Here is a 144,179-nt window from a genome sequence, read left to right on the forward strand (position 1 = left end):
TCACGGCGGATATTCACACATACCTGCAACATAGATACATTTGTGAAAGCTGTTATGGTTCATACACTTGTACACCAAAAATGCAATAAAAAATACTGTATTTCAATAAATAACTTCAGTTCAATTATCCACTTTTCACTTTTTTACCGGAATCGCATGGACGAACACGATCCGAGAGATCGACTGAACCACACCACGTTACGATGCAAGTTTCTTCCCGGCCCAGTGACTTACTCCACTGGGCACTTATTGTCACTACAGAATACCTTCGTACTTCTTCACTGAAGGCTTTCATTGCAATCACAAGCCGTAAAACTTCTATAATTTTCAAAATTTTATAAAATTTAATCAATGACTGCGTATATTTAAGAATGTAAACAACGATCAATCCGTCGTACTGAGAAAAAAGCTTGTGTGCAACAATGTGTGTCGCGATGTTCGGCGTAGAAAACGGTTCCTTTGATTGTGTTGTTTTTGCTGCAGCAGCTGTCATTTTTATTCAGACAAAAGGAATTGTGTTTATATGTTTGGGTTGAATTTTGATGGTGAACAATTAATTTTAAAGGAAATTAATATATTTCATCATGCTGAAGCAATGGAGGGAGATGCCCGTAGATCAATTTATTCTAGTAAAACATTTTATCATAGCGTTAATATGTTGTATTTTTACCACTCACTATATCACGATGAGTTAGTTGTGAGACGAATCTGAAAACTGATTGCAACCGATTCGAAACTGGGTACGACGAATAGAGACAACGGCAAGTGATAATTTCATTTCATTACATTAAATAAATGATCAAGATTTATCAGAATTTTATTGCACAATGTGAAACCCGTTTTGGGAAAGAATTGTTTGGCATCGGTTTGTATCAGTATCATTCACTGCAATGCTGGTGTCACTGATCCAAGCTTAATACGATGGATATTAGCACATCACGCGACCCGAGGAGGAAAGAATAACTCGGAATAATTTATGGGGATTTTTTTTTTATTATCGGACGATTTGGGCCGGAGGTTCTCCGATTTGGATGAAATTTTCACCAGAGGTAAAGCTCGTGGATACATGACCAAAAGTGAAATTCAAAAAAATTATAGTGGCCTATTTTCCCGGAAAACTCTAGATGAATTTTCACGATTTCCTTATATACCTCCAACTTTAAAAACTCATAACTCCTAAACTATGCATTGTAGAACAAAAGTCTTTTAGTGAAATCGAAAGGAAATTTCCTCAGCAATCTATTGAAAATATAAAAAGAAAAACATTTCCCAGAAAATTTTTCACCATGGAGAAAATTTTCAGAAAAATAGCGGAAAAACTATCGTCTGTATCATAAAAAAATTTCAAAAAAATATTTTTTGTTTCATCAATCCATGCTCTAACTTTCGTTCATAGACGCCAAAGTGGTATCTTTTACCGTTTAGGCAACAGAACTGAAAAACTAATGACCACCCGCACGCTTCCCATAGGAAAATGTGTTCTATTGTGGGCCTCATAATCGTGCGCTAACGGCGGCAGTAATTTACAGGCATTGTAAGTGTAACGCAGTAAACCATCCTTCCCTTTCTAGTCAGAAGAAGCTTTTTGTCAATCGGAGCACTCTCCATTGGTCTGTTGGGTGTTTTGTGTGCCCTTCATCAGCAACGTTATTTAGTATTAAAGCTAACAGCCTCTATGGGAGCCGCACGGGAAGTTCTTGTTACAATCAACCGTTATGCTAACGTTTGAAGGATCAAATCTCAAGATCCACTCTCTTTGAAAACTTATCAATATATTGTATATATATTGTATATTGTATAATATATTGTAAATATATTGTTTCGGCCAGGACGTCTTTCCTACATTGTGTCTTTTACGATACAACGGACGACTTTCACTTTAATAGATTTATTGCCACTGAGAGGTAGCATGCCTACTCCGTGGGAAAACGAGAGAAAATACATTCTTACAAGTTAATTGGCTCACAATGCGGACTGACAAAACATACAATAATTATTCATTACGCGCGTTCGCTTCTCAATACAGTTAGGCGCACTGTTGGGTTGGCGCCAACTGTAGAGGCTGCACGCTGACTGGCAGTGGAATATTCCACAACAGTCATCAATGGAACAATAGATGGCGTCCCTGATAACGTTTGATTGATATTATATACATGCACATATATTCTTCCAAGCAACAATCAGAATTTATATCAAACATATCATTTTGTATAGAAAACAAAACTGAAAATTTATTCGCGCGCTTTTAGTTCATTATCTAATTATTCGATAAATTGTACCAAATTTAAAAAAACAAGTAAATTACACATAGCACTTTATGTTTGCATAATTATCCCTTTTTCTTGGCAACTATATGATACTGAGGGTCAGTACCTATTACCTATATCATTACCAATATTATTAAATGTTTGGATTGTTTTCAATTAAAGACTGTTAGTATCAATAGTAAAGGTTACATATAAAGGACATACAAAACACCAAACAGACCAATGGAGAGTGCTCCGATTGAAGAAAAGCTTCTTCTGACTGGAAAGGGAAGGATAGTTTACTGCGTTACACTTACAATGCGTGTAAATTACTGCCGCCGTTAGCGCACGATTATGAGGCCCACAATAGAACACATTTTCCTATGGGAAGCGTGCGGGTGGTCATTAGTTTTTCAGTTCTGTTGCCTAAACGGTAAAAGATACCACTTTGGCGTCTATGGACGAAAGTTAGAGTATGGATTGATGAAACAAAAAATATTTTTTTGAAATTTTTTTATGATACAGACAATAGTTTTTCCGCTATTTTTCTGACAATTTTCTCCATGGTGAAAAATTTTCTGGGAAATGTTTTTCTTTTTATATTTTTAATAGATTGCTGAGGAAATTTCCTTTCGATTTCACTAAAAGATTTTTGTTCTACGATGCATAGTTCAGGAGATATGAATTTTTAAAGTTTATGGTATATATGGAAATCGTGAAAATTCATCTAGAGTTTTCCGGGAAAATAGGCCACTATAATTTTTTTGAATTTCACTTTTGGTCATGTATCCACGAGCTTTACCTCTGGTGAAAATTTCATGCAAATCGGAGAACCTCCGGCCCAAACCTGTCCGATAATTTAAAAAAATGCCCTTATGCATACCATATTTTGGTATCATACCATAATTAGGTATTGTTCAGTTGTCAATACCTCATTTTGGTATTATAATGGTATTAAAAAAACATGTTTAAAGCATTCTAAAATACATCATGTTAGTGTTCGATAACTATTGAGGTCTGCTGGAGGTTGAACTATTGAACTATTATATGAAAATCCATTAAGTATTATTTAGGTATTACAATACCTGATCTAGTTATCAGTTTGGTATTCGTAGAATATGCTTGAGATATTATTTGAGGTATTTTACCTCTTTCGCAGGGCTCATTCATACATCATTCAGGTTGTAAGTATTGGAAATTATCTGGTATGGAATATTTCAATTTGGTATCCATTAGTTAGTTTCTTCTTCTCGGGTACTACTACAACCTCACAGCCTGTGTTTTGATGTTTCAACTTTTCCGTCCGCAGTGAGCTTCCTATATAAGTCCTCAGTAGCCTAGATACCATTTCTTTTTTCGAATATAAACCGGCAGGTGGAATACCATTAATCGCAAAGGAGTGGTTGCAACGAGAAAAAATGGTGGTCGTTTGAATATTTTTTGAGAAATTGATCAGAAGCTTTCAAGTAGGGAATTTTGAATTTAATACTGTAATTCAGAATCCAAGTTTTAGCATAGCATAGCATAGCATAGACTGACTGTACATGTCAATGGTTGCTACTCCTTGATTGATCCGAACCGCTAAGAATTGCACTTCGATCCAAATGAATAAGGGATGGGATTTTCGCATATTCTCGAAGTGCAATTTTAGCAGCTCTCATATTATTGATCAATAACGGCGCCGGCCAAGCCCTTACAGTCAGTTAGGAAGGTGAAGTAACGTTATTATGTAATGATCGTTGCTTCTAAAGACCGAGAATACCTCTGCATCTCCACAATCATCACGGGACAGGTGTGGTTAGTGAGGGAGGAGAAAGATCTGATAGTCACCTTTGGCCGGTGATGCGATCCATGGATTAGGAGGGAAAATACAACCTTCACTTAAAACTAGTGTAGCATTTTTGTATCGCAGTAAAAATATATTGAATGAAATTATAAAAAAGTCGACATTTACACTGATAGGCAAAATAAAGTGCCCACCTTACCAGTTTTCGAATTTCTCTCATTGATTTGGTTCAAATTAAAGTTAACACACTTAAACCTTTTTTGATATTCTTTTATTGTTGCACTTACGAAAATTTGATAAAGAAAGAGTTTTACTCAAAGAAAAAGAAAATAAATTTGTATTGAAAAAAAAATAGTGACAAAAAAAAGTGTGATGGTCTGGGGGTGTTTTTCATGGAGTGGAGTAGGAAGCCTAATGAAAATCGACGGAATAATGACGGCAGATTCCTACATTAACATCTTGCGGGAAAATCTGAAGGTTTAGCTGATCCCGACGGGCCTTGAAGATAGATTCATATTTCTCTAGAACAACGACCCGAAGCATACTGCCAAGAAGACCAAGTCTTTCTTCCGGTCTTGTCGGATTAAACCACTGGAATGGCCTCCACAATTCTCGATGCCAGGGTTAACAAAACTTGTGTTACCAACAAAAATAATTATTTTGAAGCCTTGGAGCGCGCCTGGGAAGAACTAGATCTACAACACCTACAAAACCTGGTGAAAAGCATGCCGAAGCGCCCCCAGCAAGTCTTTAAGGTCAAAGGAGGAGGATTCCATTAACTATTAAATTGCTTTTTATTTTTCTTAAATCATCATTTCTGGGGCCAAGAAGGAAGTGGGCACTTTTTTGTCACTATTTTTTTTTTTCAATACAAATTGACTTTCTTTTTCTTTGAGTAAAACTCTTTTTTATCAAATTTTCGTAAGTGCAACTTTGAAAGAATATCACAAATAAAATATCAAAAAAGGTTTAAGTGTGTTAACTTTACTTAATTTGAACCAAATCAATGAGAGAAATTCGAAAACTGGTAAGGTTGGCACTTTATTTTGCCTATCAGTGTATAATATCGAACTATTTAAAGTTATTATATTATATTTCAATCGTTATTTTTAGTAATGACGAAGACAGAAAGGTTTGTGTATTTTGAAAGTGTGTGTGTAACAGAAATACGGGTATTGTCGACCATTCAGAGTATGTTTAAAAACTAAAAAAAAGTTACGTTGCAACAAAAAATGTCTTACGTCGACATTCATTATGTCGAACTATTCAAAGGTTATTTTGACCAATGACGAAAACATAATGGTATATTAAGTTTAAATGAAACACGAAAAAGTCGACACTTGTAGTGACGAACCATTCATAGCTTGTTTGAAAATATAATAAAAGTAGCTTTTCAACGATAAAAATGAATTATCATAAGCATGAAACGATCTCACCAGTACTTCATCCTCGGCTGAACACGAAGCTTTTTGCACTTGATCAACACAAACCGAATACGATTGGTCTTGATTCCGTACCTCGTCCCTCCGGCAGAGATGTGTTTTGAACGCTCTTGAGCTGAGAGCGTTCGCCAATGTTCATTTTATTGCTCTCGTGTTCATGTTCAGCTTTTTGAACACACACACGGTACCTAGATTGATCACGAAGTAGGGTAAGTGTTCCCTTAGTTGTGGGTGTTCCTATAGTTGCGGTAGTGCCGTTTTCACTGATTTTATCACATTAACCACAGAACCGACACTGCCAATCGACGTATTGGCTTGTTGATACACGGAATAGTTGAAAAGAGCGTCCAAATTGCTTTAAAACTGATGAAATATCACTAAAATTGCTAAAACGTTTCTTAGTTGTACCAATAGTTGCGGTAAAATGTTCCTATAGTGGAGGGTCCCATAAGAAAACAACGGATGCAGCAACTATAGGAACGCATATTCAAAATATACCGCAACTAAAGGAACAGTGTACCAATAGTGGAGGTATTATTTTTCACTGACATGCCGTGGATTACTGCGTTGAAATCATTTTTCTCATTAAGACAATCCCAGGTAACAATTTAAAGCTGTTCAAACGCTTTTATAACTAATTCAATTCAGCCTTTGTTTGAACAAAAGCTGTTCATAGCCTGCATACACCGTTGTTCAGCTGTTAAACATCTGATTCTGGCGATTTTATTCAGCCTTAAGCTTAATTGAAGCTTTATGGAAGGCTGAATAAAGGTCTATCATACGCTTATTCAACCCCATTTCAATAACGATGATTCTATTTTTAGAACAGATGGCAGCCTTTGGAAGCTTAACAATCGCTAATTCATCCATTATTCAACAGTAAACCAAAAAATATTAAAATATTTACAGGTTCATAGTTTTGTATTTTATCAACGCAACTTACAATTTCAAACATATAGGGGAAATGTGTGCTGGGTTTTAAAAATGAAGATAAGTAAACATTAACAATTGAGAATTGAACTGAGATCCACTGATATATAACCACCTACCTTGACATCTGCTTCATATGAGACTGTGTGAGCATTATCAAAAGCAAGGTAATTTCTTATTCACTGTCTGAATAAGGACTATGTTCAAGGTTGCATTGAGGCTGGAGAAGGGATATCAGTGCTGTGCAAAAACACAAGTTAGTGTTTTGTGTGTTGTGATTTTTGTTTCAAAATTGAATTCTCGATTATTTTCAATTACTGCTGTTTAATTGTTGTCAATGAAAGTTGGTACAATCAAATGAAAATGTGAAGAAGAAATCTTTGTTTTATCTTGTTGTCACTGTAGATCATGGATGCCGAATTCAGGTGTTTTTCTTTTTCGACACACGCTAGGCCTGGGTGTGTGTTTAGGGCATGTCCGCTTCGGGATGTGAATATTTGTTGTTCGGTGAGTTCGATGAAACTGTTTTTTAATAATCAATTTAGTGTTTTACCTAAACGTTGGTGTGTATACTTTTAACAACCTACAGCTGGACAATTTTTCGACAATGGCTGTTGATTTGATTAAAGCTTTAAATAACCTTTAATCAATATCGTTCAGCATGGCTGAACAAAAGTTAAAATTGTAGATGGAAAATAGCTTGTTCAACTTGATATTCAGCTTTGAGTATACTGCTGAATAAGAGTGTTTAATAAGCTTTGCTTCAAATTATTGTTCAGCTGTCACGGTGTTCAGCCTTGTACACCATTAATCAGCCATTGTTCAGCAAATACTCTTGCTGTTCAGCTTTCATTGTTACTTGGGATGGTCGTTACTTCCCGTCACAACATTAACATGTACAATAATTGCGCTTCTTGAATTTAGGCGGTTAAATGAGGTTCAGTCGTGCTTAGTACCTCCACTATTGGTACATCTACCCTAGTGATCTCCAATGTCAGAATTTACGAACTTCATTTACGAACAATTACTAACTTCAACCTTAGCGTTCCAAACCACCAAAATTTAAATGTAACGCGAATTTGCTTAGAAAAGCCAAACGCCAAACCAATTTTTGATTATGTTTTTTTTTTGGCCAAAGACCACGAGGTTGGAGGGTTTTGGGCAGTCCCTTATTGGTTCACTTTTGTACCCCAACAAGCACTAGTTGGACAAAATTACAGCTGGAAAAACCATCAATATATACTACCGTTATACGCATAATTGTCCCATGTTACTTTTTGTGCATTTTGACTTTTTGTCATCAAACAGTTTATTTTTACGTATAGTTTTAGAAAACACCCACCAAAAATTAACTTTGTTCGGAAACTCAATGAAAAGCAAGCCAAGTCATTTTGTCCCATTGTTGAATTTCCACGCATAACTGTCCCACTACTGTATTCCTACGCATAACTGTCACACTATACTATTCGCTGCGTTGAACTCGAGCAAAATATTCAGTAGGCAGTTTAGAATTAGCTGGTGTTTTGGATAATCGTTTTGAACATCTTTTTATGTTGGCTTTACATCCCATGTGGAACACAACCCGTTTTATGTGTTTGAATTATCGGGATGCATTCATCATTCATGCGAGCCTGACGTCAAATTTGATTGAAATTTTCAATATCAAAATACTATTTCCCATCCGTTTTTCAATGAATTTCAGTTGAATTTTCAGGGTCAATCACAAAATTCTTCTAGTTTTTGGAACCGCGGTCATCGATTAGACATTTATTGTTGTTTTGGACTCATCACGGGAAGTACTGAAATAATCCCACTTGAAGAATCAGTAACCACTTTAATTTCGAGTGGCTGGCTTGCGACAAACCAACTTCATGATTTAGCAAACGAAGTCTAAATAAAAATAGTTTGACCGACATTGCACGACTTGGTCACATGCTGGGTTGTTCCGAATACCGGTTCACTGGTGGAAGTGGCCATTATATTGGCGAATCTGAAACCTGGCTTGCGACATATCAATGTCAAAGGTGGATCAAATCAAGTCTTAAGGTGGTTCAAATGTATTTGAATGACTTGACCACATGTCGGATTGTTCCGAATTCCCGGTTCCCTGGGGGAAATGGCCACTAAACTGTTGGTTCTGAAACCTAACATTAAACTTCATAAATTCCCAAATCAAGGCTAAAGAAGTGTAGCTCAAAGGTTCTTAGATGACTTGATAACATGCCAGGTTGTTTTGGATACCCTGTTCCCCAGGGAAATTGGCTATTATATTGGCGGTTCTGAGACTTGCGACATATGAAACATGATGCAAATCAAGTCAAAAGAAGAATAGTTCAAGAGGTTTTAGATGACCTGACCACATACTGGGTTATTACGGATAACTGGTTCTTCGGTGCAAGTGGCGAATATGTTGGCGGTTCTTAAACTTAATTTGCGATGTATCAAATATCATGATATTGCAAACCAAGTCCAAAGAAATGTCAAATCGTGTGATGATTTGTATCGTGAATTTTGAGTTAAATATTAATTCCGCAGAATAACCTTGAATTCGCAGATGAGTTTCTGTCAAGCCTGTAGCTGGAAGAGTCGATATAGGAATTTATTACATCTTATGAACTCTCTAACTTAAGGGGCCCACATAGCCGTAGCGGTAAACGCGCAGCTATTCAGTAAGACCAAGCTGAGGGTCGTGGGTTCGAATCCCACCGGTCGAGGATCTTTTCGGGTTGGACATTTTCTCGACTTCCCAGGGCATAGAGTATCTTCGTACCTGCCACAGCCACACGATATACACATGCAAAAATGGTCATTGGCATAGTAAGCTCTCAGTTAACCTTTACGTTACCGGCCTCCGACAAGACATTTTCAAATGGCTGCCATTTCGTCAATTCCCATTCGATTTTTTTGAAACCACCGTCAGTTTACTTTAAAAAGGTGTCAGTTATTTGTCATAAATGGAGAATGCTGAATTCGGAACCATGCCGGAGATATTCCGGATTGTACTGGGGTCACGAGGGTGCCAAATTCGGGAAATGTGATTATTTTTTTATTTATTTCAGCTACAACACTAAAGTTTTTATGTGAAACGTGAGATAACGGTAGATTGTCATCATTTCAACATAATTTGAATAAGTGGACCGTTCCGGAACATCGTAGCCGGTTCCGCTAGGGCCAGTTTGGGGACATTTCCGTTTTATGTCCAAAACATACCGTGCGACGTCTCAATCTTCATGAATTCGGGAGAACATGTCAATAGAGGAAGAATAAACTAAATTTCAATAGATTTGGCCACTCCAGAGCACCTGACACAGGTTCCGCCAGGGCCTCTTTGAGGACATTTCCGTTTTTTGTCGGAAACATACCGTGCGACGTATCAATCTTCGTGAATTCGAGAGAACATGTCAATAAAAGAAGAAAAACTCCGGAAAATACAAATGTGGCCACTCCAGATCCTGGCACAGGTTCCACGAGGGCCTCTTTGGGGGCATTTCCGTTTTATGTCCAAAACATACCGTGCGACGTCTCAATCTTCATGAATTCGGGAGAACATGTCAATAAAGGAAGAATAAACTAAATTTCAATAGATTTGGCCACTCCAGAGCACCTGACACAGGTTCCGCCAGGGCCTCTTTGAGGACATTTCCGTTTTTTGTCGGAAACATACCGTGCGACGTATCAATCTTCGTGAATTCGAGAGAACATGTCAATGAAAGAAGAAAAAACCCGGTAAAAACAGATGTGGCCACTCCAGATCTCTTGGCACAGGTTCCACGAGGGCCTCTTTGGGGACATTTCCGTTTTATGTCCAAAGCATACTGTGCGACGTCTCAATCTTCTTGAATTTGGGAGAACAAGTCAATAAAGGAAGAATAAACTAAATTTCAATAGATGTGGCCACTCCACAGCACCTGACACAGGATCCGCCAGGGCCTCTTTGAGAACATTTCCGTTTTTTGTCGGAAACATACCGTGCGACGTATCAATCTTCGTGGATTCGAGAGAACATGTCATTAAAAGAAGATTTGTCCACTCCAGAGCAATACCTACAATTTGAATTTGGGCGAATAAACTGGCTTATTGAGTTTCAAGCATCAAAAATTGAAAAAAGAAAAATGCATGAAGAATTTATAAGTAAAACCTTTGCGGTTAATGAGCATGAGCTCAAGCATAGATGACAGCTTCATAGATGCACTCCGTGATTGACCAGAGCAGTCGAAGATGCACAGAGATTTTATGAATGGGGCTTGGGATAAGCGAACCATTCTCAAAGAGCACGAATCGAGAGTTCAAAGACTGAATATACCTCTGCATTGTCCACAATTGTCTTGAAAAGTACATTGGGTTAGTGGGTGTTGCTGGTCCCATCGCTCGCTCCAGCGGATGCAAGCAATACAATCGATGCACCAAACATTTATGACTGGATTACACCAGTTTTCTTCGCACTGCGCGAACCGGACACGTCTGATTTCCATTGCATCGCTCTCCCCCGTAGGGGCAAGCGACACAATCGATGGACCGAACACTAATCTGTAGGAAAACCCTTTGCGAGTAATAGATGAAATCTCGAAAGGGTTCCAAATTAGATAATTGCTGGCTAGATTATTGTTTAATTTCTGATGAAATCCTTAACATATTCTAAGCAAAATTTTTATTCTGTTGCAAGTGGAATTCCTCCATTCATTAGTAAGCAGTACGATTGACGGAACCGACGTTCGGTCGAATTTACACTTCTTTAAACGGGCAATGGGTTGTTCTTTTTTTATATCGTCAAAACAATTATTGGCAGTAAATATGCCAAAGGTCAGTAAGCCAAAGGGATTTCATAAATCATAAGAATGTTTTTATAGTGTATTCGTGAGGAGTTTCAAAGCGAATTCCTTTTAAGTTTTTATCAACAAATTTATTAAGTAATAAATAGAAAATTTTCTTCGAAGTTTACAATAGATTCTTGGTAACATTCTAGCCAAACCCCTTTTAGGATTCTTGTTGGATTTCTGATGATATTCGAAACAACCTTGTTAGTTTTCTTCTCAGCTTCCTGCTGAGTTTTAACTAGTTGCACAGTGCATTCCTGCCATGGCGTATTCATGAAGATCTGCATAACAGGTTTTCCAAAAATTGTGGAAAACATCTGTTCAGAAAGATCCTGATAAAGACTGACAGAGAAGCCACATCAGTTTGTATATATTTTATCCTAGATTTATTTGAATATTTTTCAAAATTTTCATAATGCTTTACCCGTGGCACATCATGTTTTGTTCAACTAACGGAAAATTTTCAAAAAATGTTTTCGGCGAAACCTATTTCTTGTGCTCTGGAGTAGCCAGATCTGTTGGCAGCGAGGTCATCCTTCATTTATTGACATATTCAAATATCGGTAATGTCATAAAATAGGCCTTTCTGGAATCTGTACGTGATGCTCAGGAGTGGAAACACAGGGTCTATTCCTCATTAATTGACATGTTCTGTCGAATTCATGAAGATTGAAACGTTGCACAATAGGTTTTTGACATGAAACTGAAATGTCCCCTAAGAAGCCTTGGCGGAACCAGTACCAGATGCTTAGGAGTAATCTTACTAGTTGATACCGAGTTCATACTTCATTAATTGACATGTTCTTTCGAATTCACGAAGATTGGCACGTCACACGGTTTGTTATGGATATAAAACAGAAATTTTATTTTGTTTTATGGCTATAGCGGTCATGCGACTCAAAGCTAAAAGGAGTCTATAGAAGCAAATGATGGAAACGAATAGGTGCATAGGCGTCGCAAGGGAGCGACAAGATTGAAATTTTTTAATTAGGTGGTGGAAATTGAGCAAGCCATTTTAAAGTCAGTAAGCTTCGAAGGGTCCTGTATTTTGCCTAGCTTCTCTACTGGAAAAGGGTTGGCTCAAAGCTTTGAGCTTTGATACCAACACAGGCAAAATACAGGAGGCTTCAATGTGCTCATATACTGACGGCAATCAACCGAACGGTTCTATCGATCGATGACTGATATTGGGAATTAACACTCAGTCAGAGATGGTTTGTCTCTATCATGTGTGCTCTTCCCGCCAGTCACCACATGATCCTGTTAGAACCAGTTCTATAGCCATAAAACAAAAGCTATGGAGTGGCCACATCACATGATAATGAGTTGATTCTTCCTTTAATGACATGTTTTTTTTACAATTCACAAATATTGAGACAAAAGTAGAAATATCCCCTAAGAAGACCTTATGGAACATGTGCCAGAAGCTCTGGAGTGGCCAAATCTTTTATTACCGTGTTATTTTTAATTTAGATTGAGCTATAGCACGGTATGTTTTTGGATATAAAATGGAAATGTTCCCCAAGAAACCATTGTGGAACCTGTGCCTGGAGGTCTGGAGTGGCCACATCTGTTCGTACCTAGCTTTTTCTTCTTTTATTGACAAGTTCTCTCGAATTTACGAAGATTGATACGTCGCACGGTATGTTTCCGACAAAAAACGGAAATGTGCTCAAAGAGGCCCTGGCGGAACCTGTGTCAGGTGCTGTGAAGTGGCCACATCTATGGATATTTAGTTTATTCTTCCTTTATTGACATGTTCTCCCAGATTCAAGAAGATTGAGACGTCGCACGGTATTTTTTGGACATAAAACGGAAATGTCCCCAAAGAGGCCTTCGTGGAACCTGTGCCAGGAGATCTGGAGTGGCCACATTTGTTTTTTCCGGAGTTTTTCTTCTTTCATTGACATGTTCTCTTGAATTCACGAAGATTGATACGTCGCACGGTATGTTTCCGACAAAAAATGGAAATGTCCTCAAAGAGGCCCTGGCGGAACCTGTGTCAGGTGCTCAGGAGTGGCCACATCTATTGAAATTTAGTTTATTCTTCCTTTATTGACATGATCTCCCGAATTCATGAAGATTGAGACGTCGCACGGTATGTTTTGGACATGAAACGGAAATGTCCCCAAACTGGCCCTGGCGGAACCGGCTACGATGTTCCGGAACGGTCCACTTATTCGAGTTATGTTGAAATGATGACAATCGACCATTATTTCACGTTTTACATAAAAACTTTAGTGTTGAAGCTGAAATGAATAGAAAAATAATCACATTTCCCGAATTTGGCACCCTCGTGACCCCAGTACAATCCGGAATATCTCCGGCATGGTTCCGAATTCAGCATTCTCCATTTATGACAAATAATTGACACCTTTTTAAAGTAAACTGACAGTGGTTTCAAAAAAATTGAATGGGAATTGACGAAATGGCAGCCATTTGAAAATGCCTTGTCGGAGGCCGGTAACGTAAAGGTTAATAACTGTGGAAGTGCTTATAGAACACTAGGCTGAGAAGCAGGCTCTGTCCTAGTGGGGACGTAATGCCAGAAAGAAAAAGAAGAAACTCTCTAACCTACACATCCACTCTTTCTATCACTTACTCATACATTTTCTCATTATCACACATACAGAAAACTTTGCTTTCCATCCCATACTATAAAATCGTATTTCTTCACTACCCCACACGTGGCTCCGTTCGGCACATGTCACTTGAGCCTTCATTAGATGCCTTAACATAGTCCTGAGGTTATACGTCCTCTACATTCGGTACAATATATACGTAAGAACGGTCATCTACAGCAGTATGCTTAGCACATAATTGGTCACTACTTTCAGTGGGACTGTTATGCGTAGAAATTGACCAAAAACCTCGTATTTCTAGGCATAACAGTCCCACTTTGAATTTCGTAGCTAAATTTACTTTATTCCCATAATCCAAACTCTTGACTCTAATGAACACACTATTCTTTATACTATTGTAATGATTTTAATTTAATTTACCACACACCTGGTCAAAACGAGGCCTAAATGTGTTAAAATCTTTAAACGCGTTTTTCTCGATTGCATATTTTGGAACATGGGACAGTTATGCGTATAACGGCAGTATACACAGAACTTACTCTCTTTGGCGAAACGCTATCGCAAATTGGAAGGCAATTATGCGATCAGATTTGCAGTGAATGTATCCCACCTTATGAACTTCTTTCAAAAGCGACATGAAATTCAATCGATAACTGGGTAGCGGTTTTATTTTTCTATAACGCCTCGAATGTTTAGAAAATGTCTTCAGATCGACAAATGATTTATAGGAATGTTTCAGGAATATTCAAGTAATGGAAAAAGTATATTCATTTTGTTTCGCGCCTTGATAGAATACTGTATCAGCAGCCAAGTCTATCAAGGCAACTCCTAAATATGACTGTGGGATCAATGTGCTCTAAGGCATATAATTTTGAATCCCCTCCATTTTTGGGCAATCTCACATGCTCGATTTTCGGGAGATTTCATTATCCTGAAACGAAAACGATACTTGAAAATAGCAATTGGTTTATTAGGTAGAAAACTTGTTTACTCATCAGGAATCAATGATTTTTCTCTGTCTTTCCAACATACACCGAGAAAAACAAATGACATCGAAAATGGTTGCCATGAGAAGAACAGCGCGCTGTGATCAAACAATGTAGATTGTTTGAACTTGAACACGGCTCTCGTGAGCACAAGCTTTGAACAGAACATGAACAGAACACATTCAAGTGCATCTCTGCCCTCCGGAACATACAATCGAATCAAAAGACCACGCACTATTGTCGATTTTTTTTTCCGCACTCGAATGACGCGAACCGAACACGATTTGTCTTGATTCCGTCTTGCGTGTTATCGGAACTTGCAACAGAATCAAAAGACCTTCCACTCCGTAAGGATAATTTGTTATTAGTGAAAACAAAGTCTAAATCATGCTGAGATGATCATTCAATTACTATCAAAGCAACACTCTGTAATTCAGAATCCAAGTTTTAATATAGTAAGTCAAAGTGCCTGAAGAACAAACCAATAGTTGTTGCATGAAGATTATGGAGGTAGTAAGTGAACTTAGCCTGTGCGTGACATAATTGATCAAAGGACTACAAAATGGCACTTTGGCAAAGAAAGCTCCCAGTTAATAAGTGTAGAAGTGCTCATAAGAACCTTAAGCTGAGAACCAGACTCTGTCCCAATAAGGACGTAATGCCAAGATGAAGAAGTCTACGGATGTGACAAGTAATCAATTCAGTTGGAAACCCCTCGTTTCAGCTTAGTGGTATATGAGCAGCTTCATCGTTTTCTTCGGCAATGATCCCATTTTTGCAGAAACGATTAAACTTCATCCTACTTGAGGAGATCCAGAATCATACCGGGAATCAAATTCAGATACCTGTAGGCGAATTCCGGCGCGTATTTTCTTCGAAGAAGAGAAATTTTTTTTTTTTGGTGAGTAATGGATGAAAGTTTCTTCTCTTCGAAGAAATTGTTCGCTGGAATTCACTTACTGGAAGCCTTAATCCTGTTTTTAGTTATTAGATGACTAGTCAGTATTAGTTCTGAAATAACTCTTGACATCTACTTCTTCTGCTACATAGCATGTCCTTGCAAGTTTATTAAAGGTCTCAATGAATACCTATCAGTGTAAGTTGCCATTCGCAAATAACTAATTTTAGTCTACAATTAATACATTGAAGCAGTATGTATTCTCGCCTATCATGCTTCTACCCAGAATTCTCAATAATATATGCCCAAGAACGGACCTACTGCCGTCTCCAAAAGGTTAATGATATCGAGTTAATGTATCCGACCATCGCCGTTCCGAACATCTCCGATGGACCGGTAGTGAAGTTCATAAAGTGGGTAGCACCTACTGGCTGCAATAAATGCTAATTTTTTTTTTTTTTTTTTTTTTTTTTTTTTTTTTTTTTTTTTTTTTTTTTTTTTTTAATTTCTTTATTAGTATCATTCCAAACATTACATTCATTATTTCTTATATCTAGGTGTTCTGTGTTATTAGACAACACTATCATCCTAATTTGGTAAAACAAATCTAAGATTTTATTAACATTTTGTTAACAACATATTACATTTCATTTGCCGTAGCAGTTCAGATTTTTTACAGGTGAGTTGATTTCACCTGCTTATAAGAGAAAAAAAAAAGTTTTTAATATACTTAACCTAACTTAACCTAAACATATAACGCATTAATCGTGGCAATAGAAGATTGTAACGATTTTTGCCTGAAATTATTGATTATTTTATTTGACATTTGTTCCAATGTTTCAACATTGGATATCCTATGTAACTCATTGGTACTATACCAGGGAGGAAGCCTCAGAATCATTTTCAAAATTTTATTTTGAATTCTCTGCAGAGCTTTCTTCCTGGTATTACAACAGCTAGTCCATATTGGTACAGCATACAACATGGCTGGCCTGAAAATTTGTTTGAATATCAAAAGCTTGTTCTTAAGACAAAGTTTTGATTTTCTATTAATAAGGGGATAGAGACATTTTACATATTTGTTACATTTGGCTTGAATGCCCTCAATGTGATTTTTGAAAGTTAAATTCTTATCTAGCATGAGTCCTAGATACTTAACTTCATCTGACCAATTTATTGGAATCCCTCTCATCGTGACAACATGTCTACTTGAAGGTTTCAAATAAAGAGCTTTTGGTTTATGTGGGAATATTATTAGTTGAGTTTTGGAAGCATTAGGAGAAATCTTCCATTTTTGCAAGTATGAAGAAAAAATATCCAAACTTTTTTGCAATCGACTACAGATGACACGCAGGCTTCGTCCTTTGGCGGAGAGGCCTGTGTCATCCGCAAACAAAGATTTTTGACATCCCTGAGGTAACTCAGGTAAGTCAGATGTGAAAATATTGTATAATATTGGTCCCAAAATGCTGCCTTGGGGAACACCAGCTCTTACAGGAAGTCTTTCAGATCTGGAGTTCTGATAATTAACCTGAAGTGTACGATTTGACAGATAACTTTGAATTATTCTAACAATGTATGTTGGAAAATTAAAATTTTTCAATTTTACAATCAAACCTTCATGCCAAACACTGTCGAATGCTTTTTCTATGTCTAGAAGAGCAAGACCAGTAGAGTAGCCTTCAGATTTGTTGGAACGGATCAAATTTGTTACACGTAAAAGTTGATGAGTGGTCGAATGTCCATGGCGGAATCCGAACTGTTCATTGGCAAAAATGGAATTCTCGTTGATGTGGGCCATCATTCTGTTCAAAATAACCTTTTCAAAAAGTTTACTTATGGAGGAAAGCAAACTGATTGGACGATAGCTAGAAGCTTCTGCAGGATTTTTGTCTGGTTTTAAAAATGGAACAACCTTAGCATTTTTCCATTTGTCAGGAAAATATGCTAATTGAAAACATTTGTTAAATATATCAACTAAAAATGATAAGCTACTTTCTGGAAGTTTCTTGATGAGGATGTAGAAAATTCCATCATCGCCAGGAGCTTTCATATTTTTGAATTTTCTAATAATAGTTCTCACTTCTTCCAAATCAGTCTCCCAGGCATTTTCGAAAACGTTCTCTTGATTGAGAATATTTTCGAACTCCTGAGTAACTTCATTTTCAATTGGACTAGTAAGTCCTAAATTAAAATTGTGCGCACTTTCAAACTGCATAGCAAGTTTTTGAGCTTTTTCGCAATTAGTTAGTAATAATTTGTTTTATAAATGCTAATTGATATGACAGCAGACATTACGGGAATTAGCATAGAAGTCTTCCAACCACAACCGCTCCGGTCGTGAATTGTTCTTTCGTAAATGTTGCGACAACGGTAGAACAAATTGATTAATGTCGATCGGGGGAAGTGCTTTATGGTCTTCGATGTTTTGCGTTGCAGACTTGCTGGAAAGAGTCTGGGATGGAAAGGCAAGATACGGGAGCTTTTTGCATAATTTGTACAAACTGATCGTTTCATGTATTCTGTTTGACTGAATTCGTGCATTTTGTGGTTGTAGATCATGATTTGCTTACACGATTAGTTTTGTATTCATAATAGATACATCTTAACTAGCATGAGAAAATCTTTATAAAGATCTTCTTCCACGCGGTTCTTACCCTTTTATTAGTATCAATGATTATCAATAAAAGTGGGAATCATTGCATAACACCTTTTTGTATAAAACTCCTTATTTTCCACTTTTATATCCTCGGTGCTGTCCAAAGATCGTCAAATTAGTCAAGTACACACTAATTTGACGAGCTTAACCCACCAATTAAGCATGTAACTATTTTAGAACCGGGCAAAAATCCTGCAGAAGCTTCAAGCTATCGTCTAATCAGCTTGCTTTCCTCCGTTAGTAAAGTTTTTGAAAATGTCATTTTGAACTTGATGGTCCACATCAATGAAAATTCAATTTTAGCCAATGAACAGTTCGGATTCCGCATTGGCATCCGTTCACTCATCAACATTTATGTGTAACAAATTTGATCCATTCCTACATATTTGAAGTCTATTCTACTGGTCCTGCTCTTCTAGACATAGAAAAAGCATTCGACAGTGTTTGGTAGGGTGCCAATAGTGCCAATGGTTGTAATGTACCAGTAGATTGGACTACGGAACAAAACGTACATTTTTCGATAAAAACGACATGTGCTAGTTTTGGTGGATAGATCGCCTCTAGTTTAGTCGATTTGCCAAATTTCAGCTTTTTATTTCATCAAAAAGTCATATAAATAATTAAGTTTATGCAAAGAATTTGCTCCCTTATACCAATAGTTGCCGTCGTGTTCCAGTAGTGGATCAATGGATGGAAGCAGTTTTTAAAAGTGATGTATAAAAATGGAGAAAAGTCCCAGAGTTGATCTTTATGCTTCATTCGAATGATATTAATTGCTGTTCCGAGGGAAAAATGTTAAACCTTTGTAAAAATTTGCCATTTTGTTTAAAATTCCTTGTATAATTCCCGAACGTCTTCTACTGGAGCACTAGCGCTACTAGTGGAACATGTGTACCAATAGTGGCTCAAGCGATTTTATGTTAAAAATTTAGTTTCATCACTCTTTTTATATTTTTCCCATATAGTAGAGGTTAAAATCTTTTTGTTGACGCCAAAAGATCTCTGCTAAGGCTTTTCATTATTTTGTTATGATTGTTTATAGCTTAGGTAGTCCACTAATGGCACCGGCACCCTATGAAGGGTTGATCGTAAAATTAAAAAAACTTTTTTTTTTCCAACATACATTGTTAGAATAATCCTTCCTCAAGGCAACATTTTGGGATCAATATCAAACAACATTATCACATCTGACTTGGTTGGCTCTTCTAGAAAATTAGCTTGGTTTTTGCTCCCATACAATTCGTATGAAGTGCAAAATTACTGAAACACTTCAAAGGTTTTGCTCAAAACTAGTTTTTTGTCCCTTACACCCGTTTGCTTCTTCTTCTTCTTCTTCTTTCTGGCGTTACGTCCCTACTGGGACAGAGCCTGCTTCTCAGCTTAGTGTTCTTATGAGCACTTCCACAGTTATTAACTGAGAGCTTACCATGCCAATGACCATTTTTGCATGCGTAATATCGTGTGGCAGGTACGATGATACTCTATGCCCTGGGAAGTCGAGAAAATTTCCAACCCGAAAAGATCCTCGACCGGTGGGATTCGAACCCACGACCCTCAGCTTGGTCTTGCTGAATAGCTGCGCGTTTACCGCTACGGCTATCTGGGCCCCGTTTGCTTCTAACCCCTTTAAATATTGTCATGATTATGAATACGTTTGTTTCCTTTATTTTTATAGTAATTAAGTCCCGCTACTAAAACTTCAGAACATTGTACATAGCGTTAAGTTTACAGGACAACTTGTGAAGGTAAAGGCAATTATAAATGAACACAGGCTATAACAGTGGTTTCCAATCTTTCCCATACCCTGCACTATTTTTAAATCTTTAAATAACTATCATTCCATTGCCAAAAACACAGTGAAACTACAAAAGATCTTGCTCCGATACTTTAGAAATATCCTTATAGAAGTGTTTACTATGAAATGATGTACCGTAAAACTGGGTAACTTTGATAGTTTTTTCGAAGAAAACTTGAATATTTATGCATGCTGTTTCAAAGAATTCTAATTTATATTTTTAAAACAAGCACTGGTATCCTAACTATCGATTGCATTTGATAGATTGCCAAAAGATTTACTCTGAATGGATATATAATTTTTTCTATATTATCGAAATACGGTTTTCTGTTTTGGGGTAACTTTGATAGTATCAATAAATCATCAATCAAATCATCATCAATCAAATCAATCAAACGAAATTGAAAGAATTACGGAACATTTATAGGGCGTTGCATAACTCTAGGCGTTTAACGCTATATGGAAATTTCTGACTTAGATTATAAAAATGTTCCCAATTTGTACGAATGTTTTTCGCTAAGAGATTTGAGACCGAATTCATGTCTACTATAACTAGGCTGTTAAGGATAAGTGACGAACTTATTATTGCTTTATCAAATAGTGATCGTAGAACAGATAGTTTGTGGGCGTTTCAAAAATGCTAAAATCTTATAAACTTTTAATATTTGCATATAAATTTTCAAATGTACTTGATTTCAACGAAAATAGCTTTGACATGAAGTGCCATACTAAGACTCTTTATTTCTGCATTCGTTTTTCTTAACTGATTAACAGAAACTTTTTTATTTCATTTAGTATGTTGTGGGTCTCGCACTATCAAAGTTATCCGCATTAACAAAGTTACTCCGTTTTACGGTACAAGAAAAACTTATCAGCAAAAGGCCTTTTTTCTATTATTGACCACCTAATCGCAAATAGTGTATATGTAACATTGCATACAAAGTCATAATGATAAGTATATATAAATTATAAGAAAGTGAACTGCACTGTCGTATGATTTTGTACTTCAATGGGTTCATTTCGAAATTTATAATTTACTACACATTCATCACATCGAAAACACAGAACTGTTGGAAGAAATAAAATTTGAATCATAGACAACAGAACAAAATTCTCGTTAACTTCTCAGACAACCATTCCTCCATGGTTGACAATCACTGGGCCATAAACTCGATGTTTGTGAATGAATCCGTTCCGATACGGCCAAGGAGGTCTTCTGCTTGATTCTCACTTTGGTGCCGGGTGGTTCGGTCTCTCCTATTATTACCTACTGGAGCGCGACACAAACGTAAGAAAGTTCAAGTGGCTAACGTGATGATGATGATGAAGACGATGAGCCTGCAATGCAATGTAGCTAGGTTCGGCCGAAGTGCCATCCATGGATCCAAGGGTGGGGTGGACAATTGATGATACTCACTCTCGGCGCGCAAAGGAAGCCCACAACAGTGTTGATTTCGGTTGCGCACCGACGACATCGAGGATTTGCATATAAATATCCACATACACGTAATGGCACTTCCAGTAGGAGAATAGTTTTTAAGGGTGGATCACTTCCACTTAATCAAAGGGACTCTTCAAGCTCTAAAGTGATAATTGATCGGTTGTTATTGTTAAGAAAAATATTAAGTGTAAGAATAAAATGAAATCCATTGTAAGTGTGTGTGGAAGATACGGACTGCGAATTCATTGATAGTGGAAATTGATGTGTGTCATTTATCTGCAGATTGTAATAAGTGCATTGGTGTTGGTATGTGCCTACGGAGCTCCTCAAGGACCAGATGTGGAGCCAATTCCCATTATACGACAGGAGCAAGAGGTGAATCCGGATGGCTCATATCGGTGGAGCTATGAGACCGGCAATGGCATTACTGCAGAAGAGCAAGGTTTTCTAAAAAATGCCGGCTCCGAACAAGAAGCACAGGTTGGAATTGTCTGAAAACTACACGTGATCATAATCATAAATCTATATTTTTTTAATGATGTATTAACATGTGGTTTTCAATTGTTTGAAAATGATTATTATTCAATGCGCTTCGATATTAACCTTTCTCGTGCATTGAGGTCATTTTTGGTCAATTGGCATTCTAAAGGAGCTGTAACTATGTAGAAATAAGAGAAAAAATATGAAATTTTGTGAATTTTCATAATTTTTGAAAACGAAAATTTTCATGCTAAAAGAAGCTTTCTGCGAACTCTAGGAACGGTGCTACAAAAAAGGAACTCATTATGCATTAAGGGTCATAAGTAACCCATGAATTTGAAACACTCTCAAAAATACACCAGGTCCGTCCCCCGTTTTTTTTTTTTTTTTTTTTTTTTTTTTTTTTTTTTTTTTTTTTTTTTTTTTTTTTTTTTTTTTTTTTTTTTTTTAAAACGGGGGACGGACCTGGTGTAGGGGTTAGAACACACGCCTCTCACGCCGAGGACCTGGGATCGAATCCCATCCCCTAGATAGTCACTAAAAATTTCAGTAGTGACGACTTCCTTCGGAAGGGAAGTAAAGCCGCTGGTCCCGAGATGAACTAGCCCAGGGCTAAAAATCTCGTTAATAAAGATAAAAAAAAAAAAAACTCTCAAAAATCCATATTTGAACCGATTTAGCATGGCCACTCTGGACACAAGGGCACAAGGGTATCTGAAACCAATTTCAGAAGGAACTATCATATCCAGAAGTTCAAATGTCTGTGTGGTACGACGGTTCAAATTTCATGATTTTTCATTCAGATTTACAAGAGCATCAAGGGTACCAACAATTAGATTTGGCCGGATTCGTTTAGATCATGCGATTTTTCATCCAGATCTAAATAGACACTATGCCAAATACCAAACATGAGATTATTTTTCTTGTTTCTGGCGTTATTTCCCAACCGGGACAGAGCCTGCTTCTCAGCTAAGTGTTCCTAGGAGAACTTTTACAGTTATCTACAAAGAGCTATCTTTGCCGATTGAACATGTTTGCATGTGTATATCGCGTGGCAGGTACGAAGTTACTTTATGCTCTGGGAAGTCGAGTAAATTTTCAATTCGAAAAGATCCTCGGCCTCAGCGTGGTCTTGCTGAAAAGCTGCGTGTTTTCCGCTCCGGTTATATTGTCCTCACAAACATAGCATTATTCGACAAATTTTTTTTTTGGATGGATCAGGGACGCGTTTATATGGGTCTTGAAGTGCAAGAAAAGTATAGAAAGAGGCCGTTTTCAAATGATTTGCAGCACCCCTGGATTATTTTTTGATAAAGCTTGAAAATTTGGCATTTTTAATCACAAAAGTGTAAAAAGCAAAATATCAATATCTTTTAAAATTCAATTATACAACCATTGAATTTGTCAAATCAATATTTTTAGCACTGGATGACTTCAGGGAAACGTGCACCATTTCAGAAGAATATTGGCATGTATTTTGTATATGAATTTGGAATGTTAACGATCATTAAGCAAATACGTGAGGATGTGCACCATATATATATACTACTTTTTTTTTTTCTATTTCACACATCTGGTTCATTATATAATAATTATTATAGGTTCAAGAAGAATCTTGATTAGGATTTTATTCTTTGCTCCATTAGATAAAGCAATGAGCAATGCAATCCAGTAACATTTGATTTCAACAAGGATACGACGACTATGGAAAATTTATGTGTCTGTTATATTTATATGGGCTGGTTGGTCTAATAAAACGTTGACTGAGAATTGCTATTTCATGTGTTTTTGATGACAGGCGGCAAGAAATATCGAACAATTGAGATTAAAATTGCTGTTGCAAGTTACCCCACAAGGGTAGTCAAAAACGTTTTTGAATTTTTATAGTGTTTAAGCATCAAATTATCAAAACTTTTATATTGTCAATTTGTACACTACTAAGTACTGTAACTGATAGCAAATGCCTCGAATTACATATTTCTACCGTTTGTGTGACACGAGGAACGATTTTCAGCATTATTTTCATACAATCCAACGTGTAATATGATTTTCACCTCCAGCAAACCAACCATAAAAGAAACAATACCCAAACACTCGCCAAAATCTTCTGTTTTATACCTAAGGTCAATAAACGGCGAAATAAATTACAATAATTTGACTTAATGCTAAACCAAACGTTAATTTGGTTACATGTCGAAGTGTTTCAAGTTTCACCCCTGTTGCAAGTTACCCCGTTTGACGGTACAATAATCCCAATATCCACATCTTCCAATATCCACATCTCTCATGATCACAAAACAGATCAGTGGGTGTTAATGGATTAAGTACTAGATACTGCTTCTTCTTATCCTTGGAATTATGTCCTCCCCGAGAAAAAGCCTGCATCTTAGCTTAGTGTTAAATGAACACTTTCACTGTTATTAACTTCTAAAAATGTTTGATTTGTGAAAAAGGGTAAATTGGAGGGTAAATGCTTTCTGGATCTTTGCCATCATATCGATGCCATTCTTGGCGGCATTTCCGAGAGCTTCCACATTGTTTCACGATGTGCTTGCAAGCTTCCACCTTGACTATGCAGTTCCGGACAATCCCAAGTAGCCTTTAGCACGCTAATTCGCCATTTTAACCTTATAAAGCTTTTGAACTGCCAATATAGCGCATGTCAGCCGGCACTATATTGGCACGCAGGGCGAATTAGAGTGCTATTTGGTTATTTGGGTTGATTAACGTTAACCCAAGATATTACTTGATAAGTTCGTCGGCGATTTTAACTGTTCTTATGCGATGTATTCTCCACGTCTTACATCCACCTAGGACAGGACGTGACAGTTAAACTTAGAGTACCCCATTGTTTTTCCGTCGATAACCTTTACGATACAAACGCTTGTGAACAGGTTCAAATATCAAGACTCATAATTTGGTTGCCACTTGCACGCTTCATTAATTCACTACAATAAACGATGCTGACTTTTTTTTATCAGGTTAATACTCGAAACCGGCAGTATTTTTAGAGAAAATTGACACGATTTTCATTATATTGACCTCAACAAGGTATTTTTAATTCATTTGAGCATTATAGAAACAAATGCGGTAAACTTTACATCGAATATAAATAGATTTGAAACAAAAAACTTCATGAAATGATTCCTACCTTTGGATGAAAACTCTTACTTTAGGTTGACGTTTTTTAAACGTTTTCACGGTGAAACTACCGGCACAAAATCCGGAGCGATTGCTATCTTCTTGTTATTTGTTTACGTATGACAAATATTAGTTGGCTTACGTCAATTAAGACGTAAAATGTTTATTTTCATGTAATGATTTATTGATTCTAGATTCTACTTCATGATTTAATGACTCTGCTTGCCACTTTTTATCACAAAAACGGAGTCATAAATGACATGTATCATAATTTATGATAAAAGTTTTTGTTTTCATAAACTGTATTCATAACTCCTGATCCTGCTTTATGATTTAATGATCAAAATTGCCACTTTTCTTATCAAAAATTTCAATCATATATGACAAATTATTAAATCCATAAATATTGTTAATGTTATTCTTCGCTATAAACTGGAAACGTGACGTACACCTGGTGTTATGATAAAATGATTCATGATTTTGTGACTTTAGGTCATGGTGTATTTCCAGGGCATAAAAATGCCTTCCTCTCGAAATCATATTCTCCTTGTTCATTATGTCCCATTTTTTTTTCGTGTGAGGCAGGCCACAAAGACTGTTACCGGTAAAAAGGACCAGATACTGCAAAATCCTGAATCACCAGAATATAACCTAAGGATGAAAATGACTAACGCTAGGGTTCGGGCTTTTAACGCATCATGTAAAGGCCACAAATCTTGTGTCGGAACCATCAATACACGATCCTAGAAGGAAATTTAGAATCAAAATAATCAATTTCGTCAATTCACTATTTCTCACCTTTTTCAAAGTCATACATTTGAAAACTCGCGTACACGGGCACAAAATGGTCATTGCAACGGCTATTTTTCGATTCCGATAAGTATGTCTTTAAATAGCTATAAAATTCAAACTTAAAAATTGAATATAAAAAGGAAAACAAACTAATATTACCACCAAAAACCATATTCATGAGCATGTCACTCCCCGGCGCTGCCAATCCATCATCGTGCACCGCGCAAACAGATGACAATCTTGACCTTTCTCGAAAGAACTCCATCTCAACGAAATGGTCCTGCTCGGATACACGTCATACTGGATAGTCCACCAGAAAACGAAACTTGTTTCTCATCATCTTGGGCGCTCCGCAGCAATGGGAGTTCATGGGTCAGCACAGCTATTTACGCATAAAATCTTCCTCACCGTCAATCCGACCCACGATTAATTATACCCCGCAATGCAGTCACATTGGACTCGCATCGTCCGACGACGCACTTTAGCCTAGAATCGATGATCAACCATAACGAACAACGGACACTTGCGGCTGATGGGACCAGTTCCACGCTAGTTGGTAAGAGTGTGCGATATGTAAATTTTATACGGCGATACGAAACAGAACTTAAACATATATAAAGAAATTCAATACCAATTCCTGTTTTGTACGGAATTTTTCGAAGCGGAATGATTTTTTTGATATTGTTTGTTTCGATATTTTTATCTTTAGGATAAAAAGGTATAATATGCCCTTCCTTGAAAGTTGAGTCTTGAATTGAGGTCAGAGAAAAATCGATGAGTCAGACGTCTATCGATAAGCATTAATGTTTGATTAGGTAATTTTTAAAATTGTATTATTTAAATTTGAATAACATGAAAATACTCAGAGAGCAAACAAAATGTTTTTGAATTTATTTCTTAAGCACAGAATGTATTGAATTTTACGCATACCCTTACAATTTTGCGCCGACAAAACCGTCAGAGGCTAAAGAGCAAATAAACATTTCTTTTGCAATCGATCCGGTCGGCGTCGGCACCAATGGCGGTACCTTCTGTATGAAGCGAAGATGCACCACCTTCACCACACCGGTTGGCCTTTTCGGACCCATATCACCCCAATTGGTTAAGGTACCCAGGCCGAGTTTGCGATCAAACTACGCCGAGCTCCAACCAGCTCCCCTGTGAATAATTTATCTTTGCTGCCAGGCAGATCTGCAGTGCCGAAGACACATGCCGTACGAAACCTTAACCCTCCACAATGTATTAACTGTTGGTATAGACGAATATGGAGTTCACGTGATTACGAAATTTCTTCAGTCGAGTACATGTTGATTTCGTTTCCATAGTTCAAAAATGCTAGCTGTCAAGGTGATTAGCAGGATACGGTTTAGGAGTGTGAATAGTAGTTATAAGAAGCATTCGATTTGAACAGATTAAACTCATATTTGAAGTCCGCTGTCATAACGTCAGGAGTATATAATTTAGGGATAATCGTGGGTATAGAAGATTTCAACGATTTTTGTCTAAAATATTTAAAACAATTTCGGCATTTGTTCCATTGTTTCAATATTGGATATTCTATGCAACTCATTAGTACCGCACCAGGGAAGAAGCTTCAGAATCAATTTCAAAGTTTCATTTTGAATTCTTTACAGAGCTTTCTTTCTCGAGCCCATATTGGTACAGCATACAACATGGCTGACCTGAAAATTTGTTTGAATATCAAAAGCATGACATTCTTAAGACAATATTTTGATTTTCTGTCAATAAGTGGATAAAGACTATTTATATATTTGTTACAATTGACTTGAATGCCCTCAATATAATTCTTGAAAGTTATTTTTTTTTATCTAGCATGAGTCCTAGATACTTAACATCATATGACCAATTGATTGGAACCCCTCTCTTCGTAACAATATGTCTACTTAAAGGTTTAAAATAAAGTGCGTTTGGTGAGAATATTATTAGTTGAGTTTTGGAAGCATTAGGAGGAATCTTCCATTTTTGCAAGTATGAAGAAAATATATCCAAACTGTTTTGCAATCGACTACAGATGACACGCAGGCTCCGTCCTTTGGCAGAGAGGTCTTTGTCATCCGCAAACAAAGATGTTTGACATCCCTGAGGTAACTCAAGTAAGTCAGATGTGAAAATATTGTATAATATTGGCTCTTAAATGCTGCCTTGAGGAACACCAGCTCTTACAGGAAGTTTTTCATACTTCGAGTTCTGGTAATAAACCTGAAGTGTACGATTTGATAGATAACTTTGGATTATTCTAACAATGTATGTATGTTGGAAAATTAAAGTTTCCTTATTTTACCATTAAACCTTCATGCAAAACACTGTCGAATGCTTTTTCTATGTCTAGAAGAGCAAGACCAGTGGAATAGCCTATAGATTGCTTGGAACGAATCAAATTTGTTACACGTAAAAGTTGATGAGTGGTCGAATGTCCATGGCGGAATCCGAACTGTTCATTGACAAAAATTGAATTTTCGTTGATGTGGGCCATCATTCTGTTCAAAATGACCTTTTCAAAAAGTATACTGATGGAGGAAAGCAAACTGACTGGACGATAGCTAGAAGCTTCTGCAGGATTTTTGTCTGATTCCAAAATTGGTACAACCTTAGAATTTTCCCAATTGGCAGGATAATTTGCCAACTGAAAACATTTGTTAAATATATCAATTAAGAATAGCAAGCTACTTTCTGGATGTTTCTTATCGAGAATGTAAAAAAATTCCATCATCGCCAGGAGCTATCATATTTTTGAATTTTTTAATAATAGTTCTCACTTCTTCCAAATCAGTCTCCCAGGAATTTTCGAAAACGTTCTCTTGATTGAGAATGTTTCGAAGTCCGGAGTAACTTTATTTTTTGTTGGACGAGTAAGTCTTAAATTGAAATTGTGCGCGCTTTCAAACTCCATAGCAAGTTTTTGAGTTTTTCCGCAATTAGTTAGTAATAATTTGTTTTCATCTTGCAATGCCAGAATTAACTTCTTAAGTTTTTTTTTTAATTTTCGATAATTTCCAAAAGGGCTTAGAGCAAGCGTCCAATTGAGAAATTTTATGTTCAAAATTTTTGTTTCCTAATTGTGAAAATCGTTTTTTTTTCTGCAGATCCTGCCAAATAATTTTCATGACTGGATCACGAGTGCGTTGAAATTGCCATCATCGTCAATAATCACGGATTCAAATTTTACTTCACATTTGGGTATTGCAATGCCTCTGGCTGCAATAATGAATTTGTTAGAGTTTCAGAGCATTGTCAATATCATGTTTTGTTTGTAGAGATATGTTATCATCAAGATAAGAGTCAATATACGTCTCATATATATTCCAGTCGGCTCAAAAATAATTGAAAGTAGAACTTATAGGATTGAGAATCGCTTCATGGGATATTTGAAATGTAACAGGGACATGATCAGAATCAAAATCAGCATGAGTAACTAATTGGCTACAAAGATGGCTAGAGTCGGTTAAGACCAAGTCAATCGTAGATGGATTTCTAGAAGAGGAAAAACATGTACGGCTATCAGGGTATTGAATTAAGAAATATCCTGTAGAGCACTCATCAAATAAAATTCTGCTGTTGGAATTACTTTGAGAATTATTCCATGACCGATGTTTGGCATTAAAGTCAACAATGACAAAAAAAATGACTTATTGCGAGTCAATTTTCGCAAGTCAGTTTGGAGCAAATTAACTTGCTGTCCAGAGCATTGAAAAGGCAAATAGGCAGCTTCTTCTTCTTTCTGGCATTACGTCCCCACTGGGACAGAGCCTGCTTCTCAGCTTAGTGTTCTTATGAGCACCTCCACAGTTATTAACTGACAGCTTACTGTGCCAATGACCATTTTTGCATGTGTATATCGTGTGGCAGGTACGAAGATACTCTATGCCCAGGGAAATCGAGAAAATTTCCAACCCGAAAAGATCCTCGACTAGTGGGATTCGAACCCACGACCCTCAGCTTGGTCTTGCTTAATAGCTGCGCGTTTACCGCTACGGCTATCTGGGCCCCAAATAGGCAGCTATGAAAGTATATATACCAGACTGTGTTTCAACAGAAGCACCTGAAGTTTCAAAAACTTTAGTTTCAAATGACGAAAACAGTTGATGTTTTATTCGCCTATGAATGATGATTGCAACTCCCCCACATGCCCCATCAAGTCGATCATTACGATGCACAAAAAAGTTAGAATCTCTTTTGATTTTCGATCCAGGTTTTAAATACGTTTCGGTAATAACTGCTATATGCACGTTATTAACTGTAAGAAAATTAAACAGCTCGTCCTCTTTACCATTCAGAGAACGAGCATTCCAATTTAAAATACTTAAATTGTTATTTGGATCCATTAGAAAAACGTAATCCAATAACTATTTGATTTGTAAATTTTACACCAACTTGGACTGCTTCAGTCATAGTGGTGGCTTTGAACATTGCATCAATCATTAGATTCAATTGTTAAACTTATCGGTATCTTCCTTCACTGGACAGGCGTCCTTGGCGTGAGAACCTCCGCAAATTATGCATTTAGCATCCATGCGGCAATTTTTTGTACCATGATCCCACTTTTGGCACCGACGGCACTGAGTGGGGTTCTGGTAATTTCCTCCAGGTTTCTGGAAATGTTCCCATGTCACACGGACATCGAACATAAGTTTGGCTTTTTCTAAAGCTTTAATATTATTTAGTTCTTTTTTGTTAAAGTGAACTAAATAATATTCTTGAGAAAGCCCTTTCCGAACAATGCAAGATTGGGTACTCTTTTTCATAATGATTACTTGGACTGGGGAAAATCCAAGTAAATCAATTATTTTATTTTTGATCTCTTCAGGTGACTAATGTTCACTTGAGAACCTTTCAAGACGACTTTGAACAAACGTTCAGTTTTGTCGTCATGAGTAAAAAAATGTGCTTTTTTTCTTCAAGATGTTTGAGAAGAAGTTCGCGATCTTTAAGAGTTTCCGGCAAAACGCGACAGTCTCCTTTCTTTGCGATTTGGAAGGAAACCTTGACTCCCCTAATGGAGTTCAAGATCTCCTGCCTAAATCCCCCAAATTCGGAACAACTGAATACGATAGGCAGCACTCTTTGCTTCCTCACTTGAATCAAAGAGCCTGGGCTAGAGGCTGCTTCGATTTGGTGTTCGGAAAATTTGTCTAGAGCATCAAACTGATTGCTCATTACGATACAATTATTCATTTCACCCTTGGAAGAAAGATCGCATTCCGGAGAAACGTCCTTTCTTCCATTCTTGTCACGTTTAGTGACAGTTTTAAATCCCACTTTTTTGGAAGAAAGTTGTGAATTCAGAGACTCACCCTTCCTTTTGTTAGTTGTTGATACCATGTTTAGTTAATGAACGAAAGAAGACGTGACCTTCGAGAGATTTTTTCCCAAGACGGTGTCCAAGAAGGATTACCACCGCTAGCTTTCGCCAACGGGTCCAACGAAAAATCTAAGGCACGGGTTCAAACAAGGATCGTAAAGGGATCAAGAGTAGAAAGAATAGTACTGAAAAATACTGTTTAAGTAGCACTGAAAAGTACCGTAATTAATTTTAGCACTGAAAAGCACTGTTTTTGTAGCACTGAAAAGTACTGTTTTTAAGAAAACTTCCAAGAGCAGAGAGAATTCGTGTACGCACAGCTCGAAGGTACGATGCGCACTGAAGCAGACTATTGCTTCCAACCAACGTTCCGCAAGTGATGAAAACGTTTCGCACGCTTTTCGCTCGTCCCGAGCTTCTTATTCGGTCATTACATGCAAAGATTCAGCGGACTCCAGGACCTAGGCATGACCGCCTGGAATCCATTGTGGAATTTGGATTGGCGGTGTAAAATTTCGTCGACCATCTTCAGGTGGCGGAACAAGAAGAGCATCTGGCCAACCCGATGGTCATGCAGGAGCTGGTCGAGAAGGCTCCATCCACATAGGGGGCTACCGTCTTAACGTTCGGCGAATTCATGGGCAAGCTGGTCAGCGAGGCCAGTGAAGTGAGTTTCGAACTTCCAGGGTTTCAGAAAGCGACGAGAGACAACGTCCTCGTGAGAAAGCTAGAGTTCAAGCTCATTCAAATGAAGATATTCCGGCTCCAAAACCAGCGGCGGAAAACACTCGCAAATCACCAAAATCGTGTCGAATATGTGATCGTGAAGGCCACCGAGTTGCTGAAGGCTACAAGTTCAAAAAGCTAAACCTGGAGGAACGATGGAAGGAGGTACAGGAGAAAGGTCTTTGCCGAATGTGCCTGAACAATCACGGCAAATGGCCGTGTAGGTCTTGGCAGGGGTGCGGAGTCTCGGGATGCCGACTCAAACATCACACGCTTTTGCATTCGTCGTCTTCCTCTGCGCCATCAACCCACATCGTGAATGTTTCGTCGAGGAAATTTCCCATAGACGACGATCAAACGCTGTTCAGAGTACTGCCTGTAGTATTGTACGGAAACGGCAAGAGTGTAACGGTATTCGCTTTTATTGACAAGAGTTCGCAGATTACAATGCTCGAGGAAAAAGTGGCAAACGAACAGGCCTCTCCGGGCCTAGGAAACCATTGACTCTTCAATGGACTGGGAACATGGAGCGCAATGAACTGCGATCGGAGGAGGTGAGCCTGGAAATATCTGGTAAACGAAACGACAAACGTTATGACCTTCACCAAGCACGCACCGTGAGTTGTCTCCTTCTTCCAGCGCAGCGTTTCAACTATAGAGAAATGACCACACGTTTCCCACATCTCAAGGGGCTTCCGATAGAAGACTACGATCTAGCACAACCCAAATTATTGATCGGGCTAAAAAATCTTCGCCTCGGCGTTCCTTTGAGGGTACGAGAGGGAGGACCATTTGACCTTATTGCCGCCAAATGTCGACTAGGTTGGGGAGTCTATGGCCGCACATCTGCGAAACCCATTCCTTGGGCAATTGTGAACTTCCACACAGCGGCCGCGGCGAGTTCAGACGCTCTGCTAAATGAACAGCTACGGGATTTCACGTGGGACAATATGAATCGGACGAGGACAAGAGAGCGAGAAAATTGTAGGAAGATACCACAAGGCGAACAGCAACCGGATTCGAAACAGGACTCCTCTGGAAGTTCGATGATCCGGAATTACTAGAAATCTTTCCGATGGCCATTCGACGGATGAAGGCTCTCGAGAAGAAGTTAGGTGGTAACTCAAAAATGATGCAGCGAGTTGGTGAGCAAATCAGCGACTATGAGCGAAAGGGTTATATTCACAATATCAGCGAATCAGAGGTGACAGCTATCGATCCACAGAAAACTTGGTTTCTGCCACTTGGAGTTGTCGTCAACCCCAAGAAACCGGGTAAAATTCGGCTGATCTGGGATGCCACAGCTAAAGTCGCTGGGGTATCGTTCAATTCGTACCTGTTGAAAGGTCCCGACCTCCTTACTCCTCTCCCGAGAGTATTAAGTGGCTTCCGTCTATTTCCGGTGGCCGTTTCTGGAGACATTAGGGAAACCCAAGTAACCATAAGCACTAATAATAAGCCCTTAATCAGCATCATAGATGCTTACATGCATTATAATAGCACCACAAATGCTTACACACCTTATAACAGCACTTCCGCTGCATAGAAACCCTATTACAGCATCATTAATGCTTCTAAGCCTGATGCATACTGGCATTAAATAAGCACTATATTGGCTTTATATTCGATTACAGGGCATGTTTAAATGCCATCCAGTGTTTTGACAGATATACCACGTGCTTTGTGTTTGCATATAGTGGTAAGAGGGAGTCAAACATAAATCTTCTCACTACTACAATTGCAGGTTTTATGACGGGGAAAAGTGATGGTTTAAATTGGTCACTTTTCTTTCCATTACTATTCATTTTATGTGGCCGTAGGAGCAAAGGAGCAGGACAACAACTCAACAATACGGGTGTCGCAGGTTCGAGACGCAAAATGAGGAATTTCATCATCTTAAAACGAGGATCAAAATGTGGCAATTGCAAGTCCTCAAAAGGATGAAACTACCAAAATGAATATGTCTGATACGGAGAAGTACTATCTGTATCATTTTATTACATTTTTTGCATACTATTCGAGGTTACCGTTTTCATTCATTCATTTATTTACCTCGTGTACCAGTTGCTTGGCGGCATACATGAAAGCTCTCTGGCTGCGTACGCGAAAGCACAAAATATTCGCCCTAAAAACCTGGCGAAAACAACTGACGTTTCTCACGTGGTCTTATATCAGCATTAGTGGTGCAGAGAAGCACGGTTATATCTTGGCACTATAATGGCACGCTGTTTCGCCTTTTCTGGCATTATAATAGCATTATATGCGTAGAGTAAGGTGGGGCAAAAGTTCGACCTTAGTGGTATAATCAAAGTTTCCAGGAAAATAATAGCAGTTAAAACAAAACAAATACCATACAGTGAACCTTCAACATATTGGCTATAATTTTGCTGAACAAACTTGTGTCAAAATATTTACCCATTTTTAGTTATAACAGTTTTAAAATTGATTGTCTTATTCGAACTTTTGCCCCACCGGTGGGGCAAGAGTTCGAATCTAGTGTGGGGCAAAAGTTCGCTGGCTAAAACCCAAAATATCGATCCTTTTATGACAGGCATACCTTACACCAGCCGTAAACTTTAGTTTGCCGAAAAATACACACTAAATTTTCATCAAAAAGTTGCCCAAAACCGGGTTAATTGTAATATACCCAAAAATAGCAGTTTTTCGCAAAACTAAGCGGAAATGTAAAATTTTGGTGACAGTTTTGGCACGATCAGACAAATATAACTAAATTTGAAGATTATATGTGGATTTTAGGCAATTTGCAAATTTTTCCGTGATTTTATACATGGGTCGAACTTTTGCCCCGTTGATTCGAACTTTTGCCCCACTATGGGCCAAAAATTGTTTTCAAGCATTTATGCAAAATCTAATACACTTCAAAACAACCTTATGATAGGCCTAGAAACGCCCTTACATAAAATATTGAAAAAGATTTTATCTTCAATTGGTTCCATGCAACGAAAGTTTGACCAAAAATTACAATATTCACGTCGAAAAACAACAAATAGCCATAACTTTTCCAAATCTCAATCGATTTTTATGATATTTGGAGTAAAAGTCTCTTACTTGAATAGCATTCGAACCACAATGACATTTATTAGATTTGTTTTGAATTAAGCTAGAAATCTTAAAAAGAAACTCTTACCCCACTCGAACTTTTGCCCCACTTTACTCTATATAAAACTGACATGCATCAAATGATTACCCTATATGCGCATATAATGCTGTTACCGTGCCGCATTATCGTGCTTACTGATTAGTTGGGATTGTTTCTCCAAATTGAGCTACGAACAAGCAACAGGAACTCATAGATGTTTGTGCTTCGTCGCACTCCAGGGTTTCAGAAAGCGACGAGCAGCGAAAAATTACAACGTCCTCGTGAGAAAGCTAGGTTTCAGTTATTACAGATGTATATACGAATATGCAATTCAATCAATTCAAGACACATATGCAATACTTTTCCCTCATTCCATATACGAAAGCAAATCAAAACAATTTGTAATTGTTGAGATTAATGTATGATAACTAGATTCATCGTTACGAATATGAATTCAATACACTATTTTTTGCTTTAAACATTCCTTATACAGGTCAGACTCGATTATCCGGAGTATCGATTTTTTTTTTTCATTCCGGATAATCGAATCCTCCGGATAATCGAATCACTAAGGAAAAAATGAAATTTTCGATAATAGAACTTAAATATTATCTCTTTCCGTTGTTTTATTTATATGATACGGTGGCGTAGCCAGAAATTATTTCTAGGAACAGTAGGGGTCTTTACAAGAAAAAAAAAAAGGTTTTTTGATCAGCATACACAAAAAAAAAAAATTTCAAACCCCTCTTTTAATACCCTCTAAATACGTTCAAAAGTGCAAAACCATTCATATTGTATATTGTAATACCAAATTATCTCAGATTTAAAAATTTTTTGAAAATTGAAAAACAAGAACATCAAAAAACAAATTCCGGATATTCGAGTCTAAAATTCCGGATAATCGAATCCCGGATAATCGAGTCCGACCTGGATTGGAAATGCTGAATTATGATTTATTGTTGAGGGTTTTGGGAAACGGGCTCTTTCGGAGATATGACGTAATTGGAGGAAAAGCAATCGAAAGCTGACACTCAGAGAAATGTAGCATAACCAGTTACCTTAATTTAATAGCATTTTACTCTTTTCTCTAGGTTGCGCAAGGTGAATACTCGTACACGGCACCGGACGGCCAGCTGATCAGGGTGCAGTACATAGCCGATGAGAACGGATTCCAGCCAATCGGTGATCACCTGCCGACTCCACCTCCCATCCCACCGGCAATCCAAAGGGCACTGGAATACCTGGCCAGTCAGCCACCCAGTGATTCTCGAAGGTTCTAGACTCTAAAAAACAGTCATGCCATTTCTATTTCTATTTTCTCGAAAACTATTTTAAAACTTTATAATGAAATGTTACATAAATTCTTTTGTTTGTGAATAAAGTGTAAAGAAATTTTAATTCTCTATTTGTGCTCACTCTTCAATTGATATCATGACCTTTCGTTCAAATGTTAAATTCATGATGCATGTGTTCTTTGGCATGCAAGAAATACTGTCGCAAAAGCAATAACCAAGTGCTGTTTGTGACTAACTGAAACAAGCATCCAATAACCCACCCATTATTCAGGTATTTTCTGCAGCAGTTGAACAAAATTGTCAAACCACAAAACGGTTTCAGCTTGCATCGTCACGCGCTGCCACCATTTCCAACGTCCACCTTCCGCGAAAAGATCAGACATGTGGCTTATCATTTTAGGATCTTCTCGTAAACCTAGCAAAAGTCTCACACGAATTATTGCGCAGTGATTTTCGTACAAAGTTGCAACTGATGCGATATTTAATTACATTACTTCTGATTCAACGATTGCTTGAAAGTGAAACATTGTTTTAGTTGTTAACTGTATTCGAGAGGGCGAGATAGAACAAAATGTTAGATTCCAATGAATACAAGCCCAATATCTAAAATTCCGAGAAATCCATATTCACAGTACGTCCTTGGTAACGAAGGCGTCGAACTGTGCGCTAAGTATCAAAAAATTACAATATTGACCAGTGAGGTCAGTCTTCACAAGTTATGAATCATAACTTGTAGTCTAAACTTGACCCATGCGATAGAACATTACCGCCATCCGTGGAACAGCATGAAAGAAAATATTTTCAGCTTCCTACCTCAAGAGGAAGATACCTGATTGATTCCGTCAATAAAAGCATCACCATAAATCTGAGGCCAATAAAAACGTCAATATCAAGGTAAGTGACTCCATCAAAATCATGAGGCCCATCAGTTGGAGATTTCGGATCTTTTTGTTGGTCGGCCCATGTTGTTGTACGTGGTTGTCTAGAAATGTGTGGGAGCGCACTCAGAAATAATGCGGTTTTTGCTCTTTGATTTTCTTAAGTGAGAGTCTCCTGATGAAATTTTTGTAAATGTGGACATATACGCGAGAATTTGCAAATTTGTCACAGTAACGGAAAGTTGAAAAAAATGAATGATCATCATATCTCCATATGCCTTCATATCTCCATATGAATGAAGACAGAAATAGATAATGAAGAGACGCGTCGCTTCAAATATTCGTTGATAATGTTTGGGTCGCATGGCATAGCATAGAGTTTGAGTTGGAGGAAGATAACTACGGCATGTTGTGGTTGGTTCTGGTAGACCGTCAGTTTGTTGATCGAAGAGACGTATATTCTAAAATGTGAAATTTATGCAAAGCATATCTACCGCCAAACTGGCGGATGTGATAGCATACCTTCTTGTCTAGGCTGGCGTTGAGCATGAACTTTTGTAGAATTGGGCGGCCAGCTATGCGTTTCACTCTCGATCACCGGAAGGATTGGAGTTGACTGTTGGATGATTGAGTACAGGAAAATGTTGTTTTCACACATTTTTGCATTGAAGTTAAACATCAAACTTTTTAAATAATAGATTGATGTCCTTACATGAATATTTTCTAACAGCAATTAAATAAAAGAGATGAAACATCTTTCAGAATTTTGTTTAAGTTTGACTTTCATGGTACAAGACAAGTGATGCCAATACAATGCCAGCAATTCATTAAAAAACTGAGGTAACCTGCTTTCATTTGTCCTTGTATCAACATAATAAAACAATCAATATAAGAATTATTTCCGGAATCCTTCCAAGTGTTGCTTTTGGAATTAACTATTGTTGCTCAGGACTACGGGTTGTTTCAGATCTACACCAACAATTCTAGCGATGGTATACTACGTTTCATACTGATTTCTAAACAGAAATGTTAGAATGCACCAATAATTTATTAAGAATGTGTTTTGAAATCTCTTCTTAGATTCTTTTTGACTCTATCCAGTGATTCTTCCAAGATTTGTTTCATGGATTCCTTTAGAAACTAACGTCGTTGGGGGTGAGAATGGGATGTGGATGTGTACGAATTATTTATTGAATAACTATCGCAACCTTACTTCGAAAATCTTCAAAATTGGTGTGTATGGTCACCGATGGTACATTAACGACTGTCTAAAAAAATAATGAAAAATATTTATTCACCACGGCACTACAAGTGAATTAAAAATGACCCCATAGCAGGGGTGACATAAGGTCATTGAGCGATTCTCGCTGAAATGAGGCCGCCATCGCACAGTGCATCGAATGTATAGGACCTTGGGACAAAAATCATACCTTCCGTTATAGGCGTTTCAGCCCAATGATGTTTATAGGAATGTTGTCAGGAATCATTAGGGCTATAATTGACATAAATGACCTATGTGATAAACGTAACCGCATAAGTGATATAAGCGCCAAACTTCTATATTTGGTTTCATATAGATGTGATCTCTTCTAGAAATTGTTGGAGATGGCTAAATTTTATATTAGCAAAAATTACTCGCAATTAATTGATCCCATGAGTGACGTAAACGCCAAACGATCATAATGTTTTTACCAAACTATCACAGATAAAATAAAAATACAAAATCAAATTTGTAAATCTTTTATATCAAGTTTGTTAAGAGGTATTCTTTAGCGAATAGACCAAAGACATAATCTTGACATTGCATTTGATGGTATTTCGTCATTTCTTTTGGTTTTCCAGAAATCATAGTGTTGGGGAACTAGTAAAACGCCGCTGATTCTTTGTAGCGTAGGCTTTAAGCTAAAATAGTTTATTTCAAGAGAATTAGTGCATGGATAATTGAACAGTAAATTGACTTACAATTTCAGTGCGGGAATAGTACCAATCAAATGTCCCCAAACAATACGATTCTTTAACGGTAATTGTGAGGTCAAACTGTCGAGGAATGAGATGGTTTAGTTATTTTATATGGTTGGAAGTCCTAAGGGCTTACTCTTGTGAGAATGACAAGCTGTTTTAACCTGAACATAGGTTAGATATCCGTATCTAATCCTCAACTATGACTACGACCTGGAATTTAAGAACAAGTGTCACATAATCTTCATAGATAACTCATCGGCATCTGTGTACTTAATATCCGTAACGAATTCAATGTTTGTAATTCCTATCTGGCATAGAATAATTGTAAATTTGCACTAAACGATGCGCCACATCACCATTCGAGAACTATTGTTTTACTCCTTTTGATCGTACCGAAGCAGCAGTTCGTCATCACTTCGCTCGGGTGTCGAATTTCGCCCTGGCGGGGTTGCCAGTTTCGCAACACATAGAATAAAAGTGTGTAGCATATTTTTCATCGAATATTTGTGACTGTTGAAACCAAATAGTATTGTCTATATCAAACAAAATGTAAACTCTTTCTAACGTGTGAGATGTTAATCAAACAATAAAAGCAGTCGATCTCGCAATGAAGTACGTGGGTTGCCATTTTCAGCGTTATTAAATATGTGAATGAACCCAAATTACAAGAAAGTAAATTTTCACCGCAATTTAGTGTGTCCCAGAAAGTATGGACAGGACTTTTATAAGAGAATCACAATACTTTTTCAAACAACCAAATATTTTTATATTTTTGTATTTTTCCATGGGGAATATTAAATGCTGCCTGTGAAAATTTTGTTCGATAAAATAAAACTTTTTACTTTGAATTTTTTTATTTTAGGAAATCAATTCTTATCTAGCCAGCACAGCCCCTAGTTTTGTGTTTTGTTAGAACCTAACTAGTAATGAATGTTTTATTTATTACAGTGGAAATGGTTATTAAAACACTAAGGTGAAAAAAGGCTCTGTTCCAATTTGAACGTAACGCCAAAAAAAAAAAACTAGTGCAGAAGTATTTGTAATGAAAAGTGCAGTAATGATCAATTGGCACAAAAACTATCAATTAATAACAGTGAAAATGCTTATAAGAGCAAAGTTGAAAACAGGCTCTGTACCAGTTGGGACGTTACGCCAACAAGAAGACGTTCACTGCATCTATAATAAAATCTGCTTCTTCCGCCATTGTTCAAACTACATAGGAAGCTAAGCAGGTGATTATTGTGTTTCAATAGATCAGTATTGCACATGTGCTCAAAAATCCTAGTTATTTATCGCAAGACCATCATCCACAAAATCGAAGATAGCAATCGAAAGAGCAGACGGGAGCAGCTGGAATCATTTTCAGTGTTTAAATGGCATCCTAAAAAAGAACTAATGTAAAAATCGGAGAGGTGTTTTGAGGTGATTTTTTGTTTTAGCTGTTTAAAGTTTTTCTAGTTATTTTGTTCTATGTGAAAAAGAAATTATATGGGAGCTTTAGATGTCACAAAATTCCTGTATGAAAAAAATCGCAGTTATTTACAGTTTTATGTATAGAACTAATATACTGTATATTGAGTTTGATGCATACCATTTCAATTATCACTTAAGAAAATATCATAGAACAACATAAATCGCTACAAAACATAAATTGTAATTCGCACAAATTTAAAGAATCCACTCCATTCAATCAAACTGTTCAACAACTTAGGTTGGCCTGGTCTAATAAATAATTGAGTTCAAGATGTTTTGCTAATATATGTTAACAAAGTGGCATACTTGGTTTGGTGAAATAAAATAGTTGATTTTTTCACTTTTGTCGAAGGGACGCAGCACTGTGCATCGGCACCCATCATTAGAATTCTAATTTTATGTCACTGATCGCTAGTATAGGGGAAGATCTCCCAGTACCGGACACTTAAGCCACTAAATTCATAATTCGAAAAATATTGATTTTATGGGCTCGTGTTACCCATTTATGATAAATATTATCATTTTTATAGTGTACAAAAATAAATTTGAAAATATAGATATGAATTTTGACATTGAGTTTTGATGATGTATTTTAGTACCAAATTGATCGATCTTGAAAGGTGGCACCCAATACCGGACACGATCTGGAAATGCCTCGAATTCTGTAAATTTGAACATCATTGAATGTGTGCACTATAGAAATAGTTTATAATTATCAATTCAATGCAATTGCAACAAAAATAATTTGAGTTTTTCTTAGTTTGCAAGATGCCTATCAAAAACCTCTTTCATATATGATGAAAAATAGCACATTTTACGATGTTGTTATGAATGTTCATTCTTCTTAATTTTATTGCATGTTTGATACCATGGTCGACGGAACCCATGAATAATGAAAGTATTTTGAGACACTGATGCAATAATTACAAAGATATTATATAACAAATCAAGCTGTCCGAAACTGAGGGACAGGAAGTGCTTAACCAAAATTGTAATTTGTCCATATTTACTTCAATTATGAAACAAAACACATTCATACTATCAAATTAGGATTATGTTCGATCATGCTTGCGGGATTCAAAGTATTTTTTCATATTCAAAATAATTACTAAATAGGCTCAAAATTAAGAAAATACGTCAATTTTTTAAAGATTTTCAAACTTTTCTACTTTTTTAAAAGGGATGCATATTTCAAAGATGTGTTATTCTACGCAAACATTAGTCTACATAATAGCTTTCTTTTCTACTAATACACCATCTTGATTGGACCATGATTTCTCAATGTTTCGACTTTGTCCGGTATTGGGTGCTGTCCGGCACTGGGGGATCTCCCCCTATGCTAAAACTTAAGGGTGCTCCTTTCGGTTTTCTCAAATTGGTGGACCCCTCGAACGCCAAACTTAACAGCTTGCGAAAAAGCCCATGTTTTGATAAATCTTGGGTATTTCTTCACATGATATGTCTCATTTTTCCTTTGGAACACATAGCAAACTTAGTGGCATCACATAGACAAAGGTGTATTTAAAAATAAATTGGCGGCCATTTTGAATTTGGCCGTCATCTTGAATTTTGTTAGAAAAATTATTTTTTCACCATTAGCTCGTTTTGAATTCTGAGATCACCATAGGAAAACTGAGAAAAAATTGCGTAAGGCAGGCTACAAAAACTAGTTGAGCAATGGTATTTACCCTATGAAATGAACGATTTTCTAAATCATGTTCTACGATTTTGACGTATATGGCAAGTGCAATTAATGCAAACATCATTTTTTGTACAACAAAGAAACAAGTTTTCAATCGTTGATATATTATTCGAGTCAGGTGAAGAATAGGAGTATTATTTTGAGTAAAAAAATCTGACGGCCATATTGGATTTTGACGTCATCTTGGTTTTCACAAGGAAAATGAGTTTTTCAACTTGTTGAATTTTAATGCTACCGTTACGCTTACTCTTCTTCTGCCCCAAAATAAAATTATAAGGTACAAGGTACTCTTATCTACTTTTAAGTTTCTCTATTGAGATTCTGCTCAGAGGGTTCGAATACATTAAAAAAAAGCCTTTTACACAGAGCACGGAAAACAGTTGCTGGTAGTAGAAGCTTTCAATATCCACAAGTTGACTTGTTTGATGTTTCAACGATGCTGTATTTAGAGCGGATTGTGATTTCGTCCACTATCGTTCTTGCTTGACCCAATCTCACTCCCATTTTTAATGTTTTAGACACCATATCGAAAAAAAAAATTAAATGTTTTGGAAAAATCCAATGGATTCCGGAAAATTCAATGAAATTGTATTGAAAATACTTTCAATCATCAACTAATATAATACTAGAGGTTAAAGTACATGCGTGATACTTTACACATCAGAATGTTGCCAATTTTATCTAGTTTAAACAATTAACATACAAGTTTCATGCTATAGTAAACGAAAACTACTATAGCTAAAAATTTGTTCGGTTTATATGCTACTAAATTTCTTCTAAATTTCAGTAATATCTACGTTATTGGCTGGTATATCTCATAAATCATATTGATGATATTTTCAGGGATTGTTCTTCTACACAAAATAAGAAGTTTCGCGAATTTTCAGATTCATACATAATGATTTTATATATGAAAAAATACAAAATCAATGAACTGTTCTAGCTATAGTTGGCATGTTACTCTACGAACATCAAAATTAACATGGTATTTGGATTTAAAAATGCTTCAAATCGATAAAAACCTGTTTTTCATAATATATTTAGCGATTTTCAAATCGTTTTTTTCTCGTCTACCGAACCATTTACAAAAACTATATATGAAGTTTTGTAGGGCAACTAAAGAGCTTTCATTTAAGGTGTAATCTAGGAACGCCGTTTCAAGAATTTCGTCAAGGTGTTTGAACTTAAACAAGTACCGTAAGCCGGGGGCAAATTGATCACTGGGGCGAGTTTGATCTGGTCGGTACCAAAAGACATTTCCTCCCAAGGATGCTTAAGGTTTCGTTTCATTGGTTGGTTTCGTAATGATGATTTTGAACTAAGGACTGTTCATTTTATAAAGTGAACACCTTGTTTATACTATATCTTTTTTATTTATTGATGAAATCGTAAACGGTTTTCTGTGTATCGTTCAACTATTATTCTACAATGTTATGAAAATACAGAAACTTACAAAATGCGTTCGGTTGAAGAACTAAATAGTTTTTGCAAAAACTCCTAAGAAAAACTGTTCGTCAAGTTTAAGCATTATTTTTCGCATGAAAAAAATCCTAAATTTAATGAACAAATTGTATGTTGGTATCCTTTACTATTCAACTTAAGGTAGAGCTTTTAAAAACATCAATAATATTCCATCAGTTCCTGACGCTGAGTCACTTTAGTGATCTATTCCTTATGGTCAAATTTGCTGATATACCATCTTTTTACTACCAGCAAAAAAGTAAAGTAATAAGCGTGTTCAAAACTGGTTTAGATTACTAAAGAAACTATATATGTATAAAAAAAAGCAAAATCTTGAGTTTTAACCGCATTCTTGGGTACCAAATTTACTCTTTATGGTCGTTTTATTGAAAAATCCCATACTTTTAAAATTATACACGCATGTTTATCGATCTAGAGCAAACTGTAATCGTTTTTCTTAAAATATTTTGATAGGTAGTCTCAGAATAACACATTCTGAAAATAATACATGCAAAATAAATTTGATTTAATTCAAGCAGCGTTCCCAATCTTGATGATTGTCATTGTGCTTTAAGTGGTCTTCTGAAAATAAATTATTTGTTTTTCTATTGTGCTTAAAATATGACGTGGGGACTAAATCAGCAACTCTATGAAGGCGTAAGTTATTTTTATTATAAATACCGTAAAACGGGGTAACTTTGATAATGCGGGTAACTTTGATAGTGCGAGACCCACCACATACTAAACGAAATATCATAATTTCTGTTAATCAGTTAAGCAAAACGAATGCAAAACTAAAGAATATTAGTATGACACTTCATGTAAGAGCGGTTTTCATTTGAATCAAGAATATATTAGGCTTTTTATACGAATTTTAAAAAATTACACAATTTTAGCATTTTTGAAACTCTTACAAACAATCTGTTCTACGATCACTATTTGATGTAGTTTTGAATAGATGGCAGCTTACCTTTGATAGCCTAGTTATCATCGAACTTGAATACGGTCTCAAATCTCTTAGCGAAAAGCATTTTCACAAACTGGGACCATTTTTGTAATCTAAGTCACAAATTTCCATATAACGTTAAACGCCTAGAGGTATGCAATGCCCTACAAATGTTCGTTATTCATTCAATTTTGTTCGAATCATACTCCGTTATCAAAGTTACCCCAAAACAGAAAACCAACTTTCGATTATATGAAAAATTATGTTCGCACATCATGCGAATGCATATAACGTGTCGCCATCTGGGAGTGAGATCAGAGCAACATACCATGGAGAAACCCTGTTCATCGATCATGGCTCCCGTCGGAAAGTGCGTAAATCTTCATCCGGTCAACTTCGAAACAATAGAGGAACCATCTATAAAAGACCGACTTCTCATCAAAATATCTCTTTTTCGTGTGCGACGACTCGACATCGTCATCTTCATCATCAACTATCAGCGAACCAGCGAACAAAACAGAAGAAGAAATCTATTGGTGAATTAATTTAAATTTTTTATGTGTTATTTTAATAAGTTAGTAAATATAGCTTAATTAGTGAACTCTATAATAAAAGAACTGTGGACTTACCGTGAACTTACCTGTGAATTACAAAAACCTAAGTAGCCTGAAAGAAAATAATTAAATTATATGAGAAAATAATTAATAAATATGTACCCGTTGTGCTATGTGGTGAATATAGAAGTGAGCACCGATTCGCATTTCACCCTGAGTTAAACGAACATTTGGTCCTTCGAACCGGATAGCGGCCGTCGAACTCCGACCGTTCCGGAACTGTGCTGCTCTGAAACGAATCGCCATTGCTACGTGGAACTAGCTCACTTTGGATCCGCCATCATAGTCTGAGGAAGAATTACGTCACGGCGTGAACTCCACCATAACGGATAATCTATACAAGGCACACTCTATGCCTTTCAAAGGTAATTAGCATTCCTTCTACCTTCCACTTGTCTCGTGTGATCTGCGCGGTCTTTCAACTTATGTCCTTCATGCTTATGTCCTTCAACCTCACTAAGACCTTCGTGAACGAATACGATGAACAACGAGATGCTCTAGAAATCCCTGTGCGACTTGAGCACCTGTCTGAGTTGTGGGAGAACTTCAGAAACGTGCAATCTGAACTCGAGAGCATCGACGAAGCTTCTATCGACGAGCTATTAAAGCAAAGAATCGAATTCGAAACTGCGTACTACCCTGTAAAAGGCTTTCTACTGTCCATGAATAAATCTCCCGTGTCATACGTCAACCCAGGTTCTTCTTCGTCACACTCGCAACTCCCTGCACCGTCATCGCATGTACGTTTGCCTGACGTGAAACTACCCGTCTTCAGTGGAAACCTTGACGACTGGCTCAACTTCCACGACCTTTACGTTTCGCTGGTTCATTCGTCTACCGAGTTATCCAATATCCAGAAGTTCTACTACCTTCGTTCGTCTCTGGCTGGAGAAGCTCTCAATCTGGTGCAAACGATAACGCTAAGTGCAATCAACTATCCGGTGGCCTGGAATATGTTGATTCAACACTACCAAAATACTGCACGCCTGAAACAATCCTACCTTGATGCCCTATTCGAATTTGGTAGTCTAAAACGCGAGTCTGCAGCTGAATTACATTCACTTGTGGAAAAATTCGAAGCTAACGTTAAGGTACTCAAGCAACTAGGAGAGAGAACCGAACACTGGGACCTTATTCTCATCCGAATGCTTAGCGTTTGCTTAGATTCTAAGACACGACGAGATTGGGAGGAGTTTTCATCCACAAAGGACGCCGTTTCGTTCGATGATCTAACTAAGTTCATCCAGAGGAGGGTAACGGTGCTACGAACCATCCAGGGGATTGCTGATGTCACTCCAGCATCTTCACAAAACCTTAAGAAAACCCAGCGCCCATTCACCTGCAACAGTGCAAGTGCAAACCACCAACAGCGAAAATGCATCATTTGCTCAGAACATCATCCGTTGTACATGTGTGAAACCTTCTCACAACTCTCACTAGAGGACAAAGAATTCGAGATACACCGACACCAGCTCTGCCGGAACTGTTTACGAATAGGTCATTACGCAAACGAGTGTTCGTCGCCATCTAATTGCCGTCGATGTCGCGGCCGTCATCATAGCCAACTATGTTCAAAATCTTCAGCATCGTCAGAATCGCAATCTGCTTTGCCACAATCATCAAGCGACATTATTTTCTCTCCATCCAACGAACGTACGATCACCTCAGCTTCAGCGGCTATCCCTGAAACCGTCAGTTGTGCCTCAAATGTTCCTTCCCATAAAGCAGTCTTACTCGCCACAGCCGTTATCTTCATCGTAGACAACGTCGGCACCAAACATGTCGCACGTGCTCTTCTTGACTCGGGAAGCGAATGCTCTTTCATTTCCGAACGTTTCACTCAACGAATCAAAGCGCAGCGCAAAACAATTCATCTCGGCGAAACTACCACACAAGCGAAAACGAAGTTGCTAGCCCGCATATGCTCTCGAGACGGCAAGTACTCCACTAATATCGATTTTGTCGTCTTGCCGAAGGTCACTATCGATCTACCTGTCACGTCCTTCGACATCTCAACCTGGAATTTGCCTCCGGATATTCAGCTCGCCGATCCATCATTCCACAACACCAACCAAATCGACATCGTTATCGGAGCAGAAGTATTTTTCGACCTTTTCAGAGTTTCAGGACGTATTTCTCTAGGCAACAATTTACCCACTCTGGTAAACTCAGTCCTTGGATGGATAGTATGCGGAAAATTGGAAACCATCTCTTCTGTTCCCGCAGTCGTCAACTTGGCAATAGCTGTAGCAAGCCCTACTGCTACAATTGACAGCGATAAACATCTCAAAAGTCCAGAAAAAACATCCTCTTCACCTACGAAGCAAGAGCAATATTCTACCCAACTGTCTAACTGTAAAAGAAATTATGAAGGTCTATCTAATTGCACACCTTGCACCACCAAGTTTCATCCAAATCTCGACTTACAACTATTCGATGTTCCACCATCGAAAGAAAATCGAAAATTCATTCAGAAGAACCAATGCGTCAAGTATCCCATTCAACAATCTTGTTATGAACTAAGTCGAAATCTCATCAGCATGCGACCAGATCAACTTTTAACACACGTATCACCATCATTCAGTTATAATTCAACTGTTCAACCGTTGTCCTCATTTTGGTTGCCAGTCCTTGATCGAAAAACATTCCCTGGAAACCACTTCTTCGTTGAGAACGTGTTCAACTGCAGTCAATCAGGAATCAATCAAAAGGAATTTAATTCCAATTTCATGCAACATCATCATCGAGATCTCGGCAACGGAAGCAGTAATAAACAGCTTAGGAATCATCTGCCGCTCCTGTTTCATCAATGGGATGAATTCACAGGGGCCAGAGTGAATACAAGCACACCTCCAATTGACAGCTATATCGAGAACTGGTTGAAACTGATGGATAACCAACTAATCGTTAATCGAGACTCTGTCATCAATACACAAACATCACATCGAATGAATGAGTCGAAGAAGGTCTCAAAGTATTGGATGACTTTCATGTCCGAATATCAACTCCGTTTTCATCGTTCACCTCCATATCCAAGCAGCAAACAATATGAGCGTCGAATGGAATCTCGTTCATCATTCACCAACAAAAATTATCGTCCCGCTCACAAATAACATCAGCCACATTCAGCCAGCTAGTGATCTTCCATCCGCCAGCACCTAAAATAAATTCAAGGCATTACTAATTGGTGGAACAGGTAAGCACCTGTCCAATAACTCTATTTTGTTTGTTATCCGCTACCGGGTCTTATTTTGCATGTAAACAATATCAAACGCATCGCTTCACTCAACCATCAACGTGCTGATTGGAACGATCGATTTGACATCCTAATTGGCATCGTCATCATCATTGTGTGTCACTTGCTTGCATCGAGAGCGAGAGAGAACATCATTCGTCAGAAATGTGATTTCTGAAGGGGCCAGTAGGTATGTTCGCACATCATGCGAATGCATATAACGTGTCGCCATCTGGGAGTGAGATCAAAGCAACATACCATGGAGAAACCCTGTTCATCGATCATGGCTCCCGTCGGAAAGTGCGTAAATCTTCATCCGGTCAACTTCGAAACAATAGAGGAACCATCTATAAAAGACCGACTTCTCATCAAAATCTCTCTTTTTCGTGTGCGACGACTCGACATCGTCATCTTCATCATCAACTATCAGCGAACCAGCGAACAAAACAGAAGAAGAAATCTATTGGTGAATTAATTTAAATTTTTTATGTGTTATTTTAATAAGTTAGTAAATATAGCTTAATTAGTGAACTCTATAATAAAAGAACTGTGGACTTACCGTGAACTTACCTGTGAATTACAAAAACCTAAGTAGCCTGAAAGAAAATAATTAAATTATATGCCCGTGTACCCGTTGTGGTATGTGGTGAATATAGAAGTGAGCACCGATTCGCATTTCACCCTGAGTTAAACGAACAAATTATGTATCCATTCATAATAAATCTTTTGCCAATCTATCGACTGTAATCGATAGTTAGGATGCCAGTACTTGTTTTAAAAATATAAATTGTACATCTTTGAAACAGCATGCATAAATATTGAAGTTTTCTTCGAAAAAACTATCAAAGTTACCCCGTTTTACGGTACTATATTATAACTTCCGTCTGGTCGTACTTTAAACCTTAAAATTCTACTCATATCAGTTCCATTTAAATTTAAGATATTTTTCTTTAAAAAAAATTGTTAAAAAATGATTTTATGATATCTGCAAAATTGCTTCTCCAAAAATAACTTGATATTTTTTAGCAAGCTTCTAATTGATGATGCTTTCTAAGTACAACCATTTTTTGAAAATAAAAAATATAAATTGTCGAATTTTCCTGCCGATTTTTAATAATCCTTGATTTTGATAACCTCCAAAAATCGACCGTTCTAAACGTTGTGCCTTATTAGTGTGAAATCATATTATTTTGGTAACTTTTTTATTACCACAGCATTGTACAATATTAGTCGAACGATGTACAGAAAACCGATTTCGATTTCATTGATAAATTAAAAAGATATTGCATGTCCAAAGTGTCCACTTTATAAAATGAACAGTCCTTATTTCATTTTAATAAGGGTCAGTTATGCATAGAAATATTCACATTTTATGAAGGTGTACAGTTGGAAATGTCGGTGCTAAACAATCTACACCCGATTCTGTTTTTGCACGGATTTTTTTTACACGGCCGTGCAAAAAAAGTTTCCATACATTTTTTTCCGCCAAAACCTTATTTTTGCATGAAACGTCGAGAAATGGTGTTACTTTTTTTGCACGGTTTTTGAAATTTTGAACTGAAAACTTTTTTTGCACGGTACGCATCCCCCGTGCAAAAACAGAATCGGGTGTACTGGTGTTATACCTACATGGCACCTTTGAATGATTAAAATGTTGTGTACGCTTGAGTATGAACTATTGAACTCATTTTTGATATCATACAGCATATTAAGTATAGTGTTTTGCTTATAAATTCGTTTATTCTCAAATAATGTGCTTTGTTATATGGTGATCAATTTCACCCAGTGTGTCATATTATTTTTTTATATTAAAACTATTTTTATGATATGTCAATTACACTGCGGAACACGATTTTGTCTCAAGCACCAAAATACCGCTATTTACTTAATCAAGGGTTGCTGGATCCATTGCCATTTACGGAAATGTCATAGCACGTCTAGTTTTTGAGATATTGACTGTTGAAAATGCTAAATTTGACTATTTCTGCCAACTTGTACGCATTTTCGCAGCTTGTATGGTAATTTATTTGCTTAATTTGCCTCAGAACTCAAACTTCATGTGTATAACAATACTTATTAGTAAAGTTCATAATACTTTCGATGCTCAGAAATTATTTTTTGTTGGTTTAGAAAAGTATTGTTTTTTGCCATATAAGAGAAACGAAGAATTTCGTATAGAGACTGCGTGCATGTTGAAAAAATCGATTTAACCTCAATTTAATCGTGCAATTCCAAACAAATTATATCTGAATTGAAAGTAGAAGTTTTTTTGATAAATCATTGTTTAAATTTTATGTAAACATCAATGAAACCAGTGTTTTACACAACTTTGCCGACCTGTAGCTAAAAATTGTGACGTGCTGGAACATTTCTGAAAACGGCATCAGATTCAGCAACCCCAAATCTACTAGAGACACATAATTTGATTCTTGAGACACGCAAAAATGTCATTTTTGTTACGTTGTGTTATCATTTCATGAAAATTCGATTACTTAAACTGGTAAAGATAAATAGAGTACTGATTTTATCAAAGTTTATTTGACAATATTTGAATTCCGGAGGATAACACAACAAATAGTTGTAAAATAGTGATCATTTTTCCCCCGGAATACAGTAAACAATTTACGATAAGTATAACTATCCCTTAAATATCTTATAATCACCTATAGTACTTTGCAAAAATACATCTATTTGGCAAAACTTAATATTTTTATAAGGGAGAAGTGAGTCAAAATGACCCCCAATGATTTTATGACGGTAAATACATATAAATTACAATCACTGCTATAACGAATAAATGGATTCTACTGAAAACTATGTTTTCTTGTAAAAAAAAACTTTTTATGAAAAAATACAATTTTCAACGATCTTCCTCTCACTTTCATTTTTTGGTGAAATTTGTTAACATGTTAACAAGGCCAGTAAAAGTAAAAATTCCATTCAAGATAAAAAGAGTACAGTGTCTTATAGCAGTCATATGTGCAGACAGTCCAAACTGAGCTGAACTCAATTCTCAATATCCTTTTTGAGCTTCGACGCCGTGCGGTTAGTGTCACCAAACATTAGGCGCATCGAGTCAAGAAGTGTGGGTTCGATTCCCGCCTCAGTCCGGAAAACTTTTCGTCAGGAACGCATTTCGACTGTGCCACTGGGCGCTGCATGGTAGTCTGTTGTCTAGTGTGGTGCTTCAACAGCACCGTTTCCAGATCACATTCCAAATGAAAGTCCACAAGTTGTGCTACAAAACGTCGAGTTTGATTGGCAAGAAAAACATAGCGTTCCAAAAATCATATTTTTTTCCATGAAAACATATTGTTTAACGCATATAAATATTTATTATTTTTTCACACTGTGCCCAATTGGAAAAAAAAAACATATAGAGTATTCGTGCAGAAGTTCATTCATTTTTGCAGAAGTTCTAGCATGTTTTTGTTTTTGTGTAACGTAAAATGGGGTATCTTTGATAATGCGGGTAACATTGATAGTGCGTTGCCTACCACATACTAAACGAAATATCATAATTTCTGTTAATCGGTTAAGCAAAACGAATGCAAAACTAAAGAATATTAGTATGCCACTTCATGTAAGAGTTGTTTCCATTTAATTCATTTTTATCGTTGCTATAAGTAGTTTTTATTTTATTTTCAAACAAGTTATGAATGGTTCGTCGCTACTAGTATCGACTTTTTCGCGTTTCATTTAAACTTAATATACCATTATGTTTTCGTCATTGGTCAAAATAACCTTTGAATAGTTCGACATTATGAATGTCGACGTAAGACATTTTTTTGTTGCAACGTAACGATTTTATAAGTTTTATTTTAATTTTCAAACATACTTTGAATGGTTCGTCAATACATGTGCCGACAATACCCTTATTTCTGTTACATACACTTTTAAAATACACAATCCTATCTGTCTTCGTCATTACTAAAAATAACCTTCGAATAATTCGATGTTATGAATGTCGACTTTTTTTATAATTTCTTTCAATATATTTTTAATGCAATACAAAAATGCAACACTAGTTTTAAGTTTCGTATTTTCTCTCCTAATCCATGGATCACATCCCCGCCAATTACTCTGAATGCTATTTCCCCAAATGTACAATTGTCTTGTCCCGTGATATTGTAATTCGGGATAATGTCATTCGGCGTAATGATCATTCGAGGAAAAGGAATTCGGGATGATGGCATTCGGGGTAATGGGGTAGAATCATATTCGACTGCTAGAAAAAGGGGGTGGGTATAAAGGGAGATCCCATACAGTAGTTAACACAACTAAATCTGTTGATTTTAAAGAAAATTTTATCTATAAAAACATCCTGGATATTTACGGATTAAAACATTAACTCGAAGGTCAGAGAAAGGTAGTTTTGGAAGCATTTTGTAGAGAATGTCCCGAGATTTTTTGTCTGTCAAATAGGAGAAGACAATACATATCGAGAAATTGATATAAGTGACCTTAGACACCATTTTGATTGAAAAAGGGACCTCAGAGATCATCCATTTGAATAAGAGACAGCACGATAGACTTTCAAAAAGACTAATAGTTGTATAAGACATAAACACTAGTCTTCAAAGTGAATTGATCTTCGCAGCTCTCACTACACATCTGAAAACGATGAAGCAACTAAAATTCTTCAGCAGAGCCATCTTCCAAAATATTCTTTATTTATATATTTTTATCATACAGTCTCGTGTCCGGTTTCGTCGACCAAAACAAAGCAGTTTCAACATCTTCGCGGGCGAGCGGGTGGTTTGTCTAGCTAGAAGAGATGACATTGTTGTGGTTTCAAGTTCGTCTAGGTATCCGGTTTACCGTTTGAACCCATCCCAAAAAACATCCAATATAAATACTCTGTTCTTGGGAAATTATCAGTTAGATAGGACAGAGGCAGCGATTGGAAAACTTCACCTGTGTGCATAAGTCGTGAAAAGAGTGTTTGAAACGAGGATGAAGCAAGTGCGTATTTGTCGGTGATGAGGAAGTGGTGGATGAGAATCACAAAATTGAAATATTATATCATTGTAGATCATTTGTGTGTTGGTTGTGGGTTTGGCATGTGCTGTGTTAGCAGACAAGGATCAGGAGGCGACAATATTAAAACACGATGCCGAAGTAAATGTTGATGGATCTTACCAGTTTGCCTACGAAACATCTAACGGTATCCTTCATGAAGAGCAGGGCCAGCTGAAAACTGTCGGAGAAGAACAGGCTGTGGTAGTGTTGTGATACAAGTAGATTCAGTTCGCAAGTTTTAAAGTTGTTCTGATGTTCACAGGTTGCTCAAGGTCGGTTCGCTTACACCGACGGCGAAGGGAATAATTTCGCAGTACAGTACGTGGCCGATGAAAATGGATTCCAGCCGCAGGGAGATCATCTGCCAACTCCACCACCAATTCCGGAACTGATTGAGAGGGCACTTCGATTGCTGGCCACCAAATCGCAGAAGAAGTAAAGACGCCATCCAGTAGTATTCCAACTAGTCTAACCAAATTTGTGTTCAGAACACTTAGTCGATAATAACAGGTATTCTGTTATCGGACAGATACCAATAAATCAAACAAATAATTAACTTATTATTTTATTTCATCTTGTATACTAATAGCCATGTTGCGACTTTTTCAGTTCCATTTGAACCGAGAGTGAAAGGTTAAAGATGCAACAAAGTGGGACACCTTCCGGCAACATAAGCTACATTCGGAATCGCTCCTGAGCTTTCGCTTTAATTTACCACGCGTGCGCCACAACTCTTCTGAGATGTCTGTGAACTTGACTTTGAACCAATATAGACCGGTTTTCTGCAGGCTATAGGGACGATCCCGCCTATTACATCGTTCTGCTTTGCAGGCACCTTCTTCCATGGCAGCAACGCGCCAAAGCGGTGTTGTTGCGTAACCGTTTTATGCAGAACCGTGGGAGGTGTCTTCGATCGCTCGGTGAGAGCGAGAGGTTTTCGTGTCGAGCATAAGCTTTCAAGGGTTAACGGTTGTAATGTTGTCGGATGAGTTCTGCCCATTTATGGTGTAAAATGTGAAGACACTTGAACTGTGCAACTGGGTGCTCGAGCCAATGCGGGTCAGGTCAGTTTTTTCCGTTCAGAAGACACTGCTGCTGTTAAATTGGAATCGATATTCGATGAAACGAATATGTGATTGGAAAGGTCACATATATTTACATATAGGCTTTATTTGGCATTGTCGAGGTGTTTTATTCGAACTAACAAACTTTTTGACCTCTCACACATAGTTATTTATTTAAAAGAATTAAGTTAAAGGAAACAAATCGCACTTTGAACGGTCGCTTTTAACGGTCATTATAGAAGAGGCGTAGCATTAAATTAATGTTGAATTATGTTTTTGAAAAATGCTTTGCTTTGAATGACTATTGTTATTAAGGTTGAGTAACCCGTTAAGGACTGTTCATTTTATAAAGTGGACACTAGACTGATGCAAATTTTGAAATTTCTGCTCCCCTATGCTTAAACGGTGTCAATTATGATGAAAATCATTCTCCCAAAATTTGAAATGATTTGGAAGAAATTTGTTTGTGCACACGCCCCTGGAAATTTATATGGAAATTACTATGAAAAAAGCAAAACTTTTGTGTTCAGTCTTCTAAGTAACTGCTCGAAATAATAATGTACGGAAAATTGAACAAACTCTTCTCATGTGAAATCTTCCCAGCTAAAACTTTGCCGAAGACCATGATGGGACGTAAGGATAATTTGTTATTATTGATAACAAAGTCTAAACCATGCTGAGATGATCATTCACTTGCTTTCAGAGCACACTGGTTTTTTGCTGTAGAACATAGTAGCCTGGATTGCTTTGATCTATTCTATCCGCCAGGAACACCACTGTTGCCTGCCGGGCAGTTGGTTAAGCATGCAAAATGCATACCCAGTTTGTGATGATGAATAGCAATTTATCCTGACGTCCAATCAAAATGTGGTCTTCGGCAAAGTTGTAGCTGCAAGGATTTCACATGAGATGAATGTGAACCGATAGAGGGCTGAACACAAAAGAATGACGTTTTCCATAGTAATCCATATAAACTTCAAATGGCCTGTGCACAGTCAAATTTCTTCCGCTTCATTTCAAACTTTGGAAGGATGTTATTTACCATAATATCAGTCGTTCAAGCATAGGGGAGCAAAAATTTCAAAACTTGCATCACTCTTGTGGACACCTTGTTTATGCTATATCTTTTTTATTTATTAATAAAATCGTTATCGGTTTTCTGTGCATTGTTCATCTATTATTCTACAATGCTATAAAAATATAAGATATTAGAAAATGCTTTTAGTTGAAGAGCAAAATAGTTTTTACAAAACCCCTAAGAAAAGCTGTTCGTCAAAGTTCAACAATATTTTTTGCAAAACAAAAATCCTTAAATTTATGAACAAATTGTATGTTTGTATTATTTATTATTCTACTAAAGGTATAGCTTTAAACAAATCAATTATATTCAACCATTCTCTGTCATTAGGTGGCTTTAGTGATTTATCCATTCATGGCCAAGTTTGCTGATACTCCATCCTTTCACTCCCAGCAAAAAAAAAGTAATAAGCATGTTCAAAACTAGTTTAGATTACTAACGAAACTATATTTGTATAAACGAGAGCTGAATCGTGAGTTCAAATCGCAGTCTTAAGTACAAATTTGACTCTTTATGGCCGTTTTACTAAAAAGTCTCATACTTTTAAAATCTTGTACGCATATTTATCGATCTGCAGCAAATTGTAAACGTTTTTCTTCGAATGTTTCAATTGGTAATCTCAGAATAACATATTATGAAAATAATATGTGGAAAATAAAATCGATTTTATTACAGCAGTATTGCCAATTTTGATGATTGTCAATGTACTTTTAAAAGCCTTCTAAAAATAAAATAATTGTTTGTTTTTTGTGCTTTAAATGTGACGTTGGAACATATAAATAACTCTATGAAGGCATAAATTATTTTTCATACTCAAACTATATTAGTACTTCAGTCAGGACGTACTTTAAACCAAAAAAAAACTCATGTCAGTTCACTTCAAATTTAAAATATTTTCCTCTAAAAATTTTGGGAAAAAATGATTTTCCTATATCTGTAAAATTGTTGCTCCAAAAATAACTTGATTTCTTTCATCAGGCTTCTGATTGATGATGCTTTCGGAAAACGAGCCTTTTTTGAAAATAAAAAATATGTGTTGCCGAATTTTCCAGCCAATTTCTAACAATGATTATCAAATTCAATCAAACCTCCAAAAATCGACCGTTCTAAACTTTGAGAAAATTGGAATCCAAATTGTTTTTTAATTCCTATCGTGTGTATGCGATTGATGCGAAATAAATGGAATTATGTATGACGAATCATTCAATTGTGATGACATTAGGAATCATGGTTCAGGTTTTATTCGGAACAAATCTATTTCTCCTGTCGAGATTTTGGATTGCGTCCGTTCATCGAAATTATTTATTGATGGTAATAATTCCAAATATGTACACTTTAAAGATTACGTTTTCTTGATCTGTACTTCCAGACTACGTAAATGTTGATAATGTAATTTTTCGTGTGCGACTTTATTACCCAAAGCTCATGCATTGTGACCGCTGCCTTCATTTTGATCACACTTCAAATTTTTGTTCAAATAAACAAAAATGTTCTAATTGTGGTGAATTTCATTCGTCATCCACTTGTATATCTAATTTGTGTACTTATTACAAACAGAAACATAATTCTTTGAAAGAATGTGCTGTTTACATTGAAAATCAATTAAAATTCAATCAAAAAATTTAAATTAAAAATCTTCTATCTCATGCAGAAATAATGAAATCGACGGATTACATCACTTCCGCAAATACTTTTAAAATTTTGTCAGATGATGACGGTGTTGTAAACCAAGAAAATTTTGGCAATTATGTTTACAAACCTCCTAGCAAATGAAAAAGATCGAATAATAAAACTCCTAACAATCATAATCCATTTTTTGAACTTCGTTTTTGAAATTCGTTTACTTTCAATACATAATGCTTTCCTATTTAAAAATATCATTCCTAATGAATGGCGTTTTATCGAAGCTATCAGTATCCTGAAGCCTGATAGAGATCCATCTTCAGCTGATAGCAGAAGGCCTTTTAGTTTATTGTCTAGTTTGCGTAAACTTTTGGAAAGAATGATTTTGAATCGTCTTGAATTGTGGACTGAAAACAATAAAAAATTTCATCATTTCAATTTGGATTTAGAAGAGGTCGTGGTATTCGCGATTGTGTTTCACTTTTAGCTTCACAAATTCAACTTTCGTTTTATAAAAAAACAGGACTTAGTTTCCACTTTTCTTGATATTTCTGGAGCCTATGATTCTGTTCTAATTGACTTATTGTTTGAAAAAATGAATAATTTCAAAATTCCCAGTATGTTTTCTAATTTCTTATATAATTTATTTTCTTTTCAAATTATGAATATTTTTCATAATGGAGACTCCAAATTATTAAGATCCACAAGGATCATGTTATTAAGATTCCACAAGAATCATGTTTAAGTCCTTTTTTATATAATTTGTTTACCAACGATAAGACATCAATAATTCCTAATGGCTGTTATGGCAATAATGGTCATTGGCATAGTAAGCTCTCAGTTAATAACTGTGGAAGTGCTCATAAGAACACTAAGTTGAGAAGCAGGCTCTGTCCCAGTGGGGACGTAACGCCAGAAGAAGAAGAAGGCTGTTATTTGCTTCAATGATGATAATGTTATTTCTATCAGCGGCAAAAGTAGAGAAGTCATTAGTCATTTTATGCAATGTGCCTTGAATAATATTGATTCATGGGCTCACGAGAACGGATTTTCGTTTTCTGTTCAAAATCTAAATATATAACCTTTTCGAGAAAACATTCGAACATTTCCATTAATTTATATCTTAATGTAATCGAAATTGAACAAGTTCTTCTTCTGTTCTGGCGTTACGTCCCCACTGGGACAGAGCCTGCTTCTCAGCTTAGTGTTCTTATGAGCACTTCCACATTTATTAACTGAGAGCTTACTATGCCAATGACCATTTTTGCATGCGTATATCGTGTGGCAGGTACGAAGATACTCTATGCCCTGGGAAGTCGAGAAAATTTCCAACCCGAAAAGATCCTCGACCGGTGGGATTCGAACCCACGACCCTCAGCTTGGTCTTGCTGAATAGCTGCGCGTTTACCGCTACGGCTATCTGGGCCCCGTAGGAACAAGTTGATGAATTTATATACCTTGGCATATGGTTTGATTCTAAATTAAATTGAAACTTTCAAATTGAACAAATTCAAAAAACATGTTCGAAACGAATCAATTTTCTCCGTACTTGGTGGGGTGCTAATCCATCAGATTTGAAAATATTTGAAAAAAAAAATGTTTTGGAATTTGTGTTTGGTCATCTGGTTTTTAAGATATTCCGATGTTTATTGAAAGGTTGACACTCATATAAAATATCTTTAACCGCCAACAGAAGACATGGGCTATACAACGTCAGATATCAAGGTACTATACTAAAAGTATCAAAGAAATCTCAAAACTACATAATGATATTTTTCCAAGCTTTCCAGATATTTTTAAGGCCAGTGTGGTACAAAAATACTAAACGCTCATGACTCAAAAATGGATGCATTTATTTGCTTAGTTGAATGTGTGTTGCAAAGCAGTGTTGTAAAAAACTCAATTTCTCACGCTTGAGATTTTTCATGCGTGAGTGGTCAATCAAGCAACTCAGCAGTCAAAAAATCATGGATGAGTTGGCTCACCTTTTTGACTCATTTTCTCATATTTCCACAGTTTACTCACACACGGCAATAATTTCTTGTTAGTTAGGTAACATTATAGTAATCTTTTCTAACGTAAACCACAACATTCAGGTTTGACGAGTTTTTGATGGGTTTTGCGACTGAATCATTGTTTACTGTTTGAGTTGATTGAGTGATTTTACATCAAAATTTCAAACGTGAGATTTGCGAAACAGATCTCTAATTTGAGATTTGAGTGTGAGTCTATCAACACTGTTGCAAAGATGAAGTAACTTCAGGTTCCATACCCGGTAGTCGATAGATACACCAATAAACCTGACAGCACTGATTGACGAAAATGAAGATAAGCTGAATATCACAATGTCGTACTATTAAGACAACAAAGTTGAATGTGGAACAAACAAAGGAATAAAGCTCCAATTTTATTGAATATTATATTTAATAAATTATTTGCTAGCTGACGTTATCACTTTAGTAAAATCGATAAAACTTAAAATATAACTTTCAATAATATTTAAATAAACATGGTGATGTTTTTCCTTATTTTGTATATTGAATGCGCGTCTAAGGTGAACGGGATAAACATCACCTGAATGAAAAATATGTGCATAAAAATAAACTTAAATTTTGATTTTTTTTAAGCAGTTCACTTGAACTATATCTTCTATACATTATTTACGCAAGACAATTTAGGCGGTTTTCAACCCCTTCCTCCCTTGGTTATATTTTTGCATGAATTTTAACAATAATATGGCGCGTAAGAAATCTCATGGATGCATGGTGCCTAAGATCATTAGAACGTTTGATGAATCATATATCAAATTTAAAACAAACATCGATGGAACCTGTGTTTCATAAAATTTTGGCTACAAAATTGTGACATGATATTCAACCACCCAAAATTCACTTAGAGATACATCATTTAATCCTTGAAACACGCAAAACCGTTATGTTGATTAAGCTGTATTGCATATCAAATGCTATTTACACTATCCAAAGCAAAAAAAAAACGATACGAAAAATACACATCTGCGCTCAACTTTATCACAACAGAAACTAAACCTTTCTAGATTTTTCAAACGCATCTGCAGCCCGGCGTGAAAATTGATTCGATAATATATCATCTCACTTTATGTTCCGATAGACTTGCAGCTCACATTTGGTGCCAACCGGTAAATTAGCATGCAAATCTTTCCCTCCTCGGTAGGCGTAGACTAGACGTGATCGAGAATGAAAGTGGTGTAATTGAAATGTTAAGCTTAGTACTAAATCGATTGATAAATTGAAAATTTTGTATTCTTAAACCAATGAAAAAGCTGGAGTAGGAGAATAAGCCTTTCTTCAACAACGAATTGTGGTTTGAAACAATCCATAATGAAATGTTGAAAATTGGGAATGTTGAAAATCTAGAGATCTTAACTATGTCTTCATCGCAATTTCATACTTGATAAATGGAAATGTTGAACGTGAACTCTATACTATCCTATTATTCTTTTCAAAAATTACAACTGAAAATAATAACACTGGAATATCAATTAACGTTATTTCAATTAACAAAATTCAATTAAAGTAATATTGATTAAAAGAACGTATCATATGGAGCTACGCAGCGTTCGTTTAGCCTTCCTTATTGATGGTTTGAAAATTCGAAACATTGAAATTTGTAATGAATTCTTTGCAAAGAGCAATTAAGTCAAGTTTCTCCAGATGTCTTCAGTAACTATTCAAATAAACTCTTACAACTTCTCTCAAAACGTATATTTCAATGATATGTTTCAAACTTCTTTCAAAAGTAGTAGGTAAACAACAAGTTTTAATTACTAGGCAATGGCGCATTGGTGAAGCAATTGTTAGAAGGGCTGGTAGAATAGTGGAAAAGTTGCATGATCTTGAGTTCGGATCTTCGATTATCGTTTGTATTATTGTTTTAATTTAGATGAGGAATTCTGTAGAGAACAGGACTTTGGATCCACAGCTGGAACCAATAATCTTGCTTAAGTTTTTGAAAAGATGCATACTCAAGCAGGCTCAAACCGACATAATGTATATGGTTTCAAATCAAACAATTGCCTACGGACATCCAAAGGCTCATTTGAGTAGAATCCTTCTAATATAAGTAAAGTGCAACCAATTATCTCCCGAATAAATGGTTTTGTTTCATGCTCACGAAAACTCATACAAACATAATTTAACAAGTTTAGAGCCAAACGATTGTCAATGATAATTGAAGGAGTTATAGAATATTTCTACATGGTCTTTGGACACAAAACATGATATATATTAACTAAAGGAAAGTTCACTCATTACTCTAGTAGATATGGGGCCTTCCTTCCTTTTAGTAATGGAACTTTAATTGACTTCCCTGGACATAGCGTTCCTGCCACAAGATTAGAGATGGGCAAAACGGCTCATTTTAGTGAAAGGATCGGATCCGAATCACTCATTTTAGTAAACTGGATCTTTTGAACGGTTTAGTGGCTCAGTGTCTTGCTAAACAAGAGCGAACTAAGCCGAGCTAACAGAACGAAGAGCGGTTCACTCCCTGTAGCGCGACATGCGTCGTATTTTTCGCTCTCTCATTCTTCGTGCATTCTTTTCCTAACTGACGATAGAGGTACTCGGCAGATTTGCTCTGCTCGAACCTGCCTGTTTACAAAACGGGAATGGGGCAAATAACATAGTAAACTGTGTTTGCATGTGTGTCGTGGCGCGCAAATCAAGTCAAGCTTTATGATGAAGCCGAGACATGAACAAAAGAGAATAGAGAAACGATTCGGTTCATATTTTTTCTGGATCAGTTTTTGTCTGATTCGTGCTGATTAAATCAATTGACAATCGAAAAACAAAAATCGTAGATCACTCATGCTTTTGAGTAATCCGGATCTTTTCAAAAGGCTCCAAAAATCTTGCCCATTTTCCATACAATAAACACAGATTAAGAAAATCTTTGAACTGAAAACAGAAATTTTTTTAGGAGCATGTATGGGTATAAATGCTGTTTGTTAACCTTGGTAATATAACTGGGTACGCTTGTATTTAGATAAGAATACCCGTACTTAACCTCAAATAGCCTAAAATATGTACCTTACGGATATTGCATTGTACTTGTTTGTAAAGTTCTATAAGTTTACTCGCTGTCATTCATTACAACTAGTTCTTGGATGAACTTTAATTTCTTCGGACTGAAAAGTTGCATTGTCGGATGTGTGGAACGGAGATCAAAAAACGATTGGTTCGATGAGGAGTGCCAGGAGGGTTTGAAGGAGAGTCTTCGAGTCTCGGCGGGGACTACAATAAGGTGATGGACTTTCGTGCCAGTTGTTCAATATTGCGCTTGAAGTTGTCATGTGGAGAGCCGGACTTAACAGTCGAGACACGATTTTCACGGGATCCTGACAATTTGTTTGCTTCGCGGACAACATGTATATTATTGGGAGAAAAATTGAAACGGTGGCAGATTTGTTCACCCGCCTGAAACGCAAAGCAACAAGAGTCGGGCTAATGGTGAATGAGTCGAAAACAAGGTACATGCTGGTTGGCGGAACTGAGCGCGACATGGCCCGTCTAGGGAGCAGTGTCATGATAGACGGGGATACCTTCGAGGTGGACGAGTTCATCTACCTCTGTTCCTTGCTAACGAGAGATACGAAGGCACAACATCAGTGGAAGTCGTACCTACTATGGGCTCCAGAAGAAACTGCGGTAAAGAAAGATTCACCACCGCACCAAATGCACGATGTACAAAACGCTCATAAGACCGGTAGTCATCTACGGGCTATGCTCGAGGAGGACTTGCAAGCTCTTGGGGTTTTCGAACGTCGAGTGTTAAGGACAATCTTCGGCGGCGTGCAGGAAAACGGCGTGTGGCGGCGAAGAATGACCCACGAGCTCGCCCAACTCTACGGCGAACCCAGTATCCTGAAGGTGGCTAAAGCTGGAAGGACACGCTGGGCAGGGCATGTTGCAAGAATGCCGGACAACAATCCTGTAAAGCTGGTGTTCGCTTTGAATCTGGTCGGAACAAGAAGGCTTATATAATAAGCTCTGTTAAGCATGTAAATTTTTTGTCTATATTTTATGAAAATACGCAAAATAAAACAAATTTAATTTCGGAAGCGAAAATTTAATTTACCTACAATGGACATGTTCCTATATGTATGTTACAATATATCTCTTTTTGTACCCGATTTGAACACTTTCTTCCGTTCGGTCAACTTTCAGCTAACTTCTCCAAAGCTCGTTTTCCAGCAGCACTAAACATCCCACAATAATTGTGCCCATTCAAATCATATTTCGCTCAACTGAATTGACACTCCCTGGCGCGGGTTACAAATTGTCGTGGAATTGATTTGTCAGCGTAAAAGTGAATCTGCACTGCCTGAACTGTAGGCGTTTGCCGGTGAAGAAAGTCGCATCCCCGTCCTCGCGTCTACTTAATTGATCAACCTTACGGGATGGATCGACACGGGTATATAAGAGGAAATCACAATACCCCTTGGAAATTACTATCGCTTCAACTAGTGATTAGAAGTGAGCTTAATTGAAATCCTAACGCGCTAAACGGGCACTCAGTGACCGTTCAGGATGAAGCTGGTTTTGGTGAGTTCACGAGTGGGTAGTTACAATCGTTTTACTTATTTGATTGTTTTTTAGGTACTTGTGGTGTTGACAAATGCTCTATTCTTTGTGAGTTGTCAGAACGATGGTCGATACAGACCTCCCACGACGACTACGAGAAGACCTGTATACAGAACATATCGTCCATTTGATCCGTTTAGTCGAAACCGTGGGGCAAACGATGGTCGTTATACTGGCGGAAATGATGGTCGCTATCGTGCTCGTAATGACGGTCGATACTACGGTGGAAATGATGGACGATACGTCCACGTAGATGTTAAGTACCAGCATACTGGCGATGGCGATCGTGGCAAGTACAGTCACATAGGAGGTCCTTCTGGATCCGGAGCAGGAAATCTTGGTGGATTCGGAGATGGCTTCGGATCTAATGGAGGTGGTGATCGGGATGGCACTGGAGATGGCCAAGTCGTACCTGCCGCTCCTGCTCCGGCACCGGTTCCTGTCCTGGTGCCTACCACTTCAGCTCCTACCTCACCTCGTCGGCCTACAGTGCAAGTGGCATCAGGTCCATCTGGTGACGGGTGGAAAATCATCCATCTGGACAATCGGATGCGTCCTGATGGATATAATTATCTGTAAGACGATGTTCACTTTTTAAGAAAGCATGTGCTAATGTTTACCATATTCCTCAGTTTTGAAACGGAAAACGGCATCAATGCAGAGGAATCGGGACGCATCGAAACAACTGCTGATGGTGGTGAAGGGCTGAGATCGACTGGCTTCTATCAATACGTGGGCGATGACGGACAAGTCTACCGGGTGGATTACGTTGCGGATAGCAATGGGTTCGTGCCGCAAGGCGATCATATCCCTAAGACTCCCCCCGCAATCGAAAAGCTACTTCAGTACCTGGCTAGTCAACCGAAGCAGTAACATTTGCATTTCACACTGATCGCAGCTACCAGAAGCTTGAATAAGTTTAATGATGAATTATAACAGTTTACAAGCTTCGCGAAAAAGCTGTCTTATTGATGCGAGTATCACATCCAATCGATTGTTTAGTCATAACCGGTTCGAAAAAGCTTGGGATGGAAGCTGCATGATTGAGCTTTAGCTCTAAGCGTATTGTGCCCACTGGTTGTAGTGGATAACGTAATCATTGAGAAGCATTATAAAAGCTTACTCTTCAGTTAGTGACGGGCACCCCAGGTAATGTTTAAGGTACTATGTCGCATTATCAATGATAATCGTGACAAATTGAATGAAACTGGGAATAAATCTACTTGATCCATCACAACCTGCTGGCAACAGCTATTTATCGTCCTTTAACTAAGTAGCTCACTTTTCGAAAGGCTCTGAAAACCGTTTTAAGAGCAGTAATAATTCTGCACTGTTCCTACATATGGTCTTAACTGCCATGAGCAATTTCTCTCAATCGATCCACTCTTTCACTAAAAACTTCGCCAAACTAAAGAAATCTGTAATATTTTTTTCTTCGGAACAAGATATAGTGACTCTTTAGCATGATAATATGTTAGGAAAAGTGAATCTGTTTTATATAGAAGGAAAGAGAAGGATGAAAAGAAATAGATAAATGTATGGAAACCCTTATGAAAAATCAATGTGAAATTCTGCTATGAATCAGTTTTATATTTTCAGTAGGATTCCGTTTTTTGGCATTAAAAAATGAACTGGTCCAAAATAGGATCCCACTTCTTTATTTAATTTAGCAATATTTGAATTTAAGTATATTACTTCGGGTCGTCCATAAACCATGTGATCATTTCTTTTATGGTTTTTAGAACCCTTTCCCTCCTCATGGTTCTGCATGGTTTTGGCCAGTTGAAAATTCGGAATAACGAATCAAAACTCACTTATTTGTACTGGTAGTTCCAATCACCACCTAGATTGTACTTCTCCAGTTTTCTCTACCCATTAGACTATTGGATTCTTCCAAAACTGTTAGCAAGATGGGAATTTGTGTTGAGCAAGGGTTCCTATAATTTATAATTAAAAATCAGAGATTGTTTTGAGGGTTTCTCGAGGAATTTGTTTAAAAATTGGTCTTGGAATACTTCAGACATCTCTTTCAGAGCGTTTTCTAAGTTTTAATTAAGATTCACCCAATTGATTCCATGTTTGATTCCTTGGCTTCCGGGAGAAATATTATGACAAAATATTTTAGCAAATTGGGACTGCCATAAGGACAAAGTCTTATATTATTTCTAAATGTAGGGTGTAACCTTATGACTTATAAAAGATATTCATTAAAAATAAGGCTGTTGGAGGACTTCAAAAATTCTAAAAAATTTTCACATATATGAATCTTCTTCTTCTTGGCGTTACGTCCTCACTGGGAGTTTAGTGTTCTTATAAGCACTTCCACAGTTAGGGATGGTACACAAATTATGTCACGCTAAATTCCAACTTTTATGACCCCCTCCCCCCCCTTTGTCACGTTTTTTGTATGAGTCCTCCGAATTTTTTGTATGGCTTGTCACGCTTGGCTTGACCCACTCCCCCCCCCCCTTGGAGCATGACCCCTTATGACCTGAGAGCTTTCTTTGCCAAAGTTGTCATTTTCGCATTCGTATATCGTGTGGTAGGTACGATGATACTCTATGCTCAGGGAAGTCAAGGAAATTTCCATTACGAAAAGATCCTGGACCAACCTTCAGCATGACTTTGCTTTGTAGTCGCGGACGCTAACCACTCGGCTGAGGAAGTCAATGCTGCAGCATGGTACGCGATAAAACGTGGAACGATACAGACTGAAGCGGAAACAGACAACCCGCCTATTCCGGGACAAAAAGCGCCGCCTGGAAGAGGTGGAATGCCAAGAGATGGAGTTGCTGTACCGTTCTCAAGAAACGCGGAAGTTCTATCAGAAGCTCAACACATCCCGGAAAGTCTTCGTGCCGCGAGCTGAAATGTGCCGGGATAAGAATGGAAGCATCTTGATGGACGGAAGTGAGGTGATCGAAAGGTGGAAGCAGCACTACAATGAACACCTGAATTGCGAAGATAACACAGGCACAGAAGGTCAGGACAACTAAGGCGATGGCTACGCCAGCACAGCGGACAGTGGAAACCAACCAGCTCCCACTATGGGGAAGTTAAGGATGCCATTCAACAGCTCAAGAACAACAAGGCCGCTGGCAAGGAAGGCGCATCATCAGCGGAAGTCGTGCCTACTATGGGCCCCAGAAGAAACTGCGGTCAAGAAAGATTCACCCCCGCACCAAATGCACGGTGTACAAAACGCTCATAAGGCCGGTAGTCCTGCAGTTGAAAGGCGTGTGGCGGCGAAGGATCAACCACGAGCTCGCTCAACTCTACGGCGAACCCAGTATCGTGAAGGTAACTAAAGCTGGAAGGATACGCTGGGCAGGGCATGTTGCAAGAATGCCGGACAACAACCATGTAAATATGGTGTTCGCTACGAATTCGGTCGGAACAAGAAAGCGTGGGGCGCAGTGAGCTAGGTGGATTGACCAGGTGCACCAGGACCTGGAGAGCGTGGGTCACAGTCGAGGATGGAGAGAAGCGGCCATGAACCGAGCGAGTTGGCGAAATATTGTTGGCGTGGCTTTATCAAGATGATTGATGTAAAGCCAAATAAGTAAGTAGTCGTAGATAGTTTTTTTTTTTTTTTTTTTTTTTTATAGGCACTCCGTGCTCGTGGCCACTACTGTGCCGGACTCAGTTGATCTGTAGCTGCCTGCGTGAGGCTAGCTGCCTACGTGAGGCTAGCTGCCTGCGAAGAGGGTCAGTTTGTCTCAGTCACCATCTGATACTGACGGAGGATGGATGCGCTCCCCAAAGCATCTGGTGGCTGGACGGGTTTTTTTTTTTTGTGGAGGGGCTGGGAATCGAACCCATGACCTTCCGCTTATGAAGCGAAAGCGTAACCTCAAGGCTACAGACTCCAATCACGAGCCGAAACGTTAGAATTTAAATAACTATCCCGTTTTCACGACATTTGACCGAAAAAACCACAAAGAAGGGTTTTATTTAAGAATTTATTTCAAGATTCTCAAGACGAATTCCTGAGACGGGAATCTTCTTAACAACTGTTGGAGGGATCTTGGAGGATTCAGTTTGTATTCTTAGATGAACCACTAAAAGAATTCCCATAAATAAATTGCAAACCAGTGGAATAGTAGAAGTAGTGATATCTGAAGCCTCAAAAATTTACATCATGATACATTGCAATGCGAATAACGAAAAAAGTGCTTTAAGATACCGTTATGTGCATAAGAGAGACTTAGAGACCTTTATTCACCGTATCGAAATATGCTGTGGTGCTTTTCAAGATATTTTATACAGTACATATGCATTGTATATGTATATTATTCACAATTTCATATACATTGTGTACTAACATTTGTTTTAAAAGGCTTTGAGACCGGCTTGGTTCAGAATACGGCTCTTAATGAAAGGTTTCCAAACTAGTTGTTGTCTTCCTCAGGCACCCCGGATATTCTATGATTAACTGAATCATATATTTTTAAATTGAATGATCATGATGTTCTGTTAAAAAGTATTGTTTCATAATGCCCTAATAAACGCTACCTTTATCAATATACTAGATGCTAAAGACGCCAATCCAGATCCTCTACAAACATGATCTTTCCTACTTGTATGCGTTTTAGTTTGTAAAAAAAAATAATTTCTACTGCTATGAGAGATTTTCATCATGATTTCGGGGCCCCTAAGAACCCGAGTCTTGGTGCGGGCCGCATCCACCGCTCCTTCTAGCTATGCTACTAGATGAAACTATAACAACTAGCAACAATCTGCTAATGCAATTTTCAACAATAATATGCACATCTCAGATAACCATAAGTAACATAACAATTTACGAACAAAGTGGTTTTTTTACACACAATGCATCACATCCGCACTACATGGTGGGTGAAATCGTTTGATCGGTGAGTTTCCTCGCATGAAACGGTATGTTATGAGTTCATATACACACATCGTTTCGTTCCGTAGCAGCTGTCAAATAAACTTTGTTATCACTTTGGAATTTTTTGTGGAAACAAAAGTTTTCAATGACCCCTAGGGGAGCTTCCATAAAAAAAAGTTACAAATTGTGAAATGTCACACAATACGGGCATCTCCGGTGGTCATCCTGGATTATTTCGGTGGGCCAGAAGAACCAAAGTGGTCATTCATCAATAATTGAACCAGCAGGGTCACAGGTATTAAACATCATGAAGATTGAGCCGTTGCACGCCTAATTTTGGTGCTAAAACTTTGTGGTCCCATATTACGGGTTTCCTGGTGGCCATACGGTGCTCCAAAAGGACCAGAATAACCATCCATTCATTCTTTTGGCAAAATACATCCGAACATAAAAAATCGTAAAGAATTGGACACAATTTATTTGGTTTTGGGGTATAAATCTGGGTAATTTCATCGAATTGTTCGGATTGGCCACATTCCGGGACTCTAGGAACCGGTTCCGCATACTGGACCGATTTTTTCAGGGAATGTGCGCCGGTAATTGGTTCTTTATTACAGAAAAATATTATGTCAAAATAATCATTAACCGAATAGTACCGATGTGAATTACATATACAGAACTGCGATGGAAACTTACTTTTCGGATGTTCCGGGTTTCCGGAACCGGGTATGAATAACTAAGTGATTTGAGAATCTCTATTCACAGTCCACGTGAATACCTACTCAACAATATGAGGACGGTTCAGATTACTTGTCTAGTTACGAAACTACAGGTCGTCAAAGGGTCAGGTTTTTCAGATGTAGCAGGTTCCCGGTGACCACAGTGACCAAATCCGGATCTCCGGTGGGTTTCTGATACTATACATGTGTGCCCTTCATTTAAGGTGAAGATGAATGGAAGCCAAACCTCAAATGTTCAAGAGCACGGATCTGGAGAACCGAACATTCGTTTAAGCTGAAAACTTAATCGATTGGTCACTAGCTGGTGGTGACCAATCGATTAAGTTTTCAGCTCAAATGGGTGTCTGGTTCTTCAGATTCGTGCTCTTGAAAATTACAAGTTTGGCTTCGATTCATCTTCACCTTAAGCCGAACAGAACTAAAGTCGGTCAACACACTTATTTTTGCGAGCTGTTTGAATTTTCGGGTCTAAAACGACCCTAAGTCACAATTTGTAACTTTTTGTTAGGGACTAAGGAAGGTTAATACAAATTCTTTAAATTGTGCAGGCAAGCTATAAGAAATTCAACTACCTGCGGACTTTAACGGCCTGGCCATGGTCTGTGGTGTGAATGTCTGTGAAGGTGTTAAAAGTCCTACTAGCTCGCAGTTGTTTAGCAAGACAAAGTTGAGGGGCGTGGATACGAGTCTTTTCGATCTTTTCATGTTTTAAATTTTGTTGACTTCCCCGAGCGAACAGTATCTTCATGCTTGCCACACGATATACACATACAAAAATTGGCAATTGAGAAGGGAGGCTCGGTGGAAGTTCTCATAGAGCACATAATAAATTAAAGGTTAAAAATTGTACACAAGATGCGCTCTTGGGCTAAGAATATCATTTCAAACGATTAACCAGGATTGAAAAATATCCTGGTCCTGAAAGAGAGCATTGCTGCTAAATGTACATGCTACGCTATATGTAATTATTGCATAACTTCTGGTATTTCAAACATAATATACAGTTGTCCTTAAACTACAACATCATGCAAATTTGCCTGAATTACAAACGATTCACAAAGATCAACTTAGCTTATATATGTTGCGTTTTGAATATTTACTTGATAAGGTCTATCGGTACACAAGCCCACGTTAGCGTGATTCATAAAAAAGTTTGTAATTGGGCTTATTTCGATTGACCTTTTGATCTAATAATGTACAACCGAAAACTGAACGTTGATTGGTTGTGATTGTTGTTTTCCAAATTAAAAAATAAAAGCCGAAATATTTCGTATTAATTTTTTATAAAGACAGATTAAGTCACTTGCACCCCTTTGACGCCAACTGCATACCGTTCATCTACGGAAATAAATTTTGCTGAGGTCAACCTCACGCCCACTACATCTTAAGAATTTATTTGGTGGTCATCGCTAAGTGGCTACTAAAATGGCTCGTAAAGTTTCATTCATCTGCGGAAAAAGTTATCTCCTGAAGAATTTACTCATCGGACAAATTTTGCGTCGCCGTTCACAAGTCCATAAAATACAATCACGTCTCACTTGCCCACCGTCTGAGAATCTCCACCCTGCCCGATGCAAATTATCACCGATAAAGCGCAAGTTGCCATCATAACACACGTCACTTTCTTGTCGCTGGGTGAAAATTTATTCATTTCCCATACGCCGGATTAATCACCATCGAGAATTTGATGCTACGCTACCGGCTTAATTGATTTCCAGCTGAGTGCAACACGACCGGTTCAAGATCCACCCTCTTGCCCCGATCAAGCGATAAAAAGTTGAAGCCTTCTCCCAAACCACGGCCGTCAAAAAATTGCTAACTGCCTTGAATGGCCTTGCGGAGGTTAAGCGACTCTCGGTTAAAATGAAACTTGACGAGCGCCAATTTGGTCAAAAGCGATAATCTCGTGCGATTAAGGGTCCAAAAATGGCCTGATATGATAGCAAGCGATACGATTTTTGAACGGTGCGCTGTATGGGATGGTACACAAATTATGCCACGCTAAATTTCAACTTGTTCGACCCCCTCCCCCCCCCCTTTGTCACACTTTTTGTATGAGTCCTCCGAAAATTTTGTAAGGCTTGTCACGCTTGGCTCGACCCCCCCCCCCCCTTGGAGCGTGACGTAATTTGTGCATGACCCCTATGGACATGGACGAAGTCAGGATATGCATCAGGGAGCAAACAGTTTCTGAGACGTTATTCATCAGTAGCTCAAAAAAATGATGCTTGTTTACGGCAACCTATTTAATGCACCAATAGAAAATTAAAATGCTCTACAGATAATTGGAAACTGCTCCATGGAAAAAGCATTTTTTAAGGGGAAATCTGCATTCAGACCCCTGAGAAGGAAATTCAGGGAGTGTAGGGATGCTGCGCCACCAACGACCCACTAAGAACAGCCCATGTTCTGTGCGTGTGCATAATTCACAGACATTATCCATTACATCTGTCTTTTTTCTCCCAGAACCATCTTACGGTATATCTTCGTGGAGGGGCATATGTAGCAGAAGTAGTCTAAGTAAATTGCTTCTCCTAGCCGACTTAAACAATGTTATAAGAGGCCAATCTTGACCGAGCTAATCCTCTGCCGCTGGATCTTGGTTGACGCACCGTAAACGCTTAAATTATAGCACACCTGTACCTGCAAGTACTGCCAATACAACCATGCCCTGACGGAAAAAAAAAACAAAATCGAGTGTTCGCAATATAACTCTTTTCGAAATTTGAGTCAAAACAGTATATGAAAGTTTAAAACAAACGCACCTGCCCCTCTCTACTTACGCCCTGTGTCTGGGTTAAGAAGAGTTCCGAACATAATGTCGAAAAAGCGAGTCCCTATCGCACCAATTTATGTACCGTTTCCGATCCCCCGCCCCCTTGCTTCGGTCAAGCGTGAACGACATCGGGGAATGTCCGCTGGTGTCCTCCCCGGTGAACAAACAAAGTGAATCTCCCATCGTAAAATAAATTTTTAATGTACATTTTGAGCTACAATTATCGATTGACCATCGTCGTCGATGATGTGCTTTTACTCTGCTGCTTCTAGGGAAGCTGCTCGGGATCTCCAACGAAGAATAATTCGATGACGAGTGTGACGTTGACAGCCAGCGGAGGACTAGACAGCGCCAATTCACGTACACGCAACGCAACGACAGCAGCAGTACTATTTAACGAGATATTTGCGACAAACTCAGTTTAGTTCGATTGAAATTACTACAGAATTCAGAAGTACTAAGGAGCAAACGTCCTCGACAGGGCCGCGGAGTAACTAGCAAGTAGACTACAGCAGACAGGGATCTCAGAATTAGCAGCACGATGAAATTCGCGGTAGCAACACCTTTGGTGAGTCAAATCTAATAACTCCAGCAAGTTTATGTCTGCCCTAAGCCACATGGTCGTTGTCATCTGCGGCAGATCCCGAATGCCAGAGGTGTGCGTTCATTGCCAAGTGAGTTAGTGTTGACACTCGGGATGGCTTAGGGGACATTCCAGATGGATTAGTTGGACGCATCTCATGTGGTAGGCGTCCCGGGTGTCAGTTAGCTAATCAGTGAGAAGTCCCACCAGTTGCTGAGAATAAAAGTGTTCAGAACAATGAAGAATCCCGCACGGGTGGAGAAAGAATCCCGAATGATTTATTTTACGAGTGATGCGAATTATGGACAGCTTAGAATGCAAATGGGCGTAGAGGAGACGATGCACGGCCTTGTGAGATACGGTTGTAATGGTGGTGAACCGTGGTGCAGGAGCTGGGAAGAGCTAGTACTCCGCGTAACTAATTGCAATGAAGCTTGGTTCTTGGATGTGCTCTTTAGCTATAGCGTGTGCAAAAATGAGAAATGTACCCACTTTCAACTAATCTCAAGTGACGGTATAAGTGGACACATTAAGTTAGGAAATGCTATCAGTATGAAATATCAAACATGTGAATCACACAACCAAGAATTTAATATCGATGAAGGCAAATTATGTGTAGCAGAAAAATAATAGTTTGTGATGATTGTGAAGCGAAGTATGAAGTTTTTGACCGAATGTTCTACTCGGGAAGTTTAACCGACATGTGTAGAATAGGGCTGTTCAATATTAAAAAGTTTTATAATGCAACTTCCCATATCCTCCTTACTATCCTTATGATAGAAGTAGTATTCAGTGAAATTTTCAGCTTTTTCGGTGGGGATTTGAAGGCGACCCAAAGACGATGTAGGTTTATATGGAAATTGCTGTGGAGAAACTTTGAAAAATGTTCTAAACAGGTCAATACTGTTATGTAAGTACAAACTTAATACCTAAAAGTGAAAACCCTTTCTTTGAATCATAATCAATAAAAAGAAGGCAATTTACACCGTCTTCGGCACATAGGTTGCACAGACTGAACGATCACTAACATTAGACAACGGACAACTCGAAACACCCAGTAGCCCAGCCCGATGAATTTTTCGTTTGACGAAAAGTTTTCACCAGCTGGAGCGGGAATCGAACCCACACCCCGTGGCACAATACGCCTAGACGACTGACGCTGCTAACCGCAAGGCCACGAAGCCTAAGTTTTCTGAAGAGAGATATTACAGTGAATCCACAATTAAGAATCACCCACAATTTATGAATCAGCTGCCTTTAAAGGACAAAATAACAGTAAAAAATAGCACAAAACATCACGGAAACATTTTCGCTTATAATTTATTTTGAGTAAAATTGTTTACGTGATGTTTTGAGTTGATTTTTGTTGTTATTTTGTCATTTAAAGTCAGCTGATTCATAAATTGTGGACGATTCTTAATTGTGGATCCACTGTATATCCGATGGATGGGGAAAGAGATATCAATCAATAAGTTTACTGTTATTAAGCTCAATGTGAGATTAAAGTCCAGTATACTTCTGCAAAATTTACAAACAAAATTAGCACAAAAGGATTTATTACTTTAACGATTTCCTTTATTACAATTCAAAAAGTGGTTTTCTACTCCATATTAACTTCCATTTACATCTATATCGTCCTTGGGCCACCAAAAAAGCTGAAAAATTCACAGAAGATTATTTTCATCGTTAGAGTAGTAAGAAAGATATGAGAGATAGGATTTTCATTTTGTTTTGGATTCTGAACCACCCTAGTGTAAGAGACATAGCTATCAACATCGATTAGTATTATATTGGAAGGGTTAAGGTTTGAGACATAGAATAGAGAATAGAATTTGTGTTGAGTCGCTGTGCCAATAGCCAGTCAGCTAAGAAAAAATATTTGTATAAAATGGAATAAATGATCTAATTTATTATTTTAGTTTACATGAAACATATGAAAACTTCAAAATTCATATTTTTTTTGAAGAGAGGTCTTTTGGTTGGTCATAATTTTGATTTCTGTTGATAAAAACCGAATGAAAATTAATATGTTCTGAATTATTGTTGCCTCGAAGAGTACATAATAGTGACTAACTTTTGGCATGAAAACGTTGTTTGAAGAATAAGTAGTCGATGAAATAAAAAATAAAATAATAAATAGGTCTGTAGGTAGGTTCACGCACAAAAAAAAAAAACGAAAACAGACGGCAAAAATCGTTTGTTCGCATATGCTTTTATGTTTGGATGAGTATGTGTGCAAATGTGTGTGGGTATTTATATGCGCTTGTAGAACTTATTGTTCAATGATCTATTTTTTTATTCATAGTAGGGTACAAAAATGCTGCAAAAGCCTGGCCTGTTGTGTGGTGGCATGGTGTGGGACTCACGTTAGGTGTGCTTAACCACTAAAAAACTTTCCTTACCTTTCCTTACTGTGCCTCGATCTCCCCCGGAAATACATCACGCAACTACATGTCGTCAAAAACGCTGTTCAGTACGGCATTTCTACGGTGTCTCTGCAAAAAATTGTTTTGCCCAATTGACGGTTAAAGATCCCGCCGGGGCTTTGGACAGCTTTCTGTGCGACGACGCATCAGAGCCCTGTTGAACTTCTGGACGCTCATGTGCATTTCGTTGCCCTACGACACGACTCGTTCTCCGCAGCTGCTGTTCGAGCTCTCCTGGTTGACCATTTGGATGCCGTAGTCGGTGCAGCAATTCCGGTTGGAGCATGATTTCCGGTCCATTGGCGCCCCGACTACCCAAATCTGTTTGGTGACGATCGATGCTACTCGGCCTAGTCCTCGGCGGTGGAATTAGCCTACTCCGGCTACACGCTTCTTCATGTTTCGATACTGGCAGGTGGAGCGCCGAAGTTTGTCCGGCGATTCCGGTTGCAGGATGACTTCCGGTTAACTCGCGCTCCGACGACTTAAGCCGGTGATACGCTATGTACTACTCAGAGTAGTCCCCGACAGTGAGTCCATCCCACCCCGACGAAGATTTCCCCGGTGGCGGAAGATCTTCCAAATCGATGCTATCCGGGCAGATGCCGAGGTCGGTCCTGCGATTCCTTTGGAGGGAAACTCCCGGTTCACAACCTTTTGTCGGTGCTACTTCGCGATCTACTCAACTAGTCTCCGACAGTGGACTTAGACTGCTCTGAAGCTGACCGGGCAGATTCCGAGGTAGGTCCTGCGATTCCGGCGAAGGAAAAAGTTTCGGTTCACAGACGCTACGACGATCATTTGTCATTGCTTATTCACGGTCTACTGAGCTAGTCCCCGACGATAGATCTTGTCTAACCCGACCGTTAACTCAATGCTGGTCGGTTTGGTGCCGAAGTCAGTCTAGCGATTCCGGTAGAGGAAGACTTCCGGTTTGTAGACGCCCGACTTCCCATCACCGATACTACGTGAGGCTCGAACTACTTGACCTAGTTCTCGACGGAGGGTCTAGTCTACTCCGATCGCGGCCTGACGCCCTCTGGTCTTCTTGCCATTTCTGTCGCAAAAAATATACTTTGCGTTATCGCTATGTTCACCGCATGTCGCGTACCTACATGTTGACACATTTTCTGCACGATGTTGTCGGGGTTTACTCCGACGCTGCTTCCGAGCATTTTGTTTGGCACTTCCGCGAATCTTGGACAGTCAAAAACTACATGTTGTAGTGTCTCCTCGATGTTTGGACGGTGTGGCGACTCTGCGTGCCCGAATCTATGGAAATACTTTCTGAAACATCCATGACCTAATAGGAACTGTATCAGGTTCACCAGATCACCTCTCCATTGCTTCTCATTAATCCACGTCGTTAGATTTGGGATGAGCCGGTGAGTCCATCTTCCCTTCTTAGCGCAGTCTTACTCGTGCTACCACCTTGCCATAGATCCTTTTTTCATCTTTATCAACGAAATTTCAGCCCTGGGCATCTCGGGACCAACGGATTTACTTCCATAAGTGACTATCTCAGAGATGTGATTCGATCCCAGGTCCTGGGATCGCCATACATCCGACTGTGGCCATCTTCCGTACGTTTCTGATAAATCTTTGTTGGTAGCACTCGATATCTCTGGCCAAGATGATGCAAATAGGGATCATACCGGCTATAAGGCATACAGCATCTGAATATATCGTTCTGTACGCACTCGCGACTTGCACTGACATCAGCCAAAACGCTCTGTTCAGCATTTCACGATTCCGCTTTGTTTCCAGCGTTTATTAGAGTTACAAAAGTAACACATCTGTACTTTTCTGATATAATATACAATTTTACTTTGTCTCTCGAAAGCCGTCAAAAGATATTTTTTATGTTTGCCCCAATCAGAGATATTCTCAATCAAAGGAGGCATGTTTTTGAACGAAAAACAACAATAACTCTCAAACGGAAGGAGATAACAAGTTTCTTCACTCACCAAATTACGCATTTTTTAAAGCTCGAAAAGTGTTTCATAGACTACTTTGATGAGAAATTTGAATTGAAAACTCTAGAGCCAGAAATCCAGTTTTGTTCGGACCACCCTATGTCACCGTAGGAAAATAGCTCTAAATCGGTCAATTTAAGAGATACAAAAAAACTTTTTTCGGCCAAGTTGCTTGAAATTGAATGGTCTACAACTGTGCTGAAGCATGTATAATATAATTTCTACAAATAAGAAAGTAAGTTACACAATTTCTATGAAAATGTGGTCCACCCTAATTTTCAATAACACCAAACAAAGGGCTTAACTAATACAAACAACTTTGAAGACCATTTTCGTCTAATGTTTCAAACTGATTCCTGAAACATAGTGCACTGCCGTATCTTACTCATTCACCGCCGATGTGAGGGCCTTTTGGATCCTTACGATCATGAGCTTTATCTCCTTGTTGACGTTGTTTTTATTGTTTACGTAATTGTGGAGTTTCTCTGCAAGGCACTTCACCACGACTACCTTCGGTTTTTGTGGAACTACATTCGAACCACTGCTCCCTGGATTCTGTGTCTTTTGTAGTTGCTGATACAGCTGTTAGTGTTCTCACTCCTGCTGCTATTGTTGCAACTGCGACTGGTTCTTCTACTGCTGTCATCGTTGGCTGTGACCTAAGTAAAACACTTCTTGCGAACGGATACCACATTCACTGCGTTGTTGTTGTAATCTTCTGCTATGCTCTAGGGTTGTGCTCCTATACTTCCCTTGCTCTTTTTATACTGCTTTTGGGGCTGGCTTCACGCCATGACCATGTTTCTACTACCATTTCTGTGATTGCTACGCTATGTTGCTCTGCTGCCACGTATTTGGGGCTGGCATCTCGCCAGAGCCCTGCGCAACTTCTGCGCCTGCTGCTAATCAACTGTTTCTGAAACTCGCCAAGTGTGACCAGTTGGATGTCGAAATCGGTCCAGCGATTCCGGCTGGAGGGTGGCTTCCAGTTCACTAGCGCCCTGACGACCCACGATTGCTACTCGGCATAGTTTCCTTCGCGACGGAGGAATGTCTCCCAAAACCGTTAACGTTACGCGTTTGTTCCCGTTTCACTGCTGCTGAACGGTAAAGTGCTGAGGTCAATCCAACGATTCCGGTTGGAGGATAGCTTCCGGTTTACTGGCTACGGACTGCTCAGAATAGTTCCCGACAGCTTCCGAATCGATACTATCCGGGTAGATACCGAGGTCGATTCCAGCGGAGGGAAACTTCAGGTTCGCAGACGCCCCGACGACTATTTGCCGGTGCTGTTTCGCGATCTTCTCAGCTAGTCTCCGGTGGAGAACCCAGCCTACTCTGACACGATGTTGGTCAGTCAAGTTCCGGCTCGGTCCTGCAATTCCGATTGGAGGATGACTTCCGGTTTGAAGGCGCCAGACTTCCCATCACCGATACTACGTGACGCTCGAACTAATTGGCCTAGTCCCCGACGGAGGATCTAGCCTACTCCGAACGCGACTCGACGCTCTATGGTCTTCTCGCTATATTTGTTGCAGCGATGACATGTTTTGCGTTATCGCTCTGTTCACCGCGTGCTATGTACTTACGTGTTGACACATTTTCCGCACGATGTTGTCGGAGTTTGGATCTCCGTAGCTGCTTCCAAGCATTTTGCTCCGCACTCCCGCGAATCTTGGGCAGTCAAAAACTACATGTGCGGTGTCTCCTCGCTATTTGGGAAATCTAATCAGTGTGAGGACTCTGCGTGCCCAAATCTATGTATACTTGTGTAAATGGCTAAAAGTCTTTCTAAAATTCAAAACCTATCAATAGACAACTGGTTACGCCTCAGGGCTCATTGCATGGAGTCCTCATGGGACCAAGTACATCCGTTTAAATCAATGTAATACTCAGTTTAGTTATAAGAAGGCTTAAGAGTCTGTGCCATAATCTCAAAAACCATCAATATACAACTGCTTACGCTTGTAGATGCTAAGACCTGCATTTCATTGAGTCCTTAGAGAACCAAGATCATCGGTATTTATCCATACAATGCTCTGTTTGCTTATATGAATTATTGGGGGGTTTGTTATAAAAAAACACCAAAACATTGCTTATGACACAAATGAATGAAGAGAATTTGTTCTAGGAAGATTTTGGATGAGCTAGAACATTTGTTGTACTCACTTAGTTACTAAAACGGAGATCTTGACAATATAAACGGTTCTTCAAAATACAACAATCTTCTTGGGTCCAGTGAGATATTCTTCAACTTTTAAATAACGGATCAATCTCCATTTGTTCATGTATATGCCCAAACTCCTAGGATCCTGATTAAGAATCAAATAAATCAATAAAATGCTATACACTAAGCTCATGTTTCCGAAAATCGGTGGATTTCACCGTAATCTCAACATCTGAATTTTTACCGAATACTGTAAAAACTTACCGTACTCCGTTAATTTATTTTACTGAACTGTTCAGCTGTTGAGATTTCACAAAAACCCGTAAAATAATTTAAGTGTGTAAAGATGCAAAATTTCTCGAAAAAATAAAAATTATTGTTTCATATGTAGATTCCAAAAGGCAAAACTTCGTTTTACGAACTAAACTTCTACGTTTGAGAAACTGACTCAATTTACGAATCAATTCAATAAGCCCAACATGAATTTAGCATCAAAGTGCGAGATATTAGGGTTTGATCGCCAAAGTGATCCATTTTCGTTTTCAGATAATTTTGCACCGTTTTTCCAATAGTTCTCAAAAAACTCATCTCTTTTTGAAATTTATGTCGACTATGATCGTGTGCCATATGGTTCTGGAGGTATTCCGAAATTCTTTGGGGTCCGTTTCGTAATCTACATGTTCTCTTTCATGCTCGGCTATTCGCTTTCCATTAGAGACCAAAAGAGACTTTTGTAAAAGATTGAAGCAAATCGGCGCTACCTTTTTTTTTTAGTATTTAGCATTCTTGTTTCTAGTACCAACGAAATGATTTTAAATTCTTTAAAAAACATGTATTTCCAGAATTTTGGAGACAATCAAAACGATTTATATAGTTTTTTTTTCAAAAGAAATGCCAAGTACATGGCTTTGTATAGCCCATATATTATTTTTTCGATAAATTGAGTAGAAACAATAAAGAGGTCGAAAAATTTAATATGGGGATAGCGTCGGTGCGTCAAGGAAAAAAGGGATACATATCTTTAAAATCAAAGAATCAACAATCGAAACTTATCCAAATTCAAAAGAAAAATGAGTTTTAAAGGGTCATGCACAAATTACGTCACGCTCCGAGGAACGGGGAGGGGGTCAAGCCAGGCGTGACAAGCCTTACATAAATTGCGGAGAATTCATACAAAAAACGTAACAAAAGAGGGTGCAGGTAAAATTAAGCGTGACATAATTTGTGTTCCATCCCTTATGTAGACATTAGTTGTAAAACTATCATCATTATTTGGAATTGTTACTGCGCAGTTCTTTCAGCCAGGAGAAAAAAACGCGTTCAGATTATTTCAAGAAAAGATGCATGATAAAAAAATGATGAAATTCACTGAGCTACACTTTTCAATTATTTATCATAACATGTTTACCGTCCGTAGACCCAAATCAAATCTCAAAATGAATAAATCAACACATTAACGCCTTATTTTTTCAGATCGCATTATTCACGTTGGACATTTTAGTAGAAACACTGGCCCGGGCAGCGCACGACGGCAAATATGACAAGAAAAAGTATGGCAACGGAAACCACGGCAAATACGTGCACACAAATGGAGGTAAGGTTTCTCTGACCGATAGTTTAAGTTTGCACACTACTGGTACACACATAATGCACCACAATTGGCCGAATCACCCGCACACCGATTGGCGCTCCGTAGGTATAAAATCAGAGTTTTCTTGAGATGAGGTTATTTATAACACAAGTTTAATATTATGTTTCTTTTAATCAAATTATTAGAATAATATTTAAAGGTGTTCTACGCAGGCCATAAATCTGGCTGTGTCGATATCGATACCTAATATATGCATATAATTGCGGCTAAGGGTAGAACCAAAAATCTTAACTAATGCATTTAAATTAGAACACACTTGGACACATGGGAAATCATAAATCACCCGTCCTAATGACAATCGTTTCCTAATATGTTTTGATGTTCTTCCAGGTGACTATGTAGAAGATTTGGATCGCTATCGCTACGTTCACTACGACGATGGCGATCGAGGTCGCTACATCCATGTGCACATTCCTTACGACGGCGGATACGGAAACTACGAGGGTGGTCACGAACCCTTCCGTAATCCGCCGTACGATGCCTCTGGATTGTATGCGTACGTTCAGAAACCGAAAAACGAGTCCTGTTTACGGTTGCTAGAACAGTATTCTAACACTTGCAGCGATTCCAGCTTGAACAATCCATTCAAATCCAACGAATTCGATATTAGGCAACCTTCGATCTACTTGGAATACGGCACCCCTGAACCGGAATATGTAGATGCTTCCTCGCGACAGGAGAAACTAACTTCAGCATCTTCGGCCAGAGAAACAGATCCACGAGCATCCACCTTCCCAGGCACATCCTATCTTCCTGTTCCGAAACCTCACACTGAATATGGCCCTCCAGAACGAACGAGATCAAACAACGTAGAGGAATCAACCAAATCTACATCTACCAGATCCTTCGATGTTAATTCGATATCTCTCACAACCGTTAGTGGTCAGGAGTCAAAAATCAGACTTGTTACTGAGAGTCCTGCAACCACTCGAACCCAAGTCTCTGTGTCAAGGAAATCGATACCGGAAACAACAGAAACGATCCCTCCAGCAACTTCAACAGTGACAACTCCTACGACAACTAGGACCTCCACCACTGCAACCACAACTCCAACAACCAAGGTGCCAACGACGTCTGCCCCATCTACAGTTCAAATTCCAGCATCTATCGATGAACAGCTTCATCAGTGTCGATCAGAACTGCAGACAGCGCTGCTCAAGCTTAGCCATAACGAGCGTTCCAAATGCAACTAATCAAACAGTTCAAAGAGAGGATGTTATCTTTGCTCGGGGACACACTCATGCGGAATCAGAAATCCAAATTCAAACCTCTTCGGTTGAAAGCATCGCTGACTAATCCGACGACTATAGCTTTAAGATATTTATTTTCACATAGCGAAACATCGTTGAGTATTGTAATAAAAACTGAAACACAATAAAACCATCAGGCGGGGCTCTCTTCATCGAAGACAAGACTACCCAATTCCTATGTATAGCAATAAATTTGATAGATTTTTAGAAGGAGAATTTATGTCAATATACATATGCTTCTGACACTTACGACCACAGCCGATTATTGGGATTGATTTAGTGAGGTAAACCTATACCCGAACAATGAGGTTTGAACTGATTAACCAAAAGCGTATTAGGTTGGATGGATTGGTTTGATTTTGAAAAAAATAGCGTTTGATTCTTTAAGGGTAATTTTGCAGCTCCTAATTGGAATCTATTGCAAAACATAGAATGACAAAATGTATAAGGGACGGAAGGTCTAAAGGCGATCGAAGAACAAAAAAGAAAGGACAAAAGGTCAAATGTCTTTTCTCAAAGAAGGAAAATTTTCCACCAAGCAAAATATTTTAGACCTTTGGTATGTAAGAATTAGAAAAATATGAGTGAAATTACTTAAACCATCCTCGATTGGTTTTGGTACCATTGACTTGAACCTGAATAGTTAGAAGCCAGAACCCAATCTCAATTTCGGTAGGGGAAAAGCACTAATTTTCGACCCATCCATATGATTTTGGCCTACTTTATATGGAAATCCGAAAAAAATTTCTTTCTCAATGCATATTTGGTATCATTCTGGATTCTTCGGCATATCTGCAAGTTCAGGAAAAGCATTCATTCTTTTATTTATTTGGTTCAAAACCATTGATTGAAAGAACAATCAATTGAATAGCTGATATAAGACAAGAATGAAAGAATCTGATTTTTTTTTTCAATGGATGATTCATAACATGATAAGGGCTAAGATGATTAAAACAAAAACATTCAACCTCATTGGATCAAGATGGCGTCAAATTCCAAGATGGCCGCCAGATTTTTGAATCTCAAAATTATACTCCTGAGTATTGGCATTTCGTCCACATTGGGGCAAATCCTGCCTCTCAGATGTTCAATTTCGCTATTTTTCACATATATGTTGAGCGGCAGTCAAAATAATATTTTATGGCATAGAAAATCAAGGAATTTTATAGCTTAAATATTTAAGTTTTCCTCTTTTGGCAATGTTTTACGTTAAAACTGCAGATATCACCACAATACTTACTAATTTCCCAACGCGCAGTCTATAAACTTAATTCAACGAACAACAATGCATATTAGTGTGGGACTAAATTTAGATTCTCGCTCCAGTCCACTTTTTGGATTCCATTAAGGTCCCATACCAACTGTGCAAAATTTCAGCTCGATCGGAGAAACTATATGTTAACGCCAGCCATTCAAAGTTTGTATGGGATTTAGTATGGGAAAACCTACTTTTGCAATAAAAAATCGCCAGAGGGCGCCCTCTATAAAAAATCTGAACAAAGACCTCGATAGGTGTTTTAACGATGAAGAATATTGCCGAAGGCCGCGAAACAATCCAACACTTGTGAAAAAAGTTATTGAATGAAAACCTATTGGCAAGGCGACGTTGATTAACACGTGAAGGAAGAACAATAATAGCAAAATCGGGCAAAATTTCCGCATAGTCTATGCTTAACAACTTTTTTCACAAGCATAGGATTGCTTTGCGGTCTTTGGCAATGTAGTTCATCGTAGAAATACTTATCGAGATCTGTGTTCAGAATTTTTATAGAGTTCAATGGGTAACCTCTGGTGATTTTTCTTTGCAAAAGTAAGTTAATTTAAATATAACCGTCCAATATATTTATTGAATTCATTATTCATGCGTTCAAAAATATGTCGATGAATCATTTTGTTATAAAGACGCATTATAGCATTTTAATTGACCGCAAATTGCACCAGCACGATAAGAAATGTTTTACAAAATCGCACATAACTTTTGATCAAAAAAACATACACCTCTGATTTTTGCATTTTTTGTGTAAAACTAGCCCAGCTTTCCGATGATGCAAAAACTGTTAAAATCGGTTGTTGCAAACACCATGAAAATTAAGTTTTTCTGATAAAATCCAATATGGTGGCCAAATCCAATATGGCCGCCAAATAGTTTTATTTTTGGAAATGAAGCTTCTTTGTTTTCTCTTTTCAAATCCATGTTATTGTGAAGGGATTTTTGAATGAATTTCTGAGTTATAGCAGTTTGAATGAGCCAAGAATTTTCAAAATTCGAGGGGTTTTCAAAACTTGTTTTAATCATAACTATCAATTTGATCAACCGAATGCAGTTTCTTTACTTACTTGACAGGAGCTTCCGAATGAGCATGAATTTGAACATTTTTAAAGACCAAGTGTTAATAGTGGGCCAGTCTCAGCGAGAGTTACTCAGTACACATTGGTTAGTTGGGAATTTTACCGCATGATGGCACCAGCTTAGAAAATATTACTATATGGAGCTCATATATGTGTTATGACGTTCTGTATATTAAGATACTGAGGATTTGTAGGAATGATTATGTCAGCAAAGTTGCTCATTGAATTACATACATTACATACATTGACCATACACTGAATGTCTGTTTAATTCAACAAACTGACTCGAGAACGGGCATCAGATATTTATAACTCACATAACTGAAGTTTGAGTTGTTGTTAAAAGATTAGTGTTTTTGGAAAAGTTGTTCATCTGTTCAACGGCTACAAATAGCTTTTTCAGTTGGTTACATATGATACCAGATACACAATATTTTGAAACATTCTAGCGGAAGAATGTTTAACATGTTAGACATGCAGCGTATAGTCGTTCGTCTACCACACAACGTTACCGAGAATGCATATTATACAAATATTTCAATTTCAAATTTTCAATTCTCACTAGCGCCTCCTAGTGGTAAAATATTGTACTAGATATGCACTCAGCACATAGACCTAAACATAAGAAACAACTTTGCCGATAAAACCAAGTTTTTATCTGTTCTACATCGTGAGATATGTGATTTTGAAATATTTGTAGCACACAAGCGACTCTTATTTGTACTAGACACATATGTAGTGTATACCCTTTAGATTAACGAGCAACTTATACGAAGACATCAGTATATCAAATCATCAGAAATAGGAGCCATCCTAAGATGTAGTTACAGAACGTCATAGTCGCTCAAAAGGATCAGAACTCCATATTTTTAAGCTAGTGCCATCATGCGGTGAAATCCCCAACTAACCAATGTGGATCCCTTTGTAGTAGAGTATCCCTTTCTCTGTGGCAAATCTTCACCAAAGAAAGTATAGTTTTATATAGAACTCCTTCTGAGATATAACCAGAGTTGCTTGCTGTCACTATCAACGCTTGAAATTTGCTGATTTGTACAGGCCGACTGCGATATAATTCGGATCATTCCATATCACATCAACATCATGCTCTCTACTCCATCACCAGTGCATTGATGGCGATGGACTATGGGTGATGGCTCAAGTTTAGCCTTAAATTAAGCAAATAAAATGGCAATTTATCAGTACGATGTTCTTCTGCAGACGGATTGAAACTGTGTGTTGGTCACTGAAAAACATTATCAGCGTGGGTAATTACCACGTGATCACTCATTCTGCAGTGATTGTGATCTAGAGTGCGATGTCGCATCACAGCTGTTGGTTGTCAGATCCAAGTGATATTGATAGTTCGCAACTGATATTGATAGTTTTAGTCCATCAGCCATCAGCTGATATGACCGATATTGTGCAACTCTGGATATAACCTTCCGAAATTTCGAAAATTCGTTGTTTGTGGCCTTTTTTTTTCACAATAATCCCTCCCCGTGATGAAACATCCTCCTTTTGAATTTTCATATATTTTTAAATAAAACTCAATTAAGTTTTCTTTCCCAAATCGCAGAAAAATCGAAAATCCGTCAAATTTGGCGAATTTATCGCGATTTGTTCTTAAGTTGATTCAGATAGTCCAACACGCAATAACCTGGAATTTGAAATGAATTCTTACAAAAATCCCACAGGTACAGTGGATACAGTTTAACTTTCCTCAAGGATGGAATGTTGCCGATTGCTTCAGTGAAACTCTTGGAATTCTTTGAAGAGATCATCCAGGGATTTCCTACGATTTCTTCTAAGAATTTCAAGAATTCCTTGATCCTTCCTTAAAAATTCCTAAGATACTCTAGAAATTCCTTAAAAATTTCCTCACATATTTATTCTTTCTTAGATCTTTCTTGTAGGTAATTGCCTATATCAAATTTTTTTTTATTTCAGAGAGTTTTTTAGAAAGATCGTAGAGCAATAATTGAAGATGTGTTCAGGAAAACTTCTAGTGTAATAAATGAAAAAAAAAAAAAAAAATTCCAGTGATAATTTCTTAAAATATTTTCTTGCGAATTCCTGAAAAGTTAGAATTTTATAATGAATGTCTGGAGGAAACTTAGATTGAATTGCTGAGTGAATTTTTAAATGTATTTCTTAAAATATGTTTGATGCAATTTTTGGGACAATTTACGGACATTTTTCGAGTTATCCCTAGAGGAATCAATTAACCTTCCAGGCTTTTTTCAATTTTTTGTTAAATTTATTCCATGAGATAATTTTTCACACGTTGTAAGGTGGAACCCAGAAGAATTATTCAATTTTTAAGATGAAGATGAATCGAAGCCAAAACATGAATTTTCAAAAGCAAAATCTGGAAACCAAACAATTCTCTGCGCTGAATATTTGATCGATTAGTTGTTACCAGTGCGTGACCAATCCATTGTATTTTCAGAGTGAAAAAATGTCTGGTTTTTTACATTTGTGCTTTTAAAAATTCTAGGTTTGGCTTCGATACATCTTCATCTTAAATAAAACCAAATGAATGATTGTTCGTAAATATTTTAAGATGTACGTCTGAACCACCTGGACAAGACACCTGGACACATTTTTGGAGAAATCCATAGAAGTATTGTGAAGAGAAATCTGTAATGTCTTCTGACAATTATCAAATGGGTATTCAAATTTTTATGATTTCCTGTTGTCCAAAGCGAGGAATTCCTAGAGAAGTCACTGGAGTTTTCACATAAACTAACAAATCCACCAAAACAAATATAAAAATCCAAATATGATATCGCAATACATAAGCGGCTGCTCATTACCCACATGGTCATATTTTTTGGAACTGTTTTTCTCTGATTTTATGCCAGTAATACATCTCTGGAACATTGAGAATCTCTCAAACGCACAAAACTTTTTTTAAGTTCAAAAGTTTCCTGTTCTGTCCCATTATGTAGTTTTGGCATTATTTCGTTCGCGTGCTCATACAAGCTAGGCTCAATTCAACCAACTGGATGAGATCAGGTTTCACGACTAAAATTTGAATTATCGTAAAATACTATTTTTGCAAATTCAAAATCCTGACCAGCGCTTCCACAGCCGCATGAATTCCATGTTCAGCTGACCTCCCGAATGAACCACTTATCATTTGACTGAAAAAAAAAAAACATTTTATAGCTTGTCTTTAAATCACCATACAAACGATCACGCGTTCGCATTCAAGCCGAGTTTTTATATTCCTACCTGACTGGCATCATCCACGAATGAACATCCGCTGTGATCACCCTGATCAAAAAAGATGTGACTTTAATGGTCTGAATCTATAATGTGAACCACGTCACGTGCACCAAAAAAAAAAATCGTCGCTCATCCATAACCGTTTACACCCCATTGATGGTCATATCTTTGCATCACTAAGGGCCCATGAATTGATTACCGATTATTTCAAAACAGCTTCCGATTTTGGGGCGATTGCTCGCGTTCATCATCCAGTGACACTTTGCATAAATGATGAGACCATTCCAATAAGGGCTCGATTTAAGGTGAAGAAACGAGAATTGTTCGAAAAACGCTTGATACATTTGAAATCCAATTTCAGACCATTAATCCGGTTTTACTGGATTATGATTGGAACCTCAATTTCCATAACGACCATTTGACCCTTTTTCTGAGTGATGGGAACAATATGACTTTTAAACATATTCATTGTTATTGGTAAGTAGTATCAAACTTGAAAAGAGGAAATTTCGTTATTGTTTACCTTTTTTTCACAATAAACTTTCTCTGCAAAGAATCATTCCCGTTAAACTATCTCAAATTTTAATTAGGATTGATTTCAATTTCTCTCTAAAATAATAGTAAATACAAAAATCCATTCAAATTTCGTGAAGGCACAGGCAACGTAACTTTTTTTGCACAGACAGAAGGTTAATCGAGAGCGGAATAAAACTTTTAGTTCCACTAGGCAGATTTGAAGCTCAATTTTCAAGGGCAAATAGAAAAAAAGCTTCTTCACTTAGAAAAAAACATACCTAGTCTGAACTGGTTTAGTCGGAACTCTCTTACCATATTCCCAATCTTTGGTGATCAACCGACCCCTAGGGCCATCCAAGCGCAATAGCGCGATCACACTCGCAGAATACGAGCTCGTTCGTTTTGAATCCAACGATCCACCGAAAACCAGAAACAGATGCTACAGTTTTTCTACTCGAATGTCCACACCCCGAAAATCGTAGCATCCGAAAAGTAGATGACCTTGGCATTTGCCGTTTGAGACAAATCTCGCATAAAACAATCCAGATCGCAGATTTGGCATTCCATCGAGGAGAAGATTGCTTTTTTTTTTTTTGAAAAACGAAAAATAAAATACTCAGGAAAGATGTAGCCCCAAAGTATAATTAGAAGTGGAAACCAAATCCTTCAAAGCGACACAAGGGTGGTGCATTGAAAGGATCGTGACAGGTTTTCCAAATGCAATCACGCGTGAATGTGTTAGATTTACGATGCCACCATTTATTGAATGGTGCAGACTTGCATTAATTTTCTGAAATAGAAGCTGCAAGATTTTTTATTTCTTCGAAACCTTGTGTTTATCTTTTCAGGAGAAGACTGATTTCTGTCGCGTTGCATCAAAATTTGATTGATTGCCAAGTTTTGTTAGTAGTTTGCCTCAAAAATAGAATAGTGTGTGCAATCACTTAATTATTATTATATTATTAAGATTCGGTTTCTCATCAGTAACGAAACAAAAATGAAAAATAACTTACGAAAAAATTTCATTCAAAATCCAGTTGAGTAAATGGCTACTCAGTATCTATTACGTAGAAAATCAATCATCCGGTCAAATTATTCAACACCTCATTCATTCTCATGTCAATGCATATAAGCTAGGCATTAATCGTAAGCCTGACCAACGAACTCAACATCAGAGACTCGTGAGAGATCATTAGGGTGGGATGTCTTACTAAAAAAACTATCGAATGACTTGTGCCATATGTCATTATAGCATAACGATTGGAAACATGTTATTGTTAAACTTTGACTTGTTGAGTTCGTAGTTCTTCTTTTTTGTTGGACTGAACTATTGGTCTCAAAAGAGTCTAATGATTTTGCAGTTTACTTTAACTTATTTTATTGAAAAAAAAAACAAGTTTTTGAAAAATGTTCCCATACACCTTTTGAAGTCATATGAATCATGGTTAATCACTTGCTCATCACGAAAATGGAACAAAGACATTTTGAAAGTGTTGACGTGCCCACCCTGTTCTTCAAATTTATGCAAAATGTACAATCCATCAAACACCACCGGTAGCTATTCCATTTGATTTTTGATGAGAGGTCATCAGTTCGTACAAATCAAGCAGCTATCAAATGGTCCAAATACATTTATTAACATTTTGAACTGAAATAATGATAAATAAGATGTACACAGCACTTATAACCAAAACCTGTTTTAAACCTGGCTCCGATCTTTTTCGTTTATCGTCATGGTCATTAAGATCCTTTGCAATGCACTGGACAGTAATTTTGTATGCTTTAAACTGACTTGCAGAATATAATTCGATATCAGTCTAATTTTATTGCATTGGAAACTTGATGCCGGGGAACAATTCTTAAAGCAATTTCAGAGGTAGGATTTTGTATAGAGAATGCTCTTTAGAATATTTCTCATTATGAAACCCTGATAGCCCTACATGTTTTCCTCTTTCAGAATCCCTTGAACTACCTACCTTGATACCTTGATGGCTACAGCGTAGCGTCACGTCATTCCCGGGCGTTTTGTAGAGCTCCATCTTCGTCGGTCTTGGGCGAAACTTCTCCAGTTGCCCCGAACGTTTAGGGTCGCCAGGTCCTCTTCCACAGCGTACAGCCAGCGTATTCGTGGTCTTCCCTGAAGCCGCCGGCCTCTACCTGGTTCCCTGCTGAATATTATTTTCGTAATTCTTTCTTCCGGCATTCGCACTAAGTGACCAGCCCACTGAAGTTTGCCGTATTTTACACGCTTGATAATATTCGCATCTTTGTACACATGATACAACTCGTGATTCATGCATCTGATCCACACACCATTTTCGAGTTTCCCTCAGATTATTGTCCGCAGCACTTTACGCTCGAAAACACCGAACTGCCTTCTTCAACGTTCACGTTTCGTGCCCGTAGAGAGCCACCGGAAGAATTAATGTTTTTTACAGGGCGAATTTTGATTCCGTTTGCAAGCTGTGGGACCTAAGCTGGTCACGTTGTCCGTAAAAGGCACTATTCGCAGCTGCAACACGTCGCGGGAAACGTCGTTGTCACATGTCACAAGTGTTCCAAGGTAAACAAATTATTCAACAACTTCAAACTCATCCCCATCCAACTCTACCTCAGCACCTACACCACCATGCCTGACTCTATTTCTATCTGCAACCATGTATTTCGTTTTGGCAGTATTAATGGTCAGCCCTATCCTCGCTGTCTCCCTCTTCAGAGGAACGAAGGGCTCTTCCACTGACCTGCGATCGATTTCAATTAGGTTTATATCGTCCGCAAAGCCAAGGAGCATGTGCGACCTTGTGATAATAGTGCCATTTCTCTGCACGTCAGATGTCCTAATAGCACCTTCGAGTGCAATGTTGAACAGTAAATTCGAAAGAGCGTCTCCTTGCTTCAACCCGTCCAACGTCACAAACCAGGTTGACACCTCGTCTGCGATCCGAACCATCCAGCGTAGCACGTATAAAAACCATGTTCAGACATTATCTGCCAAATGTCATTTCTTTTCACTGTACGCCGCCTTGATTACTCCCGGAATTTATCAAGGATAATTCGCAAGCTAAACATCTGGTCCGTTGTCAAACGGCCCTTACGAAAACCAGCTTGGTGTTTGCCAACGAGCGGCTCAGTCTGTTAAACAGGATGCGTGACAGAATTTTGTACGCCGAATTCAGCAGGATCCTCTGTAGTTGGCACACTCCAGTCTGTGACCTTTCTTCTAGATAGGACGTAAGAGGGCATCCAACCTGTCGGAGGGCAATTCTTTCATTTTCTCATACCTTCAGAAGTACTCGGTAGATCGACTAGTAAAGCTGCTCATTTCCGTGCTTGAGAAGCTCGACCGAGATCTTGTCCATCCTAGCAGCCTTACAGTTCTTCAGCTGTGCTCCATCCACCTGGCAGCCACCGCCGTTTTATCGGTCAGCAAATTCCCTTCTCGGTCATTGCACATGGCGGGCACTGGTACGGTATTGTGCCGTGCACCATTGACCGTTGCATAGAATCTCCGCATATGTTTCCGGTTCATGCTTTCTTGAGCTTCAGCTACCGTAATCCGAGGGCAAATTGATCACTATTTTATAACTTTTTGCTGTGTTGTCCTTCGGATTTCAATTATTGTTAAATAAATTTCGGCAAAACCTGTACTCCATTGATCTTTATCTGTTCATGTAATCGATTTTTCATGAAATAAAATTTAACATATTATAAAAATAGTTTTAATATCAAAAAATTAGAATGACGCACTGGGGCGAAATTGATCACCATATGAAAAAGCAGGTTTAAGAGTAAAAAATTTCCCTATCTACTAAATTTGGGTCTCCTGAATCAGAATATGATGTCAAAAATCTTACAACTCTAGTATTTGATCATATTATTGCAAAATCAAACTTTGAAAATCTGCCTAATACGCCTATATGTAGGCAATTTCCCTTGAAATAAGCACATTATTTGAGAATAAACTATTTTATGAGCAAAACACTATACTTTTTATACTGTATGATATCAAAAATGAGTTCAGCAGTTCATACTAAAGTTTACACAACATTTTAAACACTTATAGTTGACATGTACGCATGGCACCAGTGGATTGTTTAGCATCGACATTTCCAACTGTATTGCTTACACCTTCAAAAAGTGTGAATATTTATATGCAAAACTGACACTTATCAAAATGAAATAGTTCCAAATCATCATTAGGCACCTATAAACTTGTAAACGTGGAATGTGTTTGGTGCCAACGAACCCTTCAGCATCCTAGAGAGGAAATGTTTTTCGGTACCGACCTGGTCAAATTCGCCCCAGTGATCAATTTGCCCCCGGTTTACGGTACCACACTTTCTTCGTGCTGCCTTTTCTTTCTGCGGTGGATTCGCTTTTCTTCGGCTCTCGCTGCCCTGTACTGCTCTCTGTTCTGTCGGGTACCGGCCATAAGCATACGGTTTCTGGCGACATTCTTCATGTTTATCACTCTCTGGCACTCCTCATCGAACCAGTTGTTTCTTCTTCGTCGTTGACCAGTGCCGATCACTTCCCGCGCCGTTGTTGTCACAGCTTTGTGGATAGGGTCCCACAGGCTGTCGACGTCTCCAGCAACGTTGATTCTTTCCAACTGCTCGTCTAGTTGCTGACTGTACTGCGCAGCTACCCATCAGTCGACAAGCGTTGTTTATTGAAGCGCAGCGTTCTGTTTGTTGTGGAACTTGTGATGCTGGATAACCACGCCCAAATATTAGCTACAACGAGATAATGATCCGAATCGATATTAGGGCCTCGGAAGGTCCTGACATCCGTGACATCTGAGAAATGTCCCCTATTAACCAGAACGTGGTCTATTTCGGAGCAGGCATCGCCACCCGGCTGTCACCTGGTGTATTTGCGGATAGTCTTTCGTGGACAGACAGACTGGACCAAGCATTTTTTAATGGTTTCAGGAAATGTATCCTATGTAAATATTTGCATTATTTGCTACAATAATGAACCTTAACTAAATAATGATACATCTGTATGAATATAGCATCCAAAAAATCGAAGCTAATGAAGTCCTTAACGTATCTGTAGAACGCCAAAATATCTTCTAGTCCGGTCTGTCTGAACACCGACCATATGATTGTTATGTTTCTATACTTAAAAAATCACGCTTATGAAATCCTTTCCGTAGATAAAAGGACCGATTTAAAGTATAAATTATTTTTAATGTATCATTTAAAACTGTTCTTTTAACGATCAAAATCGTTCAATTTTGAAAACATTTATTTGGTTCAACTTGGGTATATTGTATGCTTTGATATTCATTAATAATGTCCATAGAAAATGTAGTTTTCGATTATTGCTGAGGTTTAATCAAAAACCGTAATCTCATAATCTTGTAATACCACTTGCAAAACTTTGGTGAAAAAATCTGAAAACTTATCAAAATGATACATAGCGTCATTCAAATCAACGTGAAATAGTTTGGGGTCACCCGAGACGCGTAAATTTGAAATCTTCAAGAAGACATGCTGTCACGAGAGAGGTTCCAATAATTTGGTCGGATGAAGTAAATTATCTAGGACTCGTGCTAGATAAAAATGCAAATTTCAAAAACTAACTAAGAGTGAATGCCCTAAATATGATTTTTGAAAATTAGAAAACACTACTCGTCATAAATACGAAATCGCTTGAAAAAGTATTGCAACAATCAGCTGAATATTGAATCACCCTGAAAAGTTTAGCATCACCTCAGAACAGGAACATTCGTGATGCTATACCTCGAGATGATGATGGTCTATAACGGTGCGGTCTTCAGCAGAGTTGTTCAGCAGCTCAAGGACAGACAGTTTAGTTCGCAATTTTGCCACTAGGTGACACTAGTGAGTATGTTAATTTGAGAATTTCAAGCAAGTTCTACTTCGTGATCTATATAAAAGTTCGAGTCTTCGGCAAAGTTATTCAGAATATCAAGGACATTCGGAAAACAGGTAATTCTATTTAAAATTTAGCCGCTAGGTAGTGATAGTGTGCATATAAAAATGAGCATCTATCTCATCACCTAGATAAGATAGAAAGTTCGAATCTTCGACAAAGTTGAATATGAGTTCAAGGACACCCAAATTGCAAATAGTTTGGTTCTAAATTTTGCAGGTAGGTGGCGCTAGAGAACATGTGATATTGAGGATTATTAACAAGTTTTATCTTTTGATCCAAATAAGATAGAAAGATCGCGTCTTCGGAAATTGTTATTCAGATAGCCTTGGCCATTTGGAAGTGTAAGTGATTAACCCCTCTACCGGCAGCTTCATTTTTTTACCGCAATAAACATGTTCAAACCTTGATAACTTTTTTGTTTTTCGATATTTTTGCACCATTTTTTCACTAGTTCTCCAAAAACACTTCTTGTTTAAGAATCTAAGTCAATTGCTGTCATTGGTGATCTGGTTTTAAAGATATTCCGGCGTTCCAAGGGGGACAGACATTCTCCATATAATATCCCAAGTAACACACGAAACATCTTCCAAAGAGATACTTTTCAAAAATGGTTTCAATCGGGTATCAATAAAAGCATCTGTAACTTACATGGTTCTAGTTCCGTTGCATATCAATATCAAGGCTCATAAAATTTCATTTCCGTTCCAATGAACATGCATTTCACTTCTTGTTTGACGTTCAATATTTTTGAAACGACAAGATTTGCTACAAATGTCCTTTGCAAATAGCAATGAAGTCAAGTTTGTTAAGATGTTTCCAGCAACTTTTCAAACAAACTCTTGAAACTTCTCCCAAAATGCCGGTTTTAATGTTATGTTTCAAATTACTTTCATTTAAAGCATCCGCAACTTGCATTCAATTTTCGTTTTCTTACCCACAACTCAAGAAGATTCATCCCAGTTGCGAACAAGTTACACTAAACTAGGTGTATGACAGATAGAAGTTTGTTTGTTTGAATCGAGTTGCAATATGGTTGAGTTGCACCTTACGTATCATCTAACAACAAAAACATGGTCTAGCAACAGTTTGTTTGTTTGAATGGTGTTTTTCATATGTTGCGCGGAAGTTTTTGCAAAAAGTTTAGATTATTTCAGGCGTGGTCTAATTTCGACAGTAATGAACTTGTATTCCGAAGGGTGCAGTAAAGTTATAAGCAACATGCTTTGATTAATGGGCCATGTGGTAGCTTTTATAGTGCATTGGCGGAGCAATTGTTCGAAGAGCTGGTGGAGTATTGAGTAGAGGAGAAGTTTGGTGATCTTGAGGTCGGAAGTTTGTTTCTCGTTCATATTTTTGTTTTCATTTTTTTTCTCTCAAGTATTTTGCCACAAATAAGCAATTTCAATATAACTTAAATATGTTGCAAACAGACTCCACCTCTTGCGCTTTTTGCGTTGCTATTCAATGCAATTGAAAGTCATATTTTCAACCATTGACAACTTGGATTAGTTTCAAGAGATTATTTTATTCTTGAGTTGAAACAAACTGTGCTGCTTGGGATGTGTTTGGCGGCCATTTTGTTTTTCGTCAATTTATCAGAAAAATAAAATGTGGGCTGCACAAAGCTAGATGATAAGAAGCTACTTTGAATAAATAAAATAATAATTCAAATCGGTTAAGTATTCTAGGAGATATCCGAAAATTACGATATGATGATTTCTGAAGTTTTCAAGATCTTAATTTGGCATCGTGGTGCCAGACACATGAATGCTCATAACTCAAAGAAGGCTGCACCAAATTGCTTCATTTTTTCACAACATACTCTCATTAATGTATTGTTCCGAAGAGTGAATATCCGAATACGATAAAAATTCTGTAGCATGTGATATTACGTGGTTTATTGCTACTTGTCGGTCCCTCAAGGAACATCGGAATATCTCAAGATCCAGCTGGCTAATGAATAATATTGACACAGAATCTAAAACTAGGTGAGTTCTTTGATAACTTGTGAAATAATGTTGCAAAAATATCAAGAAACAAAAAGGTTATCAATGTTTGAATATTGCATTGTCATACAAAATGAAGCTGCCGGTAGAGGCGTTAAGATCAGAATCATATCATATTCAAGTGGTTCAGGTCTGATCCATTGCATATTCAAATGTTTCAGTTCTAATGCATCTTTTAAGCATTCGCACGTTATATTCAAATTATTCAAGTCAAAAACTCTTCATACCCAAGAGACTCAGGATTACTTTTCTTTATACTCAAGTGATTCATGTTGATTCACTCCATACCCTAGTGATTAATGTCTGATCCTATTTAGACTCAAGTGTTTCAGGTTTAATTCACTTCATATCCAAGTAATTCAGGTCTGATTTTCACCATTTTAAATAAATCATGTTAGATTCACTCCATGTTCAAGTGACTCATGACTCAGGTCTGTTTCATTCATTTACAAGCGATTCATGTCTGATTTAGTTTATATTCAAGTGTTTAAAGTTTGATTCAATTTATATTTTCACTTCATATTCAAATAATTGAATACTGATTCATTTCTACTTAATTTTTAACAGATCATGTCAGATTCACCTCATATTAAGGAGATTCAGGTATGACATCATATTCAATAGTTTCAGGTCTGATTGACTTCATATTCCAGAGATTCTATCCTGATTCACTTCATTTCCCAGTGATTCGAGTTTAAATCATTGAATATTTAAGATTCTAATTTTCTATCTTATTTGGATCAGGATTCCGGATGTCTATTACACTCTGAACAACTTTCCCGAAGACTCGTGCTTTCTATCTCTTGTGGATCACAAGAGAAAACATGCTTAAAATGCTCAATTTCACATGCTCACTAGTGCCACCTAGCGGCAAAATTGCGAACCAAGCTATTGGATTTCCGAATGTCCTTGTTAAACAACTTTGCCGAAAACTCGAACTTTCTATCTCATGTGGATCACAAGATAGAACTTGTCTAAAATGCTTAATTTTACATGCTCACTAGCGCAACCTAGTGGTTAAACTGTGAACCAAACTGTCTGTCTTCCGAATGTCCTTTAACTGCTGAACAACTTTGCAAAAAGTCGTTTCTTCGCATATCATAAGGATCTCGAGATACAGCAATGTAAATTTACCTATTTTGAGGTGATGCTAAACTTTTGGGGGGGTGGTGGGCGATTCCGTATTCAACTGGGTGTTGCAATACTTATTTTAGTGAAAAAGTATTTATGACGGCTAGTGTAAAATAGTGTAGTATAAAACGTCTGTTTCAACTTATTATCAGAGAATCAAAACTTTGTCTTTAGAGCAAAGTTTTGATCTGCAAATAAATTTTCAGGGGACGGGTTGTTGTATGCTGTATTAAAATGGACGAAATACCTGAAAAATGACTATGCATACTGGTAAAAATAATATTTAAGATGATTCTGAAGCTTTATGAAAACTAATGAATTACATTGAATATCAAATGTAGAAACATTGGAGAGAATGTCAAATCAAATGATCGATAATGTTATCTTCCACAACAAATTTTAAGTCTTTCTATATTTCTCACCCTTGCATATTGGATTTTTGGACACAATAAAACCTTTTAAGAATGCCTTTGGGAACCCCTGAGAATTTCTAGGAATATCTTCGATACCACGTTGGATTTATGAGTTATGGTCATTAATTCTAATTATTATCCAATTCTTTCAATGATATATTTATTTAATTTCATTATGTTACATATCAAGTTTAACATATGCAGGCAGTCCTTTTGCACATTCCTCAGTTTAACTAATTTGTTTTAAAAGTCACTACTTGCGAGCTAACCCACGTGCTTGTAGTGATTTCAAAATCTCTTCTGGAATTGGCGGCGGGGTTGGCAGATGAGCTCCCGAAGGCCGGAAACCATTTTCATCGGCCACATAGTCCACTCGATACAACACACCGTCGTCGCCGAGGTACTGGTAGTATCCCATAACACGTAAAAATTCATCGTCAGTTCCAACGTTATCAAGTCGTCCCGTTTCGGAAACTTCGATATCGTTCTCATTCACTACCTTGTAGTGATATGAACCATCTTCGTTCAACTGTCGGGTATCCTCTTTGATACCAATCTTGTTGGCATCGGAGGAATCTACGAATCCAGTTTTAGTTTTCTTGGCATTGGTAAAGCTTGACGATCCGCCGATAGAAAATGGATTATTAGAACCACTGTTGGAAGCGACTCCAAATGAATCGCCGAAAGAACTTGTAGCAGTAAATCCATTACCAAGGAGGGATGCACCTACAAAGCGACTTCCGACACCTTTAGATGAAGTCTCTGAAATGTTACACAACTTAATCAGCAAATGTCCATATACATTACACAGAAAAGAGAGTTCTCACTAGATGCACCGGTACGACCCCGATATGCTCCACTGTTGTCAGGTCGCCATTTACCATCGTCAAACTTCGAAGCATACAACTCCGGATAGTAACGTCCATCGTTATAGTTCTGAGCTAGGACACAGCTCACTGCCAACACCGATAACTATAATCAAGAAGTTTCACTTTTATTATCATTTTGGTTCACTTGAGTTTACGCCCTTTCATATTAACAGTCCTTAGGGCGAAACTAATTTCAAAGATAATTGCACTCAATCACACAATTCTTACCACTATCAAACACTTCATTATTGCACTCTCGATTGTACGTTTTCCCGGACGGTAATCGAAAAACTGATGTCGACCAAACACCAAACGATTCAGTTTATATAGGTGCAAGATTTTTGCCAAACCTCGTTACAAACATGTTAAATCACTTGCACTACTTTATTTGGGCCGATTATCGAATGTTGTTGGCCAAATGTCGGACAGGGGTCATCCTCTTCTAAGTCGGTAGAGGTATAGATGGGAACATTGGAGAATCTGCTCCACTCTGGCAAAAGATGGCCCATAAGAGCGATCGATGGAACAAGTTCGGTCAATGTGTGGGAAGGTCCAGCGGTCATCGTTGCCGCTGACTACAAATCTAATTCAGAGACATTTGACATGATCTCAGAATTTATTGGCAATCGATGGTGATAATTCGGGGTTGATGCTCGCTCACACTTTCGAGATAAATAGAATTGATGATGGAAAAAGTGCACGTCATTGTGTTTTTGTAATATCTAAGATGTTTAGTTAAATTGTGTTTCTTTATTCAATAATACAGGATTTAACGCCATAACAGAAGCATCGAAGACAAATTACCGGAAAGACGTCTGAGAGGAAAAAATAACATGGAAGCTTGGACACTTTTGTTTATTCTTTATACTTCTAAGTCACTTCGGCAGGTTTTTTAAAGCCATATTTTTCAAGAATATACTCTACATATAAGTGCGTCTTACCACCGTCTCCGGGAATGACAACGGACAAAACCGATCAGGAAGACATAACAAAAATAAAACACAATTATATCAACTGGTTTCATCATAGTAACAAAATTATTTTTATGTTTAGTACATTGTTGGCTTAAAGCTATTGCTCCAAGTAGTTTACGTAGAGTAATAGATCGAAACAAAATCCAAATTAGTCTGAGAGAAGCTTAAGAAACAGGTACGGCTGAGGTATGCTGAAGCATTTAAATTACGACTTACCTATGCGCCAAAGCTAAGCAATCAGTCATAAAAGCTCATAAGCTCTGAAACGGCCATTAAGGAATTCTCCGAAGATGAAGTAAATTTGGAATCTCTGGAGGGAGTCGGGGAAAGAATAAGTCGTAGCCGAAGCCGAACTTGAGCGAGCAGTCAACATAAACCGTGGCAATCCCGAATTATTTCGTGGGAATTATCGAACTTCCGTTGAGTTCGGTCGATAGCAACTTCCCTAATCTGAGGATCAAGGCTTCATTTCACTTTCGTTGCGATCCACAGATTAGTGTAGAAGTGTCATGGTTTACTTTGGTGAAAAGCCGTTTAATGTGAATGACAGTAACGTGGTGATATTTCTTTATTTATCAAAAATTGAAAAGGGATAATAATAATCCCTAATTATCTACCTATGTATTCAAGCTCGTCTAATAATCCTCAGGTACAAACTTAAACAGCCTTGACTGTCCGTCAAGTGTTAGTACTCAAGGTAGAGAGATGCGACGATTTCTTCAGTGGATACGAGTAACTGACACTGAAGGAGACTGCAAGTGGTAGTCGAAATACGCGTATCTGTCAAAGATAAGCATTTAGGGATGGAATTAAAAGGTAGGTACTCCAATCTACTTTTAATTTTCGACGCTTTCCCAATCAAATACTGGAATCCGAATATTTACGATCTATTATCAAGAAATTGCACTCAAAACTAAACTCAAGTGACAGATTTTCATTCACATGAAAAATCTGACAATTTTTAAGAGCCAGTTCGCGAGAGCCGCAACCCCTTCTTGTATTGATGTTCTTCGATCAGGCTGAAATTTTCAGGGATTGTTCTTCTATATAAAAGATGATGTTTTGCAAAATATTAGATTTTTATATTAGGGGGAAGTGGGACAAAATGACCCCCAATGTTTTCATGTCACTAAACATGCAAAATCACAAAAAATGATATAACTATAGTAAAACTGCACAGATTACGTTGAAATTTGGCTTGATTACTCTACTTTATATAAACTTTGAGATAAGCATGGTATATGAATTTTAAAAGTACTTCAAATCGAAAAAAATGAGTTTTTCATAAAAAAATTAGTGATTTTCAAATCGATTTTTTTCTTACCAACCGAACTAGGTCAAAAAACTAAATATGACGTTTTGTAGGGTAACTTATGGGCTTTCATTTTAGGTGTTATCCAGATATGCCGTTTCAAAAAATTTCGAAAAAAAATTTTTTTTCGGGGTAGTGTTTGAACTTGAGCCATTTTGCGAGTCACCGCAACCGCCTTGTCTAGAGAGGTTGTATTGATGTTCTCCGATCGAGCTGAAATTTACAGGAGTTGTTTTCCTATATAAAAGAATGTTTTCCGCAAAATTTCAGATTTTTATATTAGGGAGAAGTGGTACAAAATGACCACTAATGATTTAAAATACAAAACCATACAAAATCAATTAAAGTGCTATAATAGCAATAGAAAAAATGCACGAATTTGCATGAAATTTGGCATGTTTACCTAACGTTACATGAACTTCAAAATAAACATGGTATTTGGATTAGAAAAATGTTTCAAATTGATAAAAAATCTGTTTAATTTTTTTTTAACAATATTAGTTTTTTTTTTCAAATCGACTTATATTTTTGTCAACCGAACTAGGTCAAAAAACTAAATATGAAGTTTTGTAGGGAAACTCAGGAGCTTTCATTCGCAGTGTACCGTAGTGAATCGAAATTTGGACGGTACCTATACCCGGACACTCAGATAATATTTACCAATAAAATGCTAAATTGAAAACATTTATACAATTATATTGAATGAAAAAAAGCTGTTTTTGTAGTTATTACGACGTATTGGCCTTTCGGAGGTCTGTTCAACAAACTCATCAATGTCCCCGATGAGATCAGCTCAAAGGTATAAATTTATTGGTTAGAGATAATCGTATAGCATATTTTTATTACTTACATTTGGTCTCTTACTAGGCAAACAAATTCAGATTTTTAAATTTAATATAAGATAATTCAGGGCTCTATCTGTAATTATTTAGTTTTAATAAGCATATAGTAATCATATATAAATAATAATTCACTTAATAAACGATTTTGCATTCACATCGATCAATCAACAATGAGAAGGTATTTTTTTCAATTCTCATTACCCCACTTGACATTTCCCCCACTCATTCGCATGGATGGTATCTACGCGTTCGAGGAGGGCTTAGATGGAGGCAATCGTCGCAGCAGTAGTGATTGTAACATAAAGTTATAGTTTAAAAGTTTAGTGACACCATATTGAAAAAAATATGCTGTAAATATAGTTTAAAATAGTAAAAAGAGGCTGTCCGGAATTGGAGCCCAATGTTTTTGAATCCGGACATTGTATTGGAATTGTATGTTTCGATGCCGTAAGTACACAATTTTCAAATAAAACTGGAATAATACTTTGAACATCATCAACACATGAGTAATATGTAATAAGAACAATACTGTGCGTCGTGCATTGAACCAATCAGTGATGATGGCAGTTTAAAACACCAACATGTCTGTCCAAACAACTAAATCACAAACATTGCTTGCACAATATGTGTTCATTACTATTCAAAAAGAAACCCATTTGGCAGAACTACACTTTTTACAAGGGAAAAGTGGGTCAAAATGACCCCCAATATTTTTGTGTCGAAAAACACACAAAATCACAAGATTTACAGTAACGTTCAAACGGATTGTACTGAAAAATATGTTTTTTTTTTTTGTAAAAACACACATTTTTCCGTGGAAAAATGCAATCTTCGTCTCTCTTTTACTCATTCGAGAAATTTGCAAACATCAAGGCTAGTTGTTGTGACCTTACCTGGTGTGTTCCGACCCAGATTTTCCTTCAGTGCTACACGGATTGTCCACAGCTGGTCGATCAGCTGTTTTGCTTTCCACCTTTCTTTTCACAGGTATGCGACGACGACGACGATGACGACGGAGTAACGAGAATGATGCAGGTAAGTATGTCCACTCTACAGTCCAACCCTTATACGAGGAAGCCGTGGCACAGGTAAGTAAAACGATTTTCTACTCACAACACTGTACACTTTATTATGCTCCAAAATACTACACTTTGTTCTTTATTATTCCATTTGAACTTTAATTTACCGTCGATCTGTTTGATCCGAAAGCTGAACTTATACTGAACAATATTTCACAAACTTCTTATATCATACATCTATACATGAACATTGAACATAAATTGAAAAGAGACAGAAAATGTAAGCTTGACTGTAGGTGCCGGTTCACATCTCCTATTCGAACACAAACTGTCATTGGACCAATCATTTGCTTCTATACATTACATACTATTCGGTTTGTTTTGATTCCTATTTCTTCTCAACCCTCGCAACTAGTTCTTCTGTTTCTATTTTGTACATAGACTGTTTTCATCATAGCCGGCCACCTAAATTTGTATCGAAATTTACATAAGCATTGCTATCAAAACAAACATTCAATCTGCCTCAACCGAGCGTCTCTCGTTCCTTTTCAGTATTCAAATTCATTATTGACAAATTTTTCTTCTGCTGGTTTAGGTTTTCATCAAATGGAAGTGGATATACTCTGGATGTTGGCCGATTGTAGGTTCCAGCTGCTGTTTTGACCGTCACAACTCGGACGATTCCATCTGCTCCCGGAAACGTAGCAACAATCCTTGCAAGTGGCCACGAGATAGAAGGTTTATTATCCTCCTGCAACAAAACCATCTGGCCAACGATGATATCGACTGGTGATGAAGATGTTCTTCTTTGAATGTTAATCTCCGTCAAGTATTCTTTCTTCCAACGTACCCAATGCTGCTGGACAAGCTGTTGAAGTTGTTGAAAATGCTTCAGACGATTAGTTGGAATGCCCGTATAGTCTGGATCAGGAATCGTAGCAATGGATGTCCCGGTTAGAAAGTGGCCTGGCGTCAAAACGTTGAGCTCCGAAGGGTCTTCAGAAAGTGGCGTTAGTGGGCGTGAATTCATATTGGCTTCAACTTGCGTGAGAACAGTGGCGTACTCCTCGAAGGACAATTTGGCATTTCCGAGGGTTTTTAACAGCGACGTTTTAGCGGTCTTTACGGCGGCTTCCCAAAGTCCGCCAAAGTTTGGGGCTCTTGGTGGAATGAAAACCCATTTGATTCCTCTACGGCTGCATTCATTGTAGATTTTTGCTTGCTCTTGGCGGTCGTTCAACAAGAAATGAACTTGTGCTAATTCGTTTTTTGCTCCTTGAAAATTGGTACCATTATCGGAATGAATCTCTGTTGGGAGGCCACGACGAGCAATAAAACGACGTAGTGCACCAATAAAGGCTTCGGTGGACAGATTACTAACAAGTTCCAGGTGAACAGCCTTAGTGGCAAAGCAGATGAAAACAGCGATAAAGGCTTTTTGGGGTGCTGCGCGGCGGTGTACTGGTTTCATATACACAGGGCCACAATAGTCGACACCGGTAATGGTGAATGGACGGCTGGGAACAGTTCGCGTTTTTGGAAGTTGACCGATGGGTTGGCATATTTGGACTGGGCGGTGACGAAAACAGGTAGTGCATTTACGACAAACAAAGTTAGCCACATTTTTGCCACGTAGTGGCCAAAATTCTTGGCGCATCGATGCTAGGGTCATGCGAGGGCCAGAGTGATGTGTTTGAATGTGAAAATGCTTTGCGATTAATCGAGTGAGTTGATGCTTGCTGGGTAAAACCATAGGGTGTTTGACTTGAGGATCTTCGTCGGACAGTTGCAATCGACTACCGGTGCGAAGGATACCCTTTGAGTCCATTATGATATGGAGGGTTTTCAATGGCGATTGTGGAGCAACAGAGTTCTTTTTCTTGATGGCTTTAATTTCTTCTAAAAACGTTTCATGTTGTGCGATTTTCACCAAAGTCTGTTTAGCGGTCTCTAGTTCAGTTACGGTTAAATAGACTCCTAACTGATCGTTGCCTTTAGCACGACAACGATTCATGAAACGCTAGACATATGCGGTTACACGTACCAGTTTCCAGAATGACGAAAACTTGTCGAAGAGGAAATGGTGAGCAGAGACGGCCTGAGCTATCACGACCGTTTTTCTTTTTTCAAGGATTTCGCTTGAAGGAGTCTGCAAGAGTTGTTGGGGCCATTCTTCTTTATCCTTTTTCAACCATGTTGGGCCACAGTGCCAGGAAGAGTTTGAAAGAAACTCAATTGGTAGCATTCCACGCGATATGTAATCTGCTGGATTATCACTTCCCTTGACATGGTTCCAGTTGTGTCCGTGGGTGAGATGCTGGATTTCGGATGTTCTGTTTCCAATAAATGTTTGCCAGGTATTTGGTGGGGCTTGTATCCAGTGTAAGGTAACAGTAGAGTCCGACCAAAACCAACATGAGGTGCCTTCCATTCGAAGTGCCGCTGAAACTCTAGCGTAGAGTTTTGCTGCTAGCAAAGCGGCGCAAAGTTCTAATCGTGGTAAACTTATCCTTTTGAGCGGAGCAACACGAGATTTCGAAGAGATCAGTTCGGTATGGACGTTTCCATTGGCATCGGTCGATCGAGCATACATACAAGCTCCGTATCCAAGTTCAGAAGCATCACTAAATACATGGAATTGGATTTCCACTGGATTTTTGACGAATAGATACCGGGCTATCTTGAAAGTTTTCAATGCAGGCAGTTGTTCATAAAACTCCCTCCATTTGACGCAAACATCTTCTGGAATCGGATCGTCCCAATCAACTGTAGTCAACCATAGGTGTTGCATCCGTATTTTTGCCCATGCTACAACTGGGGATACAAGGCCGAGCGGATCATAAAGTTGGGCAATTGCCGAAAAAACCTTCCTTTTCGTCCATTGTTCTTCAGTTTTGATGTCCTGAACTTCGATACTCAACTGGTCTGGTTCCGTCTTCCAGAGTATTCCCAGTGTCTTTATCGTTTGTTCCGATTCGAAACGAAGAACTGTTTGATCATTAAGCGTATCCTTGAACCGTTCATCGTTGAATATTTCGGGTCGATTCGAACTCCATTTTCTCAGCTGCAACCCACCTTCTGCCATTACATCTTGCACATCGTTCTTCAGCTTCTTCGCATTTTCAACAGAATCTGCTCCCGAAAGGAAATCGTCCATGTAGAAATCCTCCGATATTACTGACGCCACCAATCCATACCTGTCTTTAACATCTTCGGCGAGCCTTTTTACAACACGAGTTGCGAGGAAAGATGATGGAGAAAGTCCGTATGTGACCGTTTGTAGTTCGTATACCTGAATTGGTTCGGACAAATCAAAGCGCCAAAGAATTCGTTGTAGAGGGGTGTCTTCAGGGTGAACGAGGATTTGGCGATACATTTTCTCCACATCCGCAACCAGTGCGACAGCATGTTTGCGAAATCGAATTATTAGATCATAGAGATCGTCTTGAATGACAGGTCCAGTGAGTAATGCTTCGTTAAGGGAGGTATTCGTAGATGTTTTCGCAGAACCATCGAATACTACGCGTAGTTTGGTAGTTGAGCTGGATTCCTTGAATACTGGATGATGCGGGAGATAGCAGACTGTACGAGTTTCTTCTTTTACGTCCTCGACTGTACCAATGAGCTTCATGTGTTGTAAATTTAAGTATTCCTTCATAAATTCATGATAGCGCCGCTTAACATCAGCATCTCGATCTAGGCGTCTCTCCAACTGTTGAAAACGTCGTATGGTTGTAGTCTTTGAATCACCAATGAGGTCGTGAAATCCAACTCGTTTCGGATATCGTACTATAAACCGACCATTACCATCCCTGCTGACGGTGTGTTGAAAATGTAGTTCACAATCTTCTTCCTCTTGCGTTCTTGGTGTTTTCTTTGGTAGTTCTTCAATCGACCAAAATCTTTCGATGCTCCTGTCCAGTGTATCCGTCAACGCCAAATGACAACCGACACGTTGGGAACCACTCTTCCAGTCGGATTCTCCTGTAGCAATCCATCCAAATACCGTGTTGACGAATACTGGGAGCGTGCCGTCAAATTTTCTTATTTGTAGCCGGCCACCATCGAGAAGGTGGAATTCGTAAAAAAACTGAGAGCCTAATATGATATCGATTGGACCAGAAAGGAAGAAATCCGGATCTGCCAACTGCATATCTGCAGGAGGTTTCCATGTTACAAAGGGCAGCGACGAAGATGGCTGATTGTCCGTAACCTGATTCAAAACCAAAAAATCCATTGGCAATGAAAAGTCTTGAATGCGAGAGCTGATGATCGTTGAAACTTCGTGAGCAATTTGACGACGTGACTGTCCGATACCACTTATCTCAACCTTCGTATCTTTTCGTGGAAGTTTGAGTAGTTGACAAAGACGTTCCGACATGAGATTGGCTTGCGAACCGGAATCCAGAAGGGCTCTAGCAGAATGTGTCCTTCCCCATGCGTCCTTTACCTTCAGCAGAACAGTGAGTAGAAATACGTGTGATTTTGCCGCTCCCATAGCCACGTTTGACGATATAGATGCCACCGAAATTGAATTGGGATCATCCGAACTGGAGGTATCATCGCAAGGAGAAGAAGCGGCAACAGACACCACGACCGAATCCGTAGAGTGTATGGAAGAGGAACCAGAACCAGGAAAACCGGGGTGTAATAGCGTGTGGTGTTTTTTCGAACATGTTCTGCATTTGAATTTGGAAGGACAATCCCTCGCCAAGTGATTCCGCCCTAAGCAATTGCTGCAAAGCCGTTTAGAGTTAGAAAGTTGCAGTCGTTCATCTACCGATAGATTACTAAATGCTGGGCAGCGTGTAATGAAATGTTGTTCGTTGCAAACAACACAACTCGGTACGAAATTTTCAGTTGCCGCGTTGACCGAAACCCTTGTAGATCTGAATCTGGACCCACTCGATGTGGAAGTTGCATTTGAAGAAGAAAGATGTTGATCCACCAGCACAGCATCGAGTACTCGAGTATGTCGTTTTAGAAAATCGATTAAATCGTAGAACGAAGGCTCATCAGTACTGGAAACATGCTCCTCCCATTGTTTCAATGTGACATCATCAAGTTTGGAAACCATTAGGTGAGTAAGCATGGCGCCCCAACCGTTCGTATTTTCTCCTAACTGATCTAAGATTTTGGTATTCCGCTCAAAACAGTCGATCAGCTCATGAATACTGGATGCAGACTCTCTACGTATTTTTGAATACTCGAACAACGCATTCAAATGCCTCTTTTTCAATAAATAGTTATTGGAGAATCGAGCAACTAAACTGTCCCAAGCCACCCTATAGTTAGCATCACTCATTGGAAACGCATCAACTAGTTTCAGAGCATCACCACGCAAAGAAGCTCGAAGGTAATGGTATTTCTGAATATTGCTTAATTCAGGAGACGAATCGATCAAGGCTGTAAACGTATCGTGAAACGCAAGCCATTTCTCAAATTGTCCATCAAACTCTGGCAGATTAATTTGTGGCAAACGCACATTAGTGAACACATTATTCGTATGAGCTGCTGGAGTTACGAAATCAGCAGTTTGTTGTGCAATTTGGGGTATTTCTTGTGGTAATTTGCCAGCCAGTCCCGCCCTTACCTGGAAGTACTTTTCTTCGAAAACCTCTCTGACCTGCCGATGGTACTCCATATTGTCTTCATGGTCTTCTGCTCCCTCGATCTCCGTTTGAACCTCTTCGAATTCATTCCACTTCTGTTCCAGTTTCTCTAAGCGAAATCGAATCTGTAAGCTGTCCGGGTTATCGGTGCCTTGCAAAAACCTCTCTGTACGGTGAAGAAAGTCGACTATGCCATCTCGCACATGAATCATAGATTTCATCTTTTTGCCTCCCATGATCGTCGTGGTATTTGCCGGTAGATTGTATTTAATGAACGTTTGGAATGTTACCAATTCACTGGTGAGCCTGTCAAACAGGCCTTGTATTTTTAACAACTTCCAGAGGTTGGTATTATTTTAGAGAAAGCGATATCGAAATTCGTAGCCAAATATCTCCAAAGGGTGTAACTCTGTCCAAAACTTCCAACGCTATACCCAACTGTCTCCACGATGAAGAAATGAACCGTTACAGATCGTTCGGTAGTATCAATGCTGCGTCTCTGTAATCGAGTCGCCAAGAGAAGCACCTTTTACGCCTTAGAGTGAACTTTCGGACAGAGACTCACCTGGTGAGCCTATTCGACAGGCCTTGTATAAATTATTATTATCGACGTTCGATTAATCTAGTCAACTCACAGAGACCATCGATCGTAATGATTCTGTAATCAAGAAACGCCAAGAGAAGCACCTTCACACTACCGGGTGATTAAGTCGGACAGGGACTCACCTGATGAGCCTGTACGACAGGCTTTGTATAGCAGTTAAACCAATAACTTTCCACCGACGTAACGACCAAAAAGAAATACCAATAATCGTTGATCTGCAATCAAAACACCAAGAGAAGCACCTTTGCACTGTTGGATGGGTTTATCGGACAGGTACTCACCTGGTGAGCCTGTTCGACAGGCCTTAAACAATGAGTGCAATCGAAAACTCCTCGTTAGATGATGAGTAAGGTCCCAGGTACGCAATAGGTATGTGCAGAATGGAATCAGGGCTCAGTGATCGGTAAATCAAACGTCGACGTGCGAATAAATCGTTTATTAGTTCCACATTGATATGATAATGCAATTCAGGTACAAGTTCTGTTTCCGGGGTTCCCAACTCCTTTGGTTACGTCTTAGCCTTGCCTTTCCCGCATTCGATCGGCCATCCAGTTCAAAACTCGTAGTGTGTAGTATAGAAATGAGAAATTGGACAGAAAAACAACCAGGTAGAATTGAAAGATGATTGTAGAATTGTGGACAGGTACTCACCTTGTGAGCCTGTCCAACAGGCCTTGATTATTCAATTTCTACTAGTTTTTCTGAAAATGCCCAATGATGGCGTCCGTCCACTAAACAATTGTTTTCCTTTCAGGGTACTCGCAACGTCTAAGAATAATTTCGTCGTGATGGCGTACTTGATTGTGTTCTGTAGAGTTTCACTATGGCGTTGTCCACTCCGTTCCCGTCTTTGTAATGAAGCTACGATGCGTTGATCCTCGGAACACAATCCTGGTCACGGCACCAATGTTGTGACCTTACCTGGTGTGTTCCGACCCAGATTTTCCTTCAGTGCTACACGGATTGTCCACAGCTGGTCGATCAGCTGTTTTGCTTTCCACCTTTCTTTTCACAGGTATGCGACGACGACGACGATGACGACGGAGTAACGAGAATGATGCAGGTAAGTATGTCCACTCTACAGTCCAACCCTTATACGAGGAAGCCGTGGCACAGGTAAGTAAAACGATTTTCTACTCACAACACTGTACACTTTATTATGCTCCAAAATACTACACTTTGTTCTTTATTATTCCATTTGAACTTTAATTTACCGTCGATCTGTTTGATCCGAAAGCTGAACTTATACTGAACAATATTTCACAAACTTCTTATATCATACATCTATACATGAACATTGAACATAAATTGAAAAGAGACAGAAAATGTAAGCTTGACTGTAGGTGCCGGTTCACATCTCCTATTCGAACACAAACTGTCATTGGACCAATCATTTGCTTCTATACATTACATACTATTCGGTTTGTTTTGATTCCTATTTCTTCTCAACCCTCGCAACTAGTTCTTCTGTTTCTATTTTGTACATAGACTGTTTTCATCACTAGTAAAAGTCCAAATTCCATTCAAGATATAAACAGTACAGTGTCTCATAGCAGCCATATGTGCAGTCAGTTTAAACTAAGCTAAACTCAATTATTTACAAATTGATCTCTAGCAAACATACCATCATACACAAAACATGCGACCCTCCTAATCAAACCCATCAAACATTATCCAAATTAAAAAAATGCGGTAGTTGATTCACATCCAAACAGCGTGAGAAGAAACAACGCTTACTACTGAACCGCCGAAGCTGCTAACGAAAAAATTGGTGCAATGACTTATTGTTATCCACATCATCACTTTTGCATCACTGGCGTTACGTCCCAACTGGGACAAAAACTGCTTCTCAGCTGTTCTTATGAGCACTTCCAAAGTTATTAACTGAGAGCTTTCTATGCCAATGACCATTTTTGCATATGTATATCGTGTGGCAGGTACGTAGATAAAAATTTCTAACCCGAAAAGATCCTCGACCGGTGGGATTCGAACCCACGACTCTCAGCTTGGTCTTGCTGAATAGCTGCGCGTTTACCGCTACGGCTATCTGGCCCCTACTATCGCTCTTATAGCAGTTTAATTAATTTTGTATTATTCAAACAACTCCTGTAAATTTCAGCTCGATCGGAGAACATCAATACAACTCCTCTAGACAAGGCGGTTGCGGTGACTCGCAAAATGGCTCAAGTTCAAACACTACCCTGAAAAAAAATTTTTTTTCGAAAATTTTTGAAACGGCATATCTGAATTAGACCTCAAATGAAAGCCCATGAGTTACCCTACAAAACGTCATATTTAGTTTTTTGACCTAGTTCGGTTGGTAAGAAAAAAATCGATTTGAAAATCGCTAAATTTTGTATGAAAAACTCATTTTTCTCGATTTGAAGTACTTTCAAAATCCATATACTATGCCAACCTCAATGTTTATAAAACGTAGAGTATTCATGCCAAATTTCAACATAATCCGTGCAGTTTTACTATAGTTATATCAATTTTTGTGATTTTACATGTTTAGTGACATGAAATCGTTTTGGGTCATTTTGTCCCACTTCCCCCTGATATAAAAATCTAATATTTTGCAAAACATCATCTTTTATATAGAAGAACAATCCCTGAAAATTTCAGCCTGATCGTAGAACATCAATACAACTTCCCTTGGAAAGGGGGTTGCGGTTCTCGCGAACTGGCTCTTAAGAATTAGCAGCATAACAAATTGTAACAGCATTGCCGAAAGTCCATTTCATTGAAGGTTTTGTGTTCAATCGTTCTACACATCATTTCTCGGAAGAACAATTGATTCTTCTCAATAAGGGATAGCATATGCGGTTGCCACAAAACCAGATATTGAACAGACAAAAATCGATGTTGAAACCGCCATTACACATACAATACCAATACAGTTGCACGAAACAACTAGAAACGAAACTGAAGAGTCATTAAAAGAAAATAAATTCGTCCCCTTGATGCTACAACTAGATAACTCGTAATTTGAAATTTTTGACTTCAATATGTCAAAACATTTTTCTTAATTAGATCTGCAAAATATCCACAGTTCTTAAGCGTGTGATTCAAAATACACAAGTTTAAGATTATTTTTCAATCATAATCTTTGCAATTAACCATCACCTTGTTAAACGGACCTTCAAAGTTGCACATCTCAAAATTTTGATTTTCGAGTTATCTAGTTGTAGCATTAAGGGGACGAATTCCAATTAAGAGGTCAAAATAGTGCTGAGGATAAAGTTTTGAGAGAACTTCAAGAGAAATCTATCTATACTATGTAGAAGCGGACAAGGGCAATGCAGTGGTTATTTTGGATAAAGATGATTATGATAACCGAACGAAGGAAAAAATAGTCACTGGTCACAGGTGGAGTCAATCCACTTCCCACAATGGTGAGACATGTATAAAAAACTTTAAAAGAATAAGCTGCATCTTGGAGATAACACTAGCCGTCTCAAAGTTTCTAATTCAGTTCTACCAACAATTAAAGGCTTGCCCAAAAATTAACAAACCTGGCAATGAAATGAGAGAAATTATGTCAGTAGAAGGGTCTGCTACACACAAACTTACAAAGTGACTGGTTAAGGAATTCCAATCCATGCCATGAAATTTACCGGAGACCTACTAATACTATGCGAGTTATTCCGAGTACTTTCAACCACACTTATCAACATAAAATGGAGGCTCTTCGTCATGTGATACATAGAATGCAAACCTTTCTGTTTGCGCGTCACAACTAGCGGACTTTGGGACAAGTGTGCTACCCCTGCTTTTTATAAAAACTTCAATATATATTTTCTCTTTGAGCTTAACAATATGTTCCCTTATAGTTCACAATACAATGATCAAAATATGATGAACATTGCTCTATTTTTCACGTATATACATCGACTTGTTAGGGGCCCAGATAGCCGTAGCGGTAAACGCGCAGCTATTCAGCATGACCAAGCTGAGAGTCGTGGGTTCGAATCCCACCGGTCGAGGATCTTTTCGGGTTGGAAATTTTCTCGACTTCCCAGGGCATAGAGTATCTTCGTACCTGCCACACGATATACACATGCAAAAATGGTCATTGGCATTGTAAGCTCTCAGTGAATAACTGTGGCAGTGCTCATAAGAACACTAAGCTGAGAAGCAGGCTCTGTTCCAGTGGGGACGTAACGCCAGAGAGAAGAATACATCGACTTGTGCAAAAACAACCAAATTTGAGTGGAATTTTATAAGATTTTGTTATTTCTAAATAGCATGTTGAAAAATAAATTATAAACAAATTTTTCTAACGTACTGTACATCGTGAAACTCTTCAAATGTGTAGGTTACCGTCGATGGGGGTGACAATGGGTCTAGGGGGTGAGATTGGGTCAAAACGGAAAAATATGTTTTGTGAAATATTTCAGCTAATAACGCTGATATTACTTAAATTAATAATTCATATGTTAGGGAACATATTATTACACATAATTCATAACAATATGCATTTTTATAAATAGTAGTTTTTGTTTACTACATCAATAAACTTGCATGTTGAAACTAGATAAAATTTACAACATTAAATTTCTCCTGTACAAAGTATCACGCATGTACTCTAGCCTCTATCGTTGTATTAGTAGAATGTTGAAAGTCTTTTCATTACACATCACAGGTATTTTCCGGATTCTGTTTGATTTTCCCACAAAAAAATCATTTTTTTCGGTACGATGTCTAAAACATTGAAAATGGGGGTGAGATTGGGTAAACCAAGGCCGATAGTAAATGAAATTCCAAGTCCACTTTTTTGACATTCTACGGTGCCGGGTGTTCTCTTTTTTCATTAAGATGTGTTTATTCTTTTATACAGCATCTCTGAAACATCAAACAAGTCTACTTGAGTATTCCGTGCAATGAATAACAATACAACGCATTTTGACAAATTCTCAAACCAGCAACTGTGTTTCGTGCGCAACAACATCGTAAATTTTTATCAAAAGGGTGTTTTTTTTTCTAAATTTGATTAATTATCAGTGTTTTCATATTATAGAAACATCTCACGGAAGTACACTGAGAATAGCGTTGCAGTTGAAATTACTATATTAGAGGATTAAATTAAATACACAACGCCACTTGATTTGTGCAGACTAAATTTGCATGTATTTCAAATATTTTGTGCATTCAATTTTACCATGGCACTATTTCGATAGTAAAAATTACTATATCATGGTTAAAAACTTGCAGCAGGCCAGAATCGAACCGAGGATCTTGTGATTGTCAAGCGCGAACGCTTACCGCTCGGCTATCGATGCGGTTGGATTAAGAGGGAACAAAACGTAAATAAAAAGCGTTCTTGATTGCTCAGTCGTGATTGGAATAGTAAATTTGAAAACTTGTTCATGGTTCTCATTACTTCAATGTTTGTTTCAGTGTACAAATGAGTTGGATCGCTGAAATACTGGGATTATGACGTCAACTTCTGCCTGAAATTTATTGATCGTGGAATGTCGCACCAAAATTTAACTATTTGCGAAGGTTTAAAATAATCACTGTTACAGTACATCTTTGGCGAAACTGAATGAGTTTTATAGCAATGGGGATGAGACTTTGAAGACAATTTGAGGGAAACACCAAGAAAATTTATGTAAACTTGACGATAAATGTTGGGTTTACATATTTTTTCTCATAGCTCTTCAATTTTCAGAATAATCGTTCTTTTAAGTGGGTTTATCATACTTGTGAAACATCTCAGATATCTTTTTGTCTTGCTTGCATCGTTTTTTATCAATATTTTTCAGTTGTGAATGGTTTTGAAATCATATTCTCAAAAACAAGTTATTTCAATTACAGTGACCCAATGTCACCCCCTCTATGGGGTGAGATTGGGTCATGTTTCATTCACTTGTGGTGCCGCTGTGAATAAATATTTGTCTTTAATTTTTTGAACAGTTGTTAATGTACCATCAAAGTACATACACACCAAATTTGAAGTTTATTGGAGTTAAATTGCGATAGTTATTCAAAAAATAAATCGCACGTATCCCTTTTTGACCCATTGTCACCCCCAACGACGGTATTAAAGCATTTGAACAAAACAAATATTTAGGTTTACATACGTAATCCAGTTTGTTTGAAATGTAGGGGGAGATCCCCCAGTACCGGACAGCACGCAATACCGGACAAAGTCGAAACATTCAGAAATCATGATCGAATCAAGATGGTGTATCAACAGAAAATAAAGCTATTATAGAGACTAATGTTTGCGTAGAATAACACATTCTTGAAATATGCATGCCTTTTTTTTAAAGAAGTAAAAAGGTTTTAAAATTAAAAAAAAAAAAATGACGTGTCGCCTTAATTTTGAGCCTGTTTAGTAATTATTTTGAATATGAAAAAATACTTTAGATCACGCAAGCATGATCGAACATAATTCTAATTTGATAGTATGAATGTATTTTGTACTATAATTGAACTAAATGTGACAAATTACAATTTTGGTTAAGCACCTCCTGTCCCCCAGTTTCGGACAGCTTGACTTGTCATATGATATCATTGTAATTATTGCACCAGTGCACTATGGTCCAGGAATCAGTTTTACGCGGAAAGATGCATTTTGAGCTTTGGAATGAAACATTAGACAAAAACGGTCTTCTACGAAGTTGTTTATATTAGTTAAGCCCTTTGTTTGGTTTTATTGAAAATTAGGGTGGATCACATTTTCATAGAAATTGTGTAACTAACTTTCTTATTTGTAGAAATTATATTATACATGCCTCAGCAAAGTTATAGACCATTCAATTTCAAGCAACTTTGAAAAAAAAAGTTTTTTTGTATCTCTTAAATTGACCGATTTAGAGCTTTTTTCCTGCAGTGACATAGGGTTTTCCGAACAAACCTGGTTTTCTGGCTCTAGAGTTTTCAATTCAAATTTCTCATCAAAGTAGTCTATGAAACACTTTTAGAGCTTTGAAAAATGCGTAATTTGGTGAGTGAAGAAACTCGCTATCTCTTTCCGTTTAGGAGTTATTGTTGTTTTTCGTTCTAAAACATGCCTACTTTGATTGTGAATATCTCTGATTGGGGCAAACATAAAAAATATCTTTTGACGGCATTCAAAAGACAAAATAAAATTGTATATTACATCAAAAAATTACAGATGTGTTATTTTTGTAACTCTAATAAAACGTCTTGAAAATCAAATATTTTTTATCACTAAAACTTTAATAACTTTTGAACTAAAGTAGATATCAACAATCTTTTTGCATGAAAATTTGCGTTTTGTTAAGTTCTTAAAGTCGTTCATAGACGACTTTGACGAGAAAATAATATTAAAACAACTAGAGTTGAAAAACTTATTTTTGTTGGACCACCCTGCGATGATTGGGAAAAAATGCTCTAGATTGGTCAAATTTTGAGCTACATAAAAACTTTTTTTGGCAAAGTTGACCAAAATTTCAAGTGCTACCGCTTTGCTTAAGAGCATATACCAGTATGTTTGCAAATAAAAAAGTTGATTATATGATATGTGTGATATTGTGGACCACCCTAGTTTCAAATGACACAGTATGAAAGCTTACACTTTTAGAAACAATTTTGTAGAAGATCATTTTTGTCTAAAATTTCATTTTCATGCTCAAAATGCAAAATAATAAAGAAATAAATACTATAAAAATCTTCAAAACAGTTTTAGAGCCCTATCTTTCTTATTTCAGATTTTTCGTCAAAGCGGTCTATGAGTGACTTTAAGAACTTAACAAAACGCAAATTTTCATGCAAAAAGATTGTTGATATCTATTTTAGTTCAAAAGTTATTAAAGTTTTTCTACTTAAAATCCTTTGTTTTGCAAGGCATTTTATTAGAGTTACAAAAATAACACATCTGTAATTTTTTAATATAATATACAATTTTATTTTGTCTTTTGAATGCCGTCAAAAGATATTTTTTATGTTTGCCCCAATCAGAGATATTCATAATCAAAGTAGGCATGTTTTTGAGAGAAAAACAACAATAACTCCTAAACGGAAAGAGATAGCGAGTTTCTTCACTCACCAAATTACGCATTTTTCAAAGCTCTAAAAGTGTTTCATAGACTACTTTGATAAGAAATTTGAATTGAATACTCGAGAGCCAGAAAACCAATTTTGTTCGGACCACCCTATGTCACTGCAGGAAAAAAGCTTTAAATCGGTCAATTTAAGAGATACAAAAAAACTTTTTTTGGCAAAGTTGCTTGAAATTGAATGGTCTATAACTTTGCTGAAGCATGTATAATATAATTTCTACAAATAAGAAAGTTAGTTACACAATTTCTATGAAAATGTGGTCCACCCTAATTTTCAATAAAACCAAACAAAGGGCTTAACTAATATAAACAACATCGTAGAAGACCGTTTTTGTCTAATGTTTCATTCTAAAGCTCAAAATGCATCTTTCCGCGTAAAACTGATTCCTGGACCACTGTGCAGTGTCTCAAAATACATTCATTTTTCATGGATTTCGTCGATCATGGTATCAAACATGCAATAAAATTAAGAAGAATGAACATTCAGAACAACATCGTAAAATGTGCTATTTTTCATCATATATGAAAGAGGTTTTTAATGGACATCTTGCAAACCATAAAAATTCAAATTGTTCTTGTAAATGCATTGAATTGGCAATTATATACTATTCCTATAGTTAACACATCCAATGATGTTTAAATTGAGAGAATTCGATGATTGACATAAATTATATTAAAATTTTGAGTCAAAAACTTCATATCAAGATGTTTTGAGATCCCTCCTAGGGATTTTGGCCCAGAGGTGCAAAATGACCTCAGAAATCGAGCCCTGTACTCAGATTTGATGGACAACTTTCTTTCATAATAACGGTCTGTCGGGGCACCGTGAGTACAGCTACCGAAGGAATGGAAGGAAGGGGTAATATGCCCCATCTACAAGAAAGACGATAAGTTAGATTGTGAGAGCGTTCGAGCGATCACCATTATATATGCGGCCTACAAAGTATTATCCCAGATCATCTTCCGTCGTCTGTCACCTAAGCGAGTTCGTAGGAAGTTATCAAGCCGGCTTCGTTGACGGCCGATCGACAGCGGACCAGATCTTTACTGTACGGCAAATCCTCCAAAGAAGTCGTGAATACCAGGTCCCAACGCATCACCTATTCATCGATTTCAAGCCGGCATACGACAGTATCGACCGCGTAGAGCTATGGAAAATCATGGACGATAACAGCTCACGAGATTGATAAGAGCGACGATGGACGGTGTGCAAAATTGTGCGAAGGTTTCAGGCGAACACTCCAGTTCGTTTGGATCCCGCCGGGGACTACGACAAGTTGATGGACTTTCGTGCCTGTTGTTCAATATTGCGCTAGAAGGTGTTATGCGGAGAGCCGGGCTCAACAGTCGGGGTACGATTTTCACGAGATCCAGTCAATTTGTTTGCTTCGCGGATGATATGGACATCGTCGGCCAAACATTTGACAAGGTGGCAGACCTGTACACCCGCCTGAAACAAGAGACAGCAAAAGTTGGACTGGTGGTGGATGCAACCAAGACAAAGTACATGCTAGCTGGCGGGGCCGAGCACAAAAGGGCTCGCCTAGGTAGCAGTGTTACGATAGACCAGTGATTCCCAAAGTAGGCGAAAATTTGTCAAACTGAATCAAAGTTTGTAAGAGACATTCATATTTATAGCATATGCATCTGAGGAAGAATTTATTTGAAACCTTACTATTACTTCGGTTCTTTACTCTGAACGCGCTCGTTTTTAAATTATGATAGACAAATTTGACGATTGTCATTGAGATCTGAATGGTTTTTGCTAAAAATAATATTTAATGCATTTTAAAAGCGGAAACTGTTGGCGATGCTTGAAATTCATTTCTAAGTCCAAAGTAAAGTTTGGTAAAATTTTGTTTGGGGATCTTTAGAATACGACCGATTTCTCACATATTTGATAAACTACTCATTTTGATATTTTGTTGACACGCATACTAATCAGTAGATATTTATAGCACAAATCATTCCATAAAAAATATATGACTTTGGGGGACGAAGATAAAATCACTGAATCCCATGTACGTAACTTACCTTAAAAATAGGCCTGACTGACATAAAATTGCATGGATCAAAGCTTTAAAAATCTAAATTGAACGTTATATTTAAGTAAATGAGGAAAAGTCTGTTTTTTTTTTCTTTTATTTTGTATATAGATTGGACTGTTGCCAGAACAGCCGATAATGTATTACCCAATTTTCCATAAATTTATTTCAACAACTTAGGGAACATTAGAAAAAGACAAAAAAGCAGAAAATGAGCCGAACATTTTTCGATGATCGCACATAAGCCAGGATAGATTTATTGATACAAAAACAATATATGCATATGATAAATATGATTATTTAACTGATATATAAGTAGAAGGCACTCTTTTTGGGGTAATTTATTGAAGCATTATGATTGACTAGTATACCCCTTAATTTTGACCATTTTTTGATATACCTATAATGAAATATTGATCAATACTAGCGTACAACGTAAGTTAAACGCTTAATACAAATGTTGAAATTTCATATTGGTCTCAAGGGGGCGAAGGTCAAAAAAGTTTGGGAAACACTGCGATAGACGGTGATACGTTCGAGGTGGTCGACAAGTTCGACTACATTTGTTCCTTGCTGACGGCTGACAATAACGTAAGCCGGAAATACGGAGATGCATCATCAGTGGAAGTCAGGCCTACTATAGCCTCCACACGAAGCTGCGGTCAAAAAAGATCTTCCCGAAGAAATACCGTAAGGTGGTTCCGGGGAGATGAGGGTCTGAGTCCAAGGGTCATGTCGATGCACTGTTCACCACTTGAGCAATTCTAAATGAATTGCTCATGCACAGTGCATAGGCTGGTTTTAGCGGGTCGTCGTTGGTGCGTCATCCCCGCATTCCCTGAGTTATCTTCTCAGGGGATCTGTTTGCAGATTTCCCCCTTGTAAAAAACAAAAAAAAAAAAAAAGATTCACATCCGCGCCGAATGTACCATGTACAAAACGCTCATAAAGCCGGGAGTCCTCTTTTTTTTCCTTCATAGCAATGGGGGGATAATCTCTTCAACAGACCCCGGACCAAGGTCGGGGAGTGTGGAGTGCTATCTCAGCGATTTTCTTAACTGTCAGAATAGCGTCTACGGTGGACCTCCCTTTCCGGAAGCCGAACTGGTTGCTTGAGAGACCATTTACACCCTCGGTGTACCTCAACAGTCTGTTGCGGATGATCTCTCGAGCACCTTCCCCGCCGTGTCGATCAAGCATATTGGTCTATACGCCAACGGGTCACCGGGTGGTTTTCCCGCCTTTGGCAATAGTACCAGGCTCTGCCTCTTCCACACATCTGGAAATACTCCCTCGTCCAGGCATCTGAACATCCCGGGAGCCTCCAAGATTGCGACTTTGAGGGCCAGGTTTGGAATTCCGTCCGGACCTGGTGCCTTACCTATACTGGGGGATTTTGCAATTCCTACAAGTTCCTCATCGGTTACCCTCTCCTCATCGCCAGCCCCAATCCCCGGCTGTTCTACGAAAGGAGGCCAAGGGCTAGAGTTGTGGCGAGGAAAAAGCCCCTCGATGATCCCCTTTTCAGGAAACTCGAAGTTTTTTCAACAGAAAATCAAGTCCCGATATCTGCGACACGGAAACAGATCAAATCTATAACGCGTCCTGCTAATTAAATTCATTTTAAATAGCCAGTTAAAAAAGGTATAATATTGTTTTTATTTTCTTTTTAAAGTTATATGGGTGCCTCAATTTTTCTGTCAATTTTTGAATACATACTTTTTATTGCTCTTTGCCAGCCCTGTCGTCCTGCTTAGTCGCGCTTAGTCGACGACTAAGAAGCTTTTCTTAGATTTTTTTTACAATTTTCACCCAAATTAATAAAAAATGTGAACAATGTGATAGAGTTTTGCAAAATTAGATACAATCTAACGCTCTATAAGGGTTCATTAAAATATTACGTAACGCAAAATTTGCCAATTTTGGACCCCCTCCCTCCCCCACGTAACAGCTTTTGTATAAGAATTTTTGAATTTTTGTATGGATCGTAACACTTGGTAAGACCCCCTCCCTCCCCCTGTTGCGTTACGTAATATTTGAACAATCCCTAAGACGTAAATAAAAAAAAAACATGCCTGTATCAACGCCCTGGAGTAATATGACCTTTTGCATGCATATCAATGTCATCTTAACGCCCTGTAGGACATCAATATAAAATTTAAAAATCTATCAACGCCCTGGAATAATTTGTCCTTATCCTTTTTAAATCAGGTGCATCTTAATGCCCTGTATGACATCAATTTAAAATTCCAAGTTGTATCAACGTCCGGGAGAAAATTAACCCGACCTCATTAAGATTAAGTGCATTTTGAAATGTGGCTTTATACAACTAAGATCATATACATTTGAACGCCCTGTATGACATCAATAGACATTGCCATGATCTACTAACTACCAGGAGTAATTTAACTATTTTCACATTTGACAATTTCAAACTCTATCAACGTCCTGAAGAAATTTTATCATATCCCATTTGGATCAGGTGCATCTCAACGCCCTCTAGGACTTAAGTTGAAAATTATAAGCTGTATCAACGCCCTGAAGTAATTGATCTTATCTTATGTATGATGAGGTGCATCTTACCGCCCCGTAGGACATCAATAGAAAATTTCTAGTGGTATCAACACCCTTGAGTTATTTCACCTTACCTATCAATATCAGATGCATATAAACTTGTATTTGTCTTGTCTTGTATTGTATTGTCTTGAATGACAGCAAAAGAAATTTGATAACATGTACCAACGCTCACGAGTAATTTGATTTATTTCACGTAGATCCAGACATATTAACGCCCTTTCGGACATCATTTTTAAATTCCAATCTTTTTCAACGCCCTGAACAAATTTAACCTTATCTTATTTGAATAAGGTGCATCTGAATGCCTTGTATGACATCAAAAGAATTTGTCAAGCTGTATCAACGCCCTGGAGTAATTTGACCTTTTCTCATGTAGGTCAGATGTATATTATAGCCCTCTAACATATCAATTGAATAATTCAAACTGTATCAACACCCTGAAACAAATTGATCTTAACTTTCGTAGATTAGGTCGTCTCAATGTCCTTTAGAACATCAATTAAAAATTTCAACCTGTATTAACGCCCTACATCACACCCTTTATCACATTTTTATCAGGTATATATCAATGTTCTGTAGGGTGTTGAAAGAAATAAGCAATATGTATCAACGCCCTGGAGTAATTTGACCATGCTACATGTTGATCAGCTGCATCTCAACGCCCTCTAGGACATTAAATGAAAATTATAAGCTACATCAACGCCCTAAAGAAATTTTACCTTATCCTAATAATATCAGGTGCATTTGAAAGCCCTGTATGACATCAGGCACAACCTTAGGCTGTATCAACGTACTGGAGTAATTTGATATTTTCTCATGTAGATCAGTTGCGTATTGACGCCCTCTATGACATCTATTAAAATTTCCAAGCTTTATCAACACACTGGAGTAATTTGACCTTGTTTCACGCAGATCAGGTTATCTTGAGGCTCCAGTAAGAATCGATCATTTGTTTAAACTGAATAAGCAGTTTTCATTCAAATGATCAACAAATCAAGAAAAACAAAAAATACTTATGATAAACAGACGTTCTTGTTCTTTTACAATTTTTGTCTGTTCGTGAGAAAATTTCTGTTTCAACTTTGTAAACACCGATTCTAAATAGAACCTTAACACCCTTTCACAATAGAAAAATCTATGCTGTGCCAGAACCCTAGAGCAATAATATGTTATCCTATTCAGATCAGCTGCATCTTTACGCACAGTATGATATCAATCAAATTTGTCAAGCTACATCAACGCCCCGAAGTAAATTGACCTTGTCTCATGTAGATGAGGTGCATCTTAACGCCCTGTTGCACAACAATTGAAATGTCCGAGCTGTATCAGCGCCCTCCAATAATAAAGTCTTATTTTACGTAGATTTTGGTGAAACCAGGTGCATCTCAATGCCCTGCAGAATATCAATCAAAAATGTACGAACTATACCAACGCGCTGCAGCGCTATGGAATAATTTGTTCTTATCTAACGGAGTTTTTTTTTCTGAGGTCATGAACATGTTAACGTCTTAATACAGTTCAAAATTTTGTGGATATATTGTTGCATTTCATTCCACAAGGATCTACGTAAGGTTATATTATTTCATGATGCTGATAAGTTCGAAATCGTTGTCCTGCAGGGTGATTATGGTATGCACCTGTAGGCGAATTCAAGCGCGAATTTCCTTGAGAGAAAATAAAATTTTCTTCCTGAAGAGTAATAGAAGAAAATTTCCTTTCTTGTTTGACTACTATTCCTTCAATGTGGTTTAAGGATAACCCTTAATTGCTTTGTAGAAAAGCAGGAGTCCTCGTTGATCCACATGCAAATAAATGCACGAGTTGTTGAAAGAATATTGAAATTTTGAAGACAATTTTGAAGCAGCATTTGCGTTATTTCTGAATTTCATGAAAATAGTTTAAAAACTGGAGGACCTGGAGAGCGTGGGTCACAGGCGAGGATGGAGAGAAGCGGCCATGAACCGAGGGAATTGGCGAAATATTGTTGGCGAGGCTTTATCAAGATAATTGATGTAAAGCCAAATAAGTAAGTAAGTAAGTAGTTTAAAAACTAGAAAAAATAGTTATGAATACAGTTATGTTTTTACGATGTTTATTGTTGAGCGGTTGTTTTACAAAAAACGAAGTGAAAAACCTGCGCCAGATTTTTTTCTATGCATATCAATATTCTACATTATGATTCGTATGGTCATAAAACTTCGAAGAAAATTAAAACTTGTTTACGTCGTTTTTTCGAATAACGCGGTTTTCTACGCGGTACGTCAACTGACGTACTGAAACATTAGTGTATGGGGCAACTGTGCACACTTGGAATAAATCGCAGTATCCTGTCAAATAAATCACCGAATTTTAACTGTAAACAACAAAATTACAGATTTCTCTGTGAAGTCATTTATTTTACCGACAACATCCGTGAAATCTACTAGTTTTCTGGAAAAAAGCCGTGAAACAAACAAATTTACTATAACCCTGTGAAATACTTACGAACAGTTCGGTAACAGCATTATTTTTACCCAATTTCTGTCAAATCGTTTGACAGCCGCTCTGGCAGGTACGAGCTCTTTTTGTTTCAGTTTTTGCACATCACAGCAGTGAAAGCTGGTTTAGTGGTAGCAAGCCTGCTTTCTAATTGGTAGGTCAGTAGTTCGATTCCCGGTCGAGCCGTTTCCCAGTTTTTCTTAATGATTTTGTTCAGGATTTTACAGATTGTTCGGTGATTTTTCACCAAGCCTTCAGCTGTTGCGATTGCGGTATAATTTTACAGTGATCTGTATTTTTTAAGTGTGTAAGATACACTAATGCATCTTAATACAACATGTAAAAAATTGTGCATGAATCTCAGCACTAACCCTGTTGAGAATTTGTTTTCAGTCGCTTATAATATTTCAATCATGCCTGAAAATGATGAAGTCGTAAAAACATGAATGTTGTTGTGATGATTCTAGAATTAAGAAAACATGTTTAGAGATCTGACCTTACTCAATATTTCTCTAATCATATCTTATAGTTATTTATTAAAATGTCAGATGGGAGTTGTGTTTGATCCTTTGATCTTGTCGCTTGCTTCTGTGGGGGCGAGTGACTAACACTTGTTGGGCGTTCAATGCGTTTATCGAGTAATATCGCAAATCCGATTCGGCGCATTCATTTTAAATTATATATTTATCGTTTACCAAAACGAATAGCTTCCCCATATCCAAACTCCCAGTGTTTACTTGTGGAAGTGCAGAGGACTCTTCGGCTTCATTAGAGAAAGTAACACGTCAACATTTCTCTCTCATCCCAAATTGACCTGCATTCGCACGCAGCCGGCGCCGCTATTGTTTATTATAATAATGAGAGAACTAGTACTTACACATTGAGAATGCTACTGATCTCGAGTAGCGTCTGTTGGTTCCCTGTGTAAGTACAGCTGTTCTTGCAATAACGGAGTAGCATGTGATGTCGATGTGGTTCAAACTTCGTTTGCCATGCGGTTGTTGCTGAAGCTCTTGTTGCTGGTTGAGTTTGTTTCCAGAGGCAGAAGTGGAAATAGAAGAAGTGGTGGTTTATCCAGTAGAATTGATGGTTGTTGTTTTCGATAGCAGTTTTTTGTTGTCGGTGCATGATCTGCCTGTGTGCAGCGGTAGCGTACAATACCGACATGAAGCCGGCTGCGAATTGTAGCTAATGAGTGTTTGTTCAGTCTTCATAGTCACATACGATTTAATGTGCTTTTTGAGCTTCATTTGCACCACTCGTATGCCAGATGGGATACCTTTCCCGGCATAATTTTTGCCCCAAACTGCTTCTTTGATGCTGAACACATCCCCATACTGTTGTAAGTAGGACGTAATATCGGCGTCAGTTACGTTTTCTGAGAGATCGTGTACTTTGACCTCAATTCGTTCATCAGCCATCATCAGCTGAACTTGATAACGCTTGTTAGCAACCACCAATTCGTGTCGGTTGTTGTGCTGCTCAACCACAGTTAGAGCAGTATGAAGGTCACTGCATTTCACGTGCACACAACACTGGGCATGGTTCATTTGTAGGCGTTGAACCTCTTGCGGTCGAAGTCCCAGAGTCCGAAAGATGAACTTATGAACATCCTCGAAGTTAGGACGTTTATCGAAATTTTTCAATTCGATTTTGAACGTGTTTTCGCGGGACGGAATTGACATGATTACTAATGCACAGTAACCATGTCAAACAGAATGTATAGATCACAATGCGAACGCGTGCGTACGGATTGAAAGCTTCAGCACAACTGAGTAAAGAATGATGTTCTTATCAATTTGAGCTGTGTTTAACAAATTAAACGATAATATCAGTAAATATCGGTCAAGTAGCAGCCTTCTAAAAATTATCGAATTATTTTTGGAACCAGAAGTTCAAAAAAAAAATACAACACGTCGATTCTACTAAATCTTACGCTCATAATTTGCGTTTCACAATTTCCTTATCATGAGAAGATAAAAACCTGGCTCTGTTTTTGTAGGAAGGTTACACCAGAAAGAAAGATGATGCCGGTAAGTTTTGTTGCCTGTTGTATGAAACAGTTCCAGCGAGTTATTAAATGTTTTTCCTGTAAAATAATTCGATAATTTCTACTAAATTCAATTCATTAAGAAACTATAACATTTATTCTGAATTTGAGTACTTCTTGTATAACATTGACATATAGAGATGTCGTTTATCTATTAAAATAATTTGTGGTAAATTCACAGACCTAGTTTTTGAACTAAACAATGATGAAGCTTAGGAGATCTCTTCGATCCCTATTTTAATTGGATTGGAACACAATCGTGTAAATGCATATTGATTCTCTTGTGAATGTTCCAAATATTGAAGTACCTGCGAAAAATTTCTTATGAAACGCCCCATTGACTCTTGGAAGTAGAAGCGCCCTATGGGTCATAGTAACGCCCCCCTCTAAAAGGGAAGACTAAGAAGCTCAAAATTTACGACGACAGGGCTGCTCTTTGCTCTGTTTCTCAGATTAACAAAGATTGGCATATTTTTGAGACTTTTGCTTAATAAACGGAATCAACTTGATCGGTACATATACATTGGTTCAAAATTTATCAACATATTTTGAATTTTATTTCAAACAACTATGTGAGCTTATCCGTCATCGATTCTAATTGGATCCTTGAACTATTAATGCTCATAAACCTTCCTACCGACGAACCCTTCAGTTAAGAACAAACATTGTACAACCAAATATACCGAAAACCTAAAGCATTTACAATTCAAACCCTTACAATCAAATTTGCATTTTACTACGTTTTCAGCACAACTAAGCAAGCAGGTTCATCGTAGATGCGAATTCTTCGTTCGACCTCTCTCGGATCAAACCAATCCCAACAAACCAACGAAGCTTGTGATAGCGAAGCGTGGTGAAAGGGTTCAAAGCGCTATAGCTGCCGATGACGGGTCGTCGCCAATTTGTCATAACACAACAGCGGTTTGATGACGTACAACATTGACTATGGCTATGCTTTTAAAGCGCCAAGTGGCAAGCAACAATTTTATGATCCACTCCCCAAACACAATACATAGCTTTGTTTGTGCTCCAGCTCGACTCATCATAAACTAAATCTGCATAATAGAAGATCGAGATCGTCCCGAAGAGTTTTCCATTCCGTCCGAATGAAGAACCTTCAGCACAACCAGTTTCGATACTCTAATCTTCCGGGACTCATCCCAAGCCGTAACGAAAGTGAGTCCAAATGGTAGATTCTGCGAATCGACGCTAATTCGGCAGTGGACACTCTGATTTAAATATTTTTTCGTCGTCTAGATCACAAACCCCTTACTAGTGGCGTAACTTAACGAATGCGAATCAACATTCTGGTTCTAACATTCCAATCCAACTCGTTCCGGTTGCGTTAAGTTGATTGAAAATATTTAAATATTTCGCACAAAAAAAACTTGTTTTGTAAATAGGGAATGGCTGGATGCATTAGCTGAACCCCAAGATGTACATAAGAGAAATGTTATGGTCATTCGGCAACCTACGCGTATTAAAGATCCCCTGGAATGAGATCAGAACCGAACGAAAACGAAATCATATCACTTGTTGCTTCGTTCTGTAAATCGTTTCCAAATTTAAGTACCAGTAAGAATCGAAAAGCGAAAGCTATATGCATTTTCAACATGACAAAGTGACATTTTTTATTACGACAAATCTCAGTTTAACGCCTTTCTAACATCCTCTTAAAATGACAGTATTCGTACCATTTGAAGGAAATTATTTCCAAAGCAGAATAGAAGATATGGAATAAATGAAGAAAGATGTTAAGGTTGTAGTACAAGATGTTAAAATGGAATGTTATTTGCAAAAGATCAATCATTAGTTCTATAGCAGTCTTATGGATTGCAAACAGAATACATTTAGCGTAGTACACTGATAGGCAAAATAAAGTGCCCACCTTACCAGTTTTCAAATTTCTCTCATTGATTTGGTTCAAATTAAAGTTAACACACTTAAACCTTTTTTGATATTTTATTTTTGATATTCTTTTAAAGTTGCACTTACGAAAATTTCATAGAAAAAGAGTTTTACTCAAAGAAAAAGAAAATCAATTTGTATTGAAAAAATAGTGACAAAAAAAGTGCCCACTTCTTTCTTGGCCCCAGAAAAGATGATTTAAGAAAAATAAAAAGCAATTTCATAGTTAATGTGTCCTCTTTTGGCTTTAAGGACTTGCTGGAGGCGCTTCGGCATGCTTTTCACCAGGTTTTGGTTTTGGATCTAGTTCTTCCCAGGCGCGCTCCAAGGCTTCAAAATAATTATTTTTGTTTGTAACACCAGGGATTTTTTTTTATTTCCGTACAAAGTAGGCCGGAGGGTCTCAGATTTTCAAGCAGGGCTTATCAATATATGAATAAAAAAATTGAGAAAAATTCAGGGTCGCATATTCTCCCGGAAAACTTAGTTGGATTTTTTTTTGTTTTTCTCTGACACTACTTACTTTGAAAAATCATAACTCAAGAACGAAGCATCGTAGAAACAAAGTTTTTTATGAAAATGAAAGCAAATTTTCTCAGGAATAAAAAAAAATTAACTGGAAACAGTTTTCCACAAAATTTTCCACCGTTGAGAAAATTCGTAAAGAACTATGTTCCAATTAGTGGATAACTTTCAAAAAAATATTTTTGAGAAGGTAATTTCATAAGCTTTAATCGCTGAAATTTTTGAAATGTACTTTTTTTTCGTTTTTGAGTTATGGCCAATTTGTGGAAAATGACCATATAAGCCATTTCTTTGAAAACCCATATTTCAATCGAAGCATCGGAAAAACAAAGATTTTTTATCAAAGCAATTGCAAATTTTCTAAAACATTTGAAAAAAAAATCGCTCTTTTCAAACATACTTTGTTTGTAAGCTGGAATAGCTAATCGGGTTATCATTATATATTTTTCTTAACGGTAAAAAATTTCCTGGGAAACTTATTCCATTTCAAAAAATCTCAAAGTTTTAAGAAAATTTGATTCTGAATTGACAAAAAAAAAATGTTTCTGTGACGCTTTTATCTTCAGTTATGATTTTCGTACGAAAAGACTTGTACGAGAAATCTGGGCATTTTTCACAAAACTATGACCAAACGCAGACATTAAAAAGTAGTACATCTTAAAAATTTCAGTGATTGAAATTTATGAAATTCTGTTCTCAAAAATATTTATTTGAAAATCTTACACGAGTTGGAACATACTTTTCCCGGTTTTTCTTTACGAATTTTATCAACGGTGGAAAATTTTGTGGAAAACTTTTTCCAGTTAACATTTTTTTTTCTTAGAAAATTTTCTTTCATTTTCATGAAAACCTTTGTTTCTACGATGCTTCTTTCTTGAGCTATAATTTTTCAAAAAAAAAAAGGCTCAAAATGGCACATTTGCACATTTTTCACAAAATTGGCCATAGCTCAAAAACGAAAAAAATAACATTTCAAAAATTTCAGCGATTAAAGCTTATGAAATTACCTTCTCAAAAATATAATTTTGAAAGTTTTCCACTGATTGGAACATAGTTTTTCCGGCTTTTCTTTACGAATTTTCTCAACGGTGGAAAATTTTGTGGAAAACTGTTTCCATTTATTTTTTTTTTATTTCTGAGTAAATTTGCTTTCATTTTCATAAAAAAACTTTGTTTCTACGATGCTTGTTTCTTGAGTTATGATTTTTCAAATCATAAAATGGCACAAAATGGCACATTTGCACATTTTTTACAAAATTGACCATAACTCAAAAAGAAAAAACAAGTACATTTCAAAAATTTCAGCGATTAATGCTTATATAATTACCTTCTCAAAAATATTTTTTGAAAATTTTCCTCGAGTTGAAGCACAGTTTTTCCGGCTATTCTCTACGAATTTTCTCAACGGTGGAAAATTTTGTGGAAAACTTTTTCCTATCCTATTTTTATTTTTATTCATGAGAAAATTTGCTTTCATTTTCATAAAAAAAAACTTTGTTTCTATGATGCTTCGTTCTTGAGTTATGATTTTTCAAAGTAATTAGTGTCAGGGGAAAACAAAAAAAATCCAACTGAGTTTTCCGGGAAAATAGGCGACCCTGAATTTTTCTCAATATTTTTTATTCATATATTGATGAGCCCTGCCTGTGGAAAAAGTTTCATGAAAATCTGAGACCTTTCGGCCCAAACCCGTACGGAAATAAAAAAAAATCCCCACCAGTTTTGTCAGCCCTGGCATCGAGAATCGCCCACAAATTCTCGATGGGGTTGAGATCTGGGCTTTGTGGAGGCCATTCCAGTGGTTTTATCCGACAAGACCGGAAGAAAGACTTGGTCTTCTTGGCAGTATGCTTCGGGTCGTTGTTCTAGAGAAATATGAATTTCTCTTCAAGGCCCGTCTGGATCAGCAAAACCTCCAGATTTTCCCGCTGGGTGTGTTTTTCATGGAGTGGAGTAGGAAGCCTCGTGACCACACGGAATAATGACCGCAGATTCCTACATCAACATCTTGACATTTCTCCATGAAGTACGATATGAAAAAGCTGTAGATCTAGTTAAATTCTACAACTTTGCTGAAGACAGCATGTCGTTAATTTTAAAATTTTGTGAGGTTCAAGCAAATTTTGAGTTTTTAAGTGTATTTTTGAAGTGAATTTTCTCAATTTACAAAAATTACGTTCTTCCAGTTTTTACAGCAAATGTTGCCTATTGTATGGCCTTTCTAATGCCACTAAAAGAAAAATTTTATCAAACCAACTCCATGAGTTATGGGCATCTAAAGATTGCATAGTTTTTCACTTAAATTTTCTTATAACTTCAAAATCACAAGAGTGACAAGCTTGCGATGTTCAGCAAAAATGTGTATCTTTACTTCCTCTGCAACTCTTCTGAAGACTACAGTAAAACTGAAAATAAAAAAGTTAGATCAAAATAACTGATTTTTTGGGTCCACCCTAAGTTAAAACTTTCAAAATCAAATTACTCAGCTCAAATGAAGAGTTAGATCAAAAGTGTCTTCGACAAAGTTGTTCAAAATAACATTCTTTTAAAGTTTGCAGAAGAGCGCAGCCACAAATTTCATCAAACAAAAAAATTTGAGTCACAATTTTAACTTAAATGAGGGCAACCCTACTCAACTTTTTTCTTAAAAGATGCAAACCTCAATTACGAAAAACTTTTCTGAAGACATCGAACGTCTAAAATCGACGAGAACAGAGAAAACACTTTATTCCGGCTAAATTGTCGATTCGGTCCATTGTGGCATTGTGACAGGGAACCAGCCTCGAACTAACTTGAACTAACGAGTCTCTAACCAAAACGCCTTTCAACGCATCAGAATCGTAGTGTGCTGCGCTAGCCGGAGGTTCACGAAAATTCTGAAAGTGCGCTTGGGGAGATCCGTTGCGCTGCTCGGTGCTACGCTTGCCATCGGTATCGAAGTTGTAAAATAACTGCTTAGTAACGAAGAGCTTCTACAACTGTTTTTTTTTGCAATTTCTCATCGTAATAGGGTAGGTGTACCAGTTATGGCCATAGTGGTTCCCTATTTCGCCATACGTGATATCTTGAATGCCTTCACATTTTGAAAAATCTTTTGTGTTTTAGCAGTAAAATAAAAAATAAATCTTGATGTTAAAACATTCAAAAAGATTAAAAATGTAAAAGTTATCCAAATTTTGCATATGGCAAAATAGGGAACCACTATGGCCATAACTGGTACACTTTCCCTAGGCTGTTTTTCATCACGCCATTCTGTCATGAAACGTCCGGCTTTCCTGCACTGAAGTATGCAGTCATTACCTAACAGAAACCAGTGCTGTAATGATTCATTACGCAACGCTTTCTCATTACGCAACTGTTTGGAGTTGCGTTATGAATCATTACACAACAATTTCTCAGAAATTGTAAAATGATGGTGAATGCAATCCGAAAAAATTTCTGATACCCTCAAGTGGTCTTCTACGAAATTGCAAAAAAATTTGTACATAACTCGTAGCAGAACTCGATTTTTACAGCACTTGTCGTAATTATCCTACTCGGTAAGCCTCGTAGGATAAATTTACGACTCATGCTGTAAAAATCATCATTCTGCAACTTGTTCCGTAAACTAATATTACCTCATTATGCAGGTGTCTACAGGGTGTCCGCAAATTATCCGTACAAACTTTGAAGACATGGCTCTATACAATCAAGCATAATAAATTCAATATTCTTGCATGGTTATAAACATTGGCTTATTATATTCTTAAGAAGTAAGTTTGACACATTTTCGATGTCAAATAATTGCACAACCAACCCAAATGTATTGAGGTGTCTTAAAGGGAGCTGTTTTCCGAGCTTTATGACGGAAGAGAAATACAACTCACTGGATTTGAACCATGCAATTTTCTATTTCCAGTTTAACTTGAAGCCACTAACCTGTAGATTTTTTCAAATAATAATAGGGCATTTGGATTCATCTCTTTTAGGTTTTAGGGATAACACATCTCCAGTATGACTAGCGGCCCTCAGGAAAAACGTGTCGGGAAAATTTAAATTTGTCTATCTCAGTAACAAGCAATTATTTCGAAATTTTTTAAAGTTGTATTTTGTGTTAACATATAGATATATTATAAAAGGTACATGGACATTGATTTTTCATTGTTTTCAATGCGAGATCATCTTTCCAATATTTTGCTGTTCGGATAATTTGCGGACACCCTGTAGATGGTCTACATGATACGGTCAAAGACGCGCGATCCGATGTCCATTCGATTTTTTTTGCCATTCGACCTTTTGTCCATTCGACCTTTTGTCCATTCAACCTTTTGTCCATTCGACCTTTTGTCCATTCGACCTTTTGTCCATTCGACCTTTTGTCCATTCGAACTTTTGTCATTCGACATTTTGTCATAGATTCCTCGACAGGCAACAGAGTTGCTCCTGGCGAATAGAATAGATCACCTGGATTACGGCTACTATGTTCTACAGCAAAAAAGCAGTGTTTCTCTGAAAGTAATTGAATGATCATCTCAGCATGATTTAGACATTGTTATCAATGCATTGCAATGATAACAAATTATCCTCACGTCGAATCAAAATGTTCTTCGGCAAATTTGTAGCTGGGAAGATTTTACATGAGTAGAGTTTGTTCACTTCTCCATAAATTATTATTACGAGCAGTTGGAGGACTGAACACAAAAGGTTTGTCTTTTCCATAGTAATTTCTATAGAAACTTCAAATAGGCTGTGCACAACCAAATTTCTTCCAAATCACTTCAAATTTTGGGAGAATGATTTTCATCCTAATTGACTCCGTTTAAGCATAGGAAACTTCAAAATTTGCATCAGTCTAATGTACATGTATGGAACTGTATGTATGTATGTGTCTAACCTTTTTAATAAAACAATTTACATCGTCTTCAGCCAAAGGCTGCACAGACTGAACGATCACTAACATTAGGCAACGAACAACACGGAACACCCAATAGCCCAGTGATGAAGTTTTCGTTTGACGAAAAGTTTCCATCGACTGGAGCGGGAATCGAACCCACACTTTGTGGCACAATACGCCTAAACGACTGACGCCGCTAACCGCAAGGCCACGAAGCCCACGCCACTTACGTGGTAGAGCAAAAAATTGAATTGAAGTCACTAAATGATTTAGTTCTGGCATGCATCTTTCGCCTCTGAAATTTTTATTCTTTTTGATACAATTTCTTTATCAGGGTACGTCCATAAATTACGCAACGCAAAGTTTCATCCTTCTCAATTTTCCTCTATAGGGGGACATGGGGCAAGAAGGACAACCGGGGCAAGAGTGCCACCTCTAATTTCACGTAGTTCAAATCATTTGTTTTATGTTTAACGCAGGAAAAGTATAAATTGAGTACTAATTGAGGGTTGTGTAAATATTACAGTTAAAAATGTTTAGTACAAAAAATTAGAAAAATGTATCTAACTCACCAACGCAAAATATGCGAAATATTATAAGAATGTGAGACTGGAAAACAAGGTTTGACTCCCAATGAATACAAAACATATTGATTTTTCCGCACAGTATTGATGATTTTTAATTGTTTAATATAGCTGTGAGGATTTTTTTTTCGAAAAAGTCCTTTTGACATTAAATTTTACATATATAATAACAGTATGTCTTATGGGGCAAGAGGGACACCGCAATTTTCTCATATAAAATCAAATGAACTTTTATTTTTCGTGTTTAATATTGCATTCAATCAATGTTTCCTACTAAATAAAATCAAAATAAATTATCTTGGACATGCAAAATGGTTTCTGAAAATTTGTACTATTATTGTTACAGTCAAATAAGATTAAAACTAAATTAATTTCGTAAAATTACTTTTTAACTATAAGTCAACTTTTATCCCTCAGTTTTTATCTTTACTTACTCTACAATTTATCCTTTAGCCGGGGAAATAATAATATACAAAATTTGTGGTATTTTGCTCTGGTGGTTTTCTTGCCCCATACGAGTGGCACTCTTGCCCCGTGCCTCGTTTAAAAACCTCATAAGAAGGGACATTTTCAAAAATCTCAAATCATCATGTGTTTCTTATATTTTTGAAATCTATCGATAACATCATTTAGAACAAGAGCTGAGCTTGCCCCTACACTGGAATAATCTTCAAAAATTGTGCTAATCAACCATGATTTGAACCTATATATCTTAAGGTGTCCTTCTTGCCCCCAGCCCCCCTACATCTTACTCTTTGTATGGATTTAAATTTTTCACCCCCCTCCTCTTCTGTACGAGACGTAATTTATGAATTACCCCTCACCTGCAGTTTTTTCAACTTGTTTACATTGTAATGAGTCGAAGAGCATAAAAATATATTTGATTGATCTCGAAAATAAACTTATAGAACAACTAGATTGTCCATTACTGCATAACAGTCACATTCGACAATTTGGACATATTGGAGTTAATACCATGGAGAGTCATCAAATGATAAATACTTTGATCAACTTACTGAAATCTGTGAGATTGTTCTAGAAATTTCGAAAAAAAAAAAATACCAAGTTTTTTGTCACATCAGTAATTATAACCGCATAACAGTCACACTGAGATTATAAATGAGCCTCGTAGTGTAATAGCAATGATATTTCTATCATAATTATTTTCTGACTATTCACCTTGTATGCGATATCAGTTGTACAAAAAATCAATCCCAAATAAGCACTTTTGAGTTCCTTGTAATTTTTTGAAATTTTTGTTTCCTCCCATACTGCCATAAAATGCACACTTAATGTTCCATTTACTTAATGCCTACTTTTGTCGAATGTTACAAATATCCAGTTATGGGCAGTAGACATGGACGACACACTTTCAAGAATTTTTTTGGATCCCCACCATAGACTTGAATTTTTTTTTTTGGTGAAATAAGGTTTAATATATGGGAATACGACTATGAATAACAAAAACGGAGCTGGATTCCAATTGTGAGATACCTTGGGCGTTAACGGGTTAAAATGTTACCCTTCAAACAAAATTTGTAGAATTTCCATACAAAAGGTGTTACGAGGGGGTGAGTAGGTTTCAAAATTGGCAAGTTTTGACGTTATTAAATTTGGGAATGATCCCTTGAACTACGAGAGTGCCCACTGAGCTGAGAAACAGGCACTGTCCCAGTAATAGCTGACATATAAAAGAAGGAAAAATATATTATGAGCATTTTAACGATGAATTTAATGCACCATTACTTACCAATTTACATTAGAGTCGCATACATGAATGATCAATTCTTTACAAAAGTATGTTCAACATTTTTGGCCGCAAAACAAAAAACGGCACTGTATCTCATACTTTTCGGGGTGGTGGCGTTCGGGGTAATGACCCATTCGGGGTAATGGCTTTCGGGGTAGTGACCCATTCGGGGTAGTGGCGTTCGGAGTAATGGGATGGAGCCTATCTAACAACGCTATGATGAAGGAAGGATCATGCTTTATCTGCTCGGAGTGTTGGTTTAGATGTTTATTCATTCGTTTGCTTTAAAACAACGAGCTACACACATGGTTACCAATGGCGTTTAGGGCGAGATCATAAGTTATGCGAGAATTGCATGCTTTTGTCCATACTAATTCCTATACAAACTTTGAAGGGCTTGTGTAGTCTCAGTTTTCATCCCAATGAGCTTAAATTTTGGGATGACACTCAGAATTTGATCTATAATCGAATGAGCGGTAGTGTAGCAAAAACAATCTTTAGGACCACCCTTTGTATCGCCATCCCTCTATACAGAATTAGCGCACCAATTGGGGTGGACTTTGAGAAAGACAAAAATAGCTCACATTTCCACATATACAAAAAATCATCGCCTTTTGTTCCATATTCTTGTCCCGGATCTTCTGCATTCTGTTCTTAACCACTGTTCTAAGTCAGATTGGTTTCAGAAAATGTATAATTTTGAACATCTTGACAGGAATTCACTTCCGTCGTTGCCCTATGTTTCAATTCGTCTTTCCCGATCGATAATTCCCGAACGAAAACCGGAGACTAAGACGCTAAAATTTATATTAACCCACCGGTTCACAGCCAAGCCTTGTCTATCGAAACCGCCACTGGCTCCAAGACGGAACAGCCGTTGCAACCGTGCCGTATAGATTTAATGTATTGAAATTGATATTATATGTTGATCGACTTTTTTTTGTCTCGTGTCGCAGAACATTCTCTCTCGTTTTTTTTTTGTTTATTGTCTCCAAGCGTGATACCGAAAATCATCCGAATCTTGTTCCTGCGTTGCTTTTCATTCGGAGGCATAATCGACGACCTATGTGCAACGGCGAGCGCCACCGAGAGCTTTGGATTCGTTCTCCGGGACCGGAATCAGTTTCGGTTGATAGTCCATATTTAAATCGTACTATATAAGCTGCTTTGCAGTGAAGATGATATTGCATTAGTTTCTCTGCCTTGGTTGAGTTTAGATCTTTTTTTTTTGTTCGGTTGGTTGCACCAGCTTAACCCGTAAAAAGTTCATTAGGTCAACATGAGGGGTTTGATTTTGGTAAGTTGATAATCGGATTAGATGCGAGAGATGTCGAAGTCGAATGGATGTGAATTGAGATGATAGACTGATTCTATTAGCTTGAATGGGAGTTGAAAGCGGAAACGAAGATAATTAGCATAGTGGTTGTTTGAATCCGAATGAAGGAAATCCACGAGTATCTTTGGATGTGAAATGTGCAAATGTAGCAATGCTTGACTTTTACAGTTGGCGATCGTGGGATGTGCTCTCGCTCAGCGAAGCCAGGATGATTCCCGTTACAATGACGGACGATATTATCCAGATCTCTACCAAGGAAAGTACAACGACGGAAAGTACCGCCCGGATGGAAGTGGTGCTTACCGACCGGATGATTCCGGTAGATACTCCGGCAAATACGTTCCATACGTGTAAGTTTTCAAAGTGTGTGGCTACTCAAGTAATCACCAAGCATACAACGCACCAAATAGGCAATACAGTGCAAACGCATAGCTTACAAGTCGTTCAATAGTTCTAGATTAGCACTATACGCCCGATTTGGCTAAATATAGGACTCCGCGTGCTTATTGGCTACCTGGTAATAATGTAGTAATAATGGAGTCACTTTGTTAATTTACAGAGATGGAAAATACGGCGTAGGAGGACAGGGAGGTGCAGGCGGAGCTGGCGGTGCTGGATCTGGATTCGGTGGAAAGGGAGGATCAGGTGGTTTTGGCTCTGGTGGTGGTTTCGGATCTGGATCTGGATTCGGATCTGGCGGATCTGGAGCTGGATTTGGATCGGGAGCTGTCTCCAACAAAGGCACTTCTTTCGCAGCTTCCACTGGTAATATCATTGCATCATCTCTCAAAACAATGTATTCATTTACACCTCTCTTATTCAGCTTCCAAAAAGACGCCATCCAACTCGGGTAATCGCTTCGGAGCCGGCTCTGGAAAAGTGAGCCAGGGAATTTCCGTCCCCGCTGTCCCTCCACGAGTGCTACCCCAGAAAGTCAAAACTCCAACTTTCTCGCCAATTTCCTCCGGAACCGGTAAGGGATTCGACCGCATCAAGGAACAAGTGAAGCAGTACAACAACGACGGCTACTACTACCGCTATCTGACCGAACAGGATGCCCAAGTTGCCGAAACGGGTCGCCTTGAAGACCGTGACACCGACAACGAAACGCTCCGAGCCAAGGGATTCTACGAATATGTCGGTGATGATGGTGTGCGGTACCGTGTTGACTATAATGCCGACGAGAATGGATTTGTGCCCCGTGGTGCCCATCTGCCAACTCCACCTCCGATCCCAGAGGCCATTCTGAGGGCCCTGGAGTATGTGCGTAGCGTGCAGCAGTAGATCCGTTGCGTTTCTAGCAACGTTAAATTATGTTCAGTCAGACTCAATGTGCAGTCGAATTACCTGTGTTCTTTGAAAATAAGTTGAAAACGTTCCGAATAAAAATCGAAAAATTACTTTGAAGTCTGTATTGTTTTGAAAAGAACTACCCGTTTAAACTGTACTGGCGTTTCAATGAAGGTGTCAATAGTTGAAAACCTCACTTCTGATATACTTTATGGTGTAATAGTAAGAAGGTATTTATTTCGCGTATTCAAGATGGCTAAAAACTATTTACCTTCTTCAAATTTTCGTTTCATCATTGAACTCTTTTGATATAATGAGATAATGACCCGCGTCGATATCAGGGCCTCTAAAGGTCCTGATATCAATGAAATCTGTAAAATGTCACCCATCAATCATCATGTGGACTTTTTGGGTGGCATTGCTACTGAGGTGTCGTCATGTGCTTTTACGGATATTCTTACGTGCAGGTAGTACTACTGATTACTACCAAGAAAATCACGGTATACGTATAACGCAATCCCTTTTTGTGGAATGCAATGTTTTTGAGTGCAAAGCTTCACGTTCAAGATGTCGTCAAAAGTTATAAGGAGGCAATTTGTGTGCATATTTTTTTATGATGAAAAATCTGCGGCACTCTAAACAAGAAAAAAGGTCATGATAACACTATAACCAAAAGTCGTCATCATCACGTTCCGACACACCGTCACGTTCGGTTGTTCAGGTGCGCGCTATCGAAAATACACAGTGAATTCTCCGAGTTTTCCGCGATCAGCGCGGTCGTAACATGTACCGATCAGTGCGTGAAGTGGCCTAAAATCCGTAAATAGTGAAGGCAAATTGGTTGATAGATATCTGGAGAGTGGTACAGTGCATTCCGTAAGTGTGTGCCTACAGTGCACTATGGGCCAGGGACGCAATCTGGCGGGACAAAATTAATAACTCGGTAACGAAGCGTTTCCGATATTTGGTGTCTTTGGCAAAGTTTTTTGTAACAACGAGGACCATCTACTGACATAAACGGATAGTTCGTAAATCGTCCGCATAGATGGCGCCATAATCTAACTTTTTACTGTGACGTTCTAGAGACTTGGGCTGTTCGGCAAAGTTGTTCATTTTGATAAAATAAACAACTCTCTCGCAGACGTCAAAATTCCACAGCCTACTGTTTTCGAGTTATTGGCAAAATTAGAGAAAATTAGTGAAAAAACGATTTTTGTCACCGAATTTGACATTTTTCCTAAGAACCATGTCATATAATATTTTTTGCTAATAAATATATAACAAACGCATGGTTTGGTGGAAAATTTTTAATGATACGACGCATAAAACTTAAGAAATCATTAAAAATTTTGAAAAATAGAGCAATTTTTGAACCTTAATAACTTTAAAAGCGCAAAAAAACACAAGCTCAAATTTTCAGGCAACATAGAGCAATACTTGATGAAACGGATGTCAAATTCCAGAGAGGTATATTTTGGTGTTTTTGAGATTTTTTGATTTTTTTTACGGTTTTCTTTTCATTACGCGATTAATATTTTCATGGAAAAGATTTAAGTGTATTTTAAACTTAGCGGAAAAATATATTTTATTATTTCATGAAATTATTATATCTGCTCACAGTACAAGCTGGCTTTGGATTTCATCTCGAATTCGTTGTTACAATTTTCCGGAAGCTCAAAATTTAAGCAAATCCGTTGATTAAACACATATTTAAAGTTAAGCAACCTAACAGTTCTCAAAATCAAAGGAATCTTCAAATTGATACCTTTGATCTGTATTATCTGTTTCGAAACATCCAAGAATCAACGCTCTTTCCGCTTTGAAACAAATATACAAGCTCCAGACAACAGATCGTGTGCTCTGAAATTTTAGTATTTAGAGATATCGACATGAATATGCTTTAAAATTTGATTTTCCGTGTTAAAAGTAACACATTCACAAAATAAATTACTCACCTCGAACCATGATGACAATAATTAACTGATACATGATCAAGTTTACCATGGCTTACTATACCATTTGAATTATTGAAGAAACAAAATGATGTATCCAGTTTTAATCTACACTTTCATCTACATTACTCGATATCAACTCAAGGAACTGCTCTTAAACTGAATTTCATGATTACTATGATGGCTTTTTTAAACAGTTTTTCGAAAGTTTTTATTCCACGACTCGTTATTTCTTAAGGCCGATCGTCCCTTCAGATTCCTCATGGAATCTAACTGTATTGGAGTAATATAATCATTGTAAAAAAAATGAAATATCTCAAAAACACCAAAATATACCTCTCTGGAATTTTGACATCCGTTTCATCAAGTATTGCTCTATGTTGCCTGAAAATTTGAGCTTGCGATTTTTTGCGCTTTTGGAGATATTAATGTTTAAAAATTGCTCTATTTTTTTAAGATTTTCCATAGTTTCTTAATTTTTGTGCGTCGTTTTATTAAAATTTTTCCACCAGAACTTGCGTTTGTTATATATTTATCAGCAAAAAATATTATATGACATGATTCTTAGGAAAAATGTCAAATTCGGTGACAAAAATCGTTTTTTTCACTTATTTTCTCTAATTTTGCCAATAACTCGAAAACAGTAGGCTGTGGAATTTTGACGTCTTCGAGAGAGTTGTTTATTTTATCAAAATGAACAACTTTGCCGAACATGCCAAGTCTCTAGAACGTCACAGTAAAAAGTTAGATTGTGACGCCACCTATGCGGACGATTTACGAACTATCCGTTTATGTCAGTAGATGGTCCTCGTTGTTACAAAAAACTTTGCCGAAGACACCAAATACCGGAAACGCTTCGTTACCGAGTTATTAATTTTGTCCCGCCAGATTGCGTCCCTGGCCCATAGTGCAGTGCGGTACACAATTTTCTGCACACCTGAATCGTTTTGCACGTTGACGGAACATAGAAGGTAGGAATTTTCCTTTTTTCGTTCTCTTGGGGTGGATAACGGGTGACCGTTGCCATTTGCGTAATTTCAACGTGAGACAACATGGCGGTCGCTAGTAGCGGCGACCCCGGAGGGTCTGCCGGACGTTATGGACCCAATTAATAGTTTCGGCGAGCTGACATTCCTGCAGCTAACCAGAAATGGTGTTTCATTACCGGTGAACCCGTATATTATTGGGAAGTCAATTGAAGCGTGTATTGGTGGACAGATCGAAAGTTCGAAATCCGAAGCACTGGATACAAAATACACCTTGCAAGTGCGATCACGTTCAAGTAGCCAAACTACTAAAGTTGAATAAGCTCATTGACGGAACTGAAGTGGAAATGATTCCCCATCCGAATCTGATTGCCAGCAGGTGTGTCTTCTCCTGTGTTGACCTGATTCGTATGGAAGAAAAGGATATCTTAGCTGAAATGATCAGGGATAAAGTAATCCGTGTGCAGCGGAAGCGAAGAATGTAAGGTGGTAAGAGAGTGAACACACCCGCTCTAATCTTGACATTCTGCAAAACGATCTATCTAGAGTACATCAAAGTTGGACTGCTACGTGTCCCGACACGTCCATACTTTCCGAATCCTATTCTATATTTCTACAATTGCTTCAGTTATGACCACACACGAATTCGATACCCCGGACCGCAACGGTGTGTTAATTGCTCAATCAACTATCACGGTGAAGAATGTGACGAGAAATCATTTTGCAGGAACTATATGGGAGATCACCAATGTCCGGTGTATCAAAAAGAAGTCGAGGTGATAAAAGTAAAAGTCCGTGACAATGTGTTATTCTCAGAGGCAAGCAGGAGGAAGTTATGCCCCAATAGCGGCACAACACAATGAATTCGAAAAAAAAGCTGAAGGAACTGGAAGCAGCCATGTTGCAAAAAGACAAAGAAATTACCAGGTTACTAGAAGAAAGTAGGAGAAAAGATGAGAAAATTGAGCAAATGATGAATATCATTAAGCAGAATAAACAGTCCTCTAGCCAAGAAAGAATCTGTCACAAAAGTGAGAAAATCGTAAGCCAAGAGAAATCCCAGTATAACAGACAATAACAAGCAACCCAAACCGTCCCTGGCCCAGTAACCCGATCAAGGAATAACTCGCCAGCCATCCAGGAAACAAAGCGCGGACGGTCTTCCAAATACATTTTTGCCAAACCGGCGTCACCAGATCAACGGAGTCCACCTCCGAAAACCAAAATGACCACCCAAGCACCTTCGACCTCACCCAAATGGATTATTCGGGAGAAGAATTGGAGGAATCGGAGACACCCCCTTACCAGCGTCTTGGATAGCACCACTCCCCAACAACGTTTGGACAACTATGATAACCACAGCACGACAAAGGACGATGAAAATCGGTTCGGGAGTAGGGAAAGTGTAGTACCTCTCCCGACGCAAGTACAGCAGGCTGAAAGAGACATCCCGGACGTCATACCTCAACCCGTTGATGACAAATTCACCGCTGTAGCCGATTAAACCTTCGATCACACCACGACACACGATTTTTTCAATACCCGGCAGAATCAAGAGATAGAAAACTCACAGTAATTAGCATCAACGACCATCAGCCCTGTCGTCCTGCTTAGTCGCGCTTAGTCGTCGACTAAGAAGCTTTTCTCAGATATTTTTCTTAACGCCCTTTGGGAAATCAGTTGAAAATTCAAGCTGTGTATCATCGACCTGAATTAATTTAGCTTTGTTGCATGTAGATCAGGTGCAACTAACCGCCCTGTGTAACATCAATCGAAATTGTCAAGCTGCATCAACGCCCTGGAGTAATTTGACCTTGTCTTAATGGGATCAGTTGCATTTAACGCCCTGTAGGATATCATTTAATAATTACAAGCTATATTAGCACCCTGGAGTAGTTAGACTTTATTCTATGTAAATCGAGTGTATATTAATGGTCTGATGACTTCAATTCCTAGTTGTATCAACGCCCTGGAGTATTAAGACTTTACTCTATGTAGATCAGGTGCAACTCAACGCCCTGTATGACATCAATCGATCAAGCTGTATCAACGCCCTGGAATAGTTTGACGTTATTTCACACAGATCTTTGCGAGATCGGGAGCATCTTTACGCTTTGTAGAAAATCCATCAACATTCCCAAGCTGTATAAACGCCCTGGAGTGTTTTGACTTTGCCCAATGTAGATCAGATTCATCTCAACGCTCTGTAGAACATCAATTGAAAATTCTAAGTTTTATCAATGCTGTGCAGTAATTTGACTTTATTCCACGTAGATCAGGTGAATGTTGACGCTCTGTAGAACATCAATTAAAAATTCCTAACTTTGTCAACGCCCTGGAAAAAAATGCTTTATTCCACACAGATCTTTGCGAGATCTATAGCATCTGAACGCTATGTAGAAAATCAATCGAAACTTACGTGTTCCAGGGCGTTGATACACCTTGGAGTAATTTGAGCTTATTCCAGGTATC

The 144,179-nt window shown here is 37.9% G+C and overlaps 6 protein-coding genes across 7 annotated transcripts; 5 read left to right on the forward strand and 1 right to left on the reverse strand.

Moving 5' to 3' along the window:
* Positions 1-21,486: 21,486 nt before the first annotated feature.
* On the forward strand, positions 21,487-36,536 carry LOC5577600 (endocuticle structural glycoprotein SgAbd-8). The gene is made up of 3 exons (XM_001656536.2): positions 21,487-21,789; positions 21,862-22,059; positions 36,230-36,536. The coding sequence occupies exons 1-3, from the start codon at positions 21,778-21,780 to the stop codon at positions 36,416-36,418; spliced, it is 399 nt and encodes a 132-aa protein (XP_001656586.1). The 5' UTR covers positions 21,487-21,777; the 3' UTR covers positions 36,419-36,536.
* Positions 36,537-53,507: 16,971 nt separating this feature from the next.
* On the forward strand, positions 53,508-54,286 carry LOC5577602 (endocuticle structural glycoprotein SgAbd-3). The gene is made up of 3 exons (XM_001656537.2): positions 53,508-53,669; positions 53,739-53,927; positions 53,989-54,286. The coding sequence occupies exons 1-3, from the start codon at positions 53,661-53,663 to the stop codon at positions 54,163-54,165; spliced, it is 375 nt and encodes a 124-aa protein (XP_001656587.2). The 5' UTR covers positions 53,508-53,660; the 3' UTR covers positions 54,166-54,286.
* Positions 54,287-63,958: 9,672 nt separating this feature from the next.
* Positions 63,959-65,073, forward strand: LOC5577601 (larval cuticle protein LCP-30). The gene is made up of 3 exons (XM_011494688.2): positions 63,959-64,075; positions 64,130-64,689; positions 64,747-65,073. Exons 1-3 carry the CDS (start codon positions 64,061-64,063, stop codon positions 64,985-64,987), a joined length of 816 nt encoding a protein of 271 aa, XP_011492990.2. The 5' UTR covers positions 63,959-64,060; the 3' UTR covers positions 64,988-65,073.
* Positions 65,074-72,891: 7,818 nt separating this feature from the next.
* On the forward strand, positions 72,892-82,692 carry LOC5577595 (putative protein TPRXL). Of its 2 annotated transcripts, XM_021846543.1 has the most exons (4): positions 72,892-73,050; positions 81,108-81,228; positions 81,616-81,781; positions 81,848-82,692. In XM_021846543.1, the coding sequence occupies exons 1-4, from the start codon at positions 73,024-73,026 to the stop codon at positions 82,476-82,478; spliced, it is 945 nt and encodes a 314-aa protein (XP_021702235.1). In that variant the 5' UTR covers positions 72,892-73,023; the 3' UTR covers positions 82,479-82,692. The 2 variants fall into 2 exon arrangements, with proteins under 2 accessions (XP_021702235.1, XP_001656590.2); XM_001656540.2 differs by having other exon boundaries at positions 81,616-82,692.
* Positions 82,693-98,220: 15,528 nt separating this feature from the next.
* On the reverse strand, positions 98,221-99,283 carry LOC5577596 (larval cuticle protein LCP-30). Its single transcript, XM_001656541.2, has 3 exons — positions 99,186-99,283; positions 98,916-99,060; positions 98,221-98,850 (listed from the first exon to the last, which is right to left on the reverse strand). Exons 1-3 carry the CDS (start codon positions 99,201-99,203, stop codon positions 98,342-98,344), a joined length of 672 nt encoding a protein of 223 aa, XP_001656591.2. The 5' UTR covers positions 99,204-99,283; the 3' UTR covers positions 98,221-98,341.
* Positions 99,284-137,279: 37,996 nt separating this feature from the next.
* On the forward strand, positions 137,280-138,879 carry LOC5577598 (pupal cuticle protein 36). The gene is made up of 4 exons (XM_001656542.2): positions 137,280-137,440; positions 137,648-137,829; positions 138,039-138,244; positions 138,303-138,879. The coding sequence occupies exons 1-4, from the start codon at positions 137,423-137,425 to the stop codon at positions 138,761-138,763; spliced, it is 867 nt and encodes a 288-aa protein (XP_001656592.2). The 5' UTR covers positions 137,280-137,422; the 3' UTR covers positions 138,764-138,879.
* The last annotated feature ends 5,300 nt before the right edge of the window (positions 138,880-144,179 follow it).

The sequence above is a fragment of the Aedes aegypti genome, chromosome 2, assembly GCF_002204515.2.
Source record: "Aedes aegypti strain LVP_AGWG chromosome 2, AaegL5.0 Primary Assembly, whole genome shotgun sequence".
NCBI lineage: Eukaryota > Metazoa > Arthropoda > Insecta > Diptera > Culicidae > Aedes > Aedes aegypti.

What these genes read in the sequence shown, in the direction of transcription:
- LOC5577600 (XM_001656536.2), top strand. An exon ending in GCTCCGAACAAGAAGCACAG is followed by an intron (nt 22,060 to 36,229) that starts GTTGGAATTGTC and finishes TCTTTTCTCTAG; the next exon opens with GTTGCGCAAGGTGAATACTC.
- LOC5577602 (XM_001656537.2), top strand. An exon ending in TCGGAGAAGAACAGGCTGTG is followed by an intron (nt 53,928 to 53,988) that starts GTAGTGTTGTGA and finishes TGATGTTCACAG; the next exon opens with GTTGCTCAAGGTCGGTTCGC.
- LOC5577601 (XM_011494688.2), top strand. An exon ending in CCTGATGGATATAATTATCT is followed by an intron (nt 64,690 to 64,746) that starts GTAAGACGATGT and finishes CATATTCCTCAG; the next exon opens with TTTTGAAACGGAAAACGGCA.
- LOC5577595 (XM_001656540.2), top strand. Translation starts at nt 73,024, where the DNA reads ATGAAATTCGCGGTAGCAACACCTTTG. An exon ending in TCGCGGTAGCAACACCTTTG is followed by an intron (nt 73,051 to 81,107) that starts GTGAGTCAAATC and finishes TTATTTTTTCAG; the next exon opens with ATCGCATTATTCACGTTGGA. An exon ending in ATACGTGCACACAAATGGAG is followed by an intron (nt 81,229 to 81,615) that starts GTAAGGTTTCTC and finishes ATGTTCTTCCAG; the next exon opens with GTGACTATGTAGAAGATTTG.
- LOC5577596 (XM_001656541.2), bottom strand. An exon ending in GGGTCGTACCGGTGCATCTA is followed by an intron (nt 98,851 to 98,915) that starts GTGAGAACTCTC and finishes GTAACATTTCAG; the next exon opens with AGACTTCATCTAAAGGTGTC.
- LOC5577598 (XM_001656542.2), top strand. An exon ending in GGCAAATACGTTCCATACGT is followed by an intron (nt 137,830 to 138,038) that starts GTAAGTTTTCAA and finishes GTTAATTTACAG; the next exon opens with AGATGGAAAATACGGCGTAG. An exon ending in TTCTTTCGCAGCTTCCACTG is followed by an intron (nt 138,245 to 138,302) that starts GTAATATCATTG and finishes TCTCTTATTCAG; the next exon opens with CTTCCAAAAAGACGCCATCC.